This window comes from Polyodon spathula, chromosome 9 (assembly GCF_017654505.1).
Source record: "Polyodon spathula isolate WHYD16114869_AA chromosome 9, ASM1765450v1, whole genome shotgun sequence".
Lineage (NCBI taxonomy): Eukaryota > Metazoa > Chordata > Actinopteri > Acipenseriformes > Polyodontidae > Polyodon > Polyodon spathula.
The window spans coordinates 17,837,887-17,978,122 of NC_054542.1; the positions used below are offsets into that span (position 1 = coordinate 17,837,887).

Below are 140,236 nucleotides of genomic sequence, written 5' to 3' on the forward strand. Positions count from 1 at the left end.
TCCACTCTGTACTGCACTCACTTGTGTCCACTCACCACTTTGCCACAAGGCTCTAGCAGGTTTTCTTCAGTTTTTGGACTGTTTGTTGGGTTAACCAAAAGAACATATGTAAGGCAGTGTCATTCTCACACAATTCATACACGATGCTGGCACGGGGGATGGGTGCATTATCTCCTTGAAAGTAGCCATTGCCATTGGTACATATGCAGCATTATTGGCTGGACTTAATACACAACAATGAAGGGAGTCATCTGGAGTATTGGTGTCAATGCACCACAGATAACTGGGTGCACACTGCTATACAGACCGGCTATTGTCTACAATTCAAACAGGGTCCCCCTCCCTTTTGGGGCATGACTACTGCATCAGCTGTGTAGTACTGCAGAACTCACATGTCACATCAAATTGTCAACCTACATTGAATCTAATTTAGAGCAATTCAAATCCAACTAGGTAGATGGGTCCTAATAAAGTGGAGAGGCAGTGTTTGTTACATATGTCTATGCAAGGCAAGTACTACAGCTGAAGTGCAGCTCCTGAACTCAGATGAAAGCCCCTTTAAAAAAAAAAAAATGTATTTAAGAAATTGTAAAAATCAAATTTAAGTTACTTACTCTAATTAAAGCTACTTTAAATGTAGTTCTGTTCATGAAAGCAAGGTATTGTTCATTTCACAACACACAAATTGCCTTGAAAAGTCTAAAGTAGTTTGAAATAGAGTTCCTTGAGTTAATGAAGACTGGTAATGTCTGCCATGAAGCAATACAAACACAAAATGTCCATCAAATTTAGAAACAGGATCTGTCTTTGGGAAACATGTTTTATACGATATTAAATAGCCAATATCTCATTATTACAATACCCATACAATGTATTGGACTATGTTATGTTGTTTCCTATCATCCCTGATAACTTGAAACAACATATAGTAATTTTCGGGATTCTGAACAGCTTAAGGCAGCTAGGATCTGCTCCGAAGCTTGGTTGCGATGTTTACATTCTTGCTCCCATCCCGGAATTGGCGTCTTCATTCTTCGTAGTCAGGTAGCAGCACGTCAGTGAATGCAACTATTTTCACTCGAGAGTTCCTGTTAGCTAAGTTACAGACAGCAAGGCTGCAGCCTGCATGATGTCACGTGCAGCAGTGTATGCTGAGGTTGTGTTTCCTGATGACGCTAATTGCCATAAAAACTCTTGCTGGCAAGAAGTGTCATCAGGGATGCAGCTAATGAAGAAACTCAATTGCTTATTGGTTTTAGACATTTTTTGACATATTTTAGACACCAATAAAAGTAGGCTTAATGGAGCTCTTACTATTTAAAAATGCAAACCAGGCCTAGATTAAAACTGCAAACATATTTAAATAAAGCTATTGCCGATAAGTTGAAGTTAAGAAAGTTAAAAAGATATTGACACTGTGTATTAAACTGATAAATGGAAGCTCAGTATGCACCTGTTTTAAGACTGTTTCAGGTTTAAATCACAGTTTAACGAGGAAGTGGTTCTGAAAAAGGATTGCAAACTCACTGGAACTAAAACACAACTTTTCCCTGTGGGATGCCAATGAAGGGTTATATATAGTGGCAGAGGAAGTGAAAACGTCCAATACCTTACTGGGTTATGATTATTTACAGTGTTTACAAAAAAAAAAAAAAAGAACATAGATCTGTTTCCATTGAATCATGAGACAAAAAGGAAGTTGTGCAAAACTATCTTGTGAATTGCGACATGGAGAAGTCTACTTTAAGGAAATATTATATAACATGGAGAAAACTCAACTGAAGCCACTGATTGTGTCTTGAGAAAAGTTATGACAACCACTGGTGACGCTGGTCATGATGTCACTTTTTGGCTTGGAAACCAAAGAAGTCTCTCGAAGCGTTCACTTACTAAATATTAAGGTGGGTTAGTAGCAACTACAATATAAATAGGGTTGTCTTGGGAACAAACAACAAAATAGAAATCTCAAACCGTGCCATAAAAAAATAAAAATACAAACAGCTACCCAGATGGAAAGGGTGCTCCCCAATAGTCCCAGGTTCTAAAATACTGTACTTTTATTTCCAAAATGTCCTTTGCAACTTTCATTAGTGGTATGATAAATAAATATCATACATCTAGTCCAGCTGACAGACAGAAAGCATCCACATTCTCTCAGAATATGGTAAACTGTGTAAATTGTACGAAAGAGTGTCCTTAGCCAGGTTTGTTCCTATTGGACAAGCACTTCTCAAGATAAATCTAACCTGAATGTGTGGCATACATACATATTCATATATACATGCTCATATATACATGTTCATATACCATCTCTTGGTGGGTATATATATATATATGGTACTGTGCTAGGTTAAAGAAATCTCTGTTTGCATGCCTTCCGTTTGAGTAGTGTTGCATTTCCTTGTGTATTGTGTCTGCCTATTCAACACCTTTTCTCCTGTTATTAACCAACCAGCTGCAATTGACTGAGCTGCTTAGCAACAAGTTACCCTGAAGCTTGGACCCTGAAGACCCTGCTCAGGTAAATTTATCTAGGTTTTGAAAAATAAAGCAAGCAAACTGAACATGTTTGCCTGATATCACTTTTTAAAAATGTATGTTTGTGGTGATACATTTGACTAGGATCAGCTAACATATGTATATACACTAGCTTTCGGACCACAAAGGCCTCTTTTTCAGGTGAAGGTAAAGAGAATTAATTTCAGAGATGCTTCTTTTAAAACTGCACATTAGAGATAGACTGTATATAAGCAAATGGGAGTGCTCAATAAATAAGTGTTATAGAATTATTTTATTTATTACAAACACTAGGGAGAAGGATAGCAGGGCTGAAATCTACTACACCAACTGCAACTCAAACAGGCAGTTGTATGTAATGCCTATGACAATGTGCACTCAGAATAGTAAGCTACAATGAGAAACATGCTTCGTTTTTGGGAGGAGGGGCTGTCAGTAGAGGATCTGTGTGTAAATCAGCTAATTTTGTCACCGAGTTCAGTATAAGAATTTATGGGTCTGCATACACAAGACCTGCACAGAGTGCTTCTACACAGGATGTCGAATTAAGCAACTGCATGAAATAACTTGATGCAAAGGACATTCCCACAGCATGCAAGATGGCTTGCACTTTCTCAATAAGCCAGACATATAACATGCAATTGATGATGGTTCCCTTGACAATGTAAAACCTTTTAACTGGATCTGTTATTGTCTGTGTATTGTTTACTGTGCCATGTAATGTTCTGGGCATGCTACAGTTACTATATAATACAGATCACTAATATGTTGGTTATAGGGAAGTGTGTTGTTGTTTCTTGTGTCACCAAATGTCTCACTGGTTGTGTTAGTCATTATTTGTTAATTTCTTAAACTCCAAAAATGAAATGCCAAGATCTAAGACGAAATCAAATAAAATCTGAAATGGTGAAATGAGAGAGATATACAGTAGCTGCTACCTTCGTGCACTTGGAGAAATAGGGTTACAGTTTTACAGGCGATTATATTTAAAATAGTGGCCTGCACTCCATAGGATACCACTTACAGTGTCTTGCTCATAGTTAGGCCCGTCTTGAACACAAAGCTGGATAAATTCATTAATCAGGCTTGTGGCCAAAAAAAACGGCCTGAATAAGGCACATCTCATTTTCTCATGTAAATGACAAAAAACACGAGAAATTCACACCCAGTTTCGCATGGAAACCTGCATTTTATGTGTAAATGTTAATGAGCGTGTTTATTCTTAACTGTAAGTATTGCAAGGGAGCATGTCAGTTGTTATTGTGGATTCCAAGACAGCAGACAGTAGTGGCTGATGGCCAATTTTATGGTTAGCAGTGGAGTAGTTCACATCAATGATAAAGCGGGCTGCCTTTTTTTTATTATCTTTTTTGCTGTGTCTGGTCTGTCATGTTGTATATCCCTTGTTGGTTTACAGCACTGTATAAATCCACTTACCATGAACTGAGTTGTGCCCTTGTTATAGTATTAATACAGCTGTTTGAGAATACCCTTGCTGATTAAATGTCTGTTGATGCTCTTTCAGAATTGATCAAATAACATTGCAAATGAACATATTGACTGAGTTTTATTTGTTTGAATCATTAATATTTGACACAACAGTAAATCCAACACAACTTAAAAGAAAGGAGAGAACCTCTGACAGCAGAAGACTCCTCAGAATGCTCCTGACCAACTGAAACTGGCGGCTGAGGTAACCTTCATAGTTGCCAAGTCCGCTTATAAAAAGCAGAATTGGGCTTGTTTTTGAGAGTTGCTGGTTGGAACTTGCATAAACACCTATACTCTAACATAGGTTTGCTTGTTTTGGGCTTGTTTCGAAAGGCAGTGTCGCTTTTTTTTTCTCGTGAGTCTTGGCAACACTGGTAACCTTCCCCGTCTGTCTCACAGGCAGCCACTGATTCCTGAACACCTCATTTCATTGTTGACAAGAGTTTGTGCAGGATTCAGCAGGCAGTGCTAATTTTGGGGGAATGAACTAATGCTGCACTTAAGTCTGTTTCATCAGTATCCACCACCTCCCTTTCAAGTGCCCACTACCCGTATTTGCCCAAGCGTGGTTTTGAATGCTTCCTCAGCAGTGGTCAGCCGTCTAGACGGTAAGGTTTCTAAATCAAAGCTAGGGTAGTATACCCAGCCTCATCTGATCCCATGCTGTACTGCCTGAATGAATGAAAGGGATATATATATATATATATATATATATATATATATATATATATAATATCCATCCATATATATATATATATATACCATCCATCTTCCTCTTGATCACATTCCAGAGGTTTTCAATGGGGTTCAGGTCTGGAGATGCAGTGGTCTCTTAATTTTTTCCAGAGCTGTGTATATATATATATATATATATATATATATATATATATATATATATATATATATATATATATATAACGTCTCCGCTGGTTTTCAGCCATGATGATCTGCAATACCTGTTGGTTAGTTTCATTTTATACCTCTGAGTTTATTTTTAATTACTGAGTCGAAAGAAAAATTAGTTTTAACAATATTCACTACTAAAGACATGACACCCTACTAATGATATTTGAAAAACAATTTGGACAAGAGCAGTAAAACACATTCCTTTCAGTTTGATATGGGATAACCCTCATGCCTAATGAAGGCAGAACATGGAGAAAGTATGTGGCGTAGCCCAGCTAGCCGCAATACAAATATCAGACATTAAGGCCCCTCTGAAGAGGGCCCAAGATGTAACCAACTCTCTAGTGTACTATGCGGCTACCCTACCAGGTGGGCGCAAGCCAGCACTATTATACGCAGTCGAGACTATATCCACAATACAATGTGACAGACACTGCTTAGAGAGGGGCTGTCCTAGGGTCCGTGTCCAGTGGCAGATGAAGGACACCAGTCTGATTAATGTGGAAGGCTGTGATCACCTTAGGGAGGAAAGCAGGGTTGGTGCGCAAAGACACCCTGCTGCCATCCTCCCAAATATGCATGCAGGAGCTGTGCACAGACAGCCATGTACTCCTCTGCCTTCTCAGACATCCCCCTCAAGCCAAGTTGGATGTATCTGTTGTCACCATTTGGTGGTTCAACAATACTCCCATTCGCAACACCTTTGTGCAGGTGAGAGGTCGTCCTCCACTAGTGTAGGGCTGCTGAGCACGCATGAGACACAGTCAGACGATAGTGTCTGTCACGTTTGGGGTTGTGGTGGAACGCATTGAGTCATGCTTATAGCGGGCGCATGCGAAGCAGACCCAGCTGAATGGCTGATATAGTTTTTGCCGCAATAGGAGGGTGACCTGCGATCCCTGTTGAAACAAGGAGAAGCAACCCTGGATAGCTGCAACTCTGTGCTCATCTTATTGGAAGAAGCCTTCACCAGATGTTCTGTCATGACCATCGTGTGGGCCACTGCACCCTCTCGCGAATCGGAACAGATTTTTATTACTCTGATCCCCTGCAGCCAGGATAGCATCCACGCACGTATGAGGAGCTAGGGAAAGGCCGAATAGCAGCACAGCAAACTTGTAAACACTTCTTTGAAAAGAGAAGCAGAGATACTTCCTGTGCTCTGGACAAATCGGAACTTGAAAGTACGAGTCCCATAAGTCCACGGTGGTGAACCAGAGGGTCAGCATTTGGAACCGCCTTTCTTTTAAGAACCTGTTGAGTGGCTAAGTCTAAGATGGGGCAAAAGTCAGCATATTTTTGGGGTATCAGAAAATACCTCAAGCAGTATCCTTGTCAAGTACCGAGGCCTGGAGAGGGTCTTTCACGGAAATATTTGTGATGCCTCGAAAGAGAGGAGGTCCCAAGTAAAACTGAAGTGCATAACAGTTTTGCATGGTGGCGAGCACCCAGGAGTCTGAGGTGCAAGCCCACCAGTACAGCAGCTGTTGTGCTGAAAAGGTGGTCTGAGGCTGCCAGCCCTCAAGGGCCCTGCCCAGGCTGCTGAGGCTGGGCAGGTTGGGATGGCTGTTTAGGGCACTGGCCCTGAAAACGCCTCCTGTGACACTGGTATGTGGACTGGCCACGCCTTGCATTCCCTCTGGGTCCAGGTGTTTGCTGCTGGTGTGCCATATAGGCGATGCCTTAGATCACCCAGTGGAGCCGTGGGGACTGGAACTGTTCTGGTGACAGTCCATGTCTAACGAGCTCGACAGCAGTTCGACCTGCCCCATGAGGAAACGCGGGGAGGGAGCAACGCGATCCTGGTGGGATCTCTGTAAGATCTCCTCCATGACTGGCCCTAAGGTATGTCCTGGGGATATAGGCGCGTCTAGCAGCGCGGCCTTATCTGCATCAGCTGTCTATGAGCCACAATCAAGATAGCCAGACTCCGTCCATGAGCTTGCCTTTGGAGACCGGAGATTGCAGTAGCGTGCTGGACAGGAGCTGTAACCCCTAGACAACCAGTTCAGAGAGCAGGGCCTCCTGCAGTACACCATCCATATGTGCCGTGAGCACACTCGTCATGTTAGACAGATGAGTTGCCTGCTCCAGGACCTGGGCCATCTGGGCTTTGAGGTCCGTAATGTCCCTCACCTGCTTGGAATGCTTCACCCTTCCTACTGCGGAGATGGGGAGCGACTACGGGAGGCCTGCGTATCGGGGATGCCTAGCAGGGGGTCCTGGAACAGGTCATGGAAGAGGGGCTCTGGGGCTCCTAGAGCCACCAATGGTCCGGTCATAGATGAAGTGGAGCTCAACCTCATGGCCCTCTCCGTAAATGTGGCTACCCTGCCAGCATGTTCACATACACAAACACCTGATCAGAGATTAATGTGCACCAGGGGGACACAAGGTCGACGCCACGGTGAGCAAGTTGAAGCAGACAGCAAAAAGATAGGAGAAAGTATATAAGGGAGAGCACACTGTTTTTTTACAAGGCCCGACTCACCGAGCGTGGCTGGAAGAGTCACTCAACAGCGGGGATACCAGCCCCGTGGAGGAACTGTGTGCTCTCAGAAAGAAATAGACAACCACTCACGGGTGACTGCACAGGCAGTCCCTCACACACGACAGACAGATAAGAAAAAGTGGCCTACTGCGCAAGCGTGGAGGCCGCTGAAAGACAGAAAGGCAAAAGGTTCTCTCTTTTCAAAGTTGTTGATTCCAGGAAAGCGGTGAGCCGGTTTTCAGCACAAATGCAAGGGAAATACTATCGACTTGATTTGACTCAAGAAGCTCTTTACCGTACCGTCTTGAGAAGGAAAAAGAGAAATGGCTTCCTTTGGATAACAGTTTTATCCCCTCGGTGTGCGGGACAGAGTGCATCATCCCAGGAAGGGGCCTATCGGCAGCTCTGGTATAGAGAGCTCAGTGATAACTACCCAATGGGTATGCATCTCCCATACGTAATGTCATTGGTGGTCATCTTCGAATTGACAGTGAACCAGGTTATTGTCGCTCTGCACTGTGGTGCAGCACCGTGTGCTCCCCTGTATTGCTCTTCTGATTGCCTACTGCAGCCACTTGAGCCTGTGTATCCACCCCAGTGTATGCTATACTCTACCCTGGGTTGTGTTGACTTCACTCGATTAAAGCTAGGCACCTCTCAGTGCTTTGGCGCCCTCGGTGTTTAGATGCTCCATGCCTCGGTGCTTAGCACCACAGCATGTCAATAACACCTGCACTCGGTGCCCCGATCCTTTGGTGCAGCAGTACTGTATTCTACCTCACTCAGTGTCCTCGGTGCTTCAATACACACGTCTACACCCTGAGTGTTTAAACAATACCCTTGGGACTATGCAGACATCAAGCATGGCTAAAGTCCATGCTTGCATAACCTGCACATTGTCTACTGCTAGCACGGCTGAGCCTTACACGGCATTGGGAGCCCCTGACCCCGACTTCAACAGTGGTTTCCCAGGATGTTGCAAAACCAGATGTCAGCATTGCTGAGGAGGACCATGATGCGATTTCTCTTGTGGCCTCATGGGAACATGGCTCCATCCTTCAGAAGCAGCCCCTAACTCCTCTGACCATTCCTTTGGACCAGCGGTTGAGGAATTGCTGCAGCGTTCTCATTGAGAACGCAAGAGATCTTGGCAGGTAGAGAACGAGACGCTATTGTCCACCACACTCCCCAGGCTGTCCAGATTCCACATTCCTATTCGTCTAGCACACAGGAAGTGTCTCCACTTTGCCCTACAGGGGAGCGTCTTTGAGTTTTCCGTGCTGTGATTCGGCCTCTCCTTAGCCCCTTGCACGTTTTTAAAGTGCATGGATGCCATCCTAGCCCCCATGTGGCTGCAAGTGATCAGGGTGATGAAGCAGCAGTGGCCCACACAACGATATGTGATGAAGCATCTGCTTGAGTCTGGGTCTCACCCTCAACGATGCCAGAGCCAGTTAATATCGGTGTAAAGTATGGTCTGGAGTCTCCGGTTGGATTCCTTTACAATGTAAGCCTACCTGTCGGACGACATAGTAGCTGCCATTCACAACTGTCTGGGCCTGTTTAACAAGGGTTCACAGCACAATCAGTGTTGTGTTAAAAACTATTGGGTCTGATGGCCGCGGCTTCATCACCCACCCAATTAGGGTTACTCCACATACTCTCAATCCAAGTGTGGCTCAGTGCCTTTGGCTGCACCCCAAGCGCCTAAGCTGGGAAGCTCTACGCTGGTGGAGGCAAGCCTTTCACCTGAGTGAAGGCATAAGGATAGGATGAAAGACGCACCCAACTCTGGTTGGGGGGCGGTCTAGGCAGGAAAAGGAGTTCACGGACTCTGGTCGGATTGCTGGACATCCCTGCACATAAATGCGTGGGAGCTGAGAGCAGCCCATGAGTGCCTTTTTTGTATGCTTTCCCGTCTATACCACTGCTCCCGGCCTTTCTCGAAATGGTCCGGTTAGAGGAAGCTTCAGTTCTCCTAGTGGCCCCTGAGTGGCCCAGGAGAATCTGGTTTTCAACCCTGTGCCAGCTGTTGCATGGCCAGCCTTGAGAGATCTCACTGTGCATGGATCTCCTCAGTCAGGCAAAAGGTTCTCTTTGGCACCCCGAAGACCCCGTTTGAGCCCATATACTCCATATACCTGTCTATGAAGACAGCCTTCCTCGTGGCTATCACCTCCGCTTAGTGGATCAGTGAGCTGCAGGCGCTGTCTGTGCACAGCTCCTGCAGCATATTTGGGAGGGTGGCAGCAGAGTGTCTTTGCGCACCAACCCTGCTTTCCTCCCCAAGGTGATCAAAGCCTTCCACATTAATCAGTCTGTGGAACTGGAGTCCTTCCATCCACCTCTGATTGCTTCGATTTCCTCTGTCCAGTGCAGGCATTGAGATGCTACGTGCAAAGACAAGAGCTCTGTGTCAATCTGACCAGCTCTTCGTCTGTCACGAGACACGGACCCTAGGACAGCCCTTCTCTAAGCAGTGTATGTCTCGACTGCATATAATGGTGCTGGCTTGCCCCCACCTGGTAGGGTTGCTGCACACTCCACTAGAGAGTTGGCTACATCTTGGACCCTCTTCAGAGGAGCCTTGATATTTATTTATTTGTACTGATATTTGTACTGCGGCTAGCTGGGCTACACCACATACCTTCTCCAGGTTCTACCACCTTAATGTGGCAGTTTTGGAGTAACATTTACATCAAATATCTAATATGAATGTGAATATATGGGATGAAGTTAAAACTACAGTTCTGATCTGAAATTGACCAACACAAGTCTCCATCTGGTGAGGAATGCAGGAGCAAAAGGCAGTTAAAACTGCATAATGATCGGGAGGACAGGTTTTCGCAAGAGATCATGTGACCCCCCCCCAATCAGTGGAAGAGTGTGGCAATAAACAGATAAGAAGAGGGCATCACTCTGCAACCCCCTCCAAAACAATGGAAGAGTTTTAAGCAAAGGCATCTGATAAGAGACCAGAACAGAGGAAGGAAGATCCAGAGATCAGATCAAAGGAAATACCATTGCATGGTTTGCAGGAAAGAGACCGACACTTGAATTTACAACTCTCATTTATTCACAGGATGTCCCCTTCCAACAAAGACGGGGCTGTAAATTGGTGTAATTGATATCCTAACACTTTTAACCAAATCTCAAGGTCTGCTTAAGGATGGTCAAATCTGAACATATAAATGCAGGTATTTTTGTACTGGTTAGTTAGTCAACCTCCCAAGGTTGCCTCAGTATATTGTCTTGACAACACAAGTTAATATATTAAGCTGAGTTGAATACCTCTTGAAGTTGAGATTCTTGGGTTGATGCCAGATTTAATTAATACTATTAAGTTGAGTTGCAAGTTATATATTTTTATGGACAAAAGTCCCTCTGAGTTTGTGCCTAAACTAAGGACTTGTGCTATATTCAATTAAACAATAAACTATTTTATATACTCAATAAAGAAAAATAGTTGCAGGTTCTTTTTTCTATATTACACCTTTGTGGAACCAACATACTTTCTCCATGTTCTGCCTTCATTAGGCACGAGGGTCCTTGAGGGTGTAAGTTCACACCGCTAATCCCTGGGTTAGACAGTGCTAGTGCGTTCCTCATATGCTGCCGTTCCTTCTCCCTCGAAATACCTCTGGTATACATTATCCCATACATAATGTCATTGGTGGTCATCTTAAAATTGAAAGGGAAGGTTAGGTTACTTACCGTAACCCTGGCTCCCTGAAAGAGAAGACAACCACCAACCACACGGTCTCATCGGTCACCATCATGGGTTTGGCGGAAAAAATGAAATGGCTTCCTTAGGATGACAGTTTTATCCCATCGGTGGGCAGGACCAAGTGCATCATCCCAGGAAGGGGCCTATCTGTATAGAGAGCTCAGCAATACCTATCCAATGGGTAGGCATATCCCATACATAATGTCATTGGTGGTCTTTTTCTCTTTCAGGGAACCAGGGTTACGGTAAGCAACCTAACGCTATTAACCAACCAGGCACAAGTTATTTTGCTTTATTACTGCAGCTTAGATTCACTCGTGTACCAGTTCTCTGGGCATGGAAACCACATGTTCACAAAATTTCACTAGTAATCTTCAAACAGCACAAGTACTTTACACATAGCTAATTTACATATCAACCCCAACCTTTCACATATATTTGCATGACATCGGTTGAAAAGCCCAGTTTACCCAAAAAAGCATTTTACACAAGACATTTTTCTTGTGTAAATGTCTCGAGTTAAAAAGAAAAACTTGCAAGGAAACCACATGATTGTCAAGTGTGTGAAACACTGTAGTGTTAATAGGAAGGTTCCATCCCCAGTAAACACAGAACCGCAAGCACACCAAGGACCAACCTCATGTTCAGCTTGCCTATTGTAGGTGTCACATGTGCAGTTTGAAAGAAGCACACGTTTTATCAATTGTGTATTTTTCATTTTATAACCTGATATCTGGTATTGCAATAGGTTAAATAAATCTCTGTTTGCAAGCCGTGCTTTTAGACTGCTGTGCACTTCCTGGGTCAGTTCACCTGGAGGGTGAAATTTTCACCCATTCACTCACTTCTTTCCTGTCAATAACGAACCAGCTACTTCCCATATTGATTGGCATGCTTTCAGTCAGCAACATGCTTTGACCCAAAGACAATACTGAGGTGAAGTAAAGCGGTAACAGACTTCCTGGAAGGCAAGGCCAGCAAACTGAGAGTGTAAGGCCAGCTTGTGAGTTTGGAGTTCCAGGTTCTAATGACCAAAAGTATAGTTTTGAGTAATCAAGATGTAAAGTATTCATCAACCACATTTGAATGTTGTTCAGTTACATCTTTGTCTACTCTATCCCTGTGTGTTCATCACCTGAAAGGCAATTCACAGCCAGATAACCATGGGTCCACCATTCATTTTTGGGGGATTTTTTCAAGGGAAGTGTTTGCATTGGAATGTTGTCACTGGTGACTGGATGTGGGGACCCCTGCTGTGAGCCATTGTCTAACGGTATTGGCTCTCTGATTTGACTAAGATATAAATTGCATGTATCAGAATGTTGTAATAATTAAAATAACAATCTCTTCTATAATCTATGAACTACATATACCTTGTCATTTAAAACTGACAATATGGTTTTCAAAAACTGAAAGGAAACCACATTTTAGATAAATATAAAAATAAATCTAGTTCTATGCTTGTTTTATAATTGGAGACTAGTACTGTATGTGAATATTTAATACTGTTATTATAGAATTAATGACTTGGCATAATAAGTCAGGTTTATTAAGCACACTTGAGAATATGTTAAGATTTAAATAGTCTTTTTGGGCTCTTTGTCACTTTCTGTCTTTCTGACAAAATTAAACTCAATTGATGAGCACCCTTTCCAGACCTTCTAATAACTCAATCCATTTCTGTATGTATTAGCTTATTTTTTGTTAATATACGTGTAATCTATTAAACTCATTTAATAGTGTTCAGAACTGCATTACATGGCAGCATTATGTTGTGGTCTGCTTGCCATGGTTTCTAGATCATGATTTCTGGTCTGGTGGCACTGTTCTAAAAACATATTAATTGGCTATTCAGCTAGTAAGGGGATTTGTGATTGGTGGAGATGGTAGTGCAGATAAACCCTTTTAATTCAACTCCATTGGAGGATATGTAGTTAGAACTTTTTACAACATACATTTTACCATACAATAGCTCCCATATATTGAACATGTTGTATAGCACAAAGACTTTAGATAGATGCTTCCCGCTACAATATCTATATTTTTACAAATGTGTTAGTTAGAACACTGTTCCAAGCTCACGAGATGTGTTTTTCTTTAAAAACTGCACATTTAAGACCTATGTAGCTAATGAAAATGCAAAAAAGATGAGCTTTATGGAATTCTTTTGTTAGGTACGATTAGTTTGATAACATACAGTATTGAGACAGGTGGAGGGATGCACATGACAGCAAAAGTTTTATCCTGAGGCTGGCTAATATGGAAACTGATTAATGGGGTTATCCCTTCCTATTTTTCCAATTCGCATTGCTAAAGCGTTTCATGTCTACTGTGCAGAATGTTGTAGTCACCACTGTTTCCAGAAGCACGTCAGTATGTGTGGGCTGCTAACTTTGACTTATTCACTACAAGGCCACCCACATTCTGTATTTTTAATTTTACTGAGAAAACACAACATATACATTACAAAGTAAATTATCAGAGATAGTTGTATTACACTGTAGATGTGGGCAACAGAGAAAGTATCCTTACATAATTCTGTTACTCAGTTTTCCAATAAGGTTGTCAAAATCATACATGGTATATTGCATGACCAGGTCAAACTAAATATATGAGTGGTATACATTACCATATGTTATTGATTACCAATATATGTTGTGCAATGTATTGAACAATATATGCTATGTGAAAATACTGTATATCTAAATGCATTTGAATATATTTTGATAAAAATGTTATCATATACAGTATATGAAAAGCAGTTCAAATCTGTATATTGTCCTGTTGCCGGCATGGCTCTTTTAGATAGTTGTTCTATAATCCTTCCACCGGCTATACAAAGTACAACCACTGATTCGACCAGATAAGATTTTTTTCAGTCTTCCTAATGTATAATTACAATGGGTCATTATATCATATGGGGCAAGCTGCTATTTTCAATTCTCAGTGCTTAACTTTTCTCTCTTGAACCCGGCCTGTGATCATTCCCTATTTTCAGGTTTGATTATTTTGAGGTCTATCTGCACTGCAAAGTCATTTTCCAGTAGGATTCTTGTAAGACTCATTTAGGGCTGAACATAATGTAAGTTTTAACAAAGTGAAAATATAAGAAGCAGCCCAAAACAGGAAAAATAAATGCAGTGTTAACCCAGGGAGAAGAATGAAGGTAAATAAAAGACTTCCTGTGAAAGGGTGATGGGTAATTCACTGACACAGGAGACAGAACAGGTGTACTTGAAACACCACACAGGTGCCCAGTTTTATTTTGAGGTAGTTATTTCTTTTTACCCACAGAGGGCACTGTTGTCCATGGCCTGTCTACAGCTCCACAGGAATACCAAGGCTGGTAAACAAATTGAATGCGGGTGCACTCGCAGGTGCTCAAAAATAATAATGAAAACAGAAGGCAAAAGGAAAAAGGAAAATAAAACTAATAAAACTACAAATAAAAGGTGCTGCACTTGGCAGCGTAAACCCGGTCGTCGCTACCCGCACGACCTGGATCACCAACCTACACTAGCGGCTCCCTCAGCCTGCTATAAACAATATTTCGGGGGTCTGCCCAAGGGTTCCCCGCTGTCACTGTCTTTCTTTTGTTTTTCGATTTCTTTCTCTGGTTTCTTTTCTCCCGGCTGGTTCTTGGTCCTGGACCAGCGCTTCCGCACACTCAGCGCTTCTAAAAGGGCAGCCCTGAGGAAACAGTAGAGCATTATAGGGCTAACAATCTCCCCAAGACCCGCCTCCCAGCCATTCAGAGAGAGGGAAAGTCCACACACCCCCTTTCGCACCTCCCCTTGTCACAGCCATGACTCACAGGTGGTTATTGGACGGCTGCTGCCCTCTTCCTGAACCCGAATGACCTCATCTGCAGACAATGTACACTGGTTGGCAGCGATGGGATTTTCTTAAGTAAAAAAAAAAAATAATAAATTAAAAAGAGAGAGAGAATGTCAGAAACTGGTAGCTCAGATAGAGACAATATCCTGTCCCATATTTATGTCTGAAGCGTTTAGTGGTACTGGGTGGAATTGGAAAGATTTGGCAGAACAATTTGACCTGGCAGCAGATATAAATAATTGGGATGATCGGCTTAAATTTATTGGGCTTTTGATTTCGGGCCAGGAAAATTTATGAAGGGTTGCCAGCGGAAGCACGAGATAATTATGAAAATTTAAAAACTGCTATGCAGAAGTTTTTAACTCCTCAGAACAGTGATGAAGGCTACCGTATTGAACTTCGAAAGCAGTAGGCAAAGGAAAGTATTAAAGAGTTTGGTAGTGCTATCAGATGGTTGGTGTCTAATGCATATCCTAGAGCTGATGTCGATACTCGAGATACAATAGCTCGTGATCATTTCATAATGCATGTAGGCAGTGGAGAACTGAGAATACAGCTCCGTAGTGCTAAACCAAAGAATCTGGAAGCAGCAATTAATTTGGATTCAGAAAATGAATTGATTAGGGGATTGGAGAACAGCACTATAACATCCCCTAGTGATGCCACCATACGGACTGTGAATGCACCAGAAACTGCTTCTACAGTAGCTAAAGTGTTGGGGATAGTAGGGGCTGAAGAAGGAAATATACCAATTAAAAGAGGTTAATCAAGGAAGGTCTAGGGAACAACGTCACTGGTCACCTCCTCCCCGTAACAATGGGCCTCGGAGGTTATTGCCCCCAAGAATTAAGAGAAACCTAGGGGATAGGCTATGCTGGAACTGTGGGAGTTGGAGGCATTTAAGCAGAGCCTGTCCTGAACCGACAGAAAACTAGAGGGGGTAGGGGAGTTTGGCCGCTCGCCTGCCCAATTGCTTACATCTGAAAATCGGCCAGAGACGTACTGCCCCTCCTTGAGTGTAGGAGATGGTGTGTACTTGGAAGAGAAGTTTTTAAGTATACCTTGTCAATTTTTAATTGATACTGGAGCTCAAGTCTCTCTATTGAGTGAAACTTTTTTCAATCAGATTTCCCCTGGTGTTGCTCTCACCCCTTATAATAAGAGTATTAGAACTGCTAATAATGGGACACTGGAGGTGTGTAGTGTATGGATTGCTTCCTGTGATTTTGATGGTTTACAGCTGTCTCATGAATTTTTGATAGTTAAAGATGCTTGTACATTGGTAGTTAGTGTAGCTAATTTGCAGGGGGAACCACAGGAGTTATGGAAGGTAACAGCTATTGCTGAGTTTACTGCGGTAGTGACAGGGATGCAACTTGAACAGGTGGAAGATAAGAGTTCATGTGCTAGTGTGGATGTGTTAGTTCAGGAGTTGGGATTACCAAATCATTGGCTGTCTGCTGCACAATATGAAGCAGTTAGACGAGAACCACAGCAACACCTACCTGTGTTTAGTTTAGGTGATAATGACCTTGGCAAAACTTCTCTTGTTTATCACCAAGTCAATACAGGATCATCCGGACCTATCAAGATGGGCCCCAGGAGGATGCCGGTGCATCTCCAAGAATAAGTTAACATCCACCTGCAAGGGATGCTGGACAGTGACATCATCAGACCATCACACAGCCCCTGGGCAGCTTAAGTGGTGCTGGTGTGGAAGAAGGATGGGAAGCTCAGGTTCTGTGTTGATTACAGGAAGCTGAATGAGGTCAAAGTAAAGGACACCTACCCCCTCTCTTGAATAGATGACACGCTGGACACTTTGGCTGGAGCACAGTGGTTCTCAACTCTCGAATTGGCCAGTGGTTACTGGCAAGTCGAGATGAACCCCCATGATTGGGAGAAGACTGCCTTTTCCATCTGGTGCGGCTTGTATGAATTTAATGTCATGCCTTTCGGCCTTTGCAACGCTCCGAGTAAATTCCAACGTTTGATGGAGCTTGTGCTGGCTGATTTGCAGTGGAACAAGTGCTTGGTCTCTTTGGACGATATTATTGTCTTTAGTCGGACTTTCGAGGAACACCTGGTGCGTGTGGGGGAAGTACTTGGGAGCCTGAAGCAAGCTAACCTAAAACTCAAACCAAGCAAGTGCCAGTTATTTTCTGCTGAAGTCAAATACTTGGGGCATATCATATCAGGAGAAGGGATTTCAGCCTTATGCCTTCAGCCTTTATGCTGTTCAATCTTGGCCCGTACCGAGAAACTCCACTGATGTAAGGAGCTTCCTTGGTTTAGCATCGTATTACAGGCGTTTTGTAGCGGAATTTACTATTAAAGCCCATCCCCTACGTCGACTAACTGACAAGGGTGCAAAGTTTGAGTGGACTATGGACTGTCAGCGAGCTTTTGATGAACTGAAGCAATGTTTGACTCACTCCCTTGTCCTGGCATACCCTGAATGAACAAGCAGTTCCTGTTGGATACCAATGCTAGCTATATGGGCATTAGGGTAGTGCTATCCCAGATGGATGGAGGTCATGAATGAATGGTAACTTATGCTAGCTGTGCCCTGACCAAACAGGAACACAATTACCAAGAAGGAGCTGCTAGCTGTAGTGACTTTTTGAGTATCTGAGTAGGAAAGGAGTTTATTTTGTGAATGGATCGTGGGTCATTGCGATGGCTGCATAATTTTAAAGAGCCTGAAGGCCAGTTGGCACGCTGGCTGCAACGGTTAGCACCCTTTCACTACTCAATTATACATTGCCCAGCGCGAAGTCACCAAAATGCAGATGCGTTATCGCGCTGACCACTACAGGCCATTGTTGCCCCAGCTTATGTGACTCCACTGAATGAGACTTTGCAAGCAATCCAGGATACAAGAGATGTTCAGGAAGCCCAGAGGGCTGACCCTGATTTGTGTAAACTTTTTAAGTGGAAGACTGAAGGCAGAAAGCTGCGCCCAGAGTTGCAAGATCACCCTGAGCTGGGAAGGTTCCTTGGGGTGTGGGGACAACTGATTATACAAGATGGCAACCTAAAGAGATCAGAGTTGCAAGATCACCCTGAGCTGGGAAGGTTCCTTGGGCTGTGGGGACAACTGATTATACAAGATGGCAGCCTAAAGAGATGCTTGGGAGATCCTAATCAATTGGCTTCAGAGTACTGAGTTGTATTGCCAAGGTCATTAATACCATTGGCCTTGCGGTCTGTCCACAATAGTGTTACTGGGGGCCATTTGGGGATTGCAAAATTGAAGGAGAATGTTAGGAAGAGGTTCTATTGGCCAGGTTGGGTAAAGGATGTAGAGGACTGGGTGGGAAAATGTGAAGCATGTAACATTTTTAAAACCACAGGTATGGCCCCTCATGCTCCAATGTGCCCTGTTCAAGCTTTTCGCCCCTTTGAGAAAGTGGCTATAGATCTAGTAGGACCTCTCCCAATTACCCCTAGTGGCCATCGCTATATTTTAGTAATCATGGATTACTTTTCTAAATGGGCAGAAGCTTTCCCAATTCCTGATAAAGAGGCTGGTACTGTAGCAAGTAACAAGTATTGGTCTGTAACAAGTGTTGGTCAAACTGTTTGTATTGCGATTTGGGGCTCCATGCACCATTCATACAGATCAGGGTAGAAATTTTGATTGTAGACTTTTTAAGGAAGTTTGTGATCTTTTACAGATTCATAAGACGGCACTACCCCATATAACCCCCAGTCTGATGGCTTAGTAGAAAGGTTCATTAGGAACCATGGTATCAGTGTTTGCTAATGAGAATGAGAATAACTGGGATGAGTTACTCCCTTATGTTCTGTATGCATATCGTAGTACTGTACAAGCTACCACTAAGTTCACTCTCCATAATGTACTGTTTGGTCGAGAGGTGGTTGTGCCAGTGGACTTACTCATTAATTTAGAATGCCCTGAGAAGGATAGTTCTGCCCCATAATGTGCGCAGGTTCTAGCGGAGAGGCTGAGCTCGGTACATGGTGCTGTGCAATGTCACCAAGTGAAAGCCTCAGGGAAACAGAAAACATTCTATGCCCTGATGGTGTGCATGCAGTACTATTCTGAGGGTGAGAAAGTCTGGGTTAAAAATACAGCTCAGAGGAGAGATAAGTGTCGTAAGCTTCAGAAACATTTTTTGGGACCTTATACTGTGATAAAAAGTACTCTAGCAGCATCAAACCTGTTTCATCATACTCAAGCAACGAGAAACCAGTGGTTCCCAGGCACTCTAGCAACACTGAATCTGTTTCATCGCACTCAAGCAACGAGAGATCAGTGGTTTCCAGGCACCTTAATGACATCGAACCTGTCTCATCGCCATCAAGCAGTACAGAACCTATTTCATTGACCACAAGCGATAGTAGACCAGTTGTTTTGACGTACTCCAGTGGCGGCGGAGTAGTGTCATTGCCTATGAGTAGTGGAGGACCAGCTATTCCCTTGCACCATAGCAGTGGTACATTGGCAGTACCCTCTTCCAGTTGGAGCAGGATGACTGCCCCATAATTGGTGGTGGACTGTTAAGGTCAGGTCGACCACCAGTGTATGCAGTGTATGCTTTGTGGCTGATTGGTTTCAGAAGAACATATGCATGGACTACATATGAATTTTGTACAAGACAGATCGGTGTATGTATATATATATATATATATATATATATATATATATATATATATATATATAATATATATATATATATATATAGATTTTAGCTCAAAGAGCCAGCTGCCCAACGTTTTGATATGTTGTACATATCTTTCTCAAGGGAGCCTCTCGTATATATGTGTGTGTGTGTGTGTGTGTGTGTACAGTACACCCTCACTATAATGTCTTAATGTCTGTCACCTGTTTTTTATTGTCCTGATAATTGTAATTAAGTAAACTGGCTGCTTGTTAGGTTGAGAAATAAAGGTACAGGAAAAATGGGAGTAGAGAGATGTGTGACTGAAACAGGAGCGCTATGCTGAGCGCTGCTCGAGAAACAAAAAAAAAGGAAAGGGGCTTGAGAAATATTCTTTGGTATACTGCATCACGGCCTTTGGAAAGTTAAACCTGGATGCTTGCAGTTCTGGAGGCGTATGCAGTACCAAAAGTGAACTTGACCTAAAGTGGCTGTTTTAACTTACTGCAGTTGACATGCAGGTTCACCGACCAAACTAGGTTAAGACAAAACCTTTCTTCCTTTAGCGGTTGTGACCATTTCCTCTTGAAGAGTACTGCATGTAAAGTATATTTTAACTACTAATTATATTTACCTTAGTTTCATGGGGAGGGACAATAGAATTAAAGGATTATGTTAATAAGTATTATTGCAGTCTGTTTGTAGCATGCTATCGGGATCTGGAGGGGCCGGGGGTGTTGATTGCTGACTGGGTAGTTAGCGCAGCCTACAAGGGTTTGCAGGTGTGTGGATTTATTATTTTATTGAGAGTGTTTATTTTTTGTTGTTGGTTTGTTCTTGCACATCGAGTTCTATTATGTTTTGTGTGTGTGAGTGATTTTATGTATTTCACTTTTATTATTAGTAAGCACTTTAGTTTGGAGTTCCTCATTATTTAATTTCTGTTAAACCCTCCTAGGTATGCTCGCAGTTTTTGTATGCATTTAAACTCCCCCTCACCTCTAAAATCTTGCACAATGTCACTTTGTATTGCTGCTATTGTTTGTAATTACTAAAATATATTTAATTCTATACAATTTGAATTAGACTATCAAATAAAAGATCATTGTTTTTTATTTCTTGTGTGAAATTGGTATTATTTGAGCTCCCCGATTCCTACGTTCTTTCATTGCCAATATCCAGACCTTACTGGACAACACAGGTGGTGGCAGTGGTTGTGCTACTCGAACGACCTCGCCTGCAGACTGGGAGTGAGCGTTACATGCCTTTCATTATATCCAACTTGGCCCCTGGACCAAAAATAAAAAACAACTAAAAATGATAATATAAACACTCACTGTCAACATCCCGGTCTGTATGCACAGAGTGCCACCTCCGCAAGTCCGCAGTGAAGTCCACTTCTTAATAAAAAGTGTGTACTGTGTAACTGCCTCCGAAACAAACATAACGTTACGTTGCATCAAACCTGGAAACTATATTGATTGTTTGAAAAAAGGAGTAACGCAGGCATAGCTCAAAAAGCACTTTTTTTGTTGACTTGTTCAGCAACCATGTGGCAAAGCAAAATTGATAAAACAAAAAAAAAAACCTCTGATTAACTTTTCACGTCAAACTTTTGATTTTGGGCGATTTGGAATAACAAATCAGTTTGGGATTCTTGCATGTTGGATTAAGATTTGGTGCACTTTGAAACTATTCATGTCAGATTGATTTTGAATAAAAGTTCAGCTTCAATTTTGGATTTTTTTGCTTTTTGTACTGCGTTTTACTTCTTCAACGAATAGGATAAAGCAAAGGCAGAATACTGCATACATGAGACAAACAGGTACATGTAACTCTACTGTTATTTACATATCATTAACTTACTCCAACAGTTTATCTTTCATTTTGATTGTCCTTTTGCTAGAATGAAACCCTCGATATTCTGAACAAAAGGATTGGGTGTACTATAATTTGGTCAGTTACCCTAACTACCAATAGCTAGTTAACAGTAGCACTATAGCATCAATAACTTAAAAGTAGCAGCACATTTTTGTAAGGGTCCTGGGTGTACAGTGCAATCCATTTCCTTGCTGTCTGTTACAGTTCAAAGTCTTTTCCTGTTGAATCATTTATGGGTACACAATGTCTGTCTGCCTTTGTCCCAAAGCATGCTTTTCTTCACAAACTCCTCCATGTAACAATGCATTCCTAAATAGTTTATTGGTAATGTCCATACTGTGTAGACATTTTAGTTAATTAACACATTTATTGCAGCTAAGCTTTTAAAATTAAACTTCAGAACCCCTTCCTTTTGCTCAGCTTGACCTTTTCCTGACAGACGGGCCCCCATTGACCCTTCCTGCGTCATCAGTTTCTCCCATAGAAGAAACTCAGGAAGCAGAGATGTCGGGTTGTCACTGAATAGGGCATTTAGTGAGCGTTAGGCCTGCAGTGATGGAGAGCCACATCAACAGTGAGCAGCAGTCACCGTGTGTGGGGGAGGGTTGTTATTTTTCTTTGTTTAGTAACCGCAAACTTTTGTTCAGCCAAATCCAGACGGAAGTACATAGGGTACTTAAAACAGAATTTCCATCTCACAGTGTGCCATTGCATCACAAACCCTCTACAGTATGTATCCAACTACATCTTTATGGCTTATTATAGATCAGAAATAAAAACAGAAACTTAAAAAGGGATCACTTCTTTTTGAGGTCTTCTGACTATATTTTACAGGAAACACATACACGGTTGATATTTTAATAGGCACATGCTATTGTACGGTAACAGCATTATTAAATACCAAAAATAAATACTTTTAAGAACATGTACTACATCTTTAAAGTTTCAAAATAACCAATGTAAAACAAATATTGAACTAAAAATAATGACGTTTTCCTCATACATTCATCTAAAAAAATAAATAAGTATAGAGTTTACTGAGAGGAAATAGCAACATATTGATTATTAAGAAAGTCTGATTTTGTGATTTCTGTCAAAAAGGATGGATTCAGACTCACCAGTTACTAAAGGCACTGAACATAATTGTCTGTCATTTACTTGTTTAGGGTTTACAAGTTGTTAAGGGCAGGTGCTCATAAATGCAAGCTTTACTGTACAGGGTGATTCATCTACAACACACCATAAAAAAAATACTAGAATTGCAGCATGTAATAAAATTTAGCTCTGCCATTTCTTGGCACATTTGCACAAACGCAACTACAAAATACATTGTTGTGTAAAAGCATAACAGTGTAATAAAGCACAGTGAAAGAATAAGTTAAGAACATTGTAAAGAATGTTAAAAGCATCCATAGCGAATTGTAGTAGAACGCTGAATTGGGGTATTGGCAGACAACAAGCACATTGAGAACATAATGACAAGTAAAAAAAAAAAACAACAACAAACCCAGAAGGATGAATGAGCTTTCACACACACACTGAGCTCTTACACTGATCCAGCTAATTCACTGTTAATCTTCAGTTTAACTGTGGCTTTTTCTGTTCAGTACCAAAATTCAGCCACAACATATGTCGATAAACCCAAAGCCATGAAAATTTATGCCAGCCCTGTAATTTGTACTTGCAACAGGTAAGACATAGTTTTTATATATTACAGAACACATGTAAGAGCTTTGCAGAACAAATTAATTGGTCATTTGCATTATAATAAAGTGTGCACCAAATGGCAGGTTTTTACCAAAAAACTGACAACCTGTTAATATTGTGAAAGACCAAAGGATATAGCCTTGTGTCACAGTTTCTAGTTTCACTGTATTTATCATGAGGAATTAGTTGCATGTACATAAGGTGAAGTGTGTAACAATTTGGAGTTTCATAATGAACATATTTTCTTACATGTAAGTATCCCAAAGCACAACATATTTATCAATGAGTCAAATAATATGATTTTATGTATATTTCAGCAAGCTGTCTATTTATCAATGGAAAGGGGAGACGACACAATATTTCAGAAGTCAGGCTGATTGAGAAATGCACAGGAATTTCCACTCATTGTGAAGGGCTATATAAATGTCAGAGGCGGTGAGAATGCCTCAATATCACTGTGAGGATCTCAAATAAGGAACTTTTAGAGGAGCCTGCCCTGATTCTTTTAAACATGCTACTGTATGATAAGGTAAATATATATTTTATTCAATGTAATTTAATTTGTGTGCTTTTTTCTGTTGAGTGGCAGCACTGATGAAAAAACTAAAACATCTACAATAGATTGTGTATAAGTATGTGCATAGTTAATGTTACATCAGGTTACGTTGAGTTTTTTTTTTTTTTTTTTTTTTTAAACACAGGGTTTGTGTGTGTATATATATATAGAGATAGAAAGATTTTTTAGTAACGTGTTTTTTTCTATTTACTTCTAATATGAAATATATACATATCATTTGGACAGTTACTCTAAGTTTCAATCTCAGTAGTTATAGGTATTATATTGTAGTTACAGCCTTACATATTACAGCCTTCAAAATCAATATTGCTGTACTTCTTGCCTTTGTGCTGCAGTATTATCCTTTTTCTTGGCTATTATTATTGTTATTATTATTTGTTTAGTTAGCAGACACCTTTATTCAAGGTGACTTAAAGAGACTAGGGTGTGTGAACTATGCATCAATTACAGTCACAACAATGTCTCCCCCAAAAGACAGAGCATAAGGAGGTTAAGTGACTTGTTCAAGGTCACACAGTGAGTGAGCCGGGATTTGAACTAGAGACCTTCTGGTTACAAGCCCTTTTCTTTAACCACTGGACCACACAGCCTCCTTAATACAAACACACTTGTGAAAGACATTATAAATACTGGCAGCTTGACTTTTTTTTTTTTTTTTTTTTTTTTTTTTTTAAATGGTTAAAGTGTATTTTCTAGTTTTTCCAAGCCATGTGTAAAAATGCATACATTTTTTTCAATATTGTTCATGTATTTTATATTGGTTGGTTTGTTACTTCTTACTGGGACATTATATAAAATTGAACTTAGAGCAAGTTATTTTATTCCAGTACTGAATGTATGTGTGATTCTATTGATAAATATGCAAAGCAGCTTTGACCTTTTTATTAGTTCAGTTCATAAATATTAGTGGGGAATGACAGTTGACAACTTAAACTAAAATGATAGGTACGTATACTTGTTTGATTAAAAACATACAAATTAACCTGTTTGTGGAATGTAGTAAATTAAAATAATTTACCTGGAACAAAATAAGAAGTCGATTTACAGATAGGCAGGGCTTAATTTGTGTCAATCTCACGACAAGCGGTTGCAGTGGCAAACTTCTTTGTAAACACAATTGTGATTGTTTCAATATGGTTTTTTTATCCATATGTCCAGGGTCACCAATAAACTGGGGGATAGCTCCACTCCACTAATAATTTCACTTCTCACGATTGAATGTACATGTAATGCATTACTGTATTCTGATTACATTTTTAAGCAACTTATAACTATAATGGTTCCTTTTTCAGATAGGTAATAAAATGCGGTAAAGCTTAACAGTTTATGTGAAAAAACATACGTCCTGTTACTTACATTAAACAAATGCCTAATGCAAAATTGCACCTGAAAAGTATCTTTTTTTTTCAAGTAATAAGTTACTGTAACTAGTTATAATTTTATTCAAGTAATTTATAACCAGGCCCGGATTAACCAGTGTGCACTAGATGCATTTGAGGCCCCAGCTCAAGGTGGCGGGCTGGTGGTTACCTATATATATATATATATATAAGTATTATAATACCCGTGCTCTATATATGGTGGTTATATATATATATATATATAATATATATATATATATATATATATGCACTACAAAACAAATTAATTAAACAATAAATTAATAGTGGGGCGTAGGTTGCTTAATCAACCCGCATCCACGTCCCGTTAAATTCCACTCGTCAGACGAGCCCCCGAACGACTCATCTTCCTTTGTCTTTACCACGGGAACAAAGGCTCGTCAAGCCTAGAATTCGTAGACAATTTGGATTAAACCTGTGTGGTTAGATTTGTGTTTATGTTGCAGGTAAACGGCACAGCCATCCTGCGAGCTAGTCGGGAAAGTGCAACGAATGTTTAGTCAGTGCTCCGAAAGAGCTAAGCGTTTCTTCTGTTTTTTTGTTTATTTTTGTAATTAAAAGTGCACGTCAGCACTATTTCTTCCAAATCCAGTTTGTGGGTCGTGATTAAGGAAGGGAAAAGAACCTGAGCAAGCCTGTGTTGCGAAGACGGCTGTTACTATATATATATATATATATCTATATATATATATATATATATATATATATATATATATATATATATATATACAGTGCCGTGAAAAAGTATTTGCCCCTCTCTGATTTTTTGCATTTTTGCATATTTCTGACACTGAATGTTATCAGATCTTCAACCAAAATCTAATTAGATAAAGAGGACCCTAAGTGAACAAATAACACACAATTTTTATAATTATTTCATTTATTTATTAAAGAAAGTTTTGCAATTTCCAATGCCCCCGTGTGAAAAAGTAATCACCCCCTTAGACTCAATAACTGGTTATGCCACCTTTAGCAGCAGTAACTGCAACCAAACGCTTCCTGTAGTTATTGATCAGTCTCTTACAGCACCATGAAGGAATTTTGGCCCACTCCTTCATGCAGAACTGCTTCAACTCAATGACATTTGTGGGTTTTCGAGCATAAATGCTCGTTTCAGGTCCTGCCACAACATCTCAATGGGGTTTAGGTCTGAACTTTGACTAGGCCATTCCAAAATTTTTAAATTTCTTGGTCCATTCTGATGTAGACTTGCTTGTTTATTTCGGTTCATTGTCTTGCTGCGGTTCAGCTCCAGCTCAGCTTCAGACAATCTCCTGTAGAATTCTTTGATACAGAGCAGAATTCATGATTCTTTCAATGATGGCAAGTTGCCCAGGTCCTGATGAAGCAAAGCATCCCCAAATCATGACAATACCAGCACCATGCTTGACCATTGGTATGAGATTCTTACACTGGAATGCAGTGTTTGGTTTTCGCCAGACATAACGGGACCCATGTTGGCCAAAAAGTTTCACTTTTGACTCCTCTGTCCATAGACCATTGTTCCAGAACTCTTGAGGATCATCTAGGTGCTTTTTGGAAAACTTGAGACGAGCATTCATGTTCTTCTTGGTGAACACTGGTTTCCGCCTTGCTAGCCATGAATTTTATTTTTGCCCAGTGTCTTTCTGATGGTGGAGTCATGAACAATGACCTTAGCCGAGGCGAGAGAGGCCTGCAGATCCCTAGATGTTGTTCTAGGGTTCTTTGTGACTTCCTGGGTGATTTTACGCCTTGCTCTTGGACAGATTTTGGCAGTACGGCCACTCCTGGGAAGATTCACTACTGTGCCAAACTTTCTCCATTTGGACAATATGGCTCTGACTGTGGTTTGGTGGAGCCCCAGAGCCTTAGAAATGGCTGTGTAACCTTTTCCAGATTGATAGGCATCAACAACAGAGTTCTTCAGGAATGTCTTTTAATCGCGTGCATCTAAAACTTGTGTGCAGACAACTTCACTCTGATAGTAAAGGCCAAAGTTAGTTAGATTTATATTGAGCAGGGGTGGCCCAAATTAGGCCTGATTGTTAACCAAAGTATTCAAACAGCTGACCCTAATTATCCCTTTAATTGGGTTGATATAACTAGGGGGGCAGTAACTTGTTCACGCCTAAAGATTGCATTACTTTGTACACCAAACAAATGAAAGAAGCACCAAACTTTGGTGTCATTTCTTGTTTCAGGCTCCATCTATATACTACAGACCAAATTCAATGTGAAAAATGTGCAAAAACGCAGAAAATCAGAGAGGGACCAAATATTTTTGAACGGCACTGTATGTGTGTGTGTGTGTGTATATATATATATATATATATATATATATATATATATATATATATATATATATATATATATATTATATATATATATATGCCAGAACTGTTAGTCTTGACCAAAGGTTAAAACAGTACACATACAGTAAGTAGTGCAAAACAAATCACATTAGTTACATTTATCAATTGGTTTTTCATAAAATTGTCAAGTTAGAAATATAGAAGCTGTTATGTTATTCTCTACCAAAAGAGAATAAAGTGCCTGAACTGAGCAATGTTTTCAAAGGTGAATGTTAAGGGGAGTGGTTATTGTACTCTTCTTCTGCTGGTGCTGTCCTGTTTCGTGTGCAAAGAGCTTGCGTTAAAGTTACATAAAGAATAGGTAATAAAAAAAAGGAAAGCATATGTTGTACATTAAAATAGTTCAAATAGTTTTCTTCACAATTTTTGGTGTTTGAGTGTTTTCTGCCGAGAAAGATCTTAATTGTTAATTGTTATTATTATTATTATTATTATTATTATTATTGGGGAGGGGGTCAGTTATGGTAGTGTACTTGGCCCGTAGTAGTTTAATCTGGCACTGCTTGTAACTGTAACAGATTACTTTTAAAAGTAACTTCCCCAACATCAATTGTCTAACATCACATCAGTTTGTATTAAAGTTTAGGCACATCCATTACTGTACTGCAATATATGGGAGAGGGAAAGGCAATTGTGTATCTATTTTCTAGGTTTAAATCAAAGGGGAGTTACAGTAGGCATTGAGTTCCATCAACATCATGACACACTATATTATTCTCTTATTTTGATTCCTGGTTGTTATGTTGTTAAGGGGTCCTGTATTCATATGCATTGACTGTAATGTTATAAATACACTTGTTCTACATTAACAGCTCTACAGCTAATTGTTAAGGGGGCATTTAGTCACAGTTCTTATAGTTTTGTTAATTGGTATATTTTAAAGTCACTGTAACGATAGAAGCACCATATCTAAATTTCAATCCTAGGGTACACTAAGTTCCACAATGCCAATCAATTAACAAACTTTCTAACAGTACTTTTTATTTTGCATAACTGCATGAAAAACAACTGACAACTCTTCTATGACAGACAAACTAAATATGTATTAAAGAATCCAATGACATATACAGTGACTTTCAAAAGTATTCCCCCCCTTGGACTTTTCCACATTTTATTGTGTTACAACATGGAATCAAAATGGATTTAATTAGGCAATTTTTTGCCACTGATCAGCACAAAAAAAGTCCATAATGTCAAAGTGAAAAATAAAATCTACATTGTTCTAAATTAATTACAAATACAAAACAGAAAATAATTGATTTGCATAAGTATTCACTCCCTTTGCTATGACACACCTAAATAAGCTCTGGTGCAACCAGTTGTCTTTAGAAGTCACATAATTAGTTGAATGGAGTCCACCTGTGTGCAATTAAGGTGTTTCATATGATTTCAGGTTAAATATACCTGTCTCTGGGAGGTCCCACTGTTGGTTAGTACATTCCTAACAAAAACTACATCATGAAGGAACATTCATTTGGTATAAAGTTCTTCAAAAGCACCAGTCAGGGGTAGGATATAAGAACATTTCTAAGACATTGAATATCACCTGGAGTATAGTAAAGTCCATTATTAAGAAATGGAGAGAATATGGCACAGCTGTGAATCTGTCTAGAACAGGCCATCCTCAAAAACTGAGTATACAGGCGAGAAGGGCACTAGTCAGGGAGGCCACCAAGAGGCCTATGGCAACTCTAAAGGTGGCTGAGCTAGGAGACACTGTGCGTACGGCAACAATAGCCCGGGTGCTTCACAAAACTGGTCTTTATGGGAGAGTGGCAAAAAGAAAGACATTGTTGAAAAAAACTCACATCAAATCTCGGCTAGAGTTTGCCAGAAGGCATGTGGGAGACTCTGACACCAAGTGGAAGAAGATTCTATGGTCTAATGAGACCAAAATAGAGCTTTTTGGCCTCAACGCTAAGCGTTATGTTTGGCGCAAGCCTAACACCAGACATCATCCTGAGAACAATATCCATATCGTGGAGTATGGATGCAGCAAAGTACAGAGAAATTCTGGAGGAAAACCTGCTAAAGTCTGCAAAAGACCTGGGACTTGAAAGAAGATTCATCTTCCAGTAGGACAATGACCCCAAACATATAGCCAAAACCACACTAAAGTGGCTTAAAAACAAAAAGGTTAATGTCCTGGAGTGGCCCAGTCAAAGCCCGGACCTCAATCCAATTGAGAACATGTGGAAAGAGTTGAAAATTGCTGTTCAACAAAGGTCTCCATCCAACTGGATGGAGCTCGAGCAATTTTGCAAAGAAGAATGGGCAAAAATTGTAGTGTCCAGATGTACAAAACTGGTAGAGACTTATCCAAATAGACTCATCGCTGTATGCTGCCAAAAGTGCCTCTACCAAATATTGACTCAAGGGGGTGAATACTTATGCAATCAATTATTTCCTGTTTTATATTTGTAATTAATTTAGAACAATTTGTAGATTTTATTTTTCACTTTGACATTATGGACTTTTTTGTGTTGATCAGTGGCAAAAACTCCTGAATTTTGATTTCATGTTGTAACACAATAAAATGTGAAAAAGTCCAAGGGGGGGTGAATACTTTTGAGAGGCAATGTATGTGTGTATAAAAAATAATTTATAATAAGTTCACATGAGTTTGCACGAGAAGACGCAAATATCACTAGTGATTGATCTATTATATATCTGAGCATCAGGACATGATGCTGCTCTAAAATGTGTAACCATATTCCATCAAGGACCTCACTTCACTGTATTTCTTAACTAGGGATGGTAATGGGTTGTTTACATTAGCAGGGATAATATCATTTATAATAGCAGTACTTTCTAGATCTATGTGGCAAAGTGGTTAACAGTGTGCAGGTGCAGGAACGCAGCAGTGACCAATGAACAGACAATGATAATCTAGGTGAAATAATATTTTATTTGTAAATCCAATGGTCTGACACAAAACACAGTTAATAATAATGATAACAAGCAATACAGCAGAGTGTTGGTCCCGAAATACAAGTTAGTCCTGAAATAATAACAGTCCCGATCTTTTTACACCCACACGTAACACAAACACAATCATCAGTCCACAATGCGTGCTCTAGTGCTCAAGGTGCTAATACAGTTTATTGTGAAACAAAGTGCAGTGTTGTCTGAGTTTAGTGCTGGCCTTTAACGACAGCTCTGGATCGTGCTAGCCTTCTAATAATAACAAACAAGTATTTGTTACATGACAAACAAAACACTCACGATTACAATACAGGTTCTCCTTCCGGTTAATCTTTTAACCATGACAAGGAACAGATCACTTCGCTACACCCCCTTCTGTACCGTCAATCATGACCCCTTGGTTAACTAGTGCAACCGCTCCTCCAATCTACGGCTGACATGTCGTTTCCCTTCCGGGTCGATGATTTAGTGTATCATAGCTCCACCCCCTTTCTAGATGGCCGACTTCCTTCTAATCCTGGGAATAAATTGACTGGCATCCAGTCCAGGGCACTCTGTTCCCTTTACACAGTGCCCTCACAGGTCGGGAGAGAGATTTATCACCAAGAATCATTGTCACAATCCATCACTGCGTATATAATTAAAATACATCCTAGGGTTGACCAGCCATATCAACAATCTTTATTCAGGATCTTTCAGATTAAAATGCAGAAGGCGTCGAATATCCCTTTAATGTCCTCCTCTTTTTGTATATCAGCATAGTTGCTAAGTTATTTTTCAAGGGGCTCATCATTACAGAATGTTGAAATAGTTTTTCCTCTTGTCTTTCCTGACACACTATGTTACTGACACCGAATATCCATATATTCCTGTCTGCTGCTGTTGGAGGCTCTCTACAGCATAACACACTGTGACATGTCTACTTATGATTCACATGTCTGTTTACACACAGGGCCACATTTGAATGTTCCAGGAACATTTTCTAACATTAATAAAACAATTGGTAATATTTGGTGTGTCTCTAGCTACGATGTAATTCCAGTGTAATTAGTATTATTTGTTTATTTAACAGAGGCCTTTCTCCAAGGTAACTTGCAAAGACTAGGGTGTGTGAACTATGCGTCAGCTGCAGAGTCACTTACAACAATGTCTCACTGTGGCAAAGTGGTTGGTAAGGGGAACAGATGTCCCGGTGATGCGGTGCAGGAGTGATGAACAGACAACAGTGATTCAGTGAATAAGTGTGGTTTATTGCTCTTTTCCAGGTCTGGCGACCGTCAAAAATAATAAATCCCCGGCAATACACAACAATGTGTAAAGCACGGGGATAATGAAAACAAGGGCACAGTCCCGAACAAAAAACAACGGTACGGTCACCAGTCCTGGGTGATCGAAAACGTGCAGGTGCTCAGTGCAGTGGTGCTCCGGATAGTGCTCTCCTTTCGACAGCTCCGGAGATGTGCGTTAACTGTCTATTGGTGCGACAAAGACAGACAATTACAGACAGACAGAAAATAACACACAACACGTACAACACTCTTCACAATACTCTGAGAGCTCCTCTCTCAGTCCTTCTCTTCTAACGTTAACGCAAACGAAGGAGAAGATCAGCGTTACCCTGGCCCCTATATGTAATCCCGCATGATATCGAGATAAACGGTTGCAGCTGCCTTATTACTTGCAGCTGCCTCTCTTTTACCTTTCAAATCAATACGGTCTTACAACAGAGTTGCGCTTCCCTCCAGGCTGACCCACTTCCCTGACCCGGAAACGAACTGTCAGGCCAGCCCTTCCAGATACTTCTCCTCCCGTTCTTTAGCGCCCTCACAGGTCGGGAGGAAGATTCATCACCAGAACTCATCTTTCCGTCACATATCCCACCGCTCAGAGTGGAGCCGAAGGAACACTCGGCTAAATCTACCTTTCCCATTACTCCCCCCTCCCGGGAAAAATAATCCGCATTTTGGTGGTCTTTTCCCGCACGGTGTACCATGTGATACATGAAGGGCTGCAATGCCAGATACCACCGAGTTATCCGGGCATTGCTGTCCTTCATTGTGCTTAACCACTTGAGTGGGGGGTGGTCTGTGACCAGATCAAATGAGTGTCCCAGCAGGTAGTATCGTAAAGAGTGAGTAGCCCATTTAATGGCCAAACACTCTTTTTCGACTACGGAGTAGTTGCGTTCCCGAGGTAACATTTTTTTACTGAGGTATAATATCGGGTGTTCTACTCCAGCTACTTTTTGGGACAAGACTGCACCCAAACCTACATCCGATGCGTCGGTGTGGAGGATGAATCTCTTGGTGAAATCCGGTGTGATAAGAGTGGGGGCCTGGCAAAGTGTACGCTTAATAGTATCAAACGCTCCCTGACACTCAGCTGACCATTTAATTAAATTTGGAGCACTCTTTTTGGTGAGGTCGACTAACGGGTTAACCACTGTGGCGTACTCGGGGATGAAGCGGCGGTAATAACCGGCTAAGCCCAGTAGTGACCTCACCTGAGTCTTGGTTTTGGGGATCGCTGCATCAACCAAAGCCTGGATTTTGGTGACTACAGGTCTCACCCTTCCATTCCCCATTAAAAATCCCAAATATTGAGTCTCTGTTTTGGCAAACGCACATTTCCTCAAGTTAGCTGTCAGCCGGGCTGCCCTTAGAGACTGAAGAACGGCTGCAACCCTAGCCAAATGCTCTCGCCAGGTGGAGCTGTATATCACCACGTCATCAATATACGCTGCTGCATATTCATGATGTGGGCGTAAAACCTGGTCCATCAGTCTCTGAAAGGCAGCGGGCGCACCATGTAGCCCAAACGGCATGGTTTTAAAGTGGAACAGCCCTTCTGGTGTTGAAAATGCGGTTTTCTCTCTGGAGCTGCAGGTTAAAGGGATTTGCCAGTATCCCTTCGTCAGGTCCAGAGTGGAAATAAACCTCGCTTTTCCCAGTCTGTCTAAAAGTTCGTCGACCCGAGGCATGGGATATGCATCGAACTTAGCAATAGCGTTCACCTTTCTGAAATCCACACAGAAGCGGTTGGTGCCGTCTTTCTTAGCCACTATGACGATCGGACTGCACCACTCGCTCCTGGAAGGCTCAATCACCCCAAGCTCGAGCATATCCCATACCTCTTTGCGAACGCCACTTCGTCGACTTTCCGGGATCCGGTACGGTCTCTCTCGCACTGTGACACCTGGTGGAGAGATAATGTCATATTCAACTAAGTTTGTCCTGCCGGGCACGTCAGAAAAAACATCGCTGAACTCCTCAATAAGCTTACGCAGCTCTCTTTGCTGATCCGGAACCAATTGTTCCCCCATAGAAATCGCTCTTGTGCTCGGGGTCTCTGGACAGGGACCTAAATCATCCTCCATATTGCCTGGGGCTATAAATAAGACCTCCCTTGCCTGCCAGGGCTTTAACAAATTGACATGATAAATTTCACGTTCATTTCGGCGATCGGGCTGTCTAATTTCATAATTTACTTTCCCTATAGCCCGAATCACCTCATACGGCCCCTGCCATTTAGCACACAGTTTCGATTCAGATGAGGGAAGTAGCAGCATTACCTTGTCCCCTGGTCGAAAGGTTCGAATCCGTGCATTTTTGTTGTAATGCTGCTGTTGTCGGTGCTGAGCCGATCTGAGGTTGTCTTGGGCCAAACGACCGACCAAATCCAGGCGATCTCTTAGTAGGAGCACATACTTCACTACATTTTTAGACGAGCCTTTGTGCTCCTCCCACCCCTCCCTCAGCAGGTCGAGAATGCCGCGAGGCTGCCGGCCGTACAGGAGCTCAAAGGGGGAGAACCCCGTTGAACTCTGCGGCACTTCTCTCACCGCAAAAAGGAGGTAGGGAAGAAGCGATGCCCAATGTTTCTGCTCCTGTGTTACAAATCGCCTCAGCATCGACTTTAAGGTCTGATTAAAACGTTCAACCAAACCGTCCGATTGTGGATGATAAACGGACGTCCTGATGGGACGTATTTTTAATATTTTGTACACCTGCTGTAACGTATTGGACAAAAAATTGGTTCCGTGATCAGTCAAAATCTCCTTGGGGATCCCTACTCTAGCCATAATCTGCGCTAACTCGGTGGCTATTGCAGCTGCACTAGTGGACCTCAATGGAACTGCCTCTGGGTATCGCGTTGCATAATCCACCACTACTAATATATGCGTATACCCAGAGTCAGAAGGTAGCAATGGGCCCATTATGTCCATTGCAATGCGCTCGAACGGAGTGGAAATAATCGGCAGTGGGATCAAAGGAGCGGGGCGCACTCGACCTGGCGCTACTCGCTGGCAGTCTGGGCATGTGGCTACATATTTCGACACATCAGTATGAAGACCGAGCCAATAGAATCGAGCCAATATTCGCTCCCTCGTCTTCTCGGCTCCGAGGTGCCCCGCAAAAGGGATATCATGCGCCAGCCTCATGACCTCGGTCCGACAAGACGGGGGAACCAATAATTGTGTTACAGGCTGTCCTGTGCCCGCGGCTAGGTTTACCCTATATAGTAATTGCCCCTTTATACTGAAATGTGGATATACTAGCGGCCCAGCGCCATCAACATCCTTACCTTCAATGGACCGGACCTGCCCCCAAGCGTGCACCAGTGACGGGTCGTTCTTTTGGCCCCACACTAGGTCCGCGCTTGAGTACCACGGGTCCGGTATATTGAGAGGGGCTGGAATAACCTCTGCCCTAGTCGGCCCAGTAACCTCGCTCTCTCGGTCACACTGCGTTCCCACTCCCTTCGACTGGCGTTTGTTACCATTACAGCACTCTCCCACCAGACCCCAGCCTTGTCTCAAAGACGCTCCCTCCCATTTCGCGGTCCGTCTCTCCTTATTTGTTTTTCTAGGACGGAACAGAGGGGAAAACATTTCAGTATGAAAAGGAAACACATCACCAATCCGTTCCTTTTTCCCTTTTTCTGCCACGTTTACGTGTGTGGCTGAGACTGCCATTATTTGCACCAATTCTTTGAATTTTGGCCAGTCTCGGCCCAGAATAACTGGGTGCGGCAACCTTTCCGCCACCCCGACTACAAGGTGACGTTTTATCGGTCCTACCGATAAATATACTTTTAGGGTGGGGTATGCCGCCGTGTCTCCATGGATACAGGAGATGGCCACCTGACCTTGTGGCCGCCACGACATACCGCCCAAGAGAGCTGTCCTGATCAAGGTTTGCTCACACCCTGTGTCCACTAACGCGTGGGTTTTCACATTCCCTAAAACCACGTCAATCAGACAGGGCCCCTCCCAACCGTTTTCCCCCTGCTTACCCGTTCCAGGTGTCCAGTTGCATGCAGCCACGTCACACTCCATAGCAGCGGGGCATGACCTGGCCCTATGTCCTGGCTGGTTACACCTAAAACAGAGTGGAGGGACAGAGGGGGCATAGGTTAAATATCTGTCCCGCTGCTGGTAGGGCAACGGGGCAGGGGCAACACCTCTACCCCAGCTGGGGGCCATCCTCGGTCTCCATGGGGGGGAGGCAAGGGGGCCCAACGGGGTCGGCGGTCTGGGAGGTCTGGGTGCCGGGAACGAGGGTGATGGTGGTGGTGTTGGAGGAGAGGGAGGGAGAGGTTGGTTCCTGAGCAGGGCAGGGGCTGACAGGATCCCGACCCGGGCTGACGTCAAAGAGTCCTCAAAATCTTCGGCCAATTTGACCGCCTCCTCCAGGGTGTCAGGGTTGTGGCGCCGTACCCACGCCTGAGTTTCGGCGCCGACCACATGGCAGAATTGTTCCACCACAATGGCTTCCCCCATTTGTTGAGCGGTCTTCTTCTCTGGGGTCAGCCAATGGACCATGTGGTCGCACAACCGCTGTGCCACCACCCTGGGGCGTGTCTCCGGGGCTCTCCGGTACTCGCGGAACCGCGTCCAGTGGGTCTCCGCGGTGATGTTGAGACGACAGAGGATAGCCTGCTTGACTAGGTCATAGTCAGTGGCGTACTGGTCGCTCAGGGCTTGGTAAGCTGCCTGCGCTTCCCCGATCAGGCAAGGTCCTAGCTGGCTTGCCCAGAACTCCCGAGGCCATCCCGCCGCGGTTGCCAGCCGCTCGAACGCCACCAAAAATGCCTCCGGATCATCCTCCGCCGTCATTTTCATGGCCCGTGCCTTCGGGGCCGACATCAATGATGTTCCGGTAGGGGTCGCTCCTGCAGCAACGATCAGCCCTACCCGTTCAATGAGCGCCGTATATCGCTCCTCCCTCCGTCTCTCCTCTGCATCCCGTCTGATCTCCAGTGCCTGCAGCAGCTCCGCCAGTGCGTTGTGGTCCATCCCACTGCTGACACCACGTGTGGCAAAGTGGTTGGTAAGGGGAACAGATGTCGCGGTGATGCGGTGCAGGAGTGATGAACAGACAACAGTGATTCAGTGAATAAGTGCGGTTTATTGCTCTTTTCCAGGTCTGGCGACCGTCAAAAATAATAAATCCCCGGCAATACACAACAATGTGTAAAGCACGGGGATAATGAAAACAAGGGCACAGTCCCGAACAAAAAACAACGGTACAGTCACCAGTCCTGGGTGATCGAAAACGTGCAGGTGCTCAGTGCAGTGATGCTCCGGATAGTGCTCTCCTTTCGACAGCTCCGGAGATGTGCGTTAACTGTCTATTGGTGCGACAAAGACAGACAATTACAGACAGACAGAAAATAACACACAACACGTACGACACTCTTCACAATACTCTGAGAGCTCCTCTCTCAGTCCTTCTCTCCTAACGTTAACGCAAACGAAGGAGAAGATCAGCGTTACCCTGGCCCCTATATGTAATCCCGCATGATATCGAGATAAACGGTTGCAGCTGCCTTTCGTTTACCTTTCAAATCAATACGGTCTTACAACAGAGTCGCGCTTCCCTCCAGGCTGACCCACTTCCCTGACCCGGAAACGAACTGTCAGGCCAGCCCTTCCAGATACTTCTCCTCCCGTTCTTTAGCGTCCCTCACAGGTCGGGAGGAAGATTCATCACCAGAACTCATCTTTCCGTCACACTCACCCAAAAGATGGAGCACAAGGAGGTTAAGTGACTTGCTCAAGGTCACACAATGAGTCAGTGAGTGAGACTGGATTTGAACCGGAGACCGCCTGGTTACAAGCCCTTTTCTTTTACCACTGGACAACACAGTCTCCTAATTGCACATTAGGATATATTGTGAATACAGAATCGCTGTGTATGTAGTGTAATGAACCATGTTGCATTGTAAATCCACCACCATATACATGTAATAGCTATGCTATTGCAGTGTCATTACAATGTAAAGACTGTGTACTGTCAAGTGTTATCAATGTCTTTTCACTTGCTATTGATCACTTGACTTGTTTCTCTTGTCCCCCACCCCAGAAGATATCAGTTGCTTGCATAACCCTCATAGCTTCATGGATAACTATTATGCATGCCTTCAGACTCCCTCAGCTTCCCAAAGAAGGTATGTATGACAAAAAGAAATTGTAAACAGTGTACTTCTTGAGAAAGTTTAAACTGTGATTCCCGGTAGCCTATTACTTCTGTTGACTAATTTCCTGACACAGGGAAATGAAAGGGTTCCAACCAGCGAAGGTGAAAGCAAAAAAGCAACCACATCTAAAATGTATTTTTAAAGTTGTTTCATAATTTTTTTTTTTTTTTTTATGTAATATTAAAATAAGAAAACTGTTAAAAATCCAAATGCACTTTACTTAACACGTAAAATAGTTTAGCCAAATAAAATTAAATGAACAAAACACAGTCATTATTTTTGTTTATACAGTAAATCAGTAAAAACTGTATCCATTTTACTTACTAACTGTTCTAACCATGTATATTTACCTGTTATTAAAACACCATGCTTAACTTTTCATGTAAATGTTTATTTCCAGCATTAAAACTTTCACCATATGTCATACAACCGGTCTGTTGTCTCTGTTTAATGTTTAGATCAATGTCAGCAACTGAAGCAAGGTGGGACACCGTTATATACCATTCAAGGAGAGGCTGTAGTACTCAAATGCCCATCTCCAGAATTCTGGAATCTGAACTTGGCCACAGATCATGATTTCAGTTTGAATTGGGTTTATGAAAAGGATAAACCAGATGAAGGGCGAGTTGAAGCTCAGGGTGACTTGCTGTGGTTCTTGCCTGCATTAGTTACCGACTCTGGAGACTATGTTTGCATTTTAAGGTCAGTTTTGATAATGTGTTTATGTGTACATTACCCATCAGCACTTACAGGGTTTAGTTATTGCAGAATGACTTGAGGGACATTTATTCTTCATTTAAAATGGTTGTAGCAAACAAAAGAATTCCATAACTCTCACCTGTCATGTACTTCCATTCACAATATAGGTCTCAAATGTGCAGTATGAAATAAACACATTGTAGCAAAACCATCTTCATTTTAAACAATGATATCTCACAGTAGGTTAAAGAAATCTCTGTTTGCAGGTCAGTAATACTGTCCTTAACCATAACTGTTTCTATTGCAGGAATGCTTCATACTGTGTTGAAACAACCCTCTCTATAAAGGTATATGAAGGCAAAAGTAACAACCTTGAAAATATTGCTTACCCAAATACAGCTCATTCCAGCGTTGATAAGATAATTTGTCCTGATATAGACGAGTTTGTGAAAAATACTGGAACTGTGGAGTTGAAATGGTACAAGGTAATTTTTTTTTTTTTTTTATCCATACCTTCAAAAACTGTAATGTAAAAAAAAAGTCTTTGACATTATGTAAGGGGTTGCCCCATATGGTTTTAAATGTATAATGCAGTAACTTTTCAATCCACTGACCCTGTAGTTAGTGCAGAGAAGGTCGGGCCTGCAGAGTAGTGGACAGTAAGCTAAAAAGTGAAAGAATATAAAGAACAGATAACAAGGGATTATATTTCAGTGCAAAACTGAACTCGACTGTAAAACCCTGCTTCTTTAAACGTTTTAGTAGCATTTACAGCCTTGTTTTTTTTTTCAGGAATTTTTCCCTTTGTCTTTTGTTGAAGGGAAACACCAATATAACAGGGGTGATAGGTTTCTACTCATTCGAGATTTAACTGCCGGAGATGAAGGATACTACACCTGTGAACTAACATTTCCATACAACAACACCCAATATAAAGTTACAAGGACAATTCACTTACATATTACAGGTAACTAAGCAGTAAATCCAAATGATTACTGAAAGAGCTCAATCTGGTACTGCGTTGACTGTTTTCATGCATTGCAAAAGGCCTTATAAAACATGACTTGGGTCTCCAGCGGCACCTATAAGAGGCAGGGAATGCAGTGTCATGTGAACAGCAGCTTGCAGGTTCAAATCACAATCATGCTGTTGACAGTGTTGTCTAGGGACCCATTGGGAGCGTTGCAATGGCCTGGGCTACCGAAGAAATTGATCTGGTAGTAGAAACCTCTCCTTTGGTCTTTAGTGTTTCAAATTGGGGAAATCTGTGGTAAAATAAACTCAGACAAAAAAACAAGCAAAAAAATAAATAAAATCACAGTTGCAGAATGCTTGGGCACTTTTCCAGTTTCATAACATGAAGTAGTTCTAAAAATGACACATTGTATGTGAAATTAATAAAATCAAACATGAAGATGTCAAGCTACCAACTGATTCTTTAAAATTATCGGCTATACTAAGCAATGGCTTTTACAAAATAACAAATTGGATGACAGCCTTAATGGAAACTCGATTACACTATATACAAACATAGAAATGAACAGAAAAACCTCAGGTAACCAATTCTCCTGTTTACAGCTGCGCACACCAGACCAAAGATAGTCAACCCCTTGAACAACACCATCGAGGTTGCTCTAGGTAAGTAAATCAAAGTATGAAATATAATAAAATGGAAGCCTGTCATAGTAAAACATAGGTAGGTGTGATATAGAATAGGGAGATTAAATCATGGTAATGCACTGCAAATGCAGTAAATGAACATGAAAAAAAGCATATCAAACTGCAAAACTGCTGTACTGTGCAAATTCACCATTGTAACCTTTTAAAAGGGATAGTCATAGTCAACACAACCTGGAGTATCCACCTGATAATAGGGATGAGGGTGTGTGTCCAGAAGAGCTTGGCCAATGACGTGTTTATTGTGCCGTATATAATTATTGAGGTAGCCCTGTTCAACTCATTTTATTGTGTAAATGTTTTACTTTCCTCAATTAAACCTGGACTAAAGGAAATAATCAAGATTTTACTGTTGCAGTTTATTTTTGTAGTTTTCCAGGATGTCTTTTCACTTTGACTGAGTTAAAGCCTATAATCCTGTCCTGTGGTAGCACCAGTGTTACTGGTAAAAGATTCCATTTGACCACATAGTTTCTTACTGGAAAGCAAAGGCTCTGGTTGGACCTGATTACACAGTGTAACAATTTTTTTTTTTTTTTCTTTTGTTCCTGGGTAGTAAGTGTTATTTCCTAATTGCTTATGCCTCAAAAGTATAGAAAATGGCTATTATTCCCCACAAACTTTGCTTTTGTGACCAGGACAGTGAGTAGTTTTTCGAGATTTACGATTATACTGTAAATTTACAGTATAATTGTAAATCTCGAAAAACTACTCACTTCTAAATCTTTTGTAGTCATTTTTGTTTTACTTTAGTATAAATACATGTTAATTTAGATTCATATGTTAACGTATTTATGTGAACGAAAAGACACAAAAGCTCCCATTTTCTCACTGGAAATAGTGATATTTCAAAATATCACTGTCCTGGTCACAAAAGCAAAGTTTATGGGGAATAATAGCCATTTTCTATACTTTTGAGGCATAAGCAATTAGGAAATAACACTTACTACCCAGGAACAAAAATTGTGTTACATAGTGTTACCTTTAATAAAGGAAGTGACTAAACGTTATGGCAGGGAAAATAAATATTCACCTTTAGTCAAAGTGAAAAACAAAGCCTGGAAAACAAAAAAAAGATTACAGTACATAGTTAATACAAACCCTGTACATAGTGTGAGAGGGTTTGTATTAGCTCCACTCTCAGGTGATTAATTGGTGAGTCTTCTTACCACACTCTAAATAATGTGCAGTCAACACACCTTGAAACTATGTGATTGCTATTTGTTCATAATCCCATTTTCAACACATGATGATTGAACACTAGTTAAACAGTGTGACTAGGGTAGCACAGTTTGTATAGAGAAGTCTGCACAGGTTTGTTTGGTCATGTAGTGTAGAGGTAAATTGCTCCCATAATGATTTATGTATATTAAGTACTGTACATTCCCAAGTCTTGTATTGAAATAGTGCCTGACACCCCTCTCATTTAAATAAAACATGGGTTTCAGTTAAGGTGATAGATGATGTAAATAGGCAAATATCTAGCTTTGCAGTAAATGATGGCTAAAGGTGCCAATTGACAACTCTGCCCTATTGTTCAACTTCCATATACAGTGAATGATCATCACCACAGACTCTAAACAGGCCTTGCATGGAAAAATGTCCTTTCATTTTTTGGAGCAGTGTACAGTAGATGGTAAATTATGTAATGCCAGTGGTAAAAAATATTCTCAGTGTCTTGGTTATAACACCTTTAACAGATTTTTTGGTGATAAATAAACAATGTGTTTTATATTTTTATTACAGGGTCAAGACTAATCATACCTTGTAGAGTTTTCCTTGGACTGCGATCAAAACAATATTCTCATGTGACATGGCTGGCTAACAACTCGTACATTGACCTCTCCAGCAAAAGAGTCAAAGAAGAATATGACAAGTATGTTTTTGTTTTAACTACCACTAAGATTAACTTGTGGCCTAGAGGAATAGCTCTATGAAACCCTGCAGTTTCCGTTTGATATTTTATGCATTTCAGACAAAGCTGGCACATGATGAGAAAGAGAATATTCAGCATTACAAACACATACTTAAATGAATTTTCACCAACAAATAGTTCAAACTTCACATTGAGAAAAAAAAACAAAAAAAAACACACATAGCAAAACTGGTCTATCCAAAGTGGTTGTGGGATTCTAGGATGACCACTATGATATTCCATCTATATCATTAGAACAACAGTGTTAAATTACAGTCTTAAATTACTTTATCTTCCATATTGAGACTTGGCCTTGTTTGCATCTCTCATATAACAGGCATGCCTGTGATAATACTTGCAACCGACACTAAACCAGATGCTCTTTATTGAATTAGGGAAGAGCACTTGATAAACGGAAGTATTGTTTACAAATGATTCCTGGGGTGTGGCAGCAGTAAAAATAACACACAGCAAGAAAAAGCAGAGTCATGAGGCGGTACAAGGGATGATTTACATAATTACAGGGCTGGCATAAAGTCTGATGGCAAAGGATATATCCTTAGTGCTGTGGCTTATCTAGCCGACATAGATTGCTGAATTTTGGGGACCACATGGGGGTGCTGTTGAAGCCGAAAAGTGCATATCACAAGGTTCTTGACTAGGAGTAGGTATAAAGCTATGTATGAGGCCACATTTTTATACGGACATCATTTTTTATGTCTGCAGTATTTTAAATGCAACATTAACAGTAGCTATGATGTTGCCTCTGCATTATCATCTTTTCTAGATTAATTTCCCACTCTCTGTAGTTTGTTAGTTTATAAATAGGTTATGTATTTACTAACTGTTAACACCAAATGAGCAGCATTTGTAAAAATGTTAGTAACCAAGTTTATAACAGTTAATAAGCTAAAAAGGCCCCCTAAAACAGACCCTCCAAAAATTACAGCAAGCCAAAACTGTGTGGCTGCAGTATTACCTATGTCCAGTAGGGGATTCTCGGCATCTTTTCAGTGACTTCAGTGGGACAGTTCCTATATACCCTTAATGATTCATAACAATTCAAGTAAATAGATTGTCATATTAATTTGATATTTAAAAGTATTATTTTATTTCAAACAATAGTAACAAAATACCTTATAAAACAAATGTCTTTCTTTTTTTAAGTTTGATCGAAGAAACTGACGGCAATTATGTTGAGATAGAGCTGACTTTTAATGAAGTTTGTGAAGAGGATCTCAGTACAGAATACAAGTGTGTTGTATGCAATGGCTATGGATGCCATGAATCAACTGTGCAGATTATACTTGCAGGTAAGATAGGATTAGTAACCTCAGGTTTCTTCATAGCATAACAGGAGTGAATGCCATGGTTATAATTGTGTCAAGAGTATCTGGTGATATCATAAACTGCAATAGTAAAACTAATGAATTCACCAGAAATCTGAGATTCCACAGCTTCCTATACAGTACAGTTTACAAAGTAGGCTAAATAAACACCAAGCTCCACGATGCCAATTTGAAGTCTCAGTCTCTAGTCTCAGACTAGTCTCAGTCTCCAGCCTCAGACTAGCCTCAGCCTCCAGTCTAAGACTAGCCTCAGTCTCTAGTCTGTTGTAGATATGTTTTCACAAGGTTTATGTCAAGACAATTGTCTTTGTTGTGTTCTTGTCTTACTGATGAATGATTCTCTGGTCTTTTATTGTGGGAATTTCAAAACGGTGACATTTTCAGTGCTTGGAATTGAAAAAAAATAAAAACATCATTTTAAAAGACACACACAGAGTGCCATCACATTGCTTTTGTAAAATTGCCTATTTATGATTTCTTTTTTTTTTTTTTTTGTATTATAGTACTTGTCCATATATTATGTAGCTATAAATTACTTAAATCAGTAATAGGCCAAGCATTTAACCGTTTCCCCTACTTTGAGAAAAAATGGTGTCCACAAGCAGTTATGTTCACAATATCTCCAGAAACACAAAAGCACAATTTGGCATTATAGGGTATAGCCCAAATGTACAGGGGGTTTTGAGATATCAAGGCTTATGCAGCCTGGATTTAAAGCCATAACCTTCCTATTATTTCAATTTAAGGTAATCAAATTGAATGACTGGAACTGTCTTCATTATGTGTGTAATTTCAAACATTTAGCTTAGTCTTCAGGACCACTAATAGTAATTTCTCCGGTTTACTGCAGCCCAACACTTACCAAGAATAACCTATCCTTTGAACAGCACTATTGAAGTTGTTGAAGGCAAGTACTTTTTTTTTTTTTTTATAAAGAAACATGTAAATAAGCAACAAATGTTGTTGAATTTTCATTGTGTTTTATGTTTTTTTGCTAATATGAAGTAATTGTATATGGTATTTTTTTTTTTTTTCTTTTTAGAACCAAATAAAAAATGTAAATAGCTTCAAACTGCATTTTCATAATTTTGCTGACTTATACATTCTTACGATGTTTGATGTATTTTTTGAATGGTTCTTACTGAACATACTCAGATATGGTGATGTATTTTTACTTTTTGATATAGATATAAGTACAGGTAAGTGCCATCTAGTGCACAGCTATGTATTTCCAGCCATATAAAAGGAAACATAATCCAAAGGAGATACCTAGATACCTCTGGTTCTACTGCTATGAAAACACTGGCTGATACATATATCTATGGCCGGCAACTATAAGTGAACAGCATCTCCTGAATCGGTTAAAAGCAGGTTAACAAAACACTAGAGTGATTGGAATGAGCACAAATTAAAATGATTTCAAACATAATAGAAGGGTAAGACAAAAATAAGAAATTATAATTTTAAAACGATCTGTACTGTATGTGTCTATTGAAAGAAAACCAGTTCCTACTTGGTTGTGACTGTTTTAATAGGGTAGCTTAGTTATAGCTTGGTAAATTATTCAGACATTATTTACACCTGTGCCTTGTGTTTTTACTTGTAGGCTCTAGTCTAACTGTACCATGCAGAGTGTTTACTGCGATCAAATCAACAGCCACTACTGAGGTCTCATGGCTTGCAAATGGCATACAGATTGACTCTCACATGAGCAACCGAGTTTCTCAAGGACCACAGCTGTAAGTATCATTAGCAGCCAACAAATATAAAGTTGGTTTCCTCAGTGTATATCCACACATGCTGTGACTTATTTTACTGCCATAGAGTACTGAATTTTGGCTTTGCCACAGAATAAGCTATGTGGAACATGTCAACAATGTCCTCTATTTGCATTTGTGTTCCATATATGGCTTGCTCTGTAGCAGTACCAGAATTCAGCACTCTACTTTGGCGAGATAAGTCACAACATGTCTGGATATACCGCAAGACAAATGAGGCTTGTGAAAACATTATTATGCTAATGAACTGTAAGAATTGTTATTACACATTTAAATATGATGTAACCACCCTGTGATCATATTACCTGTACATATTACACACAAATCATTTTCAATGTATATACTACTTAAGTGATAGTGCCCGTTGATGGCTCTACTGTGTGGTAGTTGGCCGTAACTAGAGTTCCCTTTCAATTGGAAGACGACCACCAACATACTTATGGGATATTCCTGCCATAGGTAGGTATTCACTGAGCTCTTTATATCAGACCTTTGGCATATTCCAAAAGTATGTTTCAGGGAACCATGTTTATGGTAAGTAACCTAAAGGTATGTGTCCTGAGCCAAAGTCAAGGTCAACTAGCACACAGTACAGCCTTCATTGAGAGGGCACTATCGCTATTAGAAGATTATTTTACTCATTATTTTCTTTAAAAAAACACTTTGAAACCTATATCTACATTGAACTTGTATAAGATTTCACACTTATTGTAAGGATGCACAATTCTTGTACATTCTCAGTACTGGTAGTTTAACCTGGAAAACCATATTTAATAATGAAATCATATCAATATGTACTTCTTTATAATATGGACGGAACACACTAAGTGCTTTGTTTGACTAAAAAAAAAATTAAATCTGTTTAGTTCTCTCTCTACCCAATAACACCACTGGGTGTCAGTTTCCTGTTACAATAGAAATGTACTTAAGTGTGGTACTTTCTTAGCAATTATTATTATTATTATTATTATTATTATTATTATTAGTAGTAGTAGTAGTAGTAGTATTTATATTTATTTCTTAGCAGGTGCCCTTATCCAGGGAAACTTACCATTGTTACAAAATATCACAGTACAAAGCATCACATTGCAAAATATTACGTTGTAAAGTATCACATTTCAGAATATCACATTATCTAACACAGATAAGAGCAGTTGTAAGGTACAATGAAATCAGTAGCAAAAGATCAAATTAAAATAAGAGCAAAAAATAGAGAATACAGTAAATAATTACATGGAGGAGCGGGTTCAACTAAGAGCAGTTAACTAGTATTAAAACTATTTGCTAATACGAGTAAAGTCCAGTATGAGCACGATGAATGGATGAGAATGATTCCAAATCGAGCAGTTACAAAAAACATGAATACGGATACCTATAAGAATAAAATCAAATACGAGATACAGTAAGTAGTTATAATTAAGAGCAGTAGTAGAATATGGCAAGGTATGGAGCAGTTCAGTGCAGTACTAAAGAAATAAAGAAACATGTCTTTGTCTCTTGAATTTACAGTGTGCTTACAGACGATGATGCCGATTACATTGAGGTGGAGTTGGTTTTTAATGTAGTGCGTGATGAGGATTTCAGCACCGAGTTTAAGTGCGTTGCAAAGAACAGTCAAGGATCCCACGAAGCGTCTGTGCAGATCACTTCAGCAGGTAGGCTGATTATACACACCCTCTTCATAAGAAACTCTCATTCATCGATCACTTAACCATTTTTTTTTTGCTGTGAATTGAATTCCTAAAAAAAAACTAAACAGCGGGACATCCTTTATACAAGTTTCCCGTGGTAATTTTGCAGTTTTACAATACCTTTCCCATGGTTATTCTATGCTTTTACCATAATTTACCTTGTTTTGACATGTAATATAATTTACAGTTCCTTTCTAGGCTTTACAATTATTACCTGTGCTTGACCATGCTTTATTACACTTTGTAATGCTCTATGCTAAACTTTAATAAGTGTGGCTACAGTCAGGCACAATAAGAGCATCCTCTCACAGCTATGTGTACATCGAAGTCCTGACCTAAACACCCCCTAACATACAGTCCTAGGCCTCTCTCAAGCATGTTTGAAAGTTTACCAGACAGTAGCCTTGTGTGGCATGTCCACTAAATAAAGCTCCCAGCCATCAATTCATGTTTTCTTTCTGTCTTCTTGTTCATACAGATTCCAGTTCCACGTGTGTCATAGTAGGATTTTTTGGGACACTCAGCTTTCTCATAGTTGTTTGTATATTTATGTGCAATTTGTTCAAACCACGCTGTAAAAAAGATTATGTTTTGGCCAAATCATAGGTAGGTGTATATTTTATCAGCTTTGTGAACACTGTATACTTTGTTGTCTCTCTGAAATAGAAAATAGTGTAAAGTATTTTTGTTAATTAAACTAGTACTCAATTAAACAATCTGATGCAAAATGAAAGAAGGACAATTTGCTGAGCTGTACTGATTTTTATTTGCCACTGGGATCAAGTTGAAAGCCATTCCCATTCATTTCCCTTTTTTGCATTCATTTAAATCTAATAATCTAACAGCCAATTAACAAAATCCTTGAAGAAGAAGGGACACCAATACATTTAGTCCTGTTTTAAGCTATGTGTTTAATGAATGTATGTAGCATATCCCTGTACAGCGAAGAATCTTCAAAGTAATGACATTGTTTCCCACCTTTCCTCTATAAATCGTTGTGTCATATTATGCTGTAGATTCAAGGCTTTCATTCTACTGTATGTAGAACAGTTTTGTTAATTTGTCATTGTGTGCTGACACCATTTAAACACGGTTTTCCATGAAAACAATATTCTGGTTTAAAACAGTCTTGTGGTTTTAATATGTTTACACTTAACCATCATTTACCACTATGATATGTAGCCGATACTTTTGTGCAAATGATCTGACTGACCATCTCATAACTGATTAATCTGTCTAGAATGTGGTTTTCTTCAATGTACTGCATGAAAACTGCATTTTTGTCAAGACGATTCAGTCTTAATAGGAAAGACAGAAAAATTCTTAGTCGATGACAGTCGGCACTTAGATTTTCAGGTGCTTTCATATACAAATAAATTACACATTATGTATTGGATATTAAAACTGAGCGAATATTTCCAAGAAAAATGATACAAGTCTCTTCATTAAAATTAAGAAGCTGTTTGAGTATACAGTATTGTGTGTGCATACTTGTTACAACAGTGTTATAACCTGTTTAATCTCAAAGTTCAAAATAAAACACTCAAAGATCAACACTTTTTGATGAATGCAAAAATAACTTGTTGGTTTCCTTTGCAACATGTTTTGTAACTGTTTGTACCTTAGGCCCTTGATGTAAATGCATTTTAGCTCACCTTTTGGTTTTAATGGAATCAATAAAGTCTGACATTAATGAAATTGTCCTGGACTGTTGTTGGTTTAAAAAAAGTTGCTTGCATTAAAAAAAAAAAGATTATATGAAAATATGGCAACCAGAGCTTCTGTGGTGGAGTGTGAAGAGGGTGGGGTAAACCACAATGGAACAGATAACAAGCTTTTAAGGACTTGGCTATTCCATTATTACTTCATAACTTGAACATGTTAATGTATTTTGGTCTATAGCTCAAATTAATGCTACATTTTTTATAAGGTATAGGTCTTTCAGTCCTAGACCTTTCCCCACATGTGATTCTATTTGCATTTCAGAATAATTAAAGTTACTGTAAGTACGGTATTGCCACAAATAAACTTCTCAATCCAAAAATATCTAATGGCTAGCCTGCTAATCTACTTTCAGCATTGTGTGCAGACTCATTTAGAATGCATAAGAATGCAGTGTACACGCAGGCTATTTCAGATACCGCACAATTTCAATGTGAACCTGCACTAAAACACCACCACAAAACCTCAAACTTCAGTCGTAACTAACAAAACTCAGATATTTCAAACTTGGACTATTGCCTGTTCAGATAACCTTCTCCAGTCCTTAGCAGTCTTGGTGTTTTATGGAAAGTCTGTCTTTCTTTCTTTATTCAATGTGAAATTGCGAAAGGCACTGGAGATTGAAGTCCACAACAGCTTCAGATCTGGCAGCTGCCTACGTCAAATTCTTCATACTGCCTTACCATTGTGCTTCAGGTACCCTGGTATATAAAGGACTTTGGTACCGGGTTGAATCCATCTTACAGTTACTCTTTTCACATAGGCCCCAAACAGCAACCACAGTTAATGTTAATACTAAATAGAGATGAAGGTTCACTTTTATAATTTTCATTACTATTATGATTTTGTATTTTAAGTTATGTTTATGTTCTGTGTCTCAAGCTTAAAAAACAGATTTATTTGCAGTTCCATCAATTTTAAAATAACCCTCATAATATTATTAATTAAACTTTTCAATACTGTAAATAAAGAAACTAACAGTCAATTTTTTTTTTTCCCTGAATCCCCATGTGGCAGAGCGAAGCTCTGCCCTTTTTAAATTGGCAGGGATGGGGTTAATTTCCCCTATCTACCTGGGTTTATTATGTTCAGGTGGCTGGGGTTGATTAGGTTAATTAACGATCAATCAGCGCCCAGCCACCTGACATAAAAGGAGGCCTCTGCTTCTTATTTGGGAGGAGGGAGCTGAGGAAACAGGTTGGTGGTTTTTGGTGTGCAATTTTTGAATTTTGATAAATCCAGTGAAGGCATTGCCCAGCCTGGAAATTGTTATTTATGTTAGTTTTGCTTTTTGTCTTTCTTTTTGTGTTTAAATTGCTTTGTTTTGGCCCTTGTGCCCTTTTATTTTTGTATCTATTTATAATAAAAGTATATTTTTTTGAACTGCAGTCTGTCTCTGGGCCTCTATCCACTCGCCAGCCTGCCACATTTGGTGTTAGAAGTGGGATAGCACCACCTAGAGGCCCAGAGAAGACTGGAGAAGTCTGGCAAGTCAACTGACAACCAATTACCATGTTCAATATAAATGAACTATAGTACCACCCTGGGTCTTGTAAAATTAAACCCGGGGAGAAAGACTTTGTATATATCCATTTGTTTCTTTGAATATTCTTCTGTGAACATGATCTTTAATGGCATTGCAGTGACACTACAATAGTTCAGTATTCTGTGCTCTGGGACCTGTGGAGATCTGACCGAGTAGTCAGACAGGCAGTGATCAAACAAACAAGAAATAAGTGTGTTTTAAGCTAATTTTTATTCACATAAAACCCCAAAATAAATGTTTAATCAATAAAACAAAGTGGCCTTAGCCCAGGCCAAGAAATAAGCACATACCTCTTCTGGGTTTTAAACAACTACATGTTTCCTTACTTTTACCAGCAATTCACTGATTCTTCCAGCTTCCACTTGCATTCCAGGCGGATTAGTTTAATTAACTAATTGGCTACCAGTTAGCTATCTAACTGTCTCAGGGAGCTGATCAAGCTGAGCAATCAAGAAATCCCCAGCAGAAATGGGCCAAGAAAAACACAATAGAATACAAAATATACAATATTTACGTGCCATGATTAAGACTGGCATCAAACTAGAGATGGGGTTTTTCCACCCTGTCACAGGACCCTGGTATAAACCACTGGTAGAATGGTAGCACAGCGGTGACATTTCCATATTTAGAGGAATCAATGTGATATTTGGAATCACAACGGTATGTAACAATGTCTCTGGTATCCACTTCTGTACCATGTGATTTCTGGTTTGTGATTTCTAGAATACTTTCACCAGAATTTAATCTGACACAATTACATCCATATTACACATTATCATTCCAGGTCAGTCATTTTTAAATGTGTTATTTCTATCTTTGGCAGAGGATATGTATCAAAGACATGCTACTTAAGCAAGACAAACTGGATAACAGATAAAAACCTCCTGAAGACTTTATGTACTGTAATAGTAGTGTATAACAGTGGTCGTAGTACACTGTGGTCTGCAGTACATTTAGTCATTTCCTATATGTTACAGAGTTAAACAAATGTGGTTGTGTGGGCGGCAGATAAAATGTAATTACATTTTTGTAAAATGATTAATAGAATGATAATGTATCTATCCCAAAAGTTGAACTCGGGAGCTTTTTAATAATTGTGTAACCTTAACATGTTGCTTTTCTTTGAAGAGACTGGTTGGTGACTTTATTGTTGATGGTATTAAAATAGCAGTGCTGAGATGTTGTAACACTATGGGTATGTTACTAAATGCATGTGCCTAGAGTGACTATCATGGGCTTTCCATGCAAGTTTTTCTTTTTAACTCGAGACATTTACTTTTTAACTTGAGACAATTCTCGTGTAAAATGCTTTTTTGGGTTTCTATTTGCTCAATTCAGTTGCCACCAGTTCCATCAAAGCATTACGCAAAAAAAGACAATATTCCTCCATCCAGGAGAGCAACCACCAAGAAAAGGTATTAAAATCAAGCCTCGCTGAGGACAACTGGAAGCTGCTAGAGACTGGAAGATGCTGGCAGATGTTGGTCAACGGCTTATTTTTCCACCTGAGATTGCTACCACTAACATTCAACCAGACATTGTCTTGTGGTCTGGATCAGCACTCCTTGTTCATCTGGTAGAGTTAACAGTACCATGAGAAGATGCTGTGGATGAGGCGCATGAGAGGAAGAAACTTTGGTATGCTCAACTAGCTGTTGAAGCGGAACAGTGAGGATGGAGAGTCCGAGTTTACCTAGTAGAGGTGGGTTGTCGAGGATTTGTGGCACACTCTACAACCCGGTTTCTCAGAGACGTAGGGTTCAGTGGCCAAGAGTTGCGTCGCACAATGAAGGACTTATCTGAAGCAGCAGAAAGGAGCAGCAACTGGCTGTGGTTGAGACGCAAAGATTCTGGATGGGGATCTCAAGTACAATAGAAAGAAAGCAACGCTGATGTACAGGCATGTAAGCTGGGCTGAGCAGAGTGGGGGATGGAGGGGGGTGATGCTGGGATGCCAGAATCACTGTTGAGCCCTCTTGAGGTGTTGTAGGCTAGTCAACGAAACACAGAGGATGGAAGGTGTCCACTTGAAGACCCCAGAGATGTACTCTACTTAGCTCAATCCAGATGGTTGTCATGCTGATGCGGTGGGGAGACCGCACTGGGTTGATCCCCGCAACCAGCATCGCAGCCATTGTGTGTGTTGATGCGCTGGGGAGGCAAAATAAGCTGATCCCTGGAGTCAGCATTACACTTTAGCCATCAACACCAGACAGAAGGATATCTACATCAGATGGAAAACAACGCAAATGGTTGGAGATGCAAATGGATCATATTAGTTTACTGCAAAGCTACGGCTTAGCTGGTGCTTGTCTTGGTGAAAGCCGAGTTCAAATCAGCATGAAGTTCAACATCTACGCTCATGTAATGGAAATCATTTTACTCGAGTAAACCTGGCTTTTCACCTGATGTCATGCAACTGAATGGGAAAGGTGGGGGTTGATATGTAAATTAGCTATGCATAAAGGGCCGTTCACACCAGACGCAGCACACATGCCACCTCCTTGCGCGTCGCTCTGCAGTCGCCGCAGACCATGTTCATGCCAAACATAATGCCTTGCATTTAGGCCAAAAAGTGGAGGCCACTTAACTTGGAGTGTGATTTTGAAGCCGACTGGTTACACCTGAGCTAATTTAGGATTGATATTACAAGGGGGGTGGACACTTATCCAACCAAGCTATTTCAGTTTTTCTTTTAATTTTCTACAAATTTCTAGAATATTTTTTTTCACTTGGAAGTTGTGGGGCAGGATGTGTAGATAAACGAAAAAATAACTATTTTAATGCATTTTAATTCCAGGCTATAAGGCAACAAAAGGCGAACATTTTGAAAGGGTGTGTAGACTTTCTATAGCCACTGTATATCCCACACTTAAGGGAGGTGGCAGATACTGGTGAAACAGACTGAAGTGCAGCATTAGTTCGTTCCCAAAATTGGCACTGCCTGCTGTGAGACAGACGAAAGGTTACTAGTGTTGCCAAGTCTCACGAGAAAATAAAACGACACTACCTTTCAAAACAATCGATCACATGTTACAGTATAGGTGTTTATGCAAATTCCAACCAGTGACTCTCAAAAATAAGCCCAATTCTGCTTTTTATAAGCGGACTTGGCAACTGTGAAGGTTACCTCAGCCGCCAGTTTCAATTGGTCAGGAACATTCTGAGGAGTTTCGTGCTGTCAGAGAGTCTCTCCTTTCTTTTAAATTGTGTTGGATTTACTGTTGTGTCAAATATTAATGATGCAAACAAAACAAAATAAACCAAGACTTTATTAGTTGGTTATACAACCATGTTGTTGCGCTGTTTTGGGCGATCGAGGTGGCTCATGACATCCAGTTCAACTATATTTATTAACGTGGAGGGCAGACACGCGTTGTCTTTGGACATAGCTGGGATCAAAAAAAGGATGGGAATTAATTCAGTTATTGATATTTTTAGAGTTCACGCTGTGTCTTTAAGGACATGTGTGTGTTCAAAAAAGGATGGGAACACGGCGGAGTTAACGTTCACTATAAACGATTAGTATTCCACATGAAAAACGTCAGAACATTTAGGTATATACAGCATGATAGTGTACACAGCAAAAAACAATAATAAAAAAAGCCGCCTGCATTATCATTAAGGTGAACTACACCACTGCTAACCATAAAATCGCCCATAGCCACTACTTTCTGCTGTCTTGGAATCCACAGTAACAACTGACCTGCTCCCTTGCAATATTTATAGTTAAGAATAAACATGCTCATTAACATTTACACGTGAAATGCGGGTTTCCATGCAAAACTGGGCGTGGATTAGGCCGGTGTTTGAATAAAAATCATCCATACACCTGTGTAGCAAAAACGACAATTTGAATTTCAAAATATAAATGAGGCTCATATGCAATATTGTTAAACGGGATCGGGGAGGGGGCATTAAGATTGAAGTCCTTATATATGGGTTTTCCAAAAAAATTTGGCGGTGGTCTTAGCCACCACAGAATAACAGGCCACAAACACTTGACTTACAGCATTGTTTCATTATGCTTAAGTCGCGAACGAGCACATCGTTTGCTGTTAACTAGTATTAAAGTTTTATATATCCTAGTATAAAAAACGATTCTTTTGCCACAGCCCCCTCCCCCTTCAGTCTAACTTCAGGAATATATACAATATTTTTGTAAACAAACAACAAATCGTGGTGTCTTATTGTCATGGTACGTCGTAAAAAGGGTACGCGGGCTCAGCGCTTGCTCGTGCACGCCTAAAACAATGCCTAAACTACTACTTAGCTAAGAAAAAAGGAAGGGAAAATGTGGTACTTTGAAATCTGGTACACTGTTTAGGGTTTAAATTGAACCCCCAGAAAAAGTCTTTACATCGTTGTTAATGTAACAAGTATTGATATATTTTCCCAAAAGGAAAGTAGAAAATAGCAGCCACTATAAAAAACAAAGCTTTTACATTTTTTAACTAATTGTGCAACTTTGCGGTAGACTTTTAATTTTGTCTTGTTCGTCGTGATTTTTTTTTTTTGCTTTTTTGAGAAATTGGTTGCCTGTTTCCAGTACTTTGCACAAAAAATAACGTTAATTTATGGTAAATTACATCTGCGTTGACAAATAGGGAAACACCCATCAGATCGCAAACTGACTTCACCAGTACCAAAATCTGACAGTGTACCAAGTTTCAAGTTGTGACAATGTATCGCTTTATGGACATTACACGTTTCAAGTTTTTGTACGCGTACCATTCAAACACAACACCGGTAAGTAAAATAATAATAATAATAATAATAATAATAATAATAATAATAATAATATAAAAAAAAAACCCCCCCCCCCCCCCCAAAAAAAAAAAAAAAAAAAAAAAAAAAATCAATCAGTGGATTGGAGGCATGTGCACATACTGTATGTTTCCATGCGCACGATCCTCAAAAAACAGTTAGTCAGCGATTGCTTGGACGAGTTCCAGAGTTACTAAGGAAATTGCAAAACAGTGATCCCCACAGCACGGCTTTAACTTTTCGACAGCTTCCAGGAACAGAAGCAGCAATGACACCTTGGGATGTAAGTCTATTTTAGCTTTTATTTCACTTTTGACGTTGATAGGATATAAATAGGATATTTCTTATGTTTGGTCTGCTCGCTCTGTTTGTGTTGTGCCTGTGGAATATTTACCACTGGGAAAGTGTTTCCTGGGAGGGGCTTTCTGTATGTTCAGCAGTACAGAGTACAGTAAAGCAAAGCTTGTCTTGTAATATTAATACAGAATAATTCAATGTGGAGCGATGGTAACGAGTTGATTTTAACGCAATGAAACAGGTAATTCATTACAGAGTACTTACAAAAATGAGCGTACAGTAAGTGTGTTGTGACTTAGCAGTGAAACTAACCCCTCAAAACAGACAGTTTTCATTGTAGACTACCGAGGCACAAAAAAGATCAACAACGTGATGGTTGATTATTGTTCCGACCCTACTCTCTAAAAGTGTGCACTGAATTTAATCGTATTGGAGAATGTAGTAAAGAATGTGGTAAACTCACGCTGTTACAGTAACTTTAATAACCTAAACCTATAGCGTTTATTTTACATATATTAAAATAGGGATACAATCGGTACAAAATAGTTTTAATTGAAACATCTGTAAGAATCGGGGGGGGAAAATCTCAGAAAAAAAACAAAACAGCAACAGCAACAAACACCTTACATGTGGAATATGATGAGTAGTATCTGGTTTCTGATTAATAATGTCCCTGGCATGTATGACGAAGCAGAATCTGTGCAAGTCGAAGCAAGATTTTCCCAAGTTAAAGGAGGTATGCACATGACATCGGCACAAAACAAGCCAGATTTACGCCTTGAAATCATAAAAAAAGCAAAGTGACAGCTAAAGAATCACTATTTTCTGTAAAATATTTACTATTAAGATTGTCGGCGTTAGGCAGTGTTTACTACAGACAGTACTGTTGCACGAAGTCACCGATACAGCAATACATACCACTGCAATAAACAGTGGCTGTCCAGCAAAGCACAGCGCTCTGACAAACTAATTAACAGTCATTAACGCTTTATTTTTATTAAAGCATGTGTAAAAGCAGCATACATGGATTGCTTGTTTCTTAGTTCACTTTCTTGTTTTAGTTTAATGCGTCGCTTATTTTTCAGTATGTTCTTTTATTGTCAGCGTGAACATGTACCTCAATGCAGCAGTATTTGCAGCGCTGTGCATGCTATTTTTGCTTTTTGTACACTTCGAAACATCAGTTTTCTTTGAATGTTCATAAACTGATTTACGTTTTGATTTTTCTCTCCATTCCTCACCCACTAAAAATATTATATTTTCGTATATATATATATATATATATATATATTATATATATATATATATATATATATATATATATATATATAAGTATTTTCAATTTAGTTTTTTGATCAAGCTAGTAGTTACTACGCCCAGCAATTGCCACAATAGTCAGACTTTGATTGGCTAACATAATCAGGTGATAATGTGTTTGTGAAGTGACAGAGAACACGTTTCAATGTTATTTGATCACCTGACGTCTAAACGTCTGCTGTGTCCTAGTAGTATATACAGTGTAGAGCTGCTTATGTCCGAGACAAAATAAAGCAGCATTTTAATCAAAATATTGTGCATTTTCTAGAAAATAGTACCGGGAAAATATTGAATAATAGACCAGAATCGAGTGATTTACTTTTTCATGGTATCTATACCGGTTTTATTTACAGCTATGGTAGTTCTGTGCTAAAGGGGTATTTTGGTAGGGTAGTAATGTACTTATAAATTTGATGGAAATTTCAGTTTGGTCACAGTGTAACAAAAATGCAATTTTCATGGAATTGCCCAGCATCCTCCAGTGAGATATCTTCCTATGTGGGTGTGAACATTTCAAGTCTTTCAAAGCTAGAAAGGTCAGTAAGTACTGGTACAATATAGTTTTCTTACCAAAATACTAGTACACAAGAATAGGCACAGGATACAGCTTGGGATGCATCTGTTGCAACCACTCTGAACTATCTTTTTCAGTCCTCCCTTATTCTCATCAACCATGATGATTAATGGAAAACAGTTAAACTGTCACAAAGTAATACATACAAGGAACAGGACATATTTTATCTTGTACAGTATGTACACCCAGGGAATTATGAACAGAAAAAAGGATCCAAGCAAAAAAAAAAAAAAAAAAAAAATGCTAAATTACACTTTTATGTTTTTACAACTTAAATACAGTGATGTTGCTTTAAAAAGTGAGTTCCAGTGTTTCTTAAGAAAATGCACAAAGGCCTTTTCTTAAATTAATAATAGATTTATTATAATACATGCAGGGAGTCATGTCCCAAGTACAGAACAGACAGATTATCAAATTCTTATGACTTTACAAGGTGTTAAATACCCCCTTAACACAGGGCGTTTCCTCTCCCGTTTCTGGTGCGTAACCAGTGGTAAAGCGACCTGTTAATGAGTGTTGGTATTTTCACGTGGCCCCACCCAACAAAAGCCTGAATTTCAACGGATCCTTTGAAATTCAAAGTAACCACATCTTATCCTGTTTCCCCAGACAGACATGGTGTTGGAGGTGTATGAGATTACAGGGGGAGAAATAGTTAAGGATTTATTCCTTCTTACTATAACAAGAGATTTGTAAAATGGTTAAGAATGTCCACCCATGTTGTTGCATGATCTGAGTGAGATACTTAAACATGAAGGAACAGAAAAGTTCAGGTTTCTTAATGCACACACATACACAGAAATTTGTGTACCCCAATTGAGACGTGTTCAAAAGATGTGAGGATATGTGTTTGAGGTAGCCTTGTAAATGGCTCATCAGCAAGATGTTACCATTTATGTTAACCAACTGTTCATTTGTTTATTATCTTGGGTGTGTCAGTTTTTTTTTCCGTCAGCTGCCAGCTGTTGTTCGTTTGGGAAGGTGCTATTGGTTAATTTAACCAACCTCTCAAGAATATGCAACTTCAGATGACATTACCACTTGCTCCCACTTCCTCTGCACTCAAGTGTACAAATGTGTGCTGTAAACAGATCATTTAAACCAAGCAGAATAATATCTGCTGTTATCTCTTTTTCATGTTACAACATTCTCGACTTTTTTTAAATTAAAGATGGAGGGGGGTGATCCGCTACAACCAAGTTGCTCACGTGATCTCTTGCCTTCAGATGGCCTCTTCACTGGTTTTGAGCAGTCGCACCAAGTAATGTGTTAGTATAATATACTACAGTAAAACATGTTCCTCTCTTTCTAAGTCTATATTATGTGAAGTTATCTACTGTGCCTTTGCTGTTTCTTCATGTAAGTATGACATAAGCAAAAACAAAACAAAACAAAACATATTATAACACAATATTTCTTCACACAATGTAAAGAGAAAACCATACAGTTAATACAATTAATATCACTGCACAGATGTGTTAGTTATCCCGAGCGTCTTATCTCTTATTTGAGGCAGCTCCCAGTAAGTTTACATTTTCCCATCTGCCAATGGTCATTTCTAAATGTTGGCGTTGTCTTTTCCACCAAAAGCACTGGATACTATTCCACAGGACCAATGCTATTACCACCAACAGTATTAGTAATACAATATAATCCCAAAAGGTCTTCCCCAACGCCTGCCCTGACCACCCATAACGTTTCAGTACAGTGGCTCTTAATTGTGCCAAATTAACTATGTCTTTAGCTTTGAGCAGTTTCTCTTCCACTCTGTGTAGGTCAATTTTAACCAATTTATGCACTTGTAAGAAAATGACCGAATATGAGTCTAGGTAAGACTCATCCCACCAAGTGGTAATTTGGAACTCCTCGGCCTCAGGTTCGGGTATATATATATCTCGAATCCGAACTACATGTGTTGGAGCAAAACAAAATCCTGGAGAAGTCTGGCAAGTTAAACCTTACACTTACACCATTGGTATTTCCCAACCTGTACTACTTTCTTCCACCCCTCTAGTTGAGGTACCTCTAATTCATTGCTTATATTTATATTGATTCCAGTGATTGCAGGACACCGGCACACAATATGACTATTTGTTTCATAACAGCATGCTTTATGCACCACACCGTTCCAGTTCCCAAGTTGAACTTTCCACGTCTTTTTTTCCCAGACTATCACTGTCTCGGTGTGTAGTACTCCTATTGGTCTGATTTTCAAGCTGTCTCTGTTCTGATTATTAGGGTCGGAGTATGGTATTGAGAGATAAAATCCAATGTGACCAGGTGGTTCCCTGCCATTTTCCTTTGGCCACACTAAACTAGCTCCCAGGAGGTCGGTCTGATCGGGGTGGAACATTGCCAACCTCAGCCTGAGTTCCTCCTGTGCATGTTATGGTACCACTCTTAGCCTGATAGCCATTATTTCTTCCTTCATTGTATTTAAAATATCACCTGCAAATATTCTGCAATCTATTGCTTTCGTCAGATTGTGCAGGGCTCCCTCAGTCCCATCCATTAGCTCATATATAGCTGTATCCTGGAGTCTAATTCCTTCATTTGCATTCATCTGTCTGTTCCCCAATCTTTCTAACCCCTCTCCCACAATATTTGCTAACTAGGCCTGCCCTTTTGACATTTGATAAATATCCCAGCTGTTTGCAGCGGAATTTCCTGCCCCAAACCAACCTGATTTTTCATCAAAAAGTCCCCTCTTTCTATGCTTCCCATTACCTTCCGCTACTTCTCTTTACCCTCATACATTTGCTCAGCTATTAGTTCTTTGAAATCTTTTATTGAACTATCTATTTAACCAGCTTTTGTTGCGTTTATTATCTTGGGTGTGTCCGGTTTTTTTTTTTTTTTTCCCTGTCAGCTGTCAGCTGTTTTTTGATGGGGAAATTTTTGTTGGTTAATTTAACCATTTTCTCAAGAATGTGCAACTTCAGATGACATTACCACTTGCTCCCACTTACTCTGCTAATCATTATTACTGAACAGCGGATAGGAGATTTGTGAAATTAGTCACTCAAGTGTACGGAACGTGCGCTGTAAACAGATCATTTAAACCAAGCAGAATAATATCTGCTGTTATGTCTCTTTTCCATGTTACAACATACAGGATAACACTATTAATGTAGCTTCTGCTCTGTACAAATATATGCATGTAATTAAATTATTGTGCAGATACTGTGTTTGGTCATCATATCGGGTCGGGTTGGGTCAATGTTTTATCAGTGAGTGGATTATGCCGTTTTTAATCTTAGGTTAGTATTTTTTTTTTTTCTGTGTGCAAGTGCATCTTAAAACTCACTTCCTTCTTATTTTTTTGCCTGTCTAAAAAATCTCACGTGAGTGGCAAGGACTTCTTGTAGCATGCGCGTCGGTTAACCAAAAATTTGCACGAAGGGGAGATTCTCTACATTAAAAATATTGAGGCTGATTGAGTAAAAAAGAAAAACTATCAACAGGAGAATGTGTGAAAAATTATGACATTGTTGTATTCAGCAATAATACAAGCCCATGTGGCTTTGTACAATGCAAATCTAGCAAAATATTACTGAAATATACAGAAAGACAGGAATTCATTTCTGCGGTGTCATACTGAAAAGGGATGTATTCATCCTAGCTGGGCCAAGTCAGTCGTCATACATGACTTACCTTGTCCAAAATGATGCAAATTTGGAAGAGTATCTTATGTGTGTTTATTTATGGTGACAAAGTTTTGAAGAAGCCTGCTGTTGTCTTTTTTTTAAATCACACAGTGTTGGATTATTAGGAAAGGAAGTAAATGAGATATGATTAATTGAGAGTGATGTTTTCTTAATCTATTTACGTTTTAAATGGAAATTGGGAATAACTATACAGAAGGTACGTTTCAGTAGCATAGGTTTGGAATTATGATATTTGTGGAGATGGTCGGGTCAGGAATGCAAATATTACAAAGATCTCGGTCTTGGGTCAGGTTCGGCTCTGGTTTTAAATTTAGGCCCGATTAGACCTCTAAAATGTATTATACACTGTTATGCATACATGCCAACAGTCCCTGTATATCCTGCATCCTGGTGCATAGGAAGAAAGTCCTGATATTTACAGATTGAACAAAAATATATATATATACAGTGCCTTGCAAAAGTATTCAGACCCCTGACCAATTCTCTCATATTACTGAATTACAAATGGTAAATTGAAATTTCATTCTGTTAATTTTTTTTTTTTTTTAAAACACTGAAACTCGGAATCAATTATTGTAAGGTGACATTGGTTTTATGTTGGGAAATATTTTTAAGAAAAATAAAAAACTGAAATATCTTGCTTGCATAAGTATTCAATCCCTGTGCTATTGAAGTTCCCAGTTTGCACCGATGAAAGAAATTGCCCTAAAGAGGACACAATTACCTTACCGTTGGCCTCCACCTGTGAACCATTCAATTAGAGTCCCCCCTGAATGGAGACGGACCACCTTTTCAAGTGAATCCGAGTCCCTCCATATTTTTGACATTTCACACCTGCCAAAACTAACTGAACTTGGATGTTAACAGAACTCTAGTGCAAATTATTAAATCTAACTAGGCATGAAAGGGCCCTAAGAATGCTTAAAACCTTGTATTTAAGAACACATTTCACTGAATAACACCTTTTTTAAAATAAAATTATATGAAGATAACGACAGTTCCATTGTTGGCTATTAAAAATAGGCAAAATGGATCAAGGTCTGTTTGAGAATAACACAGCTAATTTGGAAATACATACTAAAATAGTCTTAACAAACATTTAGTATACAATTTACCAATATCAGTACAATTCAGAAGGACATCTAACTTCACATGCTGAGACACTAGTGGGACCCTGACCTTTTCATGTAAGCATTATAAAAACAAAATCACAGTATCCACCACTTACACCCTGCAAGGTTATTTCGGGCAGCTGTTTATACCAAACAAATAGTATCTGCCATTCCCAATCCCATTGATATCAATAAAAAGGCATAGTTTATACCATGTTAAGCATGCCGTATATTTCGGGCAAACTCAGCTGTTTGGATCTCATTATGTGCCGTTCAGATTTAAAAAACAAAACACACTGCTTATTACTGTAGTAATTTCACCTTGTTTACTTGCCACTCAAATAGATTTCAATACAAAAGGCAGCACTTTACTGTAGTAAAAGCTTGACAGATCAATCAGTCTGCTGCTTACACTTCATTACTGAGCGATTACCCCTGTACTGTACCTTGGCTATTTAATCCCTGTACGCAGTGTCAGGTTTACAGTTTGAAAAAAGAGCACTGACTGCAACAGCAAGCATGTCTGGAAAGAGAAAAGCAATGAGCATCAGCACGAAAATTCAATGTAAATAAAACATCTGTGTTAGATACTGTGCGCTTGCTAAACCAGGCTTGGAACTCTGTCAATCAACAAACAACGCAACGTTGCTTCAAAAAAAGCTGAGGTTTCTATAGCTGAAGAGGTAGAGTGCTGATGAAAATACAACCTAAACTGAAACTCTGACAACACCAGAGGGATGTCAGAGGAAGAATTCTCAACTGTGTCACCTTAGCGCCAAGGACGCTCTGCCTGAAACAGACACCGATGACGTAAGCGTGTGTGTTGCGCTTATAACACTGCTAATAAGGAGCAGCATCCGGATATAGAGCTGAATTGGGATTTTTTGGAAAACGCTGACAAGGTTTGCCGTCCATACTTGTATGTTTAAAATTTAGACACTTCACAAGGCCAGTGAATACACAACTTCAAAATGGAAGCCACATTTTGTGGAGATGATTAAAACTGTACAACATCCAATGATGTCATTATCACTACTTGCTGCACTTATTCACTTTGTGACTAATTGGAATTTGACAGTGCTATCAAAAAACTAAAGAATGTGCAAACTTTACATAAGTTGGCTTAGCGCTTGTTAAGTGTAATATATGTATGTTCAGACATATGTAGGGCCACCTCCACTATATTCCTATCACTGTGTTAAGCATCCCCAGATACTGTAGATGAACAGCTATGCATTCGCAGGGTGGGACACTCAATTGTAAGATATACAGAAACCTGGAGGTTGCTTAAAACCCAGGATCTTACAGGATCTTCTGCACTAACCCTCTTGTCACCACATCGCCTGACCCCTTTTCAAAAGTTCTTCCAAGAATTTACTTAAAAGGCTGGTCATTAAAATGACTAATGTGGTATCCAATATATATTTTTTGGCATATTTTCTTGGACAAAAGCACCCTGGAGATCAACAACTCAAACATTCACTTATCTGTCATAGCCACTAAAAGTCGAACATGTACATTAGAGAAATACAGTACTTTTCCAGTGTTCGGCACTCAGCAGGATATGGTAGGGAAAACTTGGCCGGTGAGTAATAGTTTTCCCATAAAGGGCTCAAGTGAGTACTGATTTCACCTCAAAAGAATTATGAAAAGCCAAAACAGCAATTGCACTATTTGTACACATGAATAACCAAGAACCCTGAAAATTGTTTTTGTAACTCACTGGTTGAAAGTAAGGTTGAAAACTACCGTTTGCTGCAGTGTACCTCAGCCACGGTGAGCGTTAGTGTATGAGATAATGTTGGTATTAGAAGAATACTATGGTTTGTGTATGTGCAATGAGTATCAATATAAAACATTCCTGTTTTACTGTTAATCTAAAAGTAAAAAGAAAACTCAGCAATATTTGTATTTTGGTGGATTGGTCATATGCAAAAAACATTACCATATAATAGATGTATCCTCCCCCCAAAAATAATGAGCCGTTCTTACCTTTGTACAAGTTAGTGATCAGCAGATGTGTCAGCCTCACAAAGAGCACAGCGTGTGGTTTTCACTAACTCTACTGTGCATTATATATACAGTGCCTTGCAAAAGTATTCAAAGTGTTCGACTTTTAGTGGCTATGACAGATAAGTGAATGTTTGAGTTGTTGATCTCCAGGGTGCTTTTGTCCAAGAAAATATGCCAAAAAATATATATTGGATACCACATTAGTCATTTTAATGACCAGCCTTTTAAGTAAATTCTTGGAAGAACTTTTGAAAAGGGGTCAGGCGATGTGGTGACAAGAGGGTTAGTGCAGAAGATCCTGTAAGATCCTGGGTTTTAAGCAACCTCCAGGTTTCTGTATATCTTACAATTGAGTGTCCCACCCTGCGAATGCATAGCTGTTCATCTACAGTATCTGGGGATGCTTAACACAGTGATAGGAATATAGTGGAGGTGGCCCTACATATGTCTGAACATACATATATTACACTTAACAAGCGCTAAGCCAACTTATGTAAAGTTTGCACATTCTTTAGTTTTTTGATAGCACTGTCAAATTCCAATTAGTCACAAAGTGAATAAGTGCAGCAAGTAGTGATAATGACATCATTGGATGCTGTACAGTTTTAATCATCTCCACAAAATGTGGCTTCCATTTTGAAGTTGTGTATTCACTGGCCTTGTGAAGTGTCTAAATTTTAAACATACAAGTATGGACGGCAAACCTTGTCAGCGTTTTCCAAAAAATCCCAATTCAGCTCTATATCCAGATGCTGCTCCTTATTAGCAGTGTTATAAGCGCAACACACACGCTTACGTCATCGGTGTCTGTTTCAGGCAGAGCGTCCTTGGCGCTAAGGTGACACAGTTGAGAATTCTTCCTCTGACATCCCTCTGGTGTTGTCAGAGTTTCAGTTTAGGTTGTATTTTCGTCAGCACTCTACCTCTTCAGCTATAGAAACCTCAGCTTTTTTTGAAGCAACGTTGCATTGTTTGTTGATTGACAGAGTTCCAAGCCTGGTTTAGCAAGCGCACAGTATCTAACACAGATGTTTTATTTACATTGAATTTTTGTGCTGATGCTCATCGCTTTTCTCTTTCCAGACATGCTTGCTGTTGCAGTCAGTGCTGTTTTTTCAAACTGTAAACCTGACACTGCGTACAGGGATTAAATAGCCAAGGTACAGTACAGGGGTAATCGCTCAGTAACGAGGTGCAAACAGTTGATTGACCGATCAGTCAAGCTTTTACTACAGTAAAGTGCTGCCTTTTGTATTGAAATCTATTTGAGTGGCAAGTAAACAAGGTGAAATTACTACAGTAATAAGCAGTGTGTTTTGTTTTTTAAATCTGAACGGCACATAATGAGATCCAAACAGCTGAGTTTGCCCGAAATATACGGCATGCTTAACATGGTATAAACGATGCCTTTTTATTGAAATCAATGGGAATGGGAATGGCAGATACTATTTGTTTGATATAAACAGCTACCTGAAATAACCTTGCAGGGTGTAAGTGGTGGATACTGTGATTTTGTTTTTATAATGCTTACATGAAAAGGTCAGGGTCCCACTAGTGTCTAAGCATGTGAAGTTAGATGTCCTTCTGAATTGTACTGATATTGGTAAATTGTATACTGAATGTTTGTTAAGACTATTTTAATATGTATTTCCAAATTATCTGTGTTATTCTCAAACAGACCTTGATCCATTTTGCCTATTTTTAATAGCCAACAATGGAACTGTCGTTATCTTCATATAATTTTATTTTAAAAAAGGTGTTATTTAGTGAAATGTGTTCTTAAATACAAGGTTTTAAGCATTCTTAGGGGCCTTTCATGCCTAATTAGATTTAATAATTTGCACTATCGTTCTGTTAACATCCCAGTTCAGTTAGTTTTGGCAGGTGTGAAATGTCAAAAATATGGAGGGACTCGGATTCACTTGAAAAGGTGGTCCGTCTCCATTCATGGGGGACTCTAATTTGTTTACAGTTCAATGTGATTGGTTTCACACTTTTTCAGGCAGTGTGAAACCAATCACATTACTAACTGAATATTTTAGCCGTCGGACATGTGCTAAGTTATTAAAAGAAAGTAGACATAAATACACAGTTTCCCATATGAGGAGCCGTTTCAGACAAAAGTGTGTCAAGGCAGAGAGAGAGAGAAACCAAACAATTTATATAAGTAACACGTAAAAAAAAAAATATATATATATATATATATATATATATATATATATATATATATATATATATTATATATATATATATATATAATAAAATCGCAACACAACGAAACGTGCCATATTAAAAAATATCATAATTTCTTAAAATAAAAAGCCAACCCCACAAAATAAGATTTTTATTTTTATTTTACCCTTTTTATTTTACCCTTTTATCTTACTGTGGTTAGTTCTCCAAGATGTTTGGGCCAAACCCTAACCTGCCGATAAACTGTGTGCAAGTGTACCTAGAAGAATTGATGCTGTTTTGAAGGCAAAGGGTGGTCACACCAAATATTGATTTGATGTAGATTTTTCTTCTGTTCACTCACTTTGCATTTTGTTAGTTGATAAATATAAACTATTAACATGTCTATTTTTGAAAGCATTCTTACTTTACAGCATTTTTTCACACCTGCCTAAAACTTTTGCACAGTACTGTATATATATATATATATATATATATATATATATATATATATATATATATATATATATATATATATATATATATATATATTTTTTTTTTTTTTTTTATTATTTTACCAAGTTAAATATGCCCTCTTGTGTAAGCCAAGCCAAGAATAACTAGGTTCGCTACAGTTGATAAATCATAGTGCTTTAAAAATGACTCATTTACATAATTGCTGGGCGGACTTAGTGCACAGCTGACGTGGCTCACCTGCGGCTGCACTGGTGCCACACCTACCCGATGACAACACCCCACATGTCAGACATTTTCATTTTTTAAGAGGACTGCTTCTTTGCATGAAACTTAGATCCTCCCATTTTAAACTGCCAATCACTTCAGAGTAAAGTTTTTTTTCTTTTTTTTAAATGTATAACTGATTTAATAAAAATAAATGTTCGATGTTTATTATGAAAGCTTAGGACTGACAGGCACTTAAAAAAAAAAAAAAAAAAACAAGATGGCGGCCTGCCAAACAAGAAGCTAATTCCGGTGTGTTAAAAAGCCTTTTTAAACATTTAAAAACATTTTTTGGAGTGTTTTCATTTTAGATATGTTTAAGTTAAATGGAAACTGTTTGCAAACGCCAGTTCACTGTTTATTTTATTAAAATGTAAAATTATGATTGACCTCTATTTATAACCTAAATTTCTTGCTGCCATAGCAGATGGCAAATAAATCAGAGAGAAAACATAGCTAGTACAGCAAGCCCTTCCATGTTTATTATATACACAATATATACATTTTCTGTATTGAACAGCTGTCTGGGCATCAACAGCCAGTCAGCATTTTGGTGTTGTATGAATGATCAGGTTCACTTGCAAAAATTGCAGTGTGAAAGCAAATGAACTCTGGTGAGATTACAGTGGTAAAGGACCAAGTAAGCCGAACTTGAACTCACTTAGAGGCAACATTTCTGGCAATTTTTATTGTTTGTTTTAAATCCTAAAGCGGATCTTTATCACTATGTTAATATTTAGAGGCTATCTGTCTGTCCATCTGGCTGGCTGTGTGTCACACTGACATTTTCATGTATCTTGTCATTTTGTTTTAATGGTTTGTTTTTAGATTTCAGCAGTTATGATGTTTACAATTGTTCAGGGTTCTGTTCTTCCAATGCTGGGTTTATTCATTTACACTGAAGTTTGTTGTTATATTTAAGCATATTGAGACATTGGACTGACTTTTTTCATGTATTTTCATAAAATAACATAAATAGTAAATAATAAGTGTCTTCTGAACCTTGCGTTCTAAATTACATTTGTTGAAAACTTACCAGCAAAGCAAAATAACGTAAGTTCACTTATGACTTTGCTTGCACATCAATTAGTTGCCTGCATGGGCTGTAAACAATTGGCCAAATTCTGATTTGTCATCAAGGAACAAGACAACTTTGAGCTTTCAGCTAAACACAGAGGCCCGAATTTATAAAGGGGAAAAACTGACCGCAAAAAGCCATGTAATGTGCATGTTCGGTAGGACCGCACTCAGTGTCAAAATAACGACCTATTTTATAAGACTAATTAGGTGAAGTAGGCCATTCCACAATCAAACAATTTAAATACCCCTCACCGCAATTAGCGGTGGAGAATTACACACCTCTCACAATAAATAACGGGTTTGGGTCAACCCTGTGTGTGTAGGCTACACATTCCAAAAGAAAATGAATGCCATACAAAGACCTCAGCCTGGTACTAGCCATGGTGATGATGCTCGGAAGCGAAAAATGAAATTGACCCATGTGGAAGTGGAGATTTTGGTACATGCAGTACTTGTAACACATGAAGATGTGTTACAAACTCAAAATATATTACCAGGACACATGAATAAAATATGGAATGTGAGGTGGCTTCTTATTAAACAAATGTACCACTTCAGAATTTGTAGTTTAGGTTGCTTCTACATTATGACACATCATCAAGTTACTGTGCTTCAAAAATATTAGTTCAACTTCTTATTTCGTATAGAATAATTCCAAGCGTATAGACTTTTCAAACTTCAGAAACAATATGCTGTAAAGCAAAATGTTCAACAACAATAACTCCGTGCAGCTTCATACAGTCTATCTAAAACTTTTATCTTCTTAAATTCTTATGCAGTTACAACTCTCCTATTGCTTATGTATGTCTGTATTTCTGACTTTATGTATGATTTTAAAGCATAGCTGTATGGTCTATAATATACTTACATTATTCTGATGTGCCTACAACCAGCTGTACTGTATTTGCTCTAGCTACAAACTAACTATGTAATCTGTCCCTTTGTACATTTTTTTTTTTACCGTTTTCCTTCAAACTTGAATTTAACAATACTGCCTGAACCAGTATTCTTAAATACCAGAATGCCAAATTACAAAACATTAATTCTGTAGGTATTACTAAAATAACAGTGGAAGAGCCCTCATTGTATTACATGTATATGAGACTTTTTCTTTAGTGCTCCTCGGAATATCGTTCCACCTTTTCTTAATCTCCCCCACCGTTCTTATAATTATGCCTACACTCAAGTAAAGACTCTCGTTAGAACCTTGCTTTGCCATTGTGGGGTGACCTTTTTAGGTGCTTCTAAGACCCTGTTTCTTACATGGATTCTATATTCTCTATTTGTAGATGTTCTTTTTTGTCATGTAAACTATGAAACCTGTATTGAAAATTTAGTTTACAAAACAATACAGTATTATAAACCGCAATTTACAAACTGACTTGATCAGAAGGGTTAAAAAATTAACTCTTTGCAAAATGTTATTAAATGTTTCTTTGTCCTTGAAAACAATGTTTCCTTCTTGCTGCAGACAAGTCTCCCACATCACCTTGCCTTTTACAGAGCCTACTGTCTGACTGCAGCAAATTAACACCTGCTTTTCAGAGTTCTTAACATAATTAAGAAAATAGGAGGCCCACAATTACCGGCACCTTTAATAAATTAGACAGAATATTTAATAGACCTCATTTGCAAAGTCCCCTCCCAATTTTAGCGGTTTCATTCAGAAACGCCCCAGAATTACATATGCATCAAGGGCTAAAGCACACAGAGACATTGCCCCCGCAAATCACGTGTTAATTGCTTGTGTTTTATAAATCCCATCCAAGAATTAAGAACCCTCAGCGCCCGTTTTACGGAAAACATGTGCAATCCTTTTATAAATCTGGGCCTGAATATCTGTGGCTACCAATGACATATAATGGTGCCCAGTTCTTACATATGTCAGACTTGCATTGAAATGCTTGAATATTTGACAATCCTTTTACTTTTACTACCTGTAAGTAGTAAGGAAAGTTTGGGGTTGGAAATTTTGCAATGGCTATTCACTTTAGTGACATATTGTAGAGTTATGAATTGTGAGATGGAAACAGGCCAGCAAAGCTCCTACTATGATCCTTACGTCTATCAGATTTGCTGTCTTGTCCATTGTGACTAAAACTGGCACTCCTTTTGTGTGGACTAAGAAAAACAAACTGTAAGCAAATCTAGAAAAATGGCATGTAACGTTGCAAAGATACTACTAATATGAGACGGATGATTTTTGTGAACTCTGACTACACAGTGCAGTGATGACCAGTGTAGCCAAGAATCTGTCCGGTTTAAGTAACTGTTTATATTTTTATCCTTAAATAGAAACATATCAATGTAAATAAATCCCTAGCTTTATTTCTCTAGACAGCGAAGTAAAACTTTTGAATTGAGTAACCTGAAGGGGTGTTTGTCAGAGATGGCAATGTTTCTTAAGTGGCCTGAGTTGTTTAAACCAAGAACAGACAGAGAGAGTATTTTGATTTCTCAGTTTAACACTCTTTACACATTTCCTTCTTTCTGTTTCAGTGGTTGAAGATTTCCTTTTTTTGTTGTTATTATTCTTCATTCGTGAGAAATGTGCATTGTCAAATGGTTGAGAACGGAAATGACCCGATGACTGTTCTCTCAAGGGCTTTATTGCTGCCCAGTATAATTTAACAGTTTGTGTGAAGAGCATTTAAAAGTACAAATTTAAAAACAAATTTCCATTTACAGTGGCAGCAATTGCATAATGACATATTGTGAAACCATACTGCATTTCTGTTGCATTCTCAGGGTTTTTCAGATCACTACCATCTGGACCAATGTGTAGGTAGAAGGGAGTACAGTAGATAGGATCACAATCCTGGCTTACAGGGCATTGCATTACATTTAGGGCACATTGGTTACAAAGGGCAGGTGAACTGTAGCGTGAATTTAATCACTGTCTTTGCTCCTTCAGTATCGCCGGATGTGAAAGACTATGTGGCAGGCCTGCCCCTGTAAATAGTACGGTTTGCTTTGGTGTTTCTAAATTAAATATGGTTTTGGGTTGGGTTGTAAATAAAATGGGTTTAATTTGTTTAATTGGATGACCGGTATGGGTGGTTAGACCTCTCTTCTTGCCTAATTTAAAAGGAATGTGCAGCAAGTTGCCATCGAGAATTGAACAATCTATAGTAAATTAGCCCTGCTCACTTGCCTTTAAAAAGAGCCCGAAAAGCCAGTTTGTTCTTTTTGGGGCTGTGCTGTTTGTGTGTTTGGTGCTTTGTCTGCACAGCCTGGAGGTGAAGGAGGAGAACCCTCACAGCTGAGTATAGAACCAGGGTGAGCTTCAGCACGATCCCTGTGTGGTTAAGCAGGATTGTGGACTCTATGGTAGGGATTATTTTAGAGGATTTTTAATCCTACCACAGTTTATTTAGTTTATGTTAGGAAAAAGTTTCCTGGTGTGGGATATCCCTGTGTAGCGGAAGTAGTGCACGGGCTGAGCTTGGCCACCTTTTATTTCTTAGCTGTTTTTGAACTGTGTTTTGTTTAGTTTTTCCTTGTTGTTATTCATGTACTGCCAAGTATATATCCTCCGGCCATAGGGCTACCTTTGCTGGTACCCTAGTGGTGGCCACCAACATCAACAGCTTAAATAAATAAAACCTGGACGCCTGAGCGGTGTTTCAAATACAAACCCTCTGTGTCTCTCACATTTCTCAGCAGATACCCACACCATAACAGTATACCATGTTACAGACTGATAAACAGGGATTGCTCAAAGTAGGGATTCACAGAAATAATTATTCTTCCTCATTTGTCTAGCACAGTGGTTCTCAGACTTTGTCATAGTGAGCCTCCCTGAGCTATAAAAAAATAACTGCGTCTCCCCAGTTTACTAAAACAGTATAACAAAGTGAAAATCCTATGTTGCAAAAAATGAATAAAAAGAAGGTATTTGTTCAATATAGAGCAGTATGAATTTCACAAGTATTAATTCAAAGAGTACAAATGTAAGCAGCTAAAATGTGTTTTTTTTTTGTCCTGTTAACTTTCTTATCTTAGTCGGTTTTAATCTAACTTTATAACTGCTGCTTTTGTATTATTATGTGTATACTGTTATTTAAATCTGTTATTTAAATGGTCTGATTGTGGCAGCTGTATACAAATGTATTGTGGTTTGTTCTTTTTTTTTCTGCTATGTACTGTCCAGTGCTTTGCGATACTTTCTATAAAAAACACTACATAAATGCAATAAATAAAGAAAGAAACTCATTGAGCTTCCTCTGAAAGTACTTTACGGGTTTAGATATTAAGGTGGGGTATCTTGTTTTGAGATGCAAGCATAGCTTGCAGGGCTGCATACTGTGGTTTGCCATTCTTTCACCGCATAAAACACACTGAGGCTCGGTGCACTGCTGGACCTGCTCCATGTAAAGCCCAGTTTTAAATATGCTTCGTCATATTTTCGGCTTCTGCGTTTTGCTGGAACCACTGCTTCTGCCTTCACTTCAGCTTGCGTTGTACATTTTTCTGCCTTTCTCACAAAACAACCCATTTCTCATTAAAATTGTTTCTCACTGTAAGTGCGCTGCTGATACTGTTTTTAAGTTTACTTGGGGAGGGGAGGGGGAACCATGCAATGTACACGTGACGTGTCACAGTTGCTAAGGAACAATAGCACGTTAAACAAAAGCTTTTTGCGTTATTTTATGAGTTATTTTTAAATATAATACATTTAAAATATAATAATTTGTTATTTTTTTTCAAATCATCCAACCTCCAAAAAAAGAAAAGGACACTCTGCTCGCGCTCCTCCTTTGACACCTTGTCGCGACTCCCTTGGGAGGCGCGCCCTAGTTTGAGAACCGCTGGTCTAGCACAATCTGGCACGAAAATGTTGTTTTTCCTCCATAATATTTAATTGGCTCATGTTTTAGTTTCTATGCCGAGTTTTCAGGATAAAAAAATACAAAAGATACAAAAATGTTTAACTGGTTCTTTTAGTCAATAAATTTAAATAGCATTGAAAAGATAAATGTAAATATTTCTTTGGAGGCTTTCCAGAATTCAACAGAAAAATAGTTACTGTAGCAGGTACAAAAACAGGGAATTGAAAAATATAATTAGCTTTTTTATGGTAACTTCAAGTACTATTAATCAGAATACCAGGTGTGTCATTGTGATCATGTGGTTTGCAGTGTACAGGTGATGCAGGTGCTCCAACAATGACACACACTAAAGCTCACGGTTCAAAACAGTTCTTTATTTCTCTGTTTCCTGTTTTGTAACCGGTTAAATAGTAAGGCTGGCTCTACACAACAATGTGTATTGCCAGCTTATAAACCACAGAGTTCAGTCCTGAAATAATAATACAAAGAATAACACACAACACAGACACGGTCACTTCTCCTGAAGTGAGTGCTCTTAGTGCAGGTGCGGTACAAGGCAAGGTCGTGAAGTGTAGTCTGGGCATAATGCTGTCCTGTAGCAACAGCTCTCGGTTTGTGTTAGCCATCTATCAGTGACAAACACAGACAGTTAGTTTCCACAAAAAACAAAACACTTAACACTTACAATACACTTTTCACAGACCGTTTCCTTTCTCGGTTTTTCTCATAACCACATCAGAGGAATAGATTACATCGTCACATCCCCAATTATACCCTTAGTCATGCCCCCTGCGATAGTAATTATATCCTGAATAACTATAGACCCAACCTTATCAGCTGGTTTTATAATAATTTCTTTATCAGTCAGAAATACAATAATTCTTTGTTGTAAATCACCCTCCCGACCTGTCAGACTGCTGAGAGAACAGGGTTCCCTGGACAGGCTGGCCTGACAGTTGTTTCCCAGGGTTCAAGGGAGGTTGGCCAGCCAGGAAGGGGGTGAGACTCCGTTGTAGTAACACATTGACCCAGAAGGGAAATGACGTTTCAGCCACAGATTGCAGAGGCGGTTGCACTCGTTTACCAAGGGGTCGTGTGTGACAGCATAAAAGGGACTGGAGAATCGTAATCTGTTCCTTTGCACTGGTTTGTGTAAATAAAGTGAGAAGGACTGTGAGAGACCCCGTTCCTAAAGTAAAAAAATACTGAGTGTTTTATTTGTTTTGTCTTGCACGTTACCAGACATCTAGCACAGTTCTGGAGCTGTCACCAAGGGCCAGCACTAAGCTGGAAAGGCACTTCACCAATAGTCACTAAATAAACTGTATCACCCACCACGAGCACTACTGCACGCACCCAGGACTGGTGACCGTGTATGTATTATTGTGGGTGTTTATTAGTTGGGACTGCAATCCTGTTATTGTTTACCCCGTGCAGTCTAGGTCACCAGACCTGGAATATAAAATAAAGTTCACTGTTCCAGACTGGATTACAGGGCTCTGTCTGTTTAATTACTGCGCTGCATCACTACTGCACCACACAGTCATTAACTCATGAAGTGCCATTCTTTCGATCTTATTCAAATTTTATAGGTATGTGGATTACTTTGATTTGTCAATTCCTCATCAATATCACCCTCCACCAATCTACAGAAACTATTAACAGAAGCATTGGTCACAGATGGCATACATTTACTCAGGTTTAAAATGGGTATAGTTCGTTGGTTCTTTAGGCATTGACTTAATATTCCTAAAGAACTTTAATAGCTCTGTTTTATCTAGAAAAGGATCTGTAACAGTAGTTGGTACAAAAGAAAGACCTTTAGTTCGTACAGTCACTTGATCAGTAGAAAGTTCTTTGCTGGACAAATTAAAAACTACATCTTCATTGAGAAAGTTTCTTTTGACCTTTTTATTCTTCTTTCCCCCTCTCTTCCCCCTTCTCTTGGTGCTGAATTTTATGGTTGAGAAATCTGATATGAACTTTGTATTGGAGCTAAAAAAGATATGGAGGTTGAGGAGGCCATTGATCCAGAAGACTCCAGTGAAGTGGAAGACTCTGCTCCCGATATATTTACGATTTTAACCTTAGACCGTCCACTCCCATAGTTCTGTCTCCGTAACCACTTGACAGCCAGACATAGATTTTATTGTTTTTACAATCCAGTGTATCATATTGGAATCTCTTAATCTTGAACTTTTGCAACTCAGAATTGAAGTTTTCAACTGTTTTTTTTTTTTTTTTTTTTTTTTTTTTTCTTGTACAGAAATCATTGCATTATGGTCGAATTTCTTTTCCACCTCCATTTGGCAGGCAGCAATGAACTATTTTGTTATAACCATTTCTTTCGTTGTAAAGTCCACAATTAATAACATCAAGTCCATAGAACACTGCACTCATAAAGAAGACTATTTAATTCCAAAAAGCCATTTTCATTATTTATTCTTTATTTCACAGCTTCATTTTTTGAAGAACAAACAGATTAAAATTCTAATCCATAGGGAAAGTCACAGACATGTTTCAGCCAAAAAGCCTTCATCAGTGTGTATACACATTGCTGAATTAAAAAGAATATGTTAAAGATATTTTATACATTTCATACACCAAAATTGGCCCCTTTTCTAGATATGAAAAATATGTTAGATATATGGTAAATATATGTTTTATGTATTTAAAATATATAAATGTGTATAAATGTTAAATATATCATTAATACATTTAAAAGATAAGGTACATATATTGAGAAATATAAAATGCATAAGAGAAATACATGATGTACACATTTTAAATCTGAAATTTAATATATGTACTTGTGTATGGCACATATTAAAAAAAGTCAGATGCGGTACCTTCCGTTCAAGTCAAATGTTTTTTTATTATTTACACACACGCATGCACGGAAGCGCGCACACGCACACACACACACACACACACACACACACACACCAGTGGTCACGCGCGCGTACGATGTGTGTGTGTCACCACCGTATAATATATATCTATCCATATAGATCTACATATAAGGAAAGGTTATTATTTTTTTTTTTTATGAAAATAAGATTTGCAAATGCAACTTACCTGTCAAGTCAAGGCTGTTGCGAAAGTGTATTGAGTACATTATACAGTAATGAAAATAGATAAAACTAGCTGCAGTGATCATGTGGAACAGAGTGGATTGAAAAGGGGTCAAGTATCAAAGGGATTACGAAGACGTTATGATGCAATTTAAGATCATGGTTATCAGAAAAGCTGATTCATCCAGCAATTATCGTGCTGCTGAAAAATTTATGTCAATAAAGACAACACAGGCGGGGACAAAATTGCTATGGAACGCCTATTCAGAGCAAATTGCTTTGAGGACTGTGGCTTGTCTGTGTTTTTCACTTACATTACTATTTTTGACAGAAGCATATGGTCATAATAACAGCACTCACTCACTAAAATTATATAGAGACTTTAATTATTGTGTGTGCATTTCAGGATTACAATCAACTATTCAAACTTCACTGCATCAGAAAATTTCTACCACTGATGTAATGGTGAGTAAAGAAATGTTTATTTTTCAATTTTCATTGCTGAAGTTGTTTTATCTGCTTTATTATATAATGCCATCTTATCAATCCTTATGTCTACTGTAAACTGTTGTAAAGTATCGTCTTTGAAAAGATTTCAAAGTGTCACTGTCACTGGTTTGCTGTTCTGTGACCTGTGATCAGAGACACAACATGACAGAAGTGGGTATTATAGGCCATAACAGACAATCACTAAACTAATATAAACTGATTCCAGTATAGATAGTGAAGCGTATATTATTGGTAGTCAAACAATTTTGGAAATTACACTCACCATGCAGTGTTGCCGATCCGCCAGATTTTGCCGGGTTTTGTCGATCCCCATTTAGTCGCTGCCTCTGTTGATCAGTGGGATCTTCTTCCTGCAGTGATTTAGAGGACGGATCTCAAACCCCAGTGCACTAAAGCAGACATTTTGAAAAGCGCTTTGAAACTGATTTTAAAGTTATAAGTGTAGAAACTCTTTAATGCTCTACTGCCAAATGCATTTTTCTGTTATTTTTCTTTCCACACAGCACTGGATTTTGTGTTATTTTTGGGATTCCGTGATTCCGTCCGTGTTCTCGTTAACGCGGATTTCATAGGGCCTTACATTTAGCTTTCACAGACTGGGATAAACGTGGTATTTCCTAGTGGCAATCCTGTCATGTTTTCAATGGGACTAAGTTGTACAGAGCATACCTGTGTACAAGTGGTCTGTGCTGTGATTTCTGTGCTAAATGCTAAGCTATCAGCATTCTTCAAGAAAAGAAAGGACATGCGCCATGTGTGATATAATTAGGGTTTCTGTTTTTCTGTTTTTATTAATTTCATTTTCGGTGCTTATTTTTAGCAATTTTTTTTGTTTTATGTAAAATAAATAAATAATAAATAAATAAATAAATTCCAGGGCTTTCACTTTCAAATTGTTGTTTTCGGTTACTTTCCAAAATTCTTTCGGTTACTTTCTAAAATGCCTGTCATAATATGTATTGTGTAACTTGACAGTACTTGCAAAACTTCACTTGTACATTCTTTCCTTTGTTGTCTTCCACAACAAAATCCTTATGGTCACGGGCATATTCTTCTGGAGTTTTTGTGTGTTTAGGCATTTTCTTTCATTTTGCCACAATTTGCAATTCTGTTTTAAATTCCACAAGCTTGTAAATCAACCCTATCGAACTGTAATATAGCTTTAAGTCTCCGAGCAAGAACGATTGTAATTGTAATCTAATTTTAAATCTCACAAGCATGTACAGTCCTCTAGTAGAAATGTAGGAATTTACTGTCACTCAGTAGTTGAGATGGTTGAAAGTATTCAGAATGAATCAATGTGAGATATAATTCAGGAAGGATGAACATCGCACCTCCACTGGGAAAGATATTTATTATTTGCAGGTTATATTATCATATTTTTTTCATGAGGAAAGGGGTCAAGTCAGCGTGAATTGAGTAACCATTTCCAATGTTGTTCTGGTGTTTATTGAATATACACTGATTCATGTTTCTTTGTATAGGGGGGGTGTTTTATCATTTTTTATTCGTTAAAACCGAAATCCTACGCTCTAGATATAATACATGGCTTGTAGCCAGTGGCTGTAAATAAAAACTAAAAACTAAATGTACTACTAGCATTTGTTTATCAGGTGAGTTATACTTTCTAATTTTGGTATTTTTAGAAAACATATTATGATTAAATGTGGTTGGTTGTTCATTCAAGTGCATAACAATTAACATACTTATCCAATTAGGTCAAGTGTAACATAGTTAGACAAATTAATAAATAAATAACCAGTTGCTTACCAAAGTATATATGCAGCGTTGGGGAGTAGCGAGCTAATAATAGCAATGCTACTGTAGCAAGCTACTTTTTTTGGTAGCTTTGCTGTGAGTTACTTATTTTACAGCAGCTTTTACAGTAGCAAACTATTTTTTTGTGTGGAAAATGTAGGTGGCGTTACCGCTACTTTTTTTCCTTCTTCAGTAGAAGCACAAATAAACTGTCACGACCAGTGTTCCCTCTAAGCTTTTTACATACTGAGAAACTTGCTGTTTTGACTGAGAAACTCGAAATTATCAGTGAGAAACCTTCGGCCACGCATTAACCCTTTTAATATATTTTTGTTGCATTATACAATTTTGAAACAATATTCCAACACAAGTATCTCAACAATTTTACAATTTACTTTAAATTTAAACAAGACATTTATTGTTGCTCTGCCTCTGATTTTGAAACATCCTCTGATCCTATGCAGCCCTGTCAGTTTGTTATCATAGATATAAACTGCATGCTTAACTGGTGGCCTGCATAAAATTGCTTTATACTACTGCATAAAACACCGGCGTCTGCACTGCCTTCAGTTGTAACTACCTTTAGTGCTACTAACTGTTCCATTGTTGGGAATACCAAATTCCATTTTTCAAAAATGGCCAATTCCATTTGTTCCCACTTTTTATCAATGTATTAATAATTAAATATGGCATTTGAACACAACATTGGTAGTTAAAATAAGTAAATGTAATAAATATTACTACAATTCAATCAGACTTGTTGCCGTAATAGTAAGTAAAGCACCTGAAGTCACTTCAAATCTTTCATAATGTTTATAGACATCACTTGGCTCATTGCTGGCATTAAAATAAGCAGGAAAACCTAAGAAGTATACTACAACAGTTCAGAAAACCAAATGTTCTGCACAGCTGTGAGAATGATATTTACAGTCTTCCACTAACACAGTAAGTAGTTCGTTCAGTCTACAAATAAAGGTGTTTTGAAAATGCATGTTTAGCTTATTGCTGGCATTTACATTAACAATAAATATGAAACAGTTTAGTAGCAGTCCAGCAATGTTATGTGAGAGTAATCCTATGTACAGTATTCCACACATTAAATTTAGCATTTTACTGGCATTATAATAATAACCAGGATAAAATATGAAACACTGATAAAGGCGTGTTGACTGACTCGTTGCTCTAAAACAGGTTCACTTCTGTGTATTACCCGATTGTAATTTAAATAGCGCCCCTTTTAATGTAAACGCATAAATAATCCTCTCAATTGTTTCTTTCCTAATTCTGCAGTGTAAATTGCAAGATTTAAAAGAGTTGTGTCTCCAGACAGAATGTCTTTCTGAAATCAACGGTGTGTAGTGTAGTGACTACATCCTTTACACAGTCAAGTGATCAATTTCCTTTAAGAATTGTATAGCTAGAAAAAATAGTTTTGAGCTCATCAGAAAACATAACTCAATTAATAAATGATCATGGTTTAAAATAGCACATTATAGCATCATTAAAGGCAGGTAACATGAAAAGAAAAAAGTAAACAATAAGGGAATACGTAATTAATTTTGCTTACTTCAGGAAAGCTCCGCCTTGAGCGCAGTACGTTGGGTCTTAGTTTTTCAGCATAGAAGAATGCAGTGCTTTGTCGTTATTGCCGTCTTATTTGGTTTCTTATTCCCTTTGTCTACTGGCATCATGATAGGGAGGTGAATCGTAATTTTAGATTTTAAGAAAATAAACAATGAACTGGCTTTTGCAAACTGTTTTCATTTAACTTAAACATATCTAAAATGAATCGGGTAGGTGTGGCACCGATGCAGCCGCAGGTGAGCCCCGTCAGCTGTGCACTAAGTCCGCCCAGCAAATATGTAAATGACTGATTTGTGTCAATGATCGTTGTGAGTTATCAACCTAGCAAAGACTGAATAAATCCAACCCCTCTATCTCCAAGGCCACAAAAGGTTGGTTAATAATTCAAAAACGTTTATGTTTTCATGATACCTATACCTACCAATTGTGTAATTTTTGTGTTGTTTGTAGGTGGTTATGATGTTAAAAAAGCGCCCCAAATATTTAAATTGGGTTATTTATTTATTTTAATTTTTTTTAATGTTCTGATTGTGGATTTTCTTCCGGCCAAAGGGGATTAAAAGGTCAAAGGGTACTGTGTACTATTCCTTTTGTGTCCAGTCCAAAATAAAGAGCGTACCCCCCAGTGCCACGGATTATGACACAGCGGCTAAGTCTAAACTGCATTGTACGCTCTTCATAAAAAATGCACCTATTATATAATAAAATCGACTGCTTATGGGTGTTTGTGTGCACTTTGCAATCAAGACTAATGCTAAAATAAAATTTTAAAAAATCTTATTGCGTGAGGTTGGTTTTATATTTGAAGAAATTTATATTTTTTAATATGGCACGTTTCGTTGTGTTGCCATTAGACCTTAGTAAAACAAACTCAACTCAGACATACATAAATATTTTGATACGCACTTGTAGTTGATATAATTGTATGTGAATATATAGTTTTATATTTTGATTCATAACTGATAATCGTACAACGATTTCAAAATGACTACATTCATGATGCGCACTCCCATAGGAGGATAAGTCGCACACGCTGTGTTTGCCGGACCTAATTATGATATTTAATGGTATTGACTCGTACATGATCACGCGAATCTCATATAAATAATCAGATTTCTTTTAACTCTGTCTTACTGAAACATTTCTTGTTTTTCTTCGTTTTGTGCAGCCGCCATGTTGAGTTTCAGCAGAGACATGGAGTGAAGTCACATGATGAATAAACTCGCAAATAAAAAAATAAAAATAATGGACATGGTACATCTTCTTCAATTACTATACACTTAAATGTGTATTTTCAACTAATGTGCTGATTTACATTTTTACCAGTTTCAAAACATTTGAGATGATTTCTGTAATGGTCATTTTTTAAAAGGGAAATAAAACAAAAACCGTCAAAGTATAAGTAAAGTGATTTTTTTTTATGTTTACCGGAGTATTTATACTTCCAAATAATGCAGGAAGACTGTGCTTCACTGATTTTAGTGTTCAATAGTGGCAGAATCGCCAGACGCTTGCTTTGCCCACCCTGTACCAGGCAGTAGATTCGCTGGTGACCGAGCTCTGCACAAATGTGATGCGCATTTTTACAGAGGGAAATCACAGAATCAGCTGCAAAACAGATACAAATACGCTTATGCTAATGCTTTGTAAGAATGGTCTCAAAATAATAGGTTTACCTGATGTCTCGATTGAGGATTCATGTTGTTTTTTTCTGACTTTATGTGAACGAAAAGACACACATTTGCCCGTTTTCCCATTGGAAATAGTGATATTTTGAAATTATTCAAGTATTCCATTCTATATTGCAAATCCATGTATTTAAATGGTTTAGCATAGTTGCATTGTATTGATGCTACTACTACTAGCCCTGTGAGTGTGTGCACTATCTGAGCTGCCCTGTGACGTTTGACCAGTCATACCATCTATGTCACTGCTGTCTGCTTGCAAGTAAAAACATGCCTTTTAAATTTATCCTGCGTACACCTAGCAGAGTTTCTACTCACACTAATCATGTTATTTATAGAAGTGCATATTGTGCATTTGAAATACTGTTTATGCTGCATATTTCTAGTATCGAGACTGAAGTTATGATTTAAGATGTTGTAAACCAAGAGTTACATATCGTTCTGTCTCATTACTATTTCTGGCAAATGTATAGATCTTATGCATCATTCCATTTGTTAATAAGGACAAGTCAAATTTTGTATAAAAAGGAATGCTGCTTCCCCTTAACGCTGTTTAGCGCCTTCCAGCACTCTCAGCAGCAGAACTTGTTGTCATTGTCTCAGAGGGAGGGAACTTTGACTGGACGCCTGTGAAAACCTAACCCAAATATCTTACAAAACCACACCTGATATAGTAATAATAATAATCTTTATTTTTATATAGCGCCTTTCATTTTTATGTACTTGAACTTGCTGTCAGTGAGCAATTAAATTGTTATTTTACTGCTAACATGCTTTATGAACCTCTTCAATCTGGTTTTTGACATCTTGTTAAAGTCACCAATGATCTTTTAATGGCTGCAGACTCAAGTGCTATATCAATTTAGATTCTACCGGATCTTAGTGCCGCATTTGATACTGTAACTCATGAGATCCTACTAGACAGATTAGAGTGTTTATTTGGTCTCTGGCACTGCTCTTAAATGGTTTAGCTCATATCTAACAGGACGTCAACAATTCATATCCCTGGGTGGGTTTAGTTCTGAAGTTGGGTCAGTTACATCTGCTGTTCCTCAAGGCTGTATTTTGGGCCCCCTTTTATTTAGCATGTACGTGTTACCTCTAGGCCACATTCTTAGATCACATGGTTTGAATTATCATTTTATGCTGATGACACCCAAATCTATATTCATTCTAAACCCAACATTGCTCTGCTGCCTCTGCTCTTACAACTTGTATCTCTGATATCTCTGTCCTGGTCACAAAAGCAAAGTTTGTGGGGAATAATAGCCATTTATTTTCTATACTTTTGAGGCATAAGCAATTAGAAAATAACACTTACTACCCAGGGAAAAAAATGCGCGCATTTTAGCCTTAAAGGGAATGCTGTCAGCGACACTGTAAACCCCCTTGCCAACAATGTAAGATAACCTCTGACCCGTGAGCTGTTTGCATCACGCCGCCTCAGCAACACATGTTGGAGAACACGTGTGCACGTATTGTTCAAACTGATGTGCGATGAGTCTAAGATTAATATAGATATTATAGAAAATACAAAACATAGTTGGCGACTTAAAAAAATGAGTGGTTTTATTTTTTTTTTATAACTGTGCTTTTGAAGATATGTATGGAAATGCATATCACTCAAAGGACGAAATGGTTATTGTAGCTCGGAAAAGGCTATTTTTTTGTCCTGTGGGAATCGTGCTTTAAACAGCTGTTGTAAACCCGAGACCTATAAGTGCTCGACAAGTTCACAATGAAAAAGAGGAGGATGGATTTGGTGAGCTAAACACCAGGTAAGGTGTTAATTAAATAAATGTTGTAAAATAATTGGTTATTTTTTAGCAGTTATTTTTAACGTTTTAGCCTCTCGAAGTGCTTAACAGAGAAAACCCGCCCCTTCAACTCTATGATTGGTTAAATGTTGTGTCAAGAAGTAACACAGCTGTCATGTGGTTCCAAGATTTTTTTTGCCCAGCAACCCGCGCATGCCGCCTCCTTGTGCGTCCCTGTGCAGTCACCGCAGACCACTATTAACACCGAAAGCGCAGGGGAAACTCAGTGGGCAGTCTAGTACGTCATGGCTGTATGTACAAGCAACAGACAGTACATGCCAGCGGGAAGGGGAAACTGTTTTTATTCAAAAGACACAAAGCTTAGTTTAAAAAAAATAAAAATAAATAAACATAATACAACCTAATTTTAACCCACCCCCACACACCATCATAATGAGAGGGTGAGGTCGAGTCGTGCCAGGTCAAACTCAACCTCTCTAAATCTGACCTCCTTTTCTTCCCCTCCTCATCTTACCCCTCCTCTGATCTCTATCTCCATTCCTCTGGAATCTACCATGTTCTCTCCCCCTCCTCAGCCAAGAACCTCAGAGTAACCCTGGACCCCTGCCTCTCCTAATCCCAGCACATCTCCACTCTAGCACGCACCTGCCATTTATTTCTGAGCAACATACGAACAATCCGACCCTTCCTCACTAACAACTCCATGCAACTCCTCGTTCAGGCTGTGGTACTCTGCCCTCTAGACTACTGCAAATCCCTCCTGGCTGGCCAGCCTCCCTGCGCCCGCCACCCGTCCACTCCAGCTCATCCAGAACTTCACTGCTCGCCTGGTGCTCTCTCTGCCTCGCTTTTCCCACAATCCACTTCTCCACTCTCTCCACTGGCTCCCGATCACCGCTCGCATCCAGTTCAAGACTCTTGCTCTCGCCTACCGATGCTACCTCCAGACCCTCATCTCTCCCTACACCCCCACCTGACTGCTCCGCCAGCACTAGAAGACTGTCTGTACCTTGTCTACGCTCTCCTGCCTCCAGAGCCCGCTCCTTCTCCACCCTCGCCCAGCAGTGGTGGAGCAACCTTCCTATGGATGTCGGGACTGCCCAGTCTCTGACCACCTTCCGGCACCTCCTCAAGACACACCTCTTCAGACACCTGCTAAACTCAACTCATCCCTTCGGTAGAGTACCAGACTGGTGGTCCTTTGGTGAGAAAGTTCACAGTTTGTCCACAAGGCTAGATCTATTGGACAATTTTCAAAACTCGACAAAAACGACTTAAGATGGAGAACTGACAATGGCAGCAGATAGCGCATGAATGTCCTATAAAAAAAAAAAAAAAAAAAAAAAAAAAAAAACGTTGAAAATCAATTGGACGGTTGGTTTGCCCACCACGTTGGATTTGCGCAAAATATTCAAAGATCTTCTTGTCTGAAACTACATTGTTGATCAGCACCAAAATTGTCACATTTTCTCATGACAAGATCCTTTTTAAGTTTTGTAAAATCCCTGCTTACTTATTGCTCCAACATGTTAACCTACAGCGCTAATATTCATGATTAGTTTCTCTTATCAACTAATTAAATTCAGTCCCTTGTTTAAATTTACAGTGAAGGTTCACCCTCTTACGTTAGGACGTTGTTGACATTCCTTGATTTGCATCATTATCGACAGTACGAAGATCAATCATGAAACCAGGACTTAAAGCTTGTGCTGTAGTAACACTACCTCTAATAAAGGGGAACAAGGCTAAAATATGCACAAGAACACAACTATGGACTATGGAACAATGGTCAATAGTGCTTTGGACTGTTGATGGATGGACAATGCCACCTGTGCCATCTGCCAGTTCTGTTATCAATTCTTCTTTCTGTTCTTTAAGGATATTATCTTCAAGTATTGTTCATCCTTGTTAGACAGCTTTTTGGGTCTTCCAGTCCTAGGTTTGCCAATTACAGATGATGTTTATCTGTACTTGTTGATTATGCTTCAGATACCACACCTTGAAAATCAAGAGCTGTTTCACTCAATGTTTTTCCTTCTTTATACAAGTCAAGGTTGTTATAGTCAGTCAATAGTAGAAAACACTAGCAGAGGTTTTGAGTAAATATTTGATGCTCATAATGCATCAGAGTAGAAAAATGCAACATATCTAAAATTTTTGCACAGCAGTGTATACTTGAGAAAAAACAGATGCCTTCGAGAAAAAGGTTTGCCAAAGTTCTAAAGGATGTCAGGAAGTGTATCACATTCTGTTGAAGTCTTTTTAACTAAACAGGAAGTGAATCATTCCAATATAAACATTGAACAATGGACACAGGAGTCTACAGTATTAATTTTAATCATTTTTAGTGGTGGGTGTAGTGCTGGTAATGCTTCTCCTTTTATTTTTAATTTGTATTAGTACTAAACTGATTGCCTTTAAGGATTCCTCAGTATATTTAGTGCATTGTTCCTGCGTGACACAGGCTTTGTAGCCAATAATAAAATTTAAAAATATGTATGTGGTGTTGTGATGGAAAATGAAATCAGAAAGATTTCAAAAATCAAAAGACTTTTAAACTTTTACAATAAAAAAAATATATATATATTTGTCACTAAAATATATTAAAAAAATTCATTGGAAGAATTAATTCCAAGCTAGATTGTGATTTTAAATTGAAAGATCTTTTTTTTTCATTAAGCTAGAGCCTACCCCTAAAAACACATCTGTCACTCTGCCAAGACTGTCAGGAGGGCAGGGCACCGAGACACTCGGTACTGCAAAAAAATGCATAGGCATAATTTTTAAATGCATCGGTTTTGTTTATAATATACAGAAACCTGATGTAGTAAAGGACATTTATTTGCCTGTTACAAAATTATAATTCTACTCATTATGCAGTCTTTTTGGTAATATTTCTTAGCAGTCAAAGTCATGAAAAAATGTAAAGAATGTTATTATACAACACTTGATTAAATCATTTACCACTGAAAAAGCAGGAATGTGATTATATAAATAATTCATATATTAATATAAATAATCCAATTTAAACTAAATCTGCATTGCAAAGTCATGTATTCCATTCTATATTGCAAATCCACGTATTTAAATGGTTTAGCATAGTTGCATTGTATTGATGCTACTACTACTAGCCCTGTGAGTGTGTGCACTATCTGAGCTGCCCTGTGACGTTTGACCAGTCATACCATCTATGTCACTGCTGTCTGCTTGCAAGTAAAAACATGCCTTTTAAATTTATCCTGCGTACACCTAGCAGAGTTTCTACTCACACTAATCATGTTATTTATAGAAGTGCATATTGTGCATTTGAAATACTGTTTATGCTGCATATTTCTAGTATCGAGACTGAAGTTATGATTTAAGATGTTGTAAACCAAGAGTTACATATCGTTCTGTCTCATTACTATTTCTGGCAAATGTATAGATCTTATGCATCATTCCATTTGTTAATAAGGACAAGTCAAATTTTGTATAAAAAGGAATGCTGCTTCCCCTTAACGCTGTTTAGCGCCTTCCAGCACTCTCAGCAGCAGAACTTGTTGTCATTGTCTCAGAGGGAGGGAACTTTGACTGGACGCCTGTGAAAACCTAACCCAAATATCTTACAAAACCACACCTGATATAGTAATAATAATAATCTTTATTTTTATATAGCGCCTTTCATTTTTATCTACTTGAACTTGCTGTCAGTGAGCAATTAAATTGTTATTTTACTGCTAACAAGCTTTATGAACCTCTTCAATCTGGTTTTTGACATCTTGTTAAAGTCACCAATGATCTTTTAATGGCTGCAGACTCAAGTGCTATATCAATTTAGATTCTACTGGATCTTAGTGCTGTATTTGATACTGTAACTCATGAGATCCTACTAGACAGATTAGAGTGTTTATTTGGTCTCTGGCACTGCTCTTAAATGGTTTAGCTCATATCTAACAGGACGTCAACAATTCATATCCCTGGGTGGGTTTAGTTCTGAAGTTGGGTCAGTTACATCTGCTGTTCCTCAAGGCTGTATTTTGGGCCCCCTTTTATTTAGCATGTACGTGTTACCTCTAGGCCACATTCTCAGATCACATGGTTTGAATTATCATTTTATGCTGATGACACCCAAATCTATATTCATTCTAAACCCAACATTGCTCTGCTGCCTCTGCTCTTGCAACTTGTATCTCTGATATAAAAAACTGGATGTCATGTAATTTTTTACACCTAAACTGTGACAAAACTGAGGTTATGCTGCTAGGCACTTCTTGCCAGCTAGGTAAAACTAATGCCCTAAATTTATCTGCTGATGGCACCATGCTTGAGTTTACTTCTAAAATGAAAAATCCTTGCCAGACTGCAATATGTCCAGAACTCTGCAGCCAGAATTCTGTCCAGGTCTTGTACCAGAGATCATATCACTCCTGTTTTGGAGGCCATGCTTCGGCTGCCTGTTAGGTTTCGAGTTGATTTTAAAATTCTACTGCTTACCTATAATGCTCTTCATAGGCTGGCCGTGCTTTATTTATCGGTCTTTTATCATTTTATACTCCCGCAACCTCTGCTCACATGATCTAAGACTGCTGAGTGTCCATCGTGCTTACCTAAGCACTATGCTATGCCCCTAAATTGTGGAACTCTCTTCCTATAGAGATTAGGGACTCTGTTACTTTGAGTGTTTTTAAATCGAGTCTTAAGACTTTTTTAGAAAGGCTTTCTTATGATTCTGTATTTCTGTTCTGTGTTTTGATGACTTGTTGTATCTTCTTTTGTTAAGCGCTTTGAGACAAATGCTTTTAAGGGAGCTATATAAAGTTATTATTATTGATCACCATCACAAATTGCTTTACAAGATATGAGACTAGGGTGTGTGAACTATGCATCAGCTGCAGAGTCACCAACAAGAACATCTCACCTGAAAGACAGAGCACAAGGAGATTAAGCGTGTGTAAGATGTGTGTTCAAGACACATAGCACTAACCAATTATATAACACTTGAGAGAGGAATTTGGTTTCATTTTTTAAATACCGGCCTAAAATATTTAAACTCTTTTTTTTTAATGTTCTAAACAAAAGGAACTAAACGTTAAATCGGAACTTTAAATCTGCTTCTAAACTGGCAACTGGCTAATTTTAAAGAAAAAAAAAACAGTTTTAAAAATCTAATAGTAGACATGAAAAGGGACCGCCAACAAAATGGAAGACAGGTTTGAACCAAAAGTGAGTGAACAGAAGAAAAATCTACATCAAATCAGTATTTGATGTGACCACCCTTTGCCTTCAAAACAGCAGCAATTCTTCTAGGTACACTTGGACACAGTTCTTCTCTGGATTTAGGCAGCCTCAGTTGCTTCTCTCTCTTCATGTAATCCCAGACAGACTCGATGATGTTGAGATCAGAGCTCTGTGGGGGCCATACCATCACTTCCAGGACTCCTTGTTCTTCTTTACACTACAGATAGTTCTTAATGACTTGCTGTATGTTTGGAGTCGTTGTCATGCTGCAGAATAAATTTGGGGCCAATCAGATGCCTCCCTGATGGTATTGCATGATGGATAAGTATCTGCCTGTACTTCTCAGCATTGAGGAGACCATTAATTCTGACCAAATCCCCAACTCCATTTGCAGAAATGCAGCCCCAAACTTGCCAGGAACCTTCACCATGCTTCACTGTTGCCTGCAGACACTCATTTGTGTACCGCTGTCCAGCTCTTCGCGAACAAACTGCCTTCTGCTACAGCCAAATATTTCAAATTTTGACTCATCAGTCCAGAGCACCTGCTGCCATTTTTCTGCACCCCAGTTCCTGTGTTTTCGTGCATAGTTGAGTCACTTGGCCTTGTTTCCATGTCGGAGGTATGGCTTTTTGGCCACAAGTCTTCCATGAAGGCCACTTCTGACCAGACTTCTCCGGACAGTAGATGGGTGTACCAGGGTCTCACTGTTTTCTGCCAATTCTGAGCTGATGGCATCGCTGGACATCTTCCGATTGCGAAGGGAAGTAAGCATGATGTGTCTTTTATCTGCTGCAGTAAGTTTCCTTGGCCGACCACTGCGTCTACGGTCCTCAATGTTGCCCGTTTCTTTGTGTTTCTTCAAAAGAGCTTGGACAGCACATCTGGAAACCCCTGTCTGCCTTGAAATTTCTGCCTGGGATAGACCTTACTGATGCAGCATAACTACCTATAAATAACAAATATAATCACTTTTGTTAAAGCACACGTTTCACTAGTTAAACAGGAGAAGTACACAAGGTAGTGATAATCTAGTATAAAAAGAAAACCAGATAATTTAATGCATCTCAAGATTGTATTTCGTCTATTATTCATACTGATAGAAGACGTTACTTGGATCATAACGTTATAGCTGGCTATTTGCTGCTGTTTTTTTTTTTTTTTTTTTTTTTTCAGTCAAAATTTTGATAAAGTAATAATTCTCTTTTTAGTGTGGGTGAAACCAGGGTTAACATTATAACAAAACTGGTGACTAAAGTGAATAAACCACAGAAAACAATTTGCATTGGGTATTTTGTAGAGTGTGATGTGAGTTTCAATAATGCTCTTTATATCTGCTTTACAGTTACTATGGCCACTACACTGTTGACAATCCTTTTAATTGCATGTGGTCATGTCATCTGTGAAATCAGTGGAGGTAAGTACAAAAAAATACATTTATTAAATGGTTTCCCGAAAAGTAGACTATTTTCAGATCTAGAGAAAGTTTAAACCACTGCCTATAAGATCTTAGGTTTTAGAGGAGGTTAAATCTAATGATTTATATTGATATGTGTCAATGATACTTTGTAAAGATATATTATCACTGTGCACTTTATGAATTGGGAGGTTTTTCAGGTGATTGCAGATGTTAAAAACTACAACACTTGTTTTATGTTTTTAATATTTCAGTCATATTGTTAGAATGCATCATGGGGGATTATTTAAAAAAAATACAAGTGTTCACATTTGTATCAGATGTTGTGTATTTTTTGTTAAATATTATTGTTTTCCTTTATACTGTGTGGCTCCTTTCCCAAACATATTCCAGCTGGAGCATTTGATTCTGGAGTAGAGATATAATTATCAAAGTTAAAAGAAACATGAAAAGGACAGCAGTAAATCAATAGCCTAGTAGAGGGTACATTTATGACAGCACAAAAGAACAGCTCAACCCAATCAATTCTATGTCCCCCTGTCACAAAGACGGCCGGAGTGGGTGGTGTCAGACCAGAAACAGGAAAATAAACAGAGAAAGAGATGGATTTTGGTGGAGCTTTCGCTCAGCATTTAATAAATAAACAGAACAGAAAATAAACGGTGGTTACAAACAAAAACACAGGGACACGGCACATTCGCCAAAATAAACAGACATAAACAAAACAGACTAATACTACACAACACACGGTGAGTAGATATTTTAAATACGATTATTCTTACAAGTATTACCTCCGTCTCCTATCCCGTTCTCCACTCACCGAACACCCAACCGCGAGTGGGTGTAAACGTGCTGCTTTTATGCAGCTGTACCAAGACTTGACTGCTAATCAATCATTCAATTGGAGTCTCGGTACAACTGCACGTGAATTAATAAAGTGCAGTAATATATATATATATATATTACTTTTTACTTGCACATGAAGTGCTGTGCAATCCTCGTGCCTAAATACAAATATACATTTCTAAACACACGTGAAACACAGACCCGTTTATATCCCATGTACCAATGACTATACACCAACATTAAACACACAACACGCAACATATAACAGATAATATACTCAGGGGCGGGCACTTTGTCATACCCCCCCATAGTCTCATTTATCTAGCTGTATACTGGGGGTATCTATTGCATGATACATTTTACAAACTAACTGCAAAATGCTTCTCATTAGTGATTCCCATTAGTGTGCAGGCTTATAGAGGATTGTCATAATCCCTAGGATTAATAAAGCATAAAGAAAGAAGAAAAGTTTGTGCAAGATGTTTAAGCTTGATTGATAACACTGTTTACAAATTACTTGTTTCGATGCACTGGAACAGTAAGACCTGAATTAACCTGTCACCTCAGGGATTGAATATGTCTGCTTATTCATGCTGTATCTATCACTAGCACTGAAAAGAAAAGTCAGTTCATCACGGAACTTCTTAGTTAAGAAGGTCCCCAATACAGGTTTTACTGTATTAAAAAAACACCTCTTTTACTTTAGTGTTGATTCTTTTTTAGAACATTGTGACGACTATGGGGTGGACTTCCATCGCTTCTATGTTGTTCAAGGAGAAGCTGCAGTGTTAAAATGCACACTGCTAGATCCCACATTAATGGAACCTGTAGGTAATGATACCTATAATATCACTTGGTATAAAAAGGAAACAGGGAAAGAATTATTTGGAGATGGGGACACAATACGTGCAGTTGATGAGCTCCTTTGGTTTCTCCCGATCTCCCTGAACGACACAGGGCACTATGTGTGCGTTCTCAGGTAAACCCTTTACATTATGCATTTATATGACAGCTCTTTATTAAGTTATTTATTCAGATACTAACGAAACCAACAATACAGTCATTTCTTTTTATTTGATGTATATTATAAAGTCAGCACTCGCATATCCGACCCTATAAAATTCTGACTTCAGTGACGGTTAAACGAGTGTGATGCATATCTGATTATTTCATTTTGGCCCGTTCCAACCCTTGTGTGTTTTTTCAGGGCTCACAAAGATACAATGTCAAAAATACATAGCTGAAAGGACTGTGTTTTAAAATAAGTAGGCTTCCATTTAGATGTACTGTAGTTGGTTTTGTTGGTACAGTACTATATTTTCAACAGATGAAGTATTTTAGTTCAGAATGATATGATTCCAAAAATATCATTTGCAGAGAGACGACACCTGGACTGTAATACAGTACATACTTTTATATCTGCTACGTATTGTAGCAGTATGTAAAATTCCACATTAACAACCCAACAGCAAAATTAAATCAAAATTTTACCCATGCACAGAACTGCGGAAAACATAAAAGGCAATGCAATTTAGCAAGAGATTAAAAACAATACCACCTCCAGTTTCCAGAATTAAAACAGTATCCAAAGTCAGTCTTGAAATTGCAGAATATAGTGCTTGATAAGGCCCAAATGTCACAGTTCACTACAAATGAAAATGCACAAAAGTAACTAAAGATCACAGATTTAAAAAAAAAAATGCACAGTATCTAAAACTGTTTAATGATTAACTGTTTTACATTGCTGTAGCTTGTCTCGTTCGCTTTATTTTTGCTGCATTTTCGTAATGTGAAATTGGAGGAAGAGCTTTATACTGCACAATAGACAAAGCGCGTATGAACAAACACATGTGTTGCAAACTAGAATGTAAATGGAGAGCTGGTAGACATCAGGTCCATTATTTAATTTGAAAAGATAATATTTAAATATAGGGCTGCACTATCCTCTGCAAGATCAGCGTATAATTAAACCTCATTGAAATAAATAAAAATAATCCTTTCTATTTCAGTCTATAGCTAAGTTAACTAATCCTCCTCCAGAGTGTCCAATCAAACAATCATCGGTAAGTTGTAATGGCTTCATGAGTCACTTTAACAAAAAAGTTACTGACATTAGGAATCAGATTCAACAGCGTGATCAAACTATGCTACTTGCACTACACCAATCCACATTTTGAGCATTTTTCTTCGATTAGTCAAATGGATCTGGCTAATATAATTAAGAAGATGAAATCCACTACATGTGCGTTAGATCCTATCCCTACTCCACTTTTTAAAGACATATTCTCCAAAATAAATACCACAGCATTAAATATTGTTAATATTTCCCTTTTGTCAGGTATTGTTCCTTACTTTTTCAAGACTACAATAGTAAAACCACTGCTCAAGAAATCTACCTTAGATCACAAAGTTCTTAATAACTATAGGCCTACGTCAAATCTATCATTTAGGAAGAGTAGTTGCCTAGCAACTTAACAAATTTACATTTACAGTAAATTTACAGTATAATCGTAAATCTCGAAAAACTACTCAATTCTAAATCTTTGGTAGTCATTTTTGTATTACTTTAGTATAAATACATATTAATTTGGATTCATATGTTGTTGTTTTTTTTTTACTTTATGTGAACGAAAAGACACACATTTGCCCATTTTCCCATTGGAAATAGTGATATTTTGAAATATCACTGTCCTGGTCACAAAAGCAAAGTTTGTGGGGAATAATAGCCATTTTCTATACTTTTGAGGCATAAACAATTAGGAAATAACACTTACTACCCAGGAACAAAAATTGTGTTACATAGTGTAATAACACAGTGTTGACACTAAGGTACCAGCAACAGTAACCCTAGTGTCACATTTAATAAACAAAACAAAACAAAGCTAAAAATAAGTTTGGCAAACAAAATGCCAAGCGCTAGTCTTAATAAAAGAAACGTCCTGCTCCAGGAACCAACTACCCTACGGTAACCTTCTCTATACTGGTTTTCGGATCCACATCCCCTAAACTGACGTATTACTGTTGCGTCCGAAGTTCTGGCCTCCCAGCGACTCTGGCAGGCACTGTCTTGCAGTTGAAGGGTTCCGTAGTAGTTTCTAGATAGCGGACGCTCCCTTTCTTGATGTCAACAAACATGCTTTCCCTCAGCACCCGTCTGTGTGTCAATGGCCATGCAGTAGCCTTAAGCTGTGGTGCAGATGTTTTTTTAACTCTGCGCAGCATCCACAGACACGCACCCCAGTCAATCTGGACCTTCCGATCAGCTCATCCCAAAGTGAGCCCACCGCTCAAGTGGTCGCTTAGCAACTCGTCTTCTGCCTCTTCCCAAAGGGACAGACAGACAGACACTCCACGAAACAGCAACAGGGCTCCCTATCACAACACCTTCCTCAAATACTGCAATAAAAATTTGCGCCTTTCAAAAACCATAGTATATGTAATTACCGGTGCCCTTGAATAACGGCTGCAGATGTTTTTAGCAATTTAAAATAAATGGAGCAGCATTAATTCAAAGTAATACAGTATTAACAGTGCTGTGTAATATACTAATGTTAGAAATAATGCTGATCCCTGCCAGTGAGAGTTACTTATTAATCACATTTTCTTTTGTCCTTATAGAACTACTACTCTTTGCATTAAGCAAGCTATATATCTTGAAGTAAAAGAGAGAAAGAAGGACAGTTGCATTCACACGTATACATATTTGCAAAACCTACCAGCTTCATCCAATGATAATGTGGTTTGTCCAGATGTGAATGTCTTCATGGATAAATCAGAGAGTCATGAGTTTCTTTGGTACAAGGTAAGTTCTATACAGAACTGAGAGACTGTGTCATTCAATAGCAGATTATGTATGTAACTGCACATTATAGTGTAATAAAGATGATTTCTAAAAAGTGTTTTAGACGTTTAAAGGGGTATTTTTTGCACTGACTTGATAGGAACCTATTTTCAAGCCATTGTAAATTCTAAGGCATAAACCTGACACAAATTTCAAGAGGAATTTTGCAATTTATTACATTATTGTCAGGCTGGTAAAAACGAAGCCACACAAAATAAAATTAGAGTAAGCCCTTTTACATACTTTCATTGTTGGTCAACACAAAAATAAACAAAAGTTTTCAGGCACTCTAAAGGCAAGAGACAAGTTTCTCTGGTACAGATACCAACATATACCATAACACTTCTTATCCAAACTGTCCCACATCCCAACCCTGACTAGGCCATTTGTAGCTTTGTATATCCACCTGGGTGATTTTTTTTTTTTTTTTTTTTTTACCAAGTTGAGTAATTCATTATCAAATTGACCAATCAATTAAGGCCATAGCCTCCCCCATTCCAGCCACTTTCTCATCCAGCTGGAATGAAAGGATCCAGGGACGACGTATTTCTGGTTTTATACTAGATAATGATACACTAGATAATGAAATAGAATATATTGCAACTGTAACCTGTAAGCAGGAGTAAGAAATACAGACAGGAAGCAAGTCTGGTCTGTAATGAGGGAACAGCCTAACCTGGGGGCTTGAAACAGTGCTGGAGCCTCAGTGTAACTAACTCAGTGTGCTTAGTACAACCCATAACAAAAATGATATCTTTTTTTTGTCTAAACAGACATAAACAATCATTTTAATACCATGAGTTTACATTTTTTAGTCTTAACCTGGATATTTGAAAGAAAATTGTTTTATAAAAAAAAGTCACATTTTTGTCGTTCAGGATTGTGAGCTGATAGAAAATGGAAACAGATATGTATACAACGACAACAAGCTATTAATCCGCACCGTGGGATCTGAAGATAAAGGAGATTATACCTGCATGGTGACATTTACTTTAAACAACACACAGTATAAAGCATCCAGAACTGTACTCATTGATGTAAAAGGTACATGAATATTGTTGTGCATTCAAGTATAAATGCAGGAAATGAAATCATTTGCATATATTATTTTGGGCCCTATTCAGAAAGCTTTAGCTCATGTTTATATAAAAAAATATTATGAATAAGTCACAATAGATTCATTAATATCAATTGTAAAAAAAGTTGCCGGAAATGTTATATCCTCCACAACATTAGAATGTTAGAAGAGACAATGACTCCTTGTGAAGGACATTTTAAAAAATTGTTAAATGCCAGGCGCTACTATTTACTTATTTTTTTCTTTTTTTAGTAAATGATTGTCATGTACCCCCTGCTGTTACTAATCCTGTCAATGATACCATTGAAGCTTGGCCTGGTAAGTGATCTGTTAACACATTATTTCATGTTTGCATACAGTATTTCTGGAGAACCGCTTGTCCAGTTGGCATGAAACTTGGTTTTAACGTTATTTAGCAGAAGTTACTGGCAATATCAGATCCTTGGGATACTGTATGTGGGGATGTCCGTCCGTTCATTTGTATCACTCATGCACTTTTGCATATCTCTGGAGAGCTGCTTATCTAAAATTCATGACACTTGATATTCGCAATATTTAGAATTCATGACACTTGATATTCGCAATATTTTGCTTATGTTTGAGTATCAGAGTCTGAGTTGTCTGTCCATCTGTCCATTTTTATGGTGCACTTAGTTTTTCAAATATCTGGAGAATTGCTTGATCAAACTGTGAGTAAGCATTCCATTGCTAATTCTTATTCTATACCATTCTGCAATATTGTTGAAATATTGTATGTCATGGTCATCACCTTTTTCATCATACTGATTGCTTTCATTTTGAATTCACAACTGTGGAGGGGGATGTATATTACTGTCTAATTCCCCACATCCTCCTTTGAAACTAGAATATGTTTGTTCAAAATAATTCAATAAGGTATTTGAAATATTTGGTGACATCTACATCTAAATGTTGTGAGGTAGTGGCATTGTAGATTAGAACTGAATGGACCTATTATTATTATTATTATTATTATTATTATTATTATTATTATTATTATTATTATTATTATTATTAATTTATTAGCAGACACCCTTATACAGGATGACTTACAGTTGTTACAAAATATCATAATACGAAGTATCATATTACAAAATATCATACAAACAGATTTATAATGTAGTACACTAAATCGTCACATATCCATCCATCACGTATCCGCCCTGTTTATCCACCATGATCAATCTCTTAGTTTATTAAACAGAGAAGATTATTTCAGAGACTGTAGATCCTACCAACGTTTTTGTACACTGTGTTGTATGTACTCTATGCACAACCATTGCTGGTAATGTCATGTGAGCGGTTCATTGTGTTGGTATGTAAATAAATCCTGTTCACCTAGGGGGCGTATCAACTTAAACCTCAGTCTCGATCTCCTGCCTGTCAATCAGCAGTGAATGCACGCACCCACACGGCAGACGGCTACTCTGCCACAAGCATTAATACCCTGTATCTTTCTAAACAAGGGATTTAAGGGAGCTCCATAAAAGCTGAATCTCAAAACAATAATTGTGTGAACATAGTAATTGTTACAGCTGTGTATAATGGTATTTAAAACAGGATTCATTTATCTGCCCATACTCTTGTCCCACCGCAGTCGTTTACATGACCAGATTACTGTACCAGAATACAGTAGTATACATAGCAGTTTTGCAGCACAGCTCGTCTGCCTCCCCTCCCACCTCCCCTAAAACTAAAAAAAAACACTAGCAGCTACATCTCCCAGAATACAATGTCTTCAGTTACTAGGAAAGTACACAAGTAAAACCAACCCAAAAAACATCATCCAGTCTCTGGCTAGCCATGTTGTCTTTGTAGTCAATCACAGTAACAATAAGAAGAATTTGAAGCTATACAGGTTGAAGCGTAAACACCCCAGTCCGGCTACAAATCCAACTGGAACCATCGTCAGAGGCAACTGCTAAAAAAAGGTGCCTATAATATTAAACAAACTATTTTATAACTTATTAATGCATTTCCTTATTTTATTTATCTGTATGGCTTTATGTTGAAATTTTAACATGTTCACTGATTTTAAGAATTTAATGTTAAAATATAAGTAACGTACTTAATTTGCAGAGTCAATGTGATACAAAAATGTGCTGAGCCGATAAAGAACCTTGTAGAACACATGCGTGGTTGGACAGTAGTTCAACGTAAAATTGGAAGGCTGTTTTTTAATACCTACCTCATTACCATTAAAGATTGTACAGTATTTATGTAGATTATTCATGACTTCAAGGTAATGTTGCATTTTACCCCCTGAATACATTTTACTCTCTGTGTTAAAATTAGAGGGTGCTACTCCCAGACCCAAAACGTTATCTAGAGCACTGGCTGTAACAATTACTCTATTCACACAATAATTGCTTTGAGATTCAGCTTTTATGAGAGCTTCCCTAAGTCCCTTGTTTAGAAAGATACAGGCTATTAGTGCTTGGATAAGACAGCTGTCTGCCATGTGGGTATGTGCATTCGTTGTACGAAAACTTTGGTGGGATCTACAATATCTGAACTAATCTTCTGTGTTCAATAACAAACAAATTCCGGCTACTTGCCCGGCTGTCGGCGGTTTCGACTTGCCTACTTCTGTATCCAACCCACACGTTGGCAAATTTCTGCTTGTTCAGTCCAGTTGGCTTTGGTTTTGCAGCAGCCCTGCTGTGAATAAATGAAACCTTTTTATACCTGATGGCTCGCTGCAACACACCTAGCCGCTTATTAGATTCCACACCTAGTAATGAAATCACACACAGCAGGCAAGCTCTCCCAGGAGTGTCAGGAACTTCAATAATTAATTACAATAAATATGCGCCATATACAGTATATATTTACACAAAAACATGTACATTAGTGTCAGGTAATTTACACGGTAAGCAAAATGCTAAGGTTTACAAAAAAAATAAAAAATTCTAAATCAATTGCAAGCACAACTCACTTTCGCTTTCCTGTAGCCATTTTGCATTATTTCTTATTTATTTATTAGCAGATGCCCTTATCCAGGACGACTTACAATTGTTACAAAATATCGTCGTACAAAGTATCACATTTAAGGGATAGAGCCGGTCGATACTGCGACTGGAGCAACGGAAGTCAAGTTCATCTACCACATGGTAGAGCACACATCGAGAGGGCTCTATCGCTAATAGAAAGCTATTTATTTTCTGACTCTTGGAACATTTGTTTATCTTTTAGATCCCTCACTACAGTGCTCCCTCTTTTATAGCGCTAAAGTCAGGAGTCATAGTTACGAGATCATGTTATTTGTGTTCAGCCTTATTACAAGAATGAAAGGGCAAGAGGAATGGCATTATGGGACTAATGTGAGCCACAATCATACTGTCTTATAACCTGTTCCACAGTGTAAAGGGTCACATTATCGTCTCCTTTTTAATAGTATAGAAAGGATATAAATTACCAAGCCATCTCACAAGTGCAGTGGTGTCCCAAAATGTCATCCTTTTTTTTTTTTTTTTAAATATAGGCTTGATCACTAAATATATTGGTATCCCTAAATTGAAAATTGTCTCCTTATTTATTATAAGAAAAAGATTTCTCATTTTTCTGCAATGGTGACTGCCAAGAAGGAGGCCACATTTGAGTTGTGTGCCAGGCGTGGCCGTTACCATTGAAAAGGTGAAAATCACTGACATGCTTCTTTTCCCTGTGTGTCTGTTTTAACAAAACTAACCAATAACCGATGTTGTTTTTTTGTCTTGCAGGATCCCCTTTCAACATAGTCTGTGAAGTGTTCACAGGATTTTATGGAAAAAATGATCTTACTGATGCATGGTGGAGTGTAAATGATACATTTATCGTAAATAGTAGTCGAATTACAGTAGGAAACCAACAGTATGTGAAGTTCATTCCTATAACTTATACCAAAAACATATTTGTGTCTCATTTTCAGTTATCTGCGATTTTGCTTTGTTGTGTGTAGAGAAAAACTATTGACCGTAAACAGCGTCACAGGGGCAATAGTTGGATCTATTTTTGGTCATGTGATGGGGTTTTAACCAATCACATGCCAGCATTTCTAAGGACTGATTCATAAATAGTATGGTAGCTCAGTTTTTATAATAATTTGAGTTACCATCATCTTGATCAGTACAGATGATTTTATGAAAATATCTAATTTAAGAGTATCTCTTAATTAACAAACAAACAAAAAAAACATAAAAAAATGAAGATCCTTATCCATTCCTTAATTTTTGGACCTATTTAAAAAATGTTTATCCTACTTTCTGTTCCCCAGGGAAATTCAGACAGAACGTGGCCAGGTGGTTGAAGTTCAGCTATTTTTTACTGAATTAAAGGAGGAGGATTTTGGCACTAACTTCAGCTGCTTTGCTGTAAATGGAAGAGGTGGTGCTGTTGCATACTTCCTGCTGAAGCCTGCAGGTACATCATATTACACATGCAAATAAAACTAAAATGTAGAAGTTTTTTTTATTCACTGAGACAGAAGATCTTTCAAATATCACTATAACTATATGGTACAGGCAGTAAGTACAGGTTTATCTGTCATTTAAATGTCGCTGCTGTGCACGGCACACATTCTCGTAGGCAAATTCTATAGTAGACTGAGTAGTCTGTTACACATTAAATATTGAAAAAAGTATACTGGTTGTGGTGGTGTTGGTGGCCTGTCAAAACAAAAAAGAGTAGGCAGCCATATCACCCACTAGCATTGCATATGATCAGAAAAAAAGACACTTACCTGGGGAGTGTGTGGTCACTGGAAAGGCTTCAGTGGGGATTCAGTTCATACTCTATGGCCCTCCCTTGGTAGAAAGTACACTCCAAAAACTATAGTTTTAGCATTTTCTGTTTTGTTTTACACATGATGTTCTGTTTTGTTTTACACATGATGTTCTGTTTTGTTTTACACAGTTTTACTCATTATTTTCTGATCATTCTCTGTTTTTATGCAGGTCCCAATTTTGTGGTTTATGTTGGAGTGACTTTTGCCATACTCGCAATACTCACCATCATAAGTCTGGCCACTTACAAGATTTTCAAGATTGATATTGTCCTCTGGTATAGAAAATCAAGTCATCTTATTACAAAAAATCAAGGTATGCCATGTTTCACCAACTTTAGAATATGTCATAAAGACACCTTTCAAGATCTTTCCCCAAAGTGCAGTTAACAATGTTTTTTTTGCAAACAATTTAATAAATCTGCTACAAAACCAGTAAAGAGTTACTCAGAAGCCATTGATGTCTGCTGTATTGTACATTTTTACAATAATCTTATTGCACTTTGCTATGCTTTTACTATGGAAAACTTTTGTAAGGGCTGTTTGTAACTGTGACAAAGATGGCTGCAGGGGTGATGTCAGGCCAGACCAGAAACACAAACCAAAACATGCTGGACATGCTGGGCAGAAATGCTGGGCAAAACTGAGACGCTACAGCGCTCAGTGAGTTTATTAAATAATAGAAAAATAACCAGTTTTACAAAACAAAAGGGCACGTTGGCCAAAACAAACAGACAGAACATGTACTGTGCTGGTGCAGAAGCGCCATGTTTTAACAGTTGTTTTCTATTCACTTTAAAATTTTACTTTCCTTCACCACCCGACTCGTTCCGCCTCTCGATCACACTCATCACCGTGCAGCAGGTTTTTTTATATTGGTGTTCGGGGGATTAACTGGCTAACAATTATTATATTATCCCTCGGTCACATTCTGCACGGATTTACTAAGTCTGAGTGACTGTCAGCTAGTTAAATAAATAAGTAGCTGACAGTCACGCATTCTGTTACAAATAATGGCGGTAACTTTTCGTCTGCAAAGCAAACAATAATAAAACAATTAAATAAGGCTTTTCGCCGATCATATTTACATAAATATATACAGAGGGGCGAGACACTTCACTGCAGTAACCAATCTCATCTCACAGAGTGTTTTAAATGGTTTATCTGTCTGTCTGTCTGTCTGTCTGTCATCTTTACCTTGCTTCAAGTACAGGAAAAGAAAAAATGTGGCTATAAAAAGATCCAAATATTCTCTACAGTGCAGTCTATGAAAAACAATATGGCATAGTGAATCAGGTTCCAACCTGTACTCATTCCTTTTTACTGCTGGAAACCAGAACTGAACAGCAGCTTACAGACCAAAAATAACAATAAACACACAAAATGAAATTGCAATAAACACTACAGTCACTTTTGGGGAAAAAAGTGTTTTCATGCACAGTGTGTGATTATTATTATTGGTTTGGCTAAAACTGCAAAAACGAATATTTATTTAGCTGGTTAGGGTAAGATACAAACTAAACTACAGCAATAACTCTGCTCACACTGCGTTACTGCAGGACAACACAGTAGGCAGAAATAGTAAAACATGTTTAAACTTCAACCATTGAAATATAAATAGATAAATATAAAAATAAAATATATGACAGAATGTAATGCATACAATTCCAGTACTAATAGCTGATGTTTATATATTGCTGTACTCTTCAAGGGCTGCTGTTTTCTAGATGACCTTTCATTAGCTATGTTTATATGTTAAAGATTGATGTTAAGAATTCACACACACAGCAGTATAACCTCAGTTGCTTATCTTTTATATTACTGATACTGTTATTATTTCTTTCTTTCTTAGCAAACGCCCTTATCCATGCAGTGGTACTTGCAGCACCTTTGACTGCAGCACCAGTTTGTCTCTAAGGCACAGTTATAATAGGCCATTCACTGTTTTCTCCAAAGCAATTTATTTATTAAACGGAACTAAAAATTATTTAAGAAGTTAAATAATAATAGTAACGAGTAAAAAATATTCGCTGTTAGGTTGTGGAGTGTAGTGAATAAATATCGCTTGTTAGGGGACACAAATACCCTGTAGATAGCAGCGACCTTTCAATCATGTGTATCAGCAACTAGCATTTGAAATGAAGGACAACTACTTTTCAAAAACCTGCCTAGTTCTTCCTGAAAAAAATAATAAAAAATTAAAAAGCATGGCCTCAGAACTGAATTAATCACTGCTGTGCACTGAGTTCTGTGCAGCTGGATGTCTTTGAGATTGGTGGAATTTGTGTCAGTTACAATGTCTTTGACCATCTCACAGAAGCAATCCACAGTGGAAATGGTGGTGTGATTTGCTACTAGAAATGTTTGTTTCAATACTGCCCTAACGTCCAACGCAGAATGTGGAGCAGCATTGTCAATGTTTCGTTGTTTTTTGCATGTCTTATTGAGACTTTGCAGAAGCCATTGACTGTGTCTCCTGGATCAGCAATTAGCCACCCTAAAAAAAAAAAAAAAAAAAAAGACTTTACTTCGCTATTTACTTTCATTGTTTAAAGAAGCGCTGTATTAAATTATTTATTTACAAAATGGAAACTGAAAAATATCAGCAGGTGTGTGTTTTGTATTTGAAAATAAGCCGTTTATGAGGAAGTTCCTCTTAATTGCTACATTTTAAGGGGTCACTTTATTTCTTAACTGTGAACAAGTGTATTTCTAATATATAAAATATTTTGTTTTTAGGGGTTAGTAAATGTAACTTGAATGTTATTATTATATTTAGGATTGCTGTTTTTCTGTGTTTCTCCCCCAACGTTTTCTTCCCCTTTTAAGAACTTGATTGATCCCTGCTAGACATTTAGTAGTAAAATTGGTTTAATGTATGTGTTTTGGTGCAGACCGAAGAAACTTCATTGAAACAAGGGTGCAACATTTTAATAAGTCATTAATCTATAATTTAAAAAATAATAAATGCAGGACACTTTATTACAATCACTATTAGTAATTGTATTAACATTAATACAGACTAGTCATTTATTTAAATGTTTTAGTATTCTTCATTCTTTGTGTGTGTGTGTGTGTGCTGCTCTTACTCGATTCTGATTGGATGTGTTATGTTAATCACTGTGTATCAATCGTGGCAGAGGTTTCATTTTAATAAAACAAAATTAGTTTATTTTAAAAGGATTGAATTTTGAGAGTGCAGTTTATTTTTTTTTTTCAATTTAGTTTTGGCACTGCCTGTAAACTGGCACCTCACTACTTTATTGGTGTGTGTACCTACTTTGTAATTTTTGAGGTATTATATATTAACATACTATTTTAATCCTTGGTCCTTATTAGGAATTTTAAAGTGGCCTATTCATTTTCATTGCTTGCATTCTAGATTCAGATGGAAAGGTTTACGACGCATACATTATCTACCCAAGAAACCACGAGTCCAGTTCCTCAAAAGATCCTGCCATGTTTGCACTGCAGATACTGCCAGAAGTCTTGGAGAAAAAGTGTGGATACAAACTCTTCATATTGGGAAGGAATGAGCTCCCTGGTGAAGGTGTGTTTAATACTAGCCAGTTTTCACAGCTACTGGGGAGAAAATGTTACCAAGCAAGCTGAAGGAAACGTTGTTTAGTTTTATCTAAATTCAGCTTTAGTTGTCAGATACTTTGCTGATCTACCTATTTGTCTAAAGTGAAAAAGAAGTGGCAACTACAATAAGAGCTGCTCCTGAACTCAGATCAAGCAGAGTATATCAAATGTGTGATGAAACGTTTGAGTTGAACAATATATGAAAATGTAATATGAAGCTGCTTTGCTATGATCGACGCTGTCATCAAAACCAATGGTTTTCCATATAACAAGGGTACTTTATATCATAATTTTTTAGCAAATGTTTCATTTCTTATCATTTAATTTCCATCAGCAACTGAGCGGTTTAACTAAGAGTTTTAGTACTGGGTCCAGGAAAGCACTGACTTTAATGTTGTCTTTTGTTGATGCTCTTGTGTAATTTGCTTTTTGATCCATATTTCCCTTTTATTTTATGCAGCTTTTGCAGACATTGTAAATGAAAACATGCAGAACAGCAGAAGACTGATTATAGTTTACACATCCACAACGTTTGGACTGGAGGACTCGGACATTCAGCTAGAACGACAGGCAGGATTACATGACGCCTTCATTCACAACCAAATCAAAGTCATTTTAATTGAGTTGGAGAAAGTCAAAGACTATTCTGACTTTCCTGAATCAATTCGGTATTTAAAAAACAAACAAGGAGCAATAAGATGGAAAGGAGATTTCACAAAAAAAACTATGTCTCCGTCCTCACGGTTTTGGAAGCATGTTCGATATTACATGCCATTGAAAGCGCCAGGCCTATCATGAAAAGAATGTGCTGTTAGGCTTATAACCTCCCAGACCTTGGAAACCTCTTTCAGGGCTCATTCTCTGGTTATGAGTGCATTTTAATGCCATGCTTTTTTATACTGTGAATGTGATTCAGAGCAAACAAACCTTTCTGCTCATTCACACCTATGATAGACCTGGCTTTAGACCGGGAGGCATCTAATTCATATGTCGAGGCCAGTGAAAGACAACACACTACATGCCGTACCTCTGACAAAAATAATGTATGCTACAGTTTCATGAAGCGTTCATGTTGTCTTTCATTGCAACCAGTACACACCTTGTAATGAGGTTTTTAAAAAAGTTTATTGTGTTATTCCATAGTAAAGGCAGCATAAGGTTAAGATAGTGAAGGAATGATGAAATTGTCACACTAAATTAAGGGGCTCGTTTACTTTTGTTAAGCTTTATTCACAAAACTTTAAGAACTGCTTTAAAAGAAATTTTTGGTTAAAACCTATTCTTAATAATTAAATCAAGTTTGCATTCCTTCAATTATTGTGAAAAGGACCTGTTAGTTGTTAACTAGCTTGTTAACAGATCAACAAATATGCAATTTTTATGATTGCCGCTATTGTAAATTATATGGTTACATTATTAAGTATTTACCTTTTTATTGCAGCCAGGATAAGCAAAATTATATCCTGAAAAGTAATGTTTTTTTTGTTTTTTTTTCAGTGTCGAAATGCACGAGTACTTTTGCTTAAGTGTCACAAAATGTTCATTTACAATATGAAATCTAGCACTAGAGAACTCTGTCTTGTTCACATCCCTTAAATGCCATCTTTCCTGTCATTAGTCAACCGTCTGCCTACTGACTGACAATATTGCTTTTCAGCTAGTAACCCCAAAGACACTACTGTGGTGGAATGACTTAAGAAGTGAAACATTAAAAGGCTACCTGTAAGTAAGGCAAGCAGACTTGAAACTCTCCTTATCCTGTTGTAGTAGCTGAAATCATGGTTTTAAAATTAAAATACTTATGTTGGTATAATTCAAGTAGCTTTAAAAACTTTGAGACCTACTGTATAAAGCAAATAGAAATGCACAACGGGGAATATGTATTATGTATTATTTTTTATTATTTTGTGAATTACAACCCATTTAACAAAAATGAACATCATTGGTAAGCTAGTTGTTTACAGCTAATAAACAGAAAAATGTCCCCAAATTAAAGCATAATCGGTAAAACATAGATAAACTTGACTAAAACAAGAGAAATCTATAGTAAGCGAAAAGCATGGGGAATAGTGCAGTGCACATTTACCACGATTTATAAGGATGGAATGTTTTTAGAATAGTTTGCAATAGAAATTTATGCTTCAGCTACATAGATCAGTACAATAACTTGTGAAAACAATAATTTTATACCAGTATTATAAATGTTTTAATTGTTTAAGAGATTCCACATGACATTTTACATTTTACAACAGTCGTCTAACCCAATTTTAAAATCAGCTCTGTTATTCAGTTTGGACAATTTATGAGATTTAGAAACAACTTAATAGACATGTACTGTATATAGTACTTTATTTGGACTTACTGACGATGCCAAAAATAAGATAGAGGTGAGGAGGAGGATTTACTGTAAACTCAAAAAGTCACCCTCTTGTTTTTAAATGACTACTATGCTCTGAATGGCTTCACTTTGTTTCTGGATTAATGGAATGCAGTTTGGTCACTATCACCAATGAAGGAGACTATTGTAGCTTTGCTTCCTGGAACAACTAATTGTTATTGTAAGGCTTTTAGAACATGTCTAATAGCAAAATACAGAATACCTATTAATTTGGGTTACTGTAGCTTACTGAAAAATTGATCAAGAAATACACTGTTGTTAAAACCGAACACTTACACAGAATGTAATGTAAAGACTAACGTCTGTACCGCTGGTGCACTATTAAAACCTCTGTTTGTAACCTACAGTACTGTATGTTGCTACCTATTACAAAACAACATTGAAGCTTGCCTTATACAGACTTGGTAACATGTCTTTTGCAAAGTATAGGTCAAATGAAGACTATAAATACTACAGTGTGTACCGTGGGATCCAGGTATATTTGCAACTTTCACACACACATACCTTCTATTTTAAGTGTTAATTGAATAAAATACCTGCATAGTGATTTTGGCAAATTGTGTGTGTCATTGAAATAAATAAAAAAAATAGTATTGTTGATGTCATTTTACAGTTATGACACTGAAATATTTTTCAATACATTTTCTTTTCTGCCTTTTATAAAAAAAAATTAAAAATGGTCTCGTTCTGGTTGTAAATTAAGGTCCATACTAGGGAGGTTCGCATTTTTAAGTGCAAGTATCTCAAAGTATAAGTAGCTGTCAGTTCACGGCCTCGGTACGCCAGTACAGTAGCAAAAATGTCAACGGGCCGGATGAGAGGAAAATCATCTTCTGATCTGCTTTTAAAATACTCAGTGCAGACGTGAATTGCCGTGGATTGGTACTCAATTGTAATCATGAAGATGGACAACTTTTCTGGTTTTGAAATCAACACATTAATGAATGGATTTATTGACTACCTGCTGATAAATACTTCTTAAAGACAATTCTAAGTATCAGTAATAAGTTTTTTCACACCCCTAGTTTTAGGTTATATGGCTCCAAAGCCGCAAAAAGACACATTTAGAGATACATTTTATTAAATTATTGCAATAAGTAAACGTAAGGGAAAATGAGTATACTTACAACTTACTACTGTGTGTTGTGTACAAAAAATGAAATTGTATTTTGTTATAAAACTGACATACAAAACTTTCTAGAAAACTCCTTAGTTCATATTTTCAACTTGAACTTACTATACAAGAAAACAATCTTCTTAAATATGTAAAAATACATTTTAATGCAGAAACATAAGCCTTTAATACTTATAAAAGTGTATTGTTTGAAGTATTACTATCAGTGGTCTATCCCCATTAACATTAACGCCAGTCTCCAGTACTTTGATTTTAACATCACCACAATAATTTCACTTATGCAGTTCTGCCAGCTTCACCTTTGAGGCTGATATGTTTATGTTACAAATACCACACATTTAGATGTGTTACTTGTCAAACAAGACAGTACAGTATGTGGGATAGATTTTTTGTTTTTAATATTGTGAGAATCCCCAGTTGCACAAGCAACCAATTAAGTTACCAAAGAACAACTGCCCCCTGTCTGATTTTCTGCAGTTTTGCATATTTTTGACACTGAATGTTATCAGATCTTCAACCGATATCTAATATTAGGTAAAAGGGACCCTAAGTGAACAAATAACACAAAATGTTGATACTTATTTCATTTATTTATTAAAGAAAGTTATGCAACACCCAATGCACCGTGTGAAAAAGTAATCGCCTCCTTAGACTCAATAACTGGTTACCCCACCTTTAGCAGCAATAAACCAAACTCTTCCTGTAGTTGTTGATCAGTCTCAGCGCCATGGAGGAATTTTGGCCCACTACTTCATGCAGAACTGCTTCAGCTCAGTTACATTTGTGGGTTTTCAAGCATAAACTGTTCGTTTCAAGTCCTGCCACAACATCTCAATGGGGTTTAGGTCTGAACTTTGACTAGGCCATTGCAAAACTGAATTTCTTGTTCTTCAACCATTCTGATGTAGACTTGCTTGTGTGTTTCGGATCATTGTCTTGCTGTATGACCCAGCTGCACTTCAGCTTCAGCTCACGGACGAATGGCCTGACATTCTCCTGTAGAATTCTGATACAGAGCAGAATTTATGGTTCCTTCATTGATGGCAAGTTGTCCAGGTCCTGATGCAGCAAAGCATCCCCAAATCATGACACTACCACCACCATGCTTGACCGTTGGTATGAGGTTCTTGCAGTGTTTTCGCCAGACATAATGGGGCCCTGTGACAAAGTGTGTCTTATCTGTTATGTTGCGTGTGGTTTGTTAAATGTTGGTGTATAGTCATTGGTACACGGGATATAAACGGGTCTAACACGAGTGTTTAAAATGTATATTTGTATTTAGGCACGGGATTGTACATCACTTCACGTACATTTAAAGTAGTTAATATGTGAGCACGAGGTTGCACATAATTAACTCACGTGCTGGGATTCAAGTGAATAATTAATTAGTAATTGAATCCCAGCACAATAGTATATATAGATGCACGGCGCAAGAAAGCTCCATCATCATTTCACATTCATCTGTCCTGTCTGTATTTCATTCCTTCCTGGTTCTGACCTCGCCCACTTCGGCCGTCTTTGTGATAGGCCCATGTTGTCCAAAAAGTTCCATTTTTGACTCATCTGTCCATAGAACATTGTTCCAGAACTCTTGAGGATCATCCCGGTGCTTTTTGGCAAACTTTAGACGAGCATTCATGTTGTCGCAAGTGACACTGAATCAGCTAGGCTGGTCAGTAAAACATTGAATCACAATAAATTAACATTAATCCTTGAACAACCAAAAGTCTTAAGAAAAAACCTGTCTCGGCTAGATTTTGTATGAACAAAGAACAGGGTCAAGCCTAGTTCAATCATTATAAAAAGTCGAATGCAGTTATATTGGTTGGTATTTGGATTTAAATCTTAGAGGGAATCACCAAAGAAATAAAGTGATGTTATAAATTCTAGGAGCAACTGTTAAACTGAAGTAAATTAATTGAAAGATTATCTTATAATGAAACAGGTATAGTGCTAATTGATACTGTTTATAGTTCACAATAGTTAACAAATAGTAATTAGACACAAAGGTATTATAAATCAATAAAATAAATGATTAACTCCTTTTTTAGACAGAATGATATTTGAAACTGAAAATAATTATTTGATTTCATAAGATTAATAATGTTTTAAGTATTTGCTATAATAGAAAACATATTATTTAAAACTGACAAGTATTATTGCTTGTTCATGACTTTAACGTATTGATAAAAAGATTAAAAGCTGGAGCAGTATTCGATTTAATTAAATGGGAAAGTGGTATAGGTTCTTTCTCCTTCTATTGAACAACAAGACCTCTAGACATTATGATATCCATTGAATTATAGAATATAAAAGGTGTTGTGTTATGTTTTTGTGATAAGTTTGTAATGATATACAATAATGTACCTTGTTGTTAATCCACTATACTATTGTCTAATGATGGTAGATAGAGTCCTTATAATGTGGTTCTTTGAAACTGCTGCATTGAAAAAGGGGGCCTCTCTCCTTATCCAAAAAGGAGGAATGTCCTTGGGTTCCACTTCAGCAAAGCTGCAAGTCTTATAGATTTGGAATTTAAGGTTTATGGAGTTAGTGGTTTAGCACAGATAAGAATATATCTAGAAATAATATGCAAAAATTATGGCTTAACAGACATTCATAGGTCATAAATCTAAAAAGTGTTTGCACAGACTCTGGCTTTGGAAAAAGCAAGAAACTGTGGAAAACTGCTTGGAATAGCGCATTCAAAAGTCAGGTACAGGTCAAAGCCTGATTAGTACAATTTTTAAGGGATAAATAACACTGTGTAACAATTTTTTTTTTGTTTTTTTTTGTTCCTGGGTAGTAAGTGTTATTTCCTAATTGCTTATGCCTCAAAAGTATAGAAAATGGCTATTATTCCCCACAAACTTTGCTTTTGTGACCAGGACAGTGATATTTCAAAATATCACTATTTCCAGTGGGAAAACGGGCAAATGCGTGTCTTTTCGTTCACATAAAGTCAGAAAAAAACAACATATGAATCCAAATTAACATGTATTTATACTAAAGTAATACAAAAATGACTACAAAAGATTTAGAAGTGAGTAGTTTTTTGAGATTTACAATTATACTGTAAATCACTTTCACGAATCAGCCCCCAAATGTAGTCTCCCATCATGTTCTCGTTATACTGTCTTTGGTAGCGACGTTCAAAGTCCAGTATATCCTGGTGGAAGCGCTCGCCTTGCTCCTCCAAGTACGCTCCCATGTTCTCCTTGAATTTATCTAGATGAGCATCAAGGATATAGACTTTGAGGGACATCCTACAGCCCATTGTGCCGTAGTTCTTCACCAGAGTCTCAACCAGCTTCACATAGTTTTCGGCCTTGTGATTGCCCAGGAAGCCCCAAACCACTGCGACAAAGCTGTTCCAAGCCGCTTTCTCCTTACTAGTGAGCTTCTTGGGGAACTCATTGCACTCCAGGATCTTCTTTATCTGTGTTCCGACGAAGACAACAGCTTTGACCTTTGCCTCAGACAGCTTAGGGAAGAAGTTTTGAAGTTACTTGAAGGCTGCCGACTCCTTATCTAGAGCTCTGACAAATTGTTTCATAAGGCCCAATTTGATGTGCAGTGGTGGCATCAGCACCTTCCGGGGGTCCACCAGTGGCTCCCACTTGACGTTGTTCCTCCCCACAGAGAACTCGGTCCGCTGTGGCCAGTCCCGCCTGTGGTAGTGCGCCTTGGTGTCCCTGCTGTCCCAAAGGCAAAGATAGCAGGGAAACTTGGTAAAACTGCCTTGGCGACTGTAACAAAGTGCCCGCCCCTGTGTATATTATCTGTTATGTGTTGCGTGTGGTGTGTTTAAATGTTGGTGTATAGACATTGGTACACGGGATATAAACGGGTCTGTGTAACACGAGTGTTTAAAATGTATATGTGTATTTAGGCACGAGGATTGCACAGCACTTCACGTGCAAGTAAAATGTAATAATATGTGAGCACGGGGAATTGCACTTTATTAATTCACGTGCTGGGATTCAAGTGAATAATTAATTGGTAATTGAATCCCAGCACAATAGTATATATAGATGCACGTTGTCACATACTGGTGGTTGGGTGTTCGGTGAGCGGAGAACGGGATTGGAGACGGAGGAAATTAGTAGTAGTAGTCTGTTTTCGTTTGTCTATTTATTTTGGCGTAGAGTGCCGTGTCCTGTGTTTTTCGTGTTTGTGTAAACCTTTTATTTTGTATTAAACCGGCGCCAACAGGCGTCTTCATCATTTCATTTCATCCGTCCTGTGTTTTGTATATTTCATTACCTTTCCTGGTTCTGACGCCGCCCACTTCGGCCGTCTCTGTGACACGTGGTGTCCTGCGTGGGATAACAGCGCCTCCAAGCGTCAGACCAGGAGAGGTGTTTTGTCAAAAAAAAAAAAAAACCACAGCAACAACAAAAAAAAATAAAACATGGAAGGCTGGGACTGGAGAGATGGCTGCCAGGACCTGGAGGAGTTCCTCGGTGGTCTGGAGGACCAGGGCTGGTGCCTTGCCTGTGGGGAGTTTGGGCACCCGGTGGTGCGCTGCCCCTACCAGGAAGGAGAGGAGGAACTGCCGCAGGAGAGGAAGGTGAGGAGGTGGCAGAGAAGGGGAAAGGGGAAGAGGAAGGCAGAGGTCCCACCGCTGTCTCCACAGCCGCACCAGTCCCCTGCAAGTGAGGGAGAGCCGCACCAGTCCCCTGCAAGTGAGGGAGAGCCGCACCAGTCCCCTGTATCAAGGGGAGACTACACACCGCTCCCACCTCCACCACCAGGAGACTACACGCCGCTCCTACCTCCACCGGCAGGAGCAGAGCAGCAGGAGCTGCCTCTGCCTCCGCCACCTCCACCGGCAGGAGCAGAGCAGCAGGAGCTGCCTCTGCCTCCACCACCTCCACCGGCAGGAGCAGAGCAGCAGGAGCTGCCTCTGCCTCCGCCACCTCCACCGGCAGGGGGAGAGCAGCAGGAGCTGCCTCTGCCTCCGCCACCTCCACCGGCAGGGGGAGAGCAGCAGGAGCTGCCTCTGCCTCCGCCACCTCCACCGGCAGGGGCAGAGCAGCAGGAGCTGCCTCTGCCTCCGCCACCTCCACCGGCAGGGGGAGAGCAGCAGGAGCTGCCTCTGCCTCCGCCACCTCCACCGGCAGGGGGAGAGCAGCAGGAGCTGCCTCTGCCTCCGCCACCTCCACCGGCAGGAGCAGAGCAGCAGGAGCTGCCTCTGCCTCCGCCACCAGCAGAGGGTGAATGCCTGCTGGGTCCCTGTCCACCAGCAGAGGGTGAATGCCTGCTGGGTCCCTGTCCACCAGCAGAGGGTGAATGCCTGCTGGTATCACTTCCCCCACCAGCAGAGGGTGAATGCCTGCTGGGTCCCTGTCCACCAGCAGAGGGTGAATGCCTGCTGGGTCCCTGTCCACCAGCAGAGGGTGAATGCCTGCTGGTATCACTTCCCCCACCAGCAGAGGGTGAATGCCTGCTGGGTCCCTTTCCACCAGCAGAGGGTGAATGCCTGCTGGTATCACTTCCCCCACCAGCAGAGGGTGAATGCCTGCTGGTATCACTTCCCCCACCATCACGAGGAGAGGAGCTGGAGCTTCCTCTGCCTCCACCTCCATCAGGGGGAGAGGAGCAGGAGCTGCCTCTCCCTGCACCACAAGGGCCAGGACTAGATGCTGGCGGTCCTCAGCAGCCCTTGCATAGGCTGCTGAGGGAAGCACGGGGAAGAACCTCCCGGCTGCAGTGGCCGAAAAGAGGGCCAACACCCGCACCCCAGCTTGTCCTGACTGCCAGCCTCGCTTCGCCCAAGGATGCCAGCCTCGCTTCGCCCAAGGATGCCAGCCTCGCTTCGCCCAAGGATGCCAGCCTCGCTTCGCCCAAGGATGCCAGCCTCGCTTCGCCCAAGGATGCCTCTGCATCGCCTGGGGTTGCCCGCCGCTCTGCATCGCCTGGGGTTGCCCGCCGCTCTGCATCGCCTGGGGTTGCCCGCCGCTCTGCATCGCCTGGGGTTGCCCGCCGCTCTGCATCGCCTGGGGTTGCCCGCCGCTCCGCATCACAGCCGGAAGTACTGTGGCCGGAACCCCACGAAGGGGAGCTGCCGGCCACGAAGAAGGGGGAGGAGGTCTGGAGACCGCCAACCCCAGCAGCAGTTTCGCTGCCGGAGAAGGGGGAGGAGGTCTGGAGACCGCCAACCCCAGCAGCAGTTTCGCTGCCGGAGAAGGGGGAGGAGGTCTGGAGACCGCCAACCCCAGCAGCAGTTTCGCTGCCGGAGAAGGGGGAGGAGGTCTGGAGACCGCCAACCCCAGCAGCAGTTTCGCTGCCGGAGGAGGGGGAGGAGGTCTGGAGACCGCCAACCCCAGCAGCAGTTTCGCTGCCGGAGAAGGGGGAGGAGGTCTGGAGACCGCCAACCCCAGCAGCAGTTTCTCCGCCGGAGATCGTGGGGGAGGTCCGGAGACCTGCTCCCTCTGCAGTTTCTTCCCTGCAGGAAGAACGGTGGTTGAAGCCCCACCAAGGGGAGCTGCCGGCGCCGAAGGAGGGGGAAGGTCAGGAGACCACACCCCAAGCAGCCTTTCCGCTGCTAGGACTACCCTGGCAGGAGAATGCTACCCTGCTGACAGCATTACGACCTGTGGGCCCCTGGAAGCCTCTGGTCCTGGCCAAGGACTTTGGGCGGGACTTTTGGGCTTTTAAGGGGGGAGGTGGCCATTGAGGCCATGTGTGCTTTGCACAGGAGGGGGTATATGTAACAAAGTGCCCGCCCCTGTGTATATTATCTGTTATGTGTTGCGTGTGGTGTGTTAAATGTTGGTGTATAGACATTGGTACACGGGATATAAACGGGTCTGTGTAACACGAGTGTTTAAAAATGTATATGTGTATTTAGGCACGAGGATTGCACAGCACTTCACGTGCAAGTAAAATGTAGTAATATGTGAGCACGGGGAATTGCACTTTATTAATTCACGTGCTGGGATTCAAGTGAATAATTAATTGGTAATTGAATCCCAGCACAATAGTATATATAGATGCACGTTGGCACATACTGGTGGTTGGGTGTTCGGTGAGCGGAGAACGGGATTGGAGACGGAGGAAATTAGTAGTAGTAGTCTGTTTTCGTTTGTCTATTTATTTTGGCGTAGAGTGCCGTGTCCTGTGTTTTTCGTGTTTGTGTAAACCTTTTATTTTGTATTAAACCGGCGCCAACAGGCGTCTTCATCATTTCATTTCATCCGTCCTGTGTTTTGTATATTTCATTACCTTTCCTGGTTCTGACGCCGCCCACTTCGGCCGTCCCTGTGACAGCGACCCATCAGGAATGCTACCATTTTGAAGTCTCCTATGACCTCCCAGCCGTACTCATCATACTTCAAGGCATCCAGCAAGGTCTTGATGCTGTTGTAATCCTCTTTGAGGTGCACCGAGTGAGCCAGGGGAATAGACGGGTACTTGTTACCATTATGGAGCAGCACGGCTTTGAAGCTCCTGGATGAGCTGTCAATGAAGAGGCGTCACTCATTCTGGTTACAGGCGATTCCGACTGCCTCAAACAGACTGGTCACATTGTGGCAGAAGTAGAGCCCATCTTGATGGGTGAAGAAGCTGGAAAAAGGTTGGTGACGCTTCCTCTGATCTGCGACTTGCACACTTTCATCTAAAAAGTTCCACTGCTTGAGCCTAGATGTCAAAAGCTCAGCATTGGACTTGGTGAGACCAAGATCTCTAATCAAGTCGTTGAGGTCTTTTTGGTTGGGGTAGTATGGGTTTCTCTCCTCAGCTCCACCTCTGAAATTGTCATCTGGATCTACAATGTCCTCCTCGCTCTCTGACTTGCTGCTCTCTTCTAAAGACGGCTGCTCTCTCTCCGGAGGAGTGGGTACGGGGAGCTCATGGCAGTGTGGCACAGGGGCGATGGATGAAGGAAGGTCCAGATACGTGATAGCAGGTTCATTCTTGCCAGTCCGACGTTTGGAAGGGTCCACTATGCAGAAGTAGCAGTTGCTTGAGTGGTCAGTGGGTTCCCGCCAAATTCTTGGGATAGCGAACTTCATGGCTCTCTTTTCCCCTATGTACCATCCTACAAAAATACATTTATTTCACCCATGACTAATGTGTAAGAGATTCTCGCAACATTTTTCCTATATGATATATTTTTTCAATAACATTGAAAATTGTAAAACATTTTAAAATTAAAAACTTTTACAATTTTAAAAGTTTTAACAAATTTTATAACATAAAATTCCGAGCAACAATTGTCCATCTTACCTTCCAGAGTTTTTTTGCAGTGCTCGCAGGTGAAATGAGGTGCCCAGGGTTTGTCTTGATCCCCCACAGGCATGCTGAAATATGCCTTGTAGGCCTCACACATCTTAGCAGATGCTTCCATGGAGTACTTTTTCGCTTGATAAATTGGCCGCAGATATAGCAAAATGTGTCTGCCGGATGCTTGCAGCCTCTTGATGCCATCTCAGAAAAATGCAGATATGTATCCACTTAGGCAGCTGGAACTAAACTGGTGGACTTAAGGGCCCTGTATTTATACTACTATTTATATTACTGGAAAGTTCTAGAAAGTTCTAGAAGTTACTCCAAGTTTACTCAGCACTGAATCTATCTGGAATGTTCTGGAAAATAGGTAAATTTCAAAATATCACTGTCCTGGTCACAAAAGCAAAGTTTGTGGGGAATAGTAGCCATTTTCTATACTTTTAAGGTATAAGTAATTAGGAAATAACACTTACTACCCAGGAACCAAAAAAATATATATATATATCATTTGTTACACGCTGTTATTTAATCTCACATGTATTGCATGTATTGCTATAAGGGACTCATGCTGTGTTTTAGAAATAAGAGAGTGATTTGTTGAATGTGCTGAAATAGACCATTGGGTACTTTAAGTGACATGTTCTTGGCCTGCTTGTCGTCCTTGAATACATACATATATACATGTATTAAAGTGTTAACGTTGATATCTGTTAAGACTCTGGACTGCCCAGTGTGTCTGTCAGCTGGGGATACGAAGTAGCCTGTAACTACTCTATCCAATATTTAACCGTTAATAAACCGAATGAGTACTGATCATACTCCAATTCGTAAAAAACTTTAAATACATGAGTCTTTCAATTTCTTGGGTGCTATATTAGTCATCTGGATATATTGCGGGTCCATTAGTAATATCATCTCTGTTCTCCTAACGTCTCCCCTGAGATAAGAGTGTATGCTGAGCTATATAGAAAGAGTACGTAAAGAAATCTGAACCCACAGATTTTGTGACAATGTTCTTCTCTACTCTGCCATGAATCCCATTTTTGCCAGTGTGTTTCAGATGGTGGAGTCATGAACAATGACCTTAGCCAAGGTCGAGAGAGGCCTGCAGATCCCTGGATGTTGTTCTCGGGTTCTTTGTGACTTCCTGGACGATTTTACGTCTTGCTCTTGGAGAGATTTTGGCAGAATAGCCACTTCTGGGAAGATTCACTACTGTCCCAAACTTTCTCCATTTGGACAATATGGCTCTGACTGTGGTTTGGTGGAGCCCCAGACAGCACAGGATGGAACACAGAACATCAAACACACACCCACCACCTCTATCACCAGTGTCCAACTCTATCCCTCTCTAATTACCACCCATGAACACCTATTTATATACCCGTGGCTAGAGCCTAATTAATCAAACCACATTCCCACATGTTTTGACGGAGAAATGTAACCCTCTCCCTGCCAACCCAATATTCCCCACACCAACACACACACATGCACTGGTAGGGTTTTCACCCTGCCACAGTAACCATGAAAGCAATATGTACAGAGCTAGTCAAAAAATTAGGAACATATTTGATTATGAGTAGAGCACACATTGGTATTTCGTGTCTCAACACAATAAGGTTGTGATAAGAATCATCAGTTATTTGAGGCAAACACATGGATTAATGAAAACTACAAGGCTGCCAAATATGTTTTTGGCAACTTTATTTGTATCACTTTCTAGGTTAAAGGGAACAAGATACCTGTAACACATACTCTTTCCTGCTTCCCTTGTCTCACTGCTTATATCCCTGTTGGCTGACCTACTGGTTTCTCTAAAACAAGCTATTCCAGATACAAATCTTTTTAGTGTATTTGTTAAAGGTATTGTCAGTCTTTTTCAATGTCAGACAACATAACACTGGGACAGGGCAGGGAACTTGCATATAGCAATATTACCCTAGCCATCATCCCTGTCGAGTTGCTGTCCAGAACCCAAGTGATTTTACAGTTGTGTTACAGTAATTTTTTTCCATCCTCAATGATAGCAGCATACAATTGATTTTTGTTTGTTTTTGTGGTTAGTTTGCCGAGGTTTGACATGTTCACACTTCCAGATCATATGTGACATGTAACAATGTGCTTTGGTGTGAGAGTGCTGATTGTGCTTTGAATTCTCTACCTCTTCTGAGGGTTGCTGTCCTCAGTGTTGCCAGATCGTGAAAAAAAAAAAAAAAACTCTAGATTTGGATAGAAACACTCCAGATTTCTGTTTTTACAACATTGATATGAAATGATGGAAAAGGGCTAATATTGAGCATTCCTAGAGGGTTTTTTTTAAAAAAAAAAACAAAGTGTAAATAATATGCAAATGATCAAAAATACTGTGAATGGCTGTAAAAATGTGCTTACTTTAGCGATTACTAGTGTACTGGTGAAACCTGAAAAAAAATCTTAACTGATTTATTGTTGCGATTATGACCAAAGTTACGTGAGGTTATAGCATCAATAAGTGCAAACCACGCTAAGTTCAAATCGAGGATCTGGGATCTTCAGCTCTGCTCATTAGGGCCAGGGAAACATGTGGTAAAGCTTATGGCCTGTATTCATTAAAAGCCAAAAAAAAAGGTTTTGCCAACAATGTGGCAGCATTAGCACGGCAAGCCAAGCCTGTGATTGGTGGCGATTCTCTCATCTTTGATGTCCAGGTCACAGAACCTTCCCAAACGAGGTTCCAGCAGACCCAAAGTCATTACAGAGCTGACCAAAAATAGACTGTGGAAAAATAGTCTCTGATAACAATAAAATGATTCACCTTGGGTGTAAAAAACAACACAACACAAGTTGGGGTGGGACAACTGCTCAAATGGGGGCAGAATCCTGAAGAAAGTCCAAACATCTGACATCAGAAGAAGAATGTTTTTATAATGGTTGCAAACCAAACATTCAGTCTATGATTTTTGTTTTTTGTTTTGCTTATCACGTCTCTTAACTCAGCTTTCTTTTCTTTCAGAGATTGTCTGAAACAGTTCAGTTTGAGGATCCATTCTCATGGTTCTGATGATTTCCTCCTACAGATGCTTAATGTCTTTATACAGCCTCCTCTTTTCATTCAGCTCCATAATTTCTTGCTCATGTGGCCTTTTCTTTGCTTGTTTTTTGCTCTCTTGTTGGGCCTGTAGGTATTGCTCATATTTCTGCCTAGCAAATTTGCAATGAGAAATCATGTTTGGGGTAATCTTAATCTTTTCTACCCCTCCAGCTTTTGTGACAGCATCATGGATTAGACTCAGAGATGTACGTGACCTCCTTCGTGTTAATGACAGTTAAGATTAAGATTTGAATTGTTAGATTCACACTTTTTTTATTTATATACAGTGGTTTACAAAAGTATTCACCCCCTGCAAAGTTTTCACATATTGTTGGCATCTGAGCATACTCCACAACACTTTTAAATTAGACTTTACATGTAGAATCTTTTGGCAAAGTGGCTGGTAAAGGGGGAACAGGTGTAGCGGTGATGCGATGCAGGAGTGACAGGCAGACAACGGTAAACCGGTGAAAAGTGCTTTATTTATATTCCAGGTCTGGTGACCGTAAAATAATAAATCCCCGGCAATACACATCAATGTGCAAGGCATGGGGATAACAAACAGGGCACCATCCCGAACAAAAACTAACACATAGTCACCAGTCCTGGGTGAGTGCAGTCGTGCTGGTGCTGAGTGCAAAAACACAAACAATTACAATACAGACAAACACAACACAAAACACGTAACATGTCTTCCTTTTATTATTGAGAGCTCCTCTCTCAGTCCTTCTCTCCACCGAGCTTTACCCAAACCAAGGAAAAGATCAGCGTTACCCTGGACCCTATATGTAATCCAGCATGACATATAGGTAAACGGTTGCAGCTGCTTTATTATTTGCAGCTGCCCCTCGTTTACCTTTCAGGTCAATACGGTCTTACAACAGAGTCTCAATTCCTTCCAGGCTGACCGACTTCCTGGTCCCAGAAACAAACTGTCAGGCCAGCCCTTCCAGATACTTCTCCCATTCTTTAGCGCCCTCACCGGTCAGGAGATTTATCAGCAAAACTCATTATCTTTCTGTCTCAAATCTACACAAACTATTCCACCTTGGTAAAGTTAAAAAATGCATATAGAATATAAATAAGAAAGATTTAAAGAGAAAAATCGAATTTGCATAAGTATTCAAGCCCTTTGCTACTGCAGCCCTAAATCAGCTCAGTGCAAATGGTTTCAGCCTGTGTGTACTCAGAATGGTTTAACTTGTAAATAATTTCTTCAGGTATATAAAGACTTTCAAGCTGCAACTCACATAGTAACCCAACAAAGCAACCATGAAGACCAAGGAGCTTTTGATCAAGTCTCAAATCAAGTTAGAGATAAAATGGTAGAGGCACAGAGCAAAAGAATGGTACAAGAAGATTTAAAAGATGCTGATTATCCCTTTCAGCACAGTAAAGTCCATCATTAAGAAGTGAAAGATGCAGCATACAACCCAGACGCTACCCAAATCAGGTCGCCCTCCCAAACTGAGCAGCCGGACAAGCAGGAAACTGGTTTGGGATATCACTCTGAAGCCAACAATGACACCAGTAGCTTGGCTCAAAGACAAGCTTGGCTCATTTCACAGGTGTTTCTTTGTCAGTGTCACCCCAAACTAGCTCCCTTTTTACTCAGACTTACAAAGATACAATAATATTTTTCACTGTTATAACAGCATAAATAGGAATATATAATGTTCTAACAGAACTATAGGTTAGTACAGAGCCTATTATAACTTTTTGTATGAACAGTGTGCTTTAACAATTTGTTTAGTATTTCTGCTGACTTTATATTCTTTAAAACACAGTATTACAATATTTTAACACACATGCAGTTTCACAAATATTCACTTTGTATCCCAAAGATCAGCCTCCTTCCAGTAACGGTGACAGTCTTGGGTCAGTTTCTGCTCACAGTGACTATGTCAAAGCCACCACAGGTGTGTCTTTAAAAGACTGATACTTGCAAAAACTTAAATCTTGTTATCAGGGCTTCCATCTCTACATATCCTATTCCCCTCATCAGTGGGAAGACTTTTTATTTGTGACAATAAACTAAAAAACTTCTTTCAGCTGTGGGAAAGCACTAGCACAAGTTTGCTAATGTATCACAGTTCCGTATTCTTCTCTTTTCCTTCAAGCTGTTTAGCAAAAAAGGTATCAAGTGCCACTTTCCCACTGGGATGACTGTCATAGTCAAAGAAGTGACTATGCTGTTTGGTGACTTCCTCTTGCACAAACTGCTTGAATTGCCTTTGTACGTCATCACACTTTTGCTTATTAACCCAACAAAGTATGACAACATTCCTTTTAGTCTCTTGTACTAAAATTGATGTACTTTAGCTAGGGCTTATGTAAACTTGAGTTTTGGTATGAATTTAGGTATGGCTGCCCATACGGAAATGTTCTATAAACACTCTATAAAGTTATATAGAATCGTTATAGAAATCATGTATTCTAGAAATTCTATAGAAGTTTTATAGGTCATGTAAGTTTCTATAGAAAATTGTTCTTTAAACCATTAATAGAAATTGTATAGAATGACATATATGACTGTAAAATTGTAATTGAAATTCATATGTAAAGATTCAAAATGGTTATAATGCATTCCATTTGTATGTGTGAGTGTGTATTGCATTAGTTGTTTATTAAATACACTGTTCAATAACATATCTTTTTTATAATATTATATATTTTTTATTTCAATGACATATATAATATAGCTTTTATTAAATCATGTACAATTAAGAGGCAGTCAATCAAATAACATTAAAATCTAAACATATGCAAAAGATTAAAGTATTTTACAGAAATTAGAAATGAAAATATTTGTACAGGTAAATATCTTTTAAATTTCACAAGACTTATAAATGTATACACATTTGCAATTCTGAAACCACTAACTCTGTCAGACCCATATTAGATATTTAATGAGAAAAACCTATCACACACCAAAATCCCATAGAATCCAATGGAACTCTACTCTCATTTTTTTTGTTTTGGAGGGGGCCATATACATACATGCTCAAATTTGTTGGTACCCTTACAGCTCATTGAAATAATGCTTCATTCTTCCTCAAAAGTGATGAAATTAAAAGCTATTTTATCATGTATACTTGCATGCCTTTGGTATGTCAAAGAATAAAGCAAAGAAGCTGTGAAAAGAGATGAATTATTGCTTATTCTACAAAGATATTCTAAAATGGCCTGGACACATTTGTTGGTACCCCTTAGAAAAGATAATACATAATTAGATTATAGTGACATTTTAAACTAATTAGGTTCTTTAATTAGTATCACACATCTCCAATCTTGTAATCAATCAGTCATTCAGCCTATTTAAATGGAGAAAAGTAGTCACTGTGCTGTTTGGTATCATTGTGTGCACCACACTGAACATGGACCAGAGAAAGCAAGGAGAGAGTTGTCTGAGGAGATCAGAAAGAAAATAATAGACATGGTAAAGGTAAAGGCTACAAGACCATCTCCAAGCAGCTTGATGTTCCTGTGACAACAGTTGTAAATATTATTAAGAAGTTTAAGGTCCATGGAACTGTAGGCAACCTCCATGGGCGCGGCCGCAAGAGGAAAATCGACCACAGATTGAACAGAACGATAGTGCGAATGGTAGAAAAAATACCAAGGATAACTGCCAAAGAGATACAAGCTGAACTCCAAGGTGAAGATACGTCAGTTTCTGATCGCACCAGCCGTAGCTTTTTGAGCGAAAGTGGGCTCCATGGAAGAAGACCCAGGAGGACTCCACTTTTGAAAGAAAAACATAAAAAAGGCAGACTGGAATTTGCTAAAATGCATATTGACAAGCCACAATCCTTCTGGGAGAATGTCCTTTAGACAGATGAGTCAAAACTGGAGCTTTTTGGCAAGTCGCATCAGCTCTATGTTCACAGTCAAAAAATGAAGCTTTCAAAGAAAAGAACACCATACCTACAGTGAAAAATGGAGGAGGCTCGGTTATGTTTTGGGGCTGCTTTGCTGCGCCTGGCACAGGGTGCCTTGAATCTGTGCAGGGCACAAAGAAATCTTAAGACTATCAAGGCATTCTGGAGCGAAACGTACTGCCCAATGTCAGAAAGCTCTGTCTCAGTTGCAGGTGATGGGTCCTCCAACAGGATAATGACCCAAAAGACACATCTAAAAGCACCCAAGAATGGATAAGAACAAAACATTGGACTATTCTGAAGTGGCCTTCTATGAGTCCTGATCTGAATCCTAGCGAACATCTATGGAAAGAGCTGAAACGTGGTCTGGAGAAGGCACCCATCAAACCTGAGACAGCTGGAGCAGTTTGCTGAGGAAGAATGGGCCAAACTACCTGTTAACAGGTGCAGAATTCTCATTGAGAGCTACAGAAAACGTTTGATTTCAGTGATTGCCTCTAAAGATTGATCAACAAAATATTAGGTTAGCGGTCCCATCATTTTTATCCATGCCATTTTCATTTGTTTTATTATTTACAATATTATGTTGAACAAAAAATCAAAAGCAAAGTCTGACTTCTATTAAATATGGAATAAATAATGGTGGATGCCAATTACTTTTGTCAGTTTCAAGTTATTTCAGAGAAAATTGTGCATTCTTTGTTTTTTTAGAGGGGTACCAACAAATTTGAGCACGTCTGTATATGTAGGCATACAACACATTTACATGCCTCCAAACACACAAAACAATCAGACTTGGTTTATGCACGGGTAAAGTGTATTTCCATGCTGTTTAGCATATGGGCAAATATGAGCACTTATGCAGCCCATAAATCAAGTCAGAATAGGGCCCTAGAATTCCATCTATTTCAGCTGTTGGTGCAAGTGTGATACCTTTAAGTATCACTCTTATTATTATATTTAGAATACTAACAAAATGTATTGTTTTCACTTAATGCTATTACCTTTATTATACCATCAGGCATTATATTGAGTGCTTTGGTGATTTTGCCACCCAATTCTGAGTGAGTTTCAGTATTAGCCATGGTCATATGTATTGGGCATCTCACAGATATATTCTTCCCCTGGCATTTCATATATACCTTCTTGGCAATCAAGTCTTCCACTTTATATATTTTAATATTTCATTCATGTTTAATGATTTTTATAAATTAGTCTTTATACCAATTCCGGAATCAGAAAAAAGTTACTTACTGCTAAGCTGCAGTTGTTTTATTACAGCAAAGTATTCTTTCTCGCACATGCAGCACACACTACAGCCATTGATGCACACATATAGTATATTTTGTAAGATTCCTGATCCTATTATCTGACATTTTTACAAATGAGTTTATCCTCTTCAATTCTCTATAGGGTAAATAAGAGTAGTAAGTTTTTCCATTAACAGTAGCTCTTTTGTATGCTGTAAAAAGGCAACTTCTGATTCAAATGCATGCCATTCATCATTAGTTACTTGCCTAAATATGGGGTGCCCCAAACATTGAACTTTCTGACTGTTACATGACAGAGCCTTTCAGAGGGGGTATCCACCAATAACTGTTTGTATACTCTCAGATAAACAGGTTTTGGGTAGTATTCTACAAGAGATTACATTTTAATTTAAAATTAGAGTAAACCTCTCAGCTATCTGTCATTGGACATTTTGTGTGCCATGAAAAAGTTTCAAGAGCATGCCATTAACTGCTTCAAAAGGAAAGGCAGATGATGCCCATAAAGGACACTAGTTTCACACAGTGTCTCCAAGATGCAGAAGAATGTGGACATTATAAGAAATGAATTCTTCTCCATATAATTGCTCTGCATTAATGATACATTTTGCTAAAAGCGGTTCTGCAAGATTAATTACTTGTTCACTGATTGAGTCTTGCAGTAAAATATGAACTGCAGTGTGTATAATACTGAGTATTCAACACACCTTGAAGTACCACAAGCGAGTAATACAGTAACCATGCACGCCACTCACTAGCTTTCCAGTAATTTTTATCAAAGATAGACTATGGTACTCTTACTATTTCAGCTGGATGTTTAATATTGCATAAAATTTTATCAATCTCACTTAGGTTCTGACCCAATTAGAAAGGCATTTTATGATTACTGCTGTCGCACCATAAACTACATGTTGTTCTTGCAACGCCTAGACAGACAGCATGCATGTATTCTACTGTGAATCCTAATATTTATTAGAAGTAGAGCAGAGATGGTCTCTAAACACTATGGATTGCTTCCCCTACAGCAGTAGCCTCTGCTGCATCAGTTTCGTAGTTCGTAGTTTCGTATCAACCAGTGCTATCCCTTCTTCAGTTAGTGTATTAACAGTGTCAGTGAGGGTTTCAAAAAAGTACTGAACTTAGCTTAAACCAAATTTCTGACAAGAAGAAATTTTTAGAGTGAAATGACAATGGCAGTTCATTGATCATGACTTGTAACAGCCCCTCTGAAAAAAGAGTAAGAAAACACAGGAATACTGTTGTAAATGTTAAGTCATCATTAGTCAGAGGTAGATTTTTAAACTGTGTCCCTTGCCTTTCTTGTCTGCTGTTAAATGTGTCTGAAAATCTGGATTTTCTAACAGATTTCTTAATGGACGTTGCAAGTCAACACAATAAAATAACTCCCCTCTCTTAGAAGTTCATCCTTTTCTATTGTTTATTTACAGTTTTCAATGTTATCTGTCACATAATCAATGTTATCTGTCACAAGGTATGAAGAACACCCTTTACAATAGAAATGAAATGTTAAACAACTTTTAACACCTTCAAAATGCTGGAAGAAAAGCAATCTTTCTTTCATGGTCAATTGAGCTCCCTGATAAAGAAGGTCCTAAAATAATAAAGAGAAATATGTAAACCTGACATATAAAGTATCCATTATATAAACTAGGGAAAATTCCCATTTGTGTTAAAAAAGGTATTTGTAGAAATTTGCATATTAGTGGAAAAGTACAATATTACTTTTTATCATCTGCATATACACAAACTACATATACACAAACTTTACTTTTAGCAGGTATTGTTTTTATAGGTTGCAGACAGAACCAAAATATGTACATGTGTGGAGCATGGACCGATTTCCCAAGTGCTGGCACAGACAGTGTGGTAAGATAAAAATAATAATATGATAATAATAATAGACTAATATTAATTTTATAGTGCTCTGCTATAATAAAATGAACACCCGATTTTGAATCAATCTCGACATGTTGATAGTTTTTTTCCCTTTATAATGATAAAAATAGTTGTTCTCTTGTAAAATTACTTAATTTTTTTAAAACTGTAATTAACGGTGATTTACAATGTATACTTGCATACACACACAGACACCGACAAACAATCTGATCAAAATTATGGTTACTGCTATTAATCTTTTATTAATAATGCCTCTGTTGGATGTAAGTTGACTGACAAGTATAGCAAATACAAGACAATAATTTGTAGTATGTGTGTGTATATATGTATGTGTATGTTTTTATATAAAATCTCTCATCTGTGTGGCAGGTTAATATTGGTGCAGGAGTGCATGTGGACAGGGCCAAACTTAATCTCCTGTCCACATGGAGCAGAGGAAGCTCTACCAAATTTGCACGGGGATTTGCTCTTCCTGAATGTTTTTACAAAAGAGGAATTAATAGAAAAATCCTTAATGTGAAAAAAAAGCAATGCATTCAAGGTGCACCAAAAAGACTAATTGCCAAAGGACAAAGTACAGTCAGTTTTGGGGAAGTGTATCAAAATGCTTATTGTGACAGAAATACAATGATTTCTGGTTGTAAATCACCCTTCCGACCTGTGAGGGCACAAAACAGCGAGAACAGAGTTCCTTCAATGGGCCGCCTGACAGTTCTTTCCCAGGGTTCAAGGGAAGTTCGCCAGCCAGGAAGGGATGAGACTCCGTTGCAATAAAGCATTGACCCGGAAGGGAAACGACGTGGCAGCCGCAGATTGGAAAGGCGGTTGCACTCGTTTACCAAGGGGTCATGTGTGACAGCATAAAAGGGGACGGAGAATTGCAATCTCTTCCTTTGCTTTGGTTACGAGAAATAGCCCAGAAGGATCCATGCAGTATTGTGATAATGTATCGTGAGAGTATGTTTTGTTTTGTCTATAATTGTTGCTTATTGTATATTAATAGACACTAACGTGTTCCGGAGCTGTCGCCAAGGGCCAGCACAAAACCCGGAACAGCACTGCACTATTGTCACGCATTAAACTATATCACTCATCACAAGCACTACAGCACGCATCCAGGACTGGTGACTGGGTTTGTACATTGTGAGAGGTACCTGTGTTTATTTTTTAGGACTGCAATCCAGTTATTATTTACACCGTGCACTACACATTGCTGTGTATTGCCCGGGATTATTATTTGGTCACCAGATCTGGATTGCATAATAAAAGTATTATACTTTTCTAACTGGATTACAGATCTCTGTTTGTTCATTGCACACTGCATCAATCCTGCACCTGTACACAATCAACCACCTTGCCACACTTACATATAAATCCACTTTACTGTCCTGCTATGTCCCCACACGAAACTGTTCCTCAGATTCAGGTCTTCTTGTCATTTTAAAGTCAACGTGTATAACTTGGTGGGTATTCTTTTTGCACTGAGCTCCAACTCTCTGGAATTCTCTTCCCATTTGTGTTTGTGATGCTTCTACCCTTTCTCTGTTCAAATCTAAATACCAACCTTTTTTACTGTCTTTCTATTGTGTTTACTTACCGTAGGTTTTCCTAATATTTTAAAATACTTTTAACTGTATTTTGAATTATTTTTATGCATAGAACGTTTTGTGAAGGTGGTTCACCTTGAAAGGAGCTACATAAAATGAAGTTTGATTGAAACATATTTCTTAATGTAAATAAACTATGGAGGGTAAGGGGGTATGCAGACAACAGTCCATTCTTGTGCTGACAAGTGATTAAAGTTGATTGTAAAAAAATATTTTTTATAATTGAGAGTGTGTGTTAGCTATAGGTTATCTTACGGGACTTCAGACACACAAAACCATAAGAACCTAAAAATACCCTGAATGTCATATGATATGGTACCATCAATTAATCTTGAAAAGTTAGTGGACTCAATTATTTTACTGTAACATTTAATTACATGTTACAAATTTATTAAGTAGTTTACACTATTTTTTTTACAGATTACACCATCAAGAAATTTCCAGGTGGCATACCTGGGGACTTTAAAACAGAATTTAGCCAATAAAATTATAGAAATAACCAAAAAATGCAAACTAACAAGAAAAGAAATGTGCCTCCCCCTTCCCGCTTACCTCTCGTTCTTTGCCAAAGCAGTCTTCCAGTCTTGCAGTACGTGAGCAGTTCAATCTGTACTGATGTCTGTCCAGACTAATAAAAAACAGTTCTTATTAATTTGATTGATTTAGAACATGTTATTGAATAAAGATCATTTATGAAGTGTTATTATATTTAAATTACTATGTGAAGACTGACAACTATAAGATGTATTATGCCAATCAGTATAACTACTTGCTTACATTTACATGAATTGAATAAGATTTTTTTTTACAAAGTTAAGCTCCTTATGCAGTAAATAAAGTAAATCGTGTATATTTTTATTGTAAATAAATGTAGACATTTATGGGATTTTGTAGGACATTTTAGAAAATGTTTTGAAATATCTGGTATGTATTTTAAATAATGTGTTAGTTTAATTTTATAGAATATTCTATCAAGTTCTTATATAAACTCTATATAACAACCTATACAGTTTTTATAGAAAATGACCATGAAATGAAGTAATAATGAAAAAAAGATATATATTTTTTATTATTATCTATCATTACCATATAATCACTTAGTATAAATTACTACTCCATTTACAAAGACGTGGTGAACTCACACACCGAGTTTAAAAAAATGCAAGCCAGGTTTAAGCACACAAAACTATCATTGTTGAACATTGTAGAATACATTTTAAAACACAGGAAATACAAGAGTCATAACAAAAGATGTTTTACGTTATTTCCAAACCTGGTGCTTCTCAAATAATAGCCCAGGTTTTTGATCCAACCAGAACCATAATATTTATTTGAATATCTTCACTGATTTATATTGAATTTAAAACACTGAAGGGTCATAACAAATATTAAGATGAAATGAATAAATGCATCATTTTGTCTATGCTACTAATCATGCATTTATCATGCAATTAATGTTTCATGTACCAATATGTTTGGTATATTAACATTTTTATTTATTTATTTATTAACAGAAATGTTATGATTTAATTTTTCCTACCACTTATGAAAAAGCCCTGCTGGATTCCTACAGGAAATCCTGTTGAATTTGCAGGAATTGTGAAGGTGTCCTGCAGGAATTGTACCAAAACGCATATTTCCTATATCAAAAATCTTTCATGCATTTTTTGCAGCACACACGGTTAATATTCTTCAAGTCTGGTAACAGCCAGCTGACATACAAATGTATGTCCTGCCACGCAGGATTGTATTTACATTTTCCTGGCATTTACTTTGTGTTTTTACAGTAAAAGCAATGAAAAAAAAAACAATGGTCATCGGGCTAAAAAGAAAAAAAAAAAAACTCCATCACTGTCCTTTAACAAGTTGGTGTAATACATGGAAACATTCAGCTGTTTTACAGACGGGTCTATTGTATGGAAAATGGGGGTGTTTATAACCGAGTCTTCTAATTTAGAAGTACAGTATTTATAAATCACATTGAATGTCTTCTCATGCAGCCGTTTTATTATATTTTACGTGAATACACTGCATGTGCAAATTACCGGGGCAATTTGTGATTATAGTGATCACAATTATCGGCTGCTGGGATAATACCGTGGCAGTGTCCAGAAGGATGCAAGACAAGGTTTCAAGGCTAAACTTTTTATTTGTTTTAGTCTTAATAATCGCTTTAACAAAGCCTCTGTCAGCCACAGCTCACGCTTCTACAAGTCGGCTTTCTCTTCTCTTTAGCTCTTTCTCTCTTTAGCTCTTTCTCTCTTCACTCTGTTTTCCTTTTCTCAGTGCGACCCCGAGATCCAGCTCTCAGGCTGAGTTCTCCCATTCACTCCAGCACGCTAACTATGCCCTGACCCGTGGGGTGCGCTCCTCCAGGTTGTTAACAAGCAGTCAGAGCGCTGGCACCTTCCATCTCACCAGCCCACTTCAGAACCCACTGTTACACAGCCCCCCGTAAGACCTCATAATCTCGAGAGGCTCTCTTAATCCAGGAAATGGCGGGGTCTCTGCCTTGGCCTCTGTGGCCTTGGTCTGATTGCTCCGTGTGAGGTAGCTGGTGGACTAATGGGTCCCACTGATGGCATTGCTCCAGGGGGGTACTCCACCGGTGTCTCTGCGGGCGGGGGTGATTCTCCGGCCAGCCCTAGGCAGGGGACAAGTTGATTCTGGTGCAGCACAACTTTCTGGCAGTGGTTAGGAACCTGCACCCGGTAGATGACTTCCCCTAGTGGCTCCAGCACCCGGCATGGCGCCACCCAAACAATGTCTCCCTTGGGGCAGCGACCACACTTGTGCTGCAGGTTGTACACTCAGATCAGCTAGCCGGTTCAAAATGACCTTCCAAAGTGTCATAGTTGCGCTTCTGGCGGCACCCTGCCGCCTGAAGTTGATCCCGGGCAAACTTGTGGACTAGGTTGAGCTGGTCTGGGGCCCACAGAGCATATTCTGGTCCCGGGGGATTCGCCTCAGAATTGGGTGGTTGGCCTAACACCGTCCTAGCATCATAAGAACATAAGAACATAAGAAAGTTTACAAACGAGAGGAGGCCATTCAGCCCATCTTGCTCGTTTGGTTGTTAGTAGCTTATTGATCCCAAAATCTCATCAAACAGCTTCTAGAAGGATCCCAGGGTGTCAGCTTCAACAATATTACTGGGGAGTTGATTCCAGACCCTCACAATTCTCTGTGTAAAAAAGTGCCTCCTATTTTCTGTTCTGAATGCCCCTTTGTCTAAACTTAATTTGTGACCCCTGGTCCTTGTTTCTTTTTTCAGGCTGAAAAAGTCCCTTGGGTCGACACTGTCAATACCTTTTAGAATTTTGAATGCTTGAATTAGGTCGCCACGTAGTCTTCTTTGTTCAAGACTGAACAGATTCAATTATTTTAGCCTGTCTGCATATGACATGCCTTTTAAGCCCGGAATAATTCTGGTCGCTCTTCTTTGCACTCTTTCTAGAGCAGCAATATGTTTTTTATAGTGAGGTGACCAGAACTGCACACAATATTCAAGATGAGGTTTTACTAATGCATTGTACAGTTTTAACATTACTTCCCTTGATTTAAATTCAACACTTTTCACAATGTATCTGAGCATCTTGTTAGCCTTTTTTATAGCTTCCCCACATTGTCTAGATGAAGACATTTCTGAGTCAACAAAAACTCCTAGGTCTTTTTCATAGATTCCTTCTCCAATTTCAGTATCTCCCATATGATATTTATAATGTACATTTTTATTTCCTGCGTGCAGTACCTTACACTTTTCTCTATTAAATGTAATTTGCCATGTGTCTGCCCAGTTCTGAATCTTGTCTAGATCATTTTGAATGACCTTTGCTGCTGCAACAGTGTTTGCCACTCCTCCTACTTTTGTGTCGTCTGGATATTTAACAAGTTTGCTTACTATACCAGAATCTAAATCATTAATGTAGATTAGGAATAGCAGAGGACCTAATACTGATCCCTGTGGTACACCGCTGGTTACCACACTCCATTCTGAGGTTTTTCCTCTAATCAGTACTTTCTGTTTTCTACATGTTAACCACTCCCTAATCCATGTACATGTGTTTCCTTGAATCCCAACTGCGTTCAGTTTGAGAATTAATCTTTTGTGCGGGACTTTGTCAAAAGCTTTCTGGAAATCTAAATAAACCATGTCATATGCTTTGCAATTATCCATTATCGATGTTGCATCCTCAAAAAAATCAAGCAAGTTAGTTAGACACGATCTCCCTTTCCTAAAACCATGTTGACTGTCTCCCAGGACCCTGTTACCATATAGGTAATTTTCCATTTTGGATCTTATTATAGTTTCCATAAGTTTGCATATAATAGAAGTCAGGCTTACTGGTCTGTAGTTACCTGGTTCAGTTTTGTTTCCCTTTTTGTGGATCGGTATTACGTTTGCAATTTTCCAGTCTGTCGGTACCACCCCTGTGTCAAGAGACTGCTGCATGATCTTGGTTAGCGGTTTGTAAATTACTTCTTTCATTTCTTTGAGTACTACTGGGAGGATCTCATCCGGCCCAGGGGATTTGTTTATTTTAAGAGCTCCTAGTCCCTTTAACACTTCTGCCTCAGTTATGCTAAAGTTATTTAAAACTGGATAGGAACTGGATGACATGTGGGGCATGTTGTCAGTATCTTCCTTTGTAAAAACTTGTGAAAAGTAATCATTTAATATATTTACTATTTTTTTTTCTTCATCTACGATTTTGCCATTTGTATCTCTTAAACATTTAATCTCCTCTTTGAATGTTCGCTTGCTGTTGTAATATTGGAAAAACATTTTGGAATTGGTTTTAGCTCCCTTAGCAATGTTCATTTCTATTTCTCTCTTGGCCTTTCTAACTTCCTTTTTGACTTGCGTTTGCAGTTCTGTGTACTCTTTCTGCGTACTTTCTTTTTGGTCCTTTTTTTAATGCTCTGTAAAGTGTCTTTTTTCGCTGAATATTTTTTTTAATTGATCTATTAAACCATTTTGGCAATTTAGTTTTACATTTAGATTTGTCTACTTTAGGGATATAATTGTTTTGCGCCTCTAGTACTACATTTTTGAAGAACAACCATCCTTCTTCTGTGGGTGTTTTCTCTATTTTACTCCAATCTACTTCTGTTAGTCTCTGTTTCATACCTTCATAGTTTGCTTTTCTAAAATTGTAAACCTTAGCTTTAGTCATTACTTTTGGGGATTTAAAAAACACTTCAAATGAGACCATGTTGTGGTCTGAGTTTGCCAGAAGGGCCGGGGTGCAGCTTGTAGTCTCCTGCGCAGCCGAGAGACACATCAACAGCACCAGGGGCAGCTGCAAGTCCCGGGCAAGCTGTTGTGTGGTGGTCGTGATGGCCAATTGGGTTGCTATGGTCTGATTAAACCACTCCACCAACCCATCGTTTTGGGGGTGGAGTGGGGTGGTCCAGGTCTTGCGGATTCACAGCTGGCTGCACATATCCGCCATGACTCGGTACTCAAAATTCCGGCCCTGGTCAGAGTTGAGATCCAGGGTGATCCTGAACTGGCAGGCAAAACCCTCCAGCAGTGTGTCCACCATGGTCTCTGCTTCCTGGTTGGGCAGGGCATACACCTTGGGACACTTTGAAAAGTAATCCATGCCAACCAAGACAAAGTGGTTCACCCTTTCAGAGCAGGGGAAGGGGATCAGGATGTCAACTTCTAACCGCTCCATGGGCTCACCAATCGGGAACTCCTGGAGGGGGGCTGGCGACTGATCTGCTGGTAGCCACTCCTTAGGTCCAAGGACATGAACCATGAGGAACCAGTCACCAAGTCCAGGGATTTGTCTATGCAGGGAAGCAGGTAAGAGTCCTTTCTAGTAACCTCATTCAACTACCGGTAGTCCACGGAGAACCTCCATCTTCCGTTTTTTTTAGGGACCATGACTACCGGGACTGTGCAGAGACTTTCAGAAGGCTCCACCAGACCTGCATTCTACATTCCCCGCCCAGTGCCAGGGCATAGCTCGTTCTCCAGGGATATGGAGTACCACCCCAGATAAGTCGAGCTGGCTGCCTATACAGCAGAGGAAATCCAGCCCAAGAATGCACGGGTCAAGGACTAGACCAATCCCAAACGGATGTTTCAACACTGGTTCCCTGATGTGGATGGTCAATGTCCCCTTTCCCCCCCATCGGCGCCAGCTCCCCCGTCATCGTCCGCAACTGGGCAGTGGTCGCCGCCACTAGAGCTGGCCCCCACTAGCTTTGTTGTAGGATGTCCGGCCACACAAAGGTGACTGTTGAGCCTGTTTCAACAAGGGTGGAGCAGGGCACCCCTTTGATACGGATCAGAACATGACAGTGGTCGCCCACTGAAGTCCTCCCGACCACTATCACCAGGTTGACCGGTTCTGCCGCAACAGGGGTATGTGGTATGGTCTGCCTTCCCCTGTTCAAGCAGATCCCTGGGAATTTTCCAGGGTCAGGTGGGGGCTCTTAGCTCCCTCAGGACAACGCCTCATCAGGCATTCAGCATGGCGATGACCTGGCCATCCACAGCCCCAGCAAAGGAGAGGGTGCCGTGGACTGGCTCTCGGGTCATGGCCAGCTAGCAATCTGAGAAGAGCGACGACCTCTGGGAGCCATGCCGTTGGCGACTCACTGTGGGGCGAACGGCTCTGTCTCAAGCTGTGTCGTCCGGACTGCTGGACGGCTTCATCCTGCCGAGCCCTGTCACTCCGTAGCTCAGACCACCTACCTCTCATGCGCTAGATCCATGTCCAGAGTAGACGCACCTGCACCCGTAGTACTCCGGTCCCAACAGCCTCCACAAACTGGTCCCTGGTCAGCTCCTCCTGTACATCAGAAGGCATGTAGACAAATGCGTGCCGGGTTAGTATCTCTATCAGCTTGCAGAGGGACTCCCCTGCCCTCCTAGTCTGACCTCGGAGTTCATTACATAGCTAAACCGACTCCGGAGGGCATCACCCGACGTCGTGTAGTCAGCCTGTTGCTCCGGGGTGAGGGTCAGTAGGCAGGGCAGAGTGTCGTCTGCCAGACACCCGGCAAGATGGAGGGCCTTTTCCTCCCCAGTCCATCCTTTGAGTTGGGCCACCAGGTTTAACTGGGCGTGGAAAGTTGACCTTTACATTGAAGCGGGGGGGGGGGGGGGGGGTCTTGACTCGACTCCGCTAGACACTGTGTGGTGTTGGGATGGCCGCTGCCTCCATTTCTTCCTTTAGCTGACTTTTTTGTCCCGACTGCCTGCCCTCAACCTCCTGTTCGGCCGTCGGTCTCCACACTGCCAGCAGAGAGAAGATCGACTCCTCCTCTGGTTCCTTCTTGAACACCCACGACATCCAATGTGACGGTGTCAAGAAGGACACAAGACAAGGTTTCAGGGCTAAACTGTTTATTTGTTTTAGCCTTAACCCTTTGCAGTCCAATGTCGGACCCTGTCAAACATCATCGAAAAGATGTAAAGCACAGGTCTCTAGTCATTTTTTCTCACGAAAAAACAGACAAAACCATTAAATGGCCGAGTGACACCGATAGGAGCCGAAAAAAAGGGGCCATGTGAGCAATAGCCCTAGCAGCCTATAAAGACGTTTGTGAAAAATAGAGCGATCACGGGGTGGGGCTTGGCTGGAGATGCAGCACTGATGTCGCTTAGCATTGCAATGCCCTTTAATTTGGTTTTACTTGGAAAAATAATATTTTAAACAGCGTGTGTAAATAAACCTCACTTGTGAAAATAAATTGGACCTGACGTGCCTGACAGGCGCTGAATTAATGGACCGCAGAGGGTTAATAATCGCTTTAACAAACTGCTGTCATCCACAGCTCATGCTTCTACAAGTTGGCTTTCTCTTCTCTTCAGCTCGTTCTCTCTTTAACTCTTTCTCTCTTCAGCTCTTTCCCTCTCTAGCTCGTTCTCTCTTTAACTCTTTCTCTCTTCACTCTGTTCTCCTTTTTTTCAGTCCGAACCCAGTATCCAGCTCTCAGCTCCTTTTATAGGAGAATGGAGGGAGGCGGTGCTTGTTCCAACCAATCCAGAACGGATACCTCACCCTGCTGGAAAGTCATCCATCATCATCATCATCATCATCATCATCATCATCATAATAATAATAATAATAATAATAATAATAATAAACTTTATTTTGTATAGCGCCCTGTGATAGAAATATGAGTTCTGGTGATAAATCTTCCTCCCGACCTGTGAGGGTGCTAAAGAACGAGAGGAGAAGTATCTGGAAGGGCTGGTCTGACAGTTAGTTTCCGGGACCGGGAAGTTGGTCAGCCTGGAAAGAAGCGAGACTCTGTTGTAAGACCGTATTGACTTGAAAGGTAAACGAGAGGCAGCTGCACGTAATAAGGCAGCTGCAACCGTTTACCTAGATATCATGCGGGATTACATATAGGGGCCAGGGTAATGCTGATCTTTTCCTTCATTTGGGTTAACTCTACTGAGAGAGGAGCTCTCAGAAAATAAGAGAAATAAGTGTTACGTGTTGTGTGTTATTTCTGTCCGTCTGTAATTGTCTGTCTTTGTCGCACCACTAGACAGTTAAAGCACACCTCCGGAGCTGTCGCCACAAAAGCATTATCTGGAGCACCACTGCACAGAGCACCTGCATGTTTGGATTCACCCAGGACTGGTGACTGTGACTTTGTTTTCTGTTCAGGACTGTGTTGTGTTATTCACGCTCCCCGTGCTTTACACATTGTTGCATACTGCCGGGGATTTATTATTTGACGGTCGCCAGAGCTGGAAACGGCACAATAAACATTTATTCACTAAATTACCGTTGTCTGCCTGTCACTCCTGCATCGCATCACCGCTACACCTGTTCCCCTTACCAGCCACTTTGCCACACGCCCTTAACAGCAGTAATCTCAGCGCTTCACAATTAATAGTACTACAATAAATAAAGAGAATATGCATAAAAGAAACACAAGGAGATAAAACAATCGCAAATATCATAAAAACGCCTTTCTAAAAAAGTAAGTCTTTAATTAACTTTAAAAGCCCTCAAAGAAGCTGAGTCCCTGATCTCAGAATGACAGCTGTATCGAAATCCCCAAGCCCAGGTGCCTCAGTCTGGGGATCAGAACACTCTAGACCCCAGTCTGACCACGGTAACCTCGCTGCATGGAAAAGTTAACAAGTTCTCCCATTCTCTCCAGCGCGCTGAACACGCACTGTCCCGCGGGGTGTGCTCTTTTGGGTTATTAACAAGCAGTCAGCCCGCCTCAGGACCCGCTGTTACAATAAGTTCTTGTGACAAAGTGCCCACCCCTGTGTATATTATCTGTTATATGTTGCGTGTGGTGTGTTAAATGTTGGTGTATAGTCATTGGTACACGGGATATAAACGGGTCTGTGTAACACGAGTGTTTAAAATGTATATTTGTATTTAGGCACAAGGATTGCACAGCACTTCACGTGCAAGTGAAAAGTAATAATACGTGAGCACAGGGAATTGCACTTTATTAATTCACGTGCAGTTGTACAGAGCCTCCAATTAAATGATTGATTAGCAATCGAGTCTCGGTACAGCTGCATAAATGAGCATGTTTTCACCTATTCTTGGTTGTGTGTTTGCTGAGTGGAGAACGGGCTTGAAGACGGAGGTAAAGATAATAATAATAATAATAATAATAATAATAATAATAATAATAATAATAATAATAATAATAATAATAATAATCATCATCATCATCATCAAGTAGTAGTAGTAGTTTCATCAGTGGTACAAAACAGACAACAGGTTTAGTCCGTTTTGTGTTTGTCTGTTTATTTTGGCTACCAGTGCCACGTCCTGTGTTTTGTGTTTAATAACCAACCGTTTATTTTCTGTCTGTTCTGTCATTAAATGCTGAGCTCAGCCAAACTCCACCTCTCTGTTTATTTTCCTGTTTCTGGTCTGACACCACCCACTCCGGCCGTCTTTGTGACAGTTCTTTACTGAACACCCCCTCCGCAGGAAATGCTGTATTCTGCATTTACCGACATCAACAGCGCTTCTAGACGTGAGATTATTAATTGAAGTCAAATTTATAATTTACATACATTTAGAATGGAAATAGCCAGTAATAATTTTGTGAATGATCGCTTTTGAGGACTTTTCTCATCGTCTCCTCTGTAGTTATTAGTCTAAAGTTATCCTGAGAACGAGTCGCAGCAGAGGACTGGTCGTCATCGTCTCGATGGATAGCAGACACCGCTACCGTTTCTGTGTTTTGATAGGGCCACGTGGTCGATGGTACCCAGCTACCTTAATATATATATATATATATAGCGTCACAAAACTATATACAGCTACATGCAATCATCACTCTGATTACAAACGGTAGTGACATCTACTGTCATCTCTATAACGACAATATTTATGATCAAGGGAATCTACCACTATGCATAAGGTTATAGTTATAAATAACAATTGATGCAGATTACTTCAAACACATTGTATTTTTATTGTGCCTTATTTGTACAGTACCTTATTGCGTTTCTTAACTACTATAAAACTGGTATCTAACGTGTAGGTTAGTGATAATCGTGCACAGCAAATTCTCCGATATCCCCCAATTTTTAACACCTAAATAATTGTGAAATATAAAATGTAATTATGTACCGTTTTTGCCGCCCCCTTCAATTTTCCATCCTAGACGGCAGCCTGTTCTGCATGTATGTTTAGGCCTGCCCTGATGACATGTACACAGGATAAGAGGCACTTGAATTTTGGAAAATACTGCACTGTGATTGGTTGATTTTCGATATATGATTCATATTATATGTCTAATACATTTTCTCTAACTTCATATATTGCTCAAATATATCTCAAACGTATTGTTAAAGGCATTTAAGTATAAATTTACCTCAATACATATTTTAATGTCTGCTCTTTTTTTTTTGGCAAACAATATAGTATATGATATTGTGTTTTAGCTAATAAGGTATTCCATGTCATTTACAATAAAAATATAGAATTGTCCCCAAACTAAAGCATACTATTGGTAAAACATAACTAAACATGACTAAAACATTGAGAAATCTATAGCAATAAACTTCAAGTTTACAAAACACTCATCCATATTAGCAGATAAACTTGGCTCCACAGACCTTGATTAACTCTAATCTTGGAATAACTAATGTTATTTTAGGTAATGTAGTTCAGGAATTATGTTAATGAAAACTCAACGATTTTCTAAATATTCTACAAATCACTTTGTTCCTGTTGGAACAAACGTGGAACATATGCTCTATGTTCATATGCTATATATGCTCTATATTTATCTACGATTTAATTTAGCAAAAATTACTATATAATGACACTATAATAAACACACTAAATATAATTACAGGTACTGTACTAACAAACTTTAGTTTTTTTGTTTTTGTCAATGTCTTCAGGTCTATTTTGTTACAATTGAATGTTTTTGGTAATACAACATATGTTAAATGTGATGGACAATGCTGTACATGTAGGCATATAATCTTGTTGTGTATTTAAAATATATACAATACATATAGGCATTAAGGTTAAAATACGTGTTTTTTAAATTCCAAGTGATATTTTTTTTATTTAACAACTAGCTTTTCTGCCTGTAAGCTACCAAATGTATTTTATTTGTTTTGTACTTTTCTTGACATTGTATCTTTTAAATGTGATGCAAACTATATTGCAAATGTCATATTCCCTGTCAAGTTTTATGTATAATACACATTTCACATGTGAGTTATATATGCATAACATATTCAGCATAAGACAAATATAATACAGTTCTATTCTGATTGGTAAATAACAGGGTTTTTTTTTTAAGTTTTTTATATTGAGAATGATCGGAAGAAAACTTGATGGCAGGTACAACTGCCTTTAAGAAGTAAACCGCGTCACTTTACGGTCGTCCGCGAAATTCCAGCGTTGATGAATAATGGAAATGCAGGAGGGGAGCGACAGTAAGTGAAGTATTTTCCCTCAGGCACCAGGTTGACACACTTGTTGAGACACGTGAATGTGGAGGAAAAATTACATTTTACATTCTTGCATAGCAAATGTAAGGTACCTTAAATAATACTAAGATTCTTTCAACACTACCGTCAACAAGAAAATGCTGATAATAGCTTGGTTGGTTTTAAATGTTGTGAAAATTAACACAATATTTTACAAACAGAAAAATTCGAAATTACTGCGGCGATATAGTTAATTCTGTGCAAAACCATTGGCAGACAGACACCTGCTAAACAGCATGCTGTTTAACAAAAACAGTAACAGTATATCGAGGCATACACATTACACACCGCGTGTAATTTCTAAACTAGGTTTTATGGTCTGTCTCCTCAGACATGTATCTATTATGTCAACAGATTCTTTTTTGAAAGGTTTAGTGTCAGAGCTATGATGAACAAAGCGGTCATATAAGATAAAGAAGACAAGGAAGAACACTTCGATTCATTTCCTGTTCTACATTTTTGCACTGGTAAGTAGTCTTACTTTTGTATTATCAGAATTCAGAGTTGCTAGGATACGCGCAATTTTGTTCTCAAGTAGATTTAAGACATCACGCCAATAATCGTTGTGGTTTTACTTTATATCTTTTGAAATGTGTTCAGTGTTTGTGCATAGTGTATACTTTTCAAACAGACTATATAGAAGCTATGTTTACAGATGTGTCGGCGAATAATAAATGTGAAACATGAATATCTCAATAAACAGCTAGCAAACATTTTGTTTTACA

At 39.0% G+C, this 140,236-nt stretch overlaps 3 protein-coding genes and 1 long non-coding RNA gene across 6 annotated transcripts in view; 3 read left to right on the plus strand and 1 right to left on the minus strand.

Annotated features, from left to right (window-relative positions):
- The first annotated feature begins 23,450 nt into the window (after nucleotides 1-23,450).
- Nucleotides 23,451-48,714, plus strand: LOC121320454 (interleukin-1 receptor type 2). The gene is made up of 12 exons (XM_041258788.1): nucleotides 23,451-23,714; nucleotides 37,809-37,893; nucleotides 38,382-38,625; nucleotides 38,930-39,107; nucleotides 39,415-39,589; nucleotides 40,201-40,260; nucleotides 42,046-42,175; nucleotides 43,382-43,527; nucleotides 44,414-44,470; nucleotides 45,170-45,302; nucleotides 46,851-46,996; nucleotides 47,511-48,714. Exons 1-12 carry the CDS (start codon nucleotides 23,697-23,699, stop codon nucleotides 47,636-47,638), a joined length of 1,500 nt encoding a protein of 499 aa, XP_041114722.1. The 5' UTR covers nucleotides 23,451-23,696; the 3' UTR covers nucleotides 47,639-48,714.
- A 6,501-nt stretch (nucleotides 48,715-55,215) lies between these two features.
- LOC121320452 (interleukin-1 receptor type 1-like) lies at nucleotides 55,216-107,014 on the plus strand. The gene is given in 13 exon segments (XM_041258787.1): nucleotides 55,216-55,350; nucleotides 76,354-76,412; nucleotides 89,825-89,896; nucleotides 91,466-91,721; nucleotides 94,361-94,544; nucleotides 95,462-95,627; nucleotides 95,914-95,979; nucleotides 99,402-99,531; nucleotides 99,935-100,080; nucleotides 100,614-100,757; nucleotides 103,824-103,991; nucleotides 104,487-104,802; nucleotides 104,804-107,014. Coding segments are annotated over 11 exon segments (1,689 nt in total). The 5' UTR covers nucleotides 55,216-55,350; nucleotides 76,354-76,412; nucleotides 89,825-89,829; the 3' UTR covers nucleotides 104,850-107,014.
- LOC121320455 lies at nucleotides 73,264-80,886 on the minus strand. 2 transcript variants are annotated; one of them, XR_005950851.1, is made up of 3 exons: nucleotides 79,783-80,886; nucleotides 76,720-76,846; nucleotides 73,264-73,499 (listed from the first exon to the last, which is right to left on the minus strand). It is a non-coding gene; the product is annotated as an uncharacterized LOC121320455 (long non-coding RNA). The 2 variants fall into 2 exon arrangements; XR_005950850.1 differs by having other exon boundaries at nucleotides 76,720-76,807; nucleotides 79,783-80,882.
- Nucleotides 107,015-139,527: 32,513 nt separating the features above from the next.
- The window catches only part of LOC121320457 (interleukin-1 receptor type 1-like), a 36,683-nt gene continuing 35,974 nt past the window's right edge, over nucleotides 139,528-140,236 (plus strand). For both annotated transcript variants that reach the window (XM_041258789.1, XM_041258791.1), the window contains exon 1: nucleotides 139,528-139,978. The gene's annotated coding sequence lies outside the window, so the exon portion shown is untranslated. The remainder of the gene's footprint in view (nucleotides 139,979-140,236) is intronic.

What these genes read in the sequence shown, in the direction of transcription:
- LOC121320454 (XM_041258788.1), top strand. An exon ending in CCCTCAGCTTCCCAAAGAAG is followed by an intron (nt 37,894 to 38,381) that starts GTATGTATGACA and finishes TTTAATGTTTAG; the next exon opens with ATCAATGTCAGCAACTGAAG. An exon ending in TGTGCAGATTATACTTGCAG is followed by an intron (nt 43,528 to 44,413) that starts GTAAGATAGGAT and finishes GGTTTACTGCAG; the next exon opens with CCCAACACTTACCAAGAATA.